The sequence below is a fragment of the Heterodontus francisci genome, chromosome 3 (genome assembly GCF_036365525.1).
Source record: "Heterodontus francisci isolate sHetFra1 chromosome 3, sHetFra1.hap1, whole genome shotgun sequence".
Taxonomy (NCBI): domain Eukaryota; kingdom Metazoa; phylum Chordata; class Chondrichthyes; order Heterodontiformes; family Heterodontidae; genus Heterodontus; species Heterodontus francisci.
The window spans coordinates 18,352,957-18,497,135 of record NC_090373.1 but is presented as its reverse complement, the minus strand read 5'-3'; positions in this window follow the sequence as shown (position 1 = coordinate 18,497,135).

Here is a 144,179-nt window from a genome sequence, read left to right as displayed (position 1 = left end):
CAGTGGAAGCTCAGACAGAGGCTATAAGATCCATGTTTGCTGCCATGCAGGCTCAGACTGCTGTCATCATGGCTGCTGATGTCAATGTTCAAAGGGCTCTCACACAGCAGTCCAGCAATCTGTCTGCCAGCAGATTATAGGATTGCTGAGGTGCCACCCTGGGGCAGTGGCAATGGTTCCGTGCAGCACCAACCTGCTGTCCTCTCTCAGGGTGGCAGCATTTGTGCTCCCACTACTGCCACCACCTCCCTACCGCCCCCCCCCCCCCCCCCCCCATCCCTAATGTTTAGTTTAGTTTAGTTTAGTTTAGAGATACAGCACTGAAACAGGCCCTTCGGCCCACCGAGTCTGTGCCGACCATCAACCACCCACTTATACTAATCCTACACTAATTCCATATTCCTACCACATCCCCACCTGTCCCTATATTTTCCCTACCACCTACCTATACTAGGGGCAATTTCTAATGGCCAATTTACCTATCAACCTGCAAGTCTTTTGGCATGTGGGAGGAAACCGGAGCACCCGGAGGAAACCCACGCAGACACAGGGAGAACTTGCAAACTCCACACAGGCAGTACCCGGAATTGAACCCGGGTCGCCGGAGCTGTGAGGCTGCGGTGCTAACCACTGCGCCACTGTGCCGCCCCAAATGCCTTTGCTGTTGCCTGTCAGCCAGACAGCCTCAACTGCTGCGGCACATGCTGAGGTGATACAGTCTGAAGCCGGGCTCTCAGGACCCAAAGCTGCTTGAGGTTGTCCTGGAAGGCCATCTGCAGTCTCCCCCAGTGAAAGTCAGCAGCCTTCTATCAGCCATGCTGCAGCCACTGGGGTAGCAATTGTGTAGGAGCACTTGGACAAACAAAGGCACGTGGAAGACAGGCGCTAAGGGGATGCACAAGGGTGATTAGTTCAGTTTTGTATATATTATTGGAAGTGTTTTTGGATAAAGCTGTAATGTATTTTTTTTGGGTCTTTTCTTTTAAGATTTTAAGCCAGAGGACAGTGTGATGGTCCAGAACAGAGTGATGGAAAGGTGGGAAATTGTGAAGCAGCAATGATGTGGGGATGTGATTTAGCCCTTCTGGAACGAAGGAGTCCCAGATGCCTCCCCACTTCCTTCTCCTTTTCCTGCTCCCAGGGTCCCTGTGAAGGCCTAGTGGCAGGGGCTGCACCCTCATGGGAGTGAGGTTCTGGAGGACGCAGTAGGCCACCATGAACTTGGAGACACACTCTGGAGGGTTCAGACTGAGCAGTCCTGGCAGGGAAACCATTGTTTCAGAATGCAGATGGTTTACTTCACAATATACCTAGTGGCAACATAGCTCTCATTGTAGACGTGCTGTCCTCTCATGGTTGGGTGGAGGACGTGAGTCATGTGCCAGGTAGAGAGAGGGTATCCCTTGTCACCCAGCAGCCAGCCTCTGGTTCATCTTGATGGGCCAAAGATGGCAGGTACAGCTGACTGGCACAAATTGAAAGTGTCATGGCTGTTGCCGAGATTGCAGGTATTCACTGACATGATGTTCTGTGCATGGTTGCACACCATCTGTACATTCAGGGAGTGGCTGAAGTACATCTCTCTATTAATATGTGGGGTCCGCAGAGCCACATGCATGCAGTTGTTGTTTCCCTGCAGCATTGGGAATCCAACTAGCCTGGCAAGCCACGTGCCCACTCATCCCAATTCTGTCTGGTTAGAGAGAAGACTATGGGGTCCCCTCACCTGGCTTGGATGCAGTGTTGCAGGGCAAACTATGAGACGTTGGCAATGCCATCTGCTCCCACCGGAAAGCACCCACTGAGGTAGAATTGGAGGTCACAGTAATCTTCACAGCCACTGGCAGCACCCTCTTCACCCTGCTCTGTGGCTGCAGGTCCTGGTGGAGCTGGTGTTTAGTTCCCACCTCCTTGGTGAAACATAGGCACCTCAGACACTGCTGCTGTCTGAGGTGGAGGTAGGAGAATTGCTCTTGGAATCCCTAGGTGGGTGTGGCCTTCTAATGAGAGTCCACCTCCTCCACACTCTGCAGAGAGCTTCCCATCTCTGCTGCCTGCGCTCCATCTCCAAGTTACGCTGCAGCCCAAGAGAGGCCTCAACTACAACCCACATTAGTGAAAGCAGGCTTTCTCCTGACAGACCTCCAAACTCCACTGACATCCCCTCTCTCTCTTCTGAATCCGAAACCTTTCCGAGCTCCTGCAGCAGCACTTCCACTCACTTTGCAGCGGCAAAAGAAAGTCGAAAGCACATCACCTGAAACTCCCATGCTGCTCCCTTTAAATAGCGCTAGCTGGCGGGGTGGGCAGGCGGTGGGGTAGGGGTGGGGGTGGGGTGGGGTTTAGCTGTGTGTGATTAAAAGATGGCGTTAACAGGACCTGCAAAGTCCAAAATGACAGATCAGGCACAAATCATCATTCGACGCTGAGTGACATCACGATCTGCCCACTCTGCGTGCTTCTGCCACATGCATGTCACTGGGGCTAATACCCTTACAATCATGGTGCGCAGTGGCAGAAATAGCCAGAAGTGGTGCAATCACCATTTTATGAGCTCTGGGCTTCTGTAGCTGCGCTGTGGAGCTGAATTTTACCGCCATAGTCTTTAACTCCCCAGAAGGCATGCAACAATATATAATGATTTCAACACAATATTAAGCCATCTGGCCCCTCAGGCTTCTGCTAGCATTTACCCTTCCTGCAAGCAATTAGTGCTAAATAGTCCCATATTGCTTTGTCCCCTTTCCCTGCATCCACCTATCCAATCTCTTGACTATGTTGTTATAGTTTTGCCTCAATCACTAACCTTGGTAGTAAATTCAAGGCTTCACAACACTCTGGTCTGGATTTTGTTCCCAGCCCGACATTGGGTGCCGTGGTGGGGGACAGGGGACGGGGGCAGTGGGGAGGGGAGCAGAGAATTGGAGCGGCAGTAGCCGCCACGGAACCCAACGCTGGTCCTGATGTTCCCAGTGGCAGGGAATCTCTCTGGTGGTCCCTCTGCCGCTCTGCGATGGGCCCCTGCTTTCGCTATGCTAATTAGATCTTTGTGTTAATTTAAATGTAACCCGCAGCGATCTTACCTTCAGTTCCCAATCTTCAGCGCGATGAGCGATACTCAGTTTCCCATCTAGGGAAAGCTGGTGCCACTGCGGTACGGAAGGGGTTAGCTCTGCACCATTTGTACAGGGAAATGGGGGAAGGGGTCAACTCTGCACTATTTGTACAGGGAAATGGGGGAAGGGGTCAACTCTGCAGTACTTGTACAGGGAAATGGGGGAAGGGGTCAACTCTGCACTATTTGTACAGGGAAAAGGGGGAAGGGGTCAACTCTGCACTATTTGTACAGGGAAAAGGGGGAAGGGGTCAACTCTGCACTATTTGTACAGGGAAAAGGGGGAAGGGGTCAACTCTGCAGTAATTATACAGGGAAGTGGGGGAAGGGATCAACTCTACACTATTTGTATAGGGAATGTGGGAAGGGATCAACTCTGCAGTACTTGTACAGGGAAAAGGGGGAAGGGATCAACTCTGCAGTACTTGTACAAGGAAATGGGGGAAGGGATCAACTCTGCAGTAATTATACAGGGAACTGGAGGAAGGGGTCAACTCTGCACTATTTGTACAGGGAAAATGTGGGAAGGGATCAACTCTGCAGTACTTGTACAGGGAAATGGGGGGAAGGGGTCAACTCTGCACTATTTGTACAGGGAAAATGTGGGAAGGGATCAACTCTGCAGTACTTGTACAGAGAAATGGGGGAAGGGGTCAACTCTGCACTATGTATACAAGGAAATGGGGGAAGGGATCAACTCTGCAGTAATTATACAGGGAACTGGAGAAAGGGATCAACTCTACACTATTTGTATCGGGAACGGAGGAAGGGATCAACTCTGCGGTATTTATACAGGGAAGGGGGGAAGGGGTCAACTCTGCAGTATTTGTACAGGAAAGTGGGCGAAGGGGCCAACTCTGCAGTATTTGTACAAGGAAGGGGTCAACTCTAAATTATTTGTATAGGGAAGTGGGGGGAATGGGTTCAACTCTGCAGTATTTGTATGGGGAAGTGGGGGGAAGGGGTTCAACTCTGCATTTTGTTGAACTGACTGCAGGACTGGCAACCTTTTAAAAATGGTGCCAGTACCTGCTTCCGCATCAGGTGACACCATGAATGACATTGCCAGTGCCACCCCCGCCACGTGATTGGGGGTGGGGCGGCCACCATGAATATACTCCATCGTTTAATGAGTTGCTCTCATCGATGGACGTAAAAAGATCCCATTGTAATTCGAAGAAGAGTAGAGAGTTCTTTCTGCCCTCAATCAAATCGTCCTGGTCAATATCAATCCCCCAGCCAACAGAACTAAAACTGACTGCAACATTGTCCAACACTACAACTGGGACTACCCTTCCAAAAGCACTTTAATGGCTGTAAAGTGCTTTGCCTTTGCGAATAATGTCAGCATTTAGAGTCATAGAGTAATTTATGACATAGATGGAGGCCATTCGGCCCATCGAGTCCATGCTGGCTCTCAGTTCCACTCCACGGCTCAATTCCTGTAACCCTGCAACTTTATTTCTTTAAAGTGCCCATCCAATTTCCTTTTGAAATCATTGACTGTCTCTGCTTCCACCACCCTTGTGGGCAGCAAGATCCAGCTCACTACCACTCGCTGAGTAAAAAAAGTGCTTCCTCACATTCCCCCCTGCATCTCTTGCCCAAAACCATCAATCTGTGTCCCCTAGTCCTTGTACCATCAGTTAATGGGAACAGTTTTTCCCTGTCTAACTTATCTAAGCCTGTCATAATCTTGTACACCTCTACTAAACCGCCTCTTAATCTCCTTTGCTCTAAGAAGAACAGCCCCAGCTTTTCCAATATAACCTTGTAACTAAAATCCCCCATCCCTGGAACCATTCTGGTAAATCTCCCCTGCACCCTCTCAGGGACCCTCACATCCTTCCTAAAGTGTGGTGACCAGAACTGGAAGCAATACTCTAGGGTGGCCTAACCAGAGCTTTATAAAAGTTCATCATAACGCAGTATAACTCAATACCTCTATTTATGAAGCCCAAGATCCCATATGCTTTGCTAACTACTCTCTCAATATGTTCTGCCACCTTCAAAGATCGATGCACATATACCCCCAGGTCCCTCTGTTCCTGTACACTCTTTAGAACTGCACCATTATGTCTATATTGCCTCACTTTAACCCTTCTTCCAAAATGAATCATCTCACACTTCTCTGTATTAAATTCCATCTGCCCCTTCTCTGCTCATTCTGCTAGCCTATCTGTGTCTTGTTGCGGGCGGTTCATGCCATCCTCACTGTTTGCCACTGCTCCAAGTTTGGTATTATAGGAAAAATTTGAAATTCTACTCTGTATTCCAAGATCCAAGTCATTTATATATGGCAAAAAAGCAGTGGTCCGAGCACTGACCCTTGGCGAACACCCCCACTGTCTACCATCCTCCAGTCTCAAAAACACCCATTTACCACAACTTGCTGTTTTATGTCCTTAAGCCAATTTTTTTTTTATCCAATTGGACACTGACCCTCATATTCCATGAGCCTTAATTTTGTTAACCAGGCTTTTATCTGGTACTTTATGAAATGCTTTCTTAACATCCATATAGATAACATCCACTGCATTCCCTTCATCAAGTTTCCATGTTACTTCATCAAAAAATTCAATTAGATTAGTCAAGCATAACCTGCCTTTTTCAAATTAATGCTGGTTATCCTTAATTAACTAGAACCTCTCCAAATGTCTGTTGATTTTTTCCCCTGATTATTGTTTCTAAAACCTTACCCATCACTTATGTTAAACTAACTGTCCTGTATTCACTAGGACTGTCCTTAGACCCTTTCTTGCCACCCTCCAATCCTTGGGCACCTCCCCCATATCTAGGGAAGTTTGGAAGATTCTGGCAAGTTCTTCTGCTACCTCCACCCCCACTTCCTTTAGCAAACCATCCAGGCCATGTGACTTATCTACCCTAAGCATAGCCAGCCTTTCCAGTACTTCATCCCTCTCAATATATACCCTATCCTCTTCTTTAGTACAAAACACTCATCAGGTATTCTAGCCTTGCCCAATGTCTCTCAGCACATATTACCCTCTTTGTCCCTAATAGGCCTCACTCCACCTCTTAGTACCTACTTACTATTTACGTGCTGGTACAACATTTTTGGGTTCCTTTTATGTTGACTGCCATTTGTCATGCTGAAGAAGGGGACCATGATGAAATAGAAAATGAACTGGAGGAATTGTGAAATAAAAGTCAACTGTTGAACTGAATTACAAAAAAGGACGTATTTGTGCCACAGATAAAATGGAGTAGGGGTCAGGTGACCCCTCCTGTACTGTCAATAAACAGGTTTGCCTGTTGAAGACAAAACCCGTTATCCATGTCTGAATTAGTTTTGGGGAAAACACATCGAAATGGAAAAGCAGCCCATTCCATGCTAACAACTCTTATCTGCAGGAACAGAACTAACGACGATTTTTGTAGACAGACAGACTCAAAAGCCAAGGCCAAAATAATCGGTGTGAAATGACACCTATTTATCAAAATGGGCCACATTCAGAAACCATCATGTAACAATGGTCGCCATAACCTGGGACCTTGTGACTCAGTTATATTGTATCTTTCCGGCTGAGTGTCAGGGGCCATGTGCTAGCTGAAATTTATCAATAACAAATCCAAAAGCTTCAATTTTATATCAGTCTGAGGGTCAAACAGTTAACAAATGTTAAGCATATAGAAAGAGGATAAGAGCAGAAGGCGCGTTGCAACACCATCACCTCCAAGATCCCCTCCAAGTCACACACCATCCTGATTTGGAACTATATCGCTGTTCCTTCATCATTGCTGGGTGAAAATTCTGGAACCCCCAACCTAACAGCATTATGGGTGTATCTACACCACACGGACTGCAGTTGTTCAAGAAGGTGGCTCACCAGCACATTCTCAGAGCCAATTAGGAGTGGGTAATAAATGCTTTGCCAGTGACACCCACATCCCATGAATTAATAAACTAGAAAAAGGAAAAAAAGTTGCTCTTCTGCTTTATTGCACCTTATTTTATTTACAGTGTTCCTGAGGAAGTGCCACTCCTTCCGAAATTTGCAAATTGTGCTCCTTTTAAGCCACAGAAGCTGGAGGGAGTGAATTGCCTTTCGCACCAGAACGGTGGGAGGCAAGATCTGCATGTTCATCTTCCTTTTCATGGACTTGCTAGCAAATTAGCTGGCAAGAATGCCAAACGGAAATTTGTCTGATCAACATTAGATTTGATGGATCTCAACATTATTCTCACTGTTAACTCTGTTTTTTTAATTGCCATAATAAATACAGTGCAAACTCTCATTGTGCACCAGAGGATTCATCAAATTATATGTTATTCTAATATTTTTTTGGACCCCATTTGTTGATCAATCTTCCCATGGAAGCATGCTGTTTAAATCACTGACTAATTTGCACACGAAAGGAACATACACGCAGAGCTGAAATTCTAGTTTCACAGCAGTGCCGCGCAAAGCAACCCTCATCAGTCTCAGGCAATTAAAATTGAAGATACACTTTATAATGAATATTTGAGATATGGTGATAAGAAAAGTACTCCTAATTCGTATGTTCGTATGGAATCTTGGCTTTCCAAATCATGAACCACTTAATCCCACTATGAACTCCAGCTCGTGAACTGGACCACATTACACAATGCCACGGCCATGACTAAACAAAATCAGCATTCTCTGCAGTGATATTCTTACTTACACCTCAGGAAAAATCTAGAAGATTAGCATAAGTGGCTGCATTTTTCAAGCTTGAACGAACGTTTATGAATGGATGGTACCAGAACTGAGAGAATATAGCTATCAGGAAAGACTGAACGGGCTGGCAGGCTCTTTTCTCTGGAAAAGAGAAGGTTGCGTGATGTCCTGATAGAGGTCTTTAAAATTGTGGAAGGGTTTGATTGGCTAGACTTACAGGCGATGTTACCATTTATGGGGGAGACCAGAACTAGGGGCCATAAATATAAGATAGCTACTAATAAATTCAATAGGGAATTCAGGAGAAACTGCTTTACCCAGAGAACAGTGAGAATGTGAAGCTGACTACCACAGGGAGTAGAGAAGGTAGATAAACACACAAGAGAAAAAGGAATAGAGGGATTATGCAGATAGGATGAGATGAAAATGGTTCGGAGGAGGCTCGGGTGGAGCATAAACACAGCATGAGCCAGTTGGGCTGAATGGCCTTCTTCTGTACTGCAAATATTATGTAATTTCTGATGTAAATTTGCACTCTAAATGGAAAGGAGCTTTTTTCTTCCTCAATCAGAACACAAAAAAGAAAGGATTTTTACTTATGTATTGCGGCTTCAAAAACAAAGAGTGAGCTTTTTCTACCTGCAGTAGTCAATGTTGTGTCTGTCAATAGCATTTGAAAGGATAAATGGGCCCAACCCATTGATTTCCATTACTTCCAGGCAGCCAGTAAAGTTGTTGAATGGCTCAGCAACCTGCAAAACAAGGATTAACATTCAAAATAAGTTGTCAATATTTGCTGCTGTTATGTAGAATTTTTTAACTTCTCCATGATCTAGTACCTGACCAGAGTACAGGCTATTGATTAGATGAGCAGTGTTTGATATAATAAGCATTTGCAAAGTCATTTATAGACACTTTGGGCCAAATGTATTGCTAATATCACCAGGCAGGAAAGCTTTTTACTTTCCGATGCTGTCTCTATGGGTCAATGGCAGACTTGCGATGGCCGTATTTCTGCTAGTTATATCCACGTAATCTGGGCAGAATCGGCCGAGCCAGTGTAAAAGATTAAGGAACGTTAAGCGTGAGTTAAGGCCAAAACCACTTATGGTTGTCCTATCTACGAACTTTTACACTGGTACAAGATTCAATTCACCTGAATCAGGTCCCACCCACGAAAAATGTCACTCCCCCAGTGAAAATTGCGAGATTCCTTGGATAGTGCTGAGCCAGGAAGGTTCTTCAAATTGCACTCAGTTTCTTAGGAGCACAAGCACTTATAAGCACATTTTAAAAGATTTTTCATGTCAAAAATATTTAATTTACTGAGAAACTGATCAGTGTACACCAATGAAGCTATTAAATGGTTCAGTATAATTTGTTTAAGTCATTTCCAGTGATTTTAAATCAAGTAACTCTGAGAGAACCTAATGAAAAGGCTTATAATTACTGAGAAACCCATTTTCAGCTGTGTTAATAAAACTGCAACAGGTTACCACTCTTAAATGCATCAGACAATAATTTTTAATGTAAAGAATAGAAAAGAAATTATGTTCTATCACACTGCTGATTGTGCTGGTTTTTGGAAGGTTTGTAATTATGCAAATGAATTTTGAGGAAAATGTAATGTGTACCCTATCCAGCCGAATTTCAAGCACATTTTGGTCACAACTTCCTGATTGTGCTCAAAGCAGAAATTCTATCCTGCAATTTCAACCTCAGGACTTAACAAGATTACGCTTCTCTCAAATTGCAGATGGTAGAGTCAGCACAGTAGTAATGAAAGATCACAATCTGTTTTCAGTCATTATTATTGGCCTTCAGTTTTAAACCTATTCCCCCTTACTCTCTCCCTGTCTCTTAGTCTACCTGAATCTTGATGATCTTTGGATGTGGCCATTAAGGGGTGTGGGAAAGCATCCCGTCCTCTGATTTCCCTGTCCTCTCTTTGTAGAAATACCCTATCCCTCTCAGAAACTCTCACAGAGAAGCAATTAAAGGCACAAATTCAGCTTCTATCACTCAATAATATAGCACATTGCATGCAAAGCTTCACTGCACCATCGGCAGAATGATTTCGACTTAGAAGATAACTAAATCTATTTAAAAAGAAATAGGTCTGTTCATCTAGGCGATGGATTTCAAGGCTGAATATTGAATACTTTTCCATTATGGATATTCTTAGTTTAAAACTCTAAATTATATTTTTTATTCCTGCCTATGAAAATAAAGTTTAGCAATTTGGAGGGGAGGGTTGCGGTGTATGGGGAAGGAAATGATGAATCATGACTTCCTGTTCATCACAAGAAATGGTCGTGATAGAAATTTTGTGTATTAAGTGACTATTAGTCACAGCAGCCACAGTGGTTACTGCTTAGATCTACAAACAGATCAGAAATGTTCGGCTAAGCAGAGAATATTGCCATGGAGGAAGATGTGGGTTTGTAGCAAAATGGTGCATCAGCAAGTGAGGAACTCCCTGGATTTCTTCATACCCCAAGCACAATTCATGCAAAATTTCTGCTGCAAAACCACTGTGATATTGTTACAATGTTAGAGTTGTGTGTAAAATTATACATATAAAATTAAATGATTTAAATTGAGGTGTTGATGGACCATGAGCCAAGGTAGATCAGGGTGATTGATGGATGAGACATCGTTAGGTTATGGGCAGCAGAGCTTTCGATGAGCTCAAGCTTATGAAGGTAACAAGGTCCTGCCTGGAGAGCTTTGGAACAGACTCACTTATTAAGCTGATCTTAAGTTCTCCCCATTAGTTTTAAACTTTAATTATCCAATGCAGATACATTATAGATTAGATTAGATTTTTTTTAGATTAGAGATACAGCACTGAAACAGGCCCTTCGGCCCACCGAGTCTGTGCCGAACATCAACCACCCATTTATACTAATCCTACACTAATCCCATATTCCTACCAAACATCCCCACCTGTCCCTATAATGCCCTACCACCTACCTATACTAGTGACAATTTATAATGGCCAATTTACCTATCAACCTGCAAGTCTTTTGGCTTGTGGGAGGAAACCGGAGCACCCGGAGAAAACCCACGCAGACACAGGGAGAACTTGCAAACTCCACACAGACAGTACCCGGAATCGAACCCGGGTCCCTGGAGCTGTGAGGCTGCGGTGCTAACCACTGCGCCACTGTGCCGCTAGTTGACTAGTTGACACTAGTTAGTAGAGACATGGATAATAAGGGCATTACTTTAATGGAGACATTTCTCTCAAGAGCTCATTGGTTTCCAATGTATCTAAATCAGCACTTATGTGTTTTGTTTATAGAAATGCCCTGATAAATGGGAATATTTTTATTTCCACTGCAGCATTCTAAACAGCAGGTTTCAACTTTATTAAAAACTCATCGGTTGCTGATGGAATTTAAAGTTAATGAATTAATAAATTCAATTAATTAATAAAAAAACTGGAATTGAAAGCTAGTCTCAGTAATGATGTCGTGAAACAACTATCGATAGTCTTTAAAAACCCACCTGGTTCACTAATGTCCTTTAGGGAAAGAAATCTGCTGTCTTTACCTGGTCTGGCCTACATGTGACTCCAGACCCACAGCAATGTGGTTGACTCTTTCTTAACTACTATCTGAAATGGCCAAGCAAGCCACTCAGTTCAAGGATAATTCGGGATGGGCAACAAATGCAGGCCTGCCAGCGACGCCCACATCCCAAGAAAGAATAAAAAAAGTTGACCTGTCAGTTTACTAGCTTTAGCAGAAGTGTCTAACACGTTTTCGACCAATTCAATCTCCACATTTCTTTAAACCCTTTCTGCTAATGTTACCGTCTCATAACGAAGTATGACTAATTCCACATTTGACTTTCTTTATTTCTTTGTAATAAATATGAGTGGAATACACATTGGCTGAATAATGTGTCTCAGCACAATTCCACTGAAGTGTCTGGCAGTTCGGGCGGGTTGGGGAGTGCAATTTCTTGCCAAGAAAAGCTTTTAGTTCAGAATTAGTCTGAATTGTGAAGTGAAATGATTCAATACTGTAGACTTTTAGATGAAATGAAAGATAAAGGGAACTCTTTAAGGAAGATCTTTTGTAGCTTTTAAAGTACACCTACACCATTTACTTCAAATGTCAAGAGCTATCACTGTCCGTCAGCGACTGATGAAACTTCTGGATCTCTTGTCTCAGAAATGAAGAACTAATTATGGGCAGTTAGCGTTGCTAACAATGGGTTCAGTTTTTCCAGTCGTTGTCTCGAATTTTGCATAGCATCAGTAGCAAGAACTAACCAATGATTCGTCCCACGTTCTGTATTGCTCTCGGGGTTCTTAACCCTTGAGAAATAGATGAACGAACATTAGTGAAAATGTAAAGATAAAACAAGCGATTGTAGCAAGTGTTGTGGGCACTAATAATGAGGTAATGAAGCATTCTGCAATTGAGACTTGTGCTGAAAGTGAGCATGATACAATTTTTGTGTGCGTGGCTTGGCATATGGAATATACAGAGGTGGAAGTTATATTATAGCGATACAGAGCTCTGGTTAGAACCCATTTACAGTATTGCATACAGTCTGGGCACCATACCTCAGGAAGGAGATATTGTCTTTGGAGGTCACCAGAAGGTAGATTCAGCAGAAGAAGACAGGGGCTAAAAGGTTAAATTATGAGGATAGGCTATATAAACTTGTATTCCCTTGAGAATAGAAGTCTAAAGGGTGATCTAATTGAGGTGTTTAAGTTGATTTAAGAAATTTATAGGGTAGATGGAGAGAAACTATTTCCTCTGGTATGGGCAGTCCAGAACAAGGGGGCATAATCCTAAAATTAGAGCTAGACTGTTCAGGGGTGATGTCAGGAAGCACTTCTTCACACAAAGGGTAGAGGAATTCTGGAACTCTATCTCCCAAAGTGCTGTTGAGGCTGAGGGTTTGGAAAATTTCAAGTTGCAGATAGGTTTTTGTTATGCAAGGATATTAAGTGTTACAGAAACAAGGTGGGTGGATGGAGTTAAGTCCAGATCAGCCATGATCTAAATGAATAGTTGTACTGGTTCAAGTTCCTACATTACTGGAAACAGCCAAAGCATCCAAGCAAAGGTTTTGCATGAGGTCAGCAGTCAGAATTTCAATGTTTCTTGCATTTATATAGTGCCTTTCATGTCTTCACATTCCAGGACGTGAGACTTAAATAGACAATAAAAGGTGATGCATCTTTATGTTGTTTCTGGTTCCCAAATGTTGGAAAGAATCACACTTTAAACCTGAAAAAGGCTGGAGTCAGTCTTGTTTATTTCAGGACCATGCTTTGCACTGTAGAGCCCTGATTCCACTGGTTCTTGTGTTACACATATCATGATTCCCCAGTGCAGCCGTGAATGTGGCCCACTACTGGAACACTTACACATAACGACTAGTTCCTAGCTAATTAGTTCCGAACACTTTACAGATAGTATAACAATATATACATATATAACAAAAGGTATTACAGAGGTTTACAGAGAACACACTGACACAAATGGGAATGAACGTGTGTCACAGCAATGTAAATACGTCTTTCACGAAATGTTCCTCACCAGCATGTGTGTCCTTTTCTCTGTGTGAATGATGTGTACCAGCATGTAGTGCCAATGTTACATCCCTTTGCACCATTGGCCCTTCAGGAGAGCCAACATATGCAATAACAGCATTACACATGAGGGTCTCCATGGATGCAGTGACATGGACATTGGCTCAGTCAGCTGCTGCCTCTAATGGTTTACACAGGGATGCTGCAGATGTAGACTGGTGCACAGCAGGTGAGTGAGGGTGATGTGTGGCTTGCAGAGCTCATGTCGGTTCCTATGGAGCAGACAGCCTTCGTCTGAAAAGCCACTTCCATACATCCCTACCTCACTGCTAGCCCTGCATGCAGAGCCTGGGTGCCATCTGCCCTCCCATGCGTCTTTCATATTGTAGGTCCTCAGAGTCCTCATAGTGTGAGGAGGAATCCTGTTGATGGCTCTCCTCATCATGCCAGGCCAGACCCCTGGGTGTGTAGTGGTACAAAGCAGCAAAGAAAGAAGCTGGCCTTTTCGGCCCGTAGTACAGGGCATCATCCTATCCATACAGGCATTGGAGGCGTTCTTTCAGCATGCCGATCTCCTGCTCAATGGTGGCTCATGTAGCTCAGTGGCTGGCGTTGTATCTCTCCTCTGCAACAGTGGTGGAGTCTCTCACTGGTGTCAGGAGCCATGTCTGCAGAGGATAGCCCTTATCTCCAAGAAGCCACCCTTCCATCTGAGCCAGTTCAGTGAACAGTGGTGGCAGCTGGGACTGGCACAAGATCCAGGTGTCATGGCAGCTGCCTGAGAAATGGTCACACATTCGCTGTAAGCATCTGTGTTCACATACCAGCTTCACCTAGATTGAGAGGGCTCCTTTAATGGTGATGTCTGCAGCTGGTAGCCTGGCAGTAGGCCTGATGGTCACATGAGTGCAGTCCATGAACATTACAACCTCTGGTTCTCTGGCAATGGTGCCAGAACCAATGGCCCACTGGGCCTGGCTGTGAGAGTCCGTCCTGAAATGGACATCCTCACTGACGCTCCAGTACAGGGCATTGGTGACCTCCCTGATACAGTGGTGCACTGCTGACTGTGTGACCCCACAAAGGTCTCTGGTGGGCCTCTGAAAAGCTGCATAGGCATCAAGCTTGAGAACTGCTGCCAGTATGAGGAACAAAGGCATGAGATTCCACCAGAGCCCATGGGCTGCAGGACATCCTTGATCAGGGCACAGAGAAGTGTCACCACCCTCTCTATATGCACAGTCTCCTCTGACACTGGTGCTCTGACATCTGATGGCATGTGGGGCCTGTAGATGCATGGCAACCGTAACAGCGGGCTCCCCTTGGGGGCTGCTGCCCATGACCGGGGGCCTCTACGTGGATCGCATCTGCCTGTTGGTATTGCCTCTGGCGCATACGGACCCTCACGAGCAGAGGACGTAGGATGAGCCATATCTTATTCTATGTGATAAATAAAGTTGAATCATGCATGTATTCGAAGGTTCCTAACAGGGCAGGGATTGGTGTTGACGGGTACATCAGCTGCTTTCCTGCATCAACTATGTGGCGTGCCATGGCATTGCCCATCTTGGCCAACACTCAGAGTGGCACAGCATGACCACATCAAGATCCTAACAGCTGAATCGATTGCCTCCTCCATCCATAAAACCTTAATGTTCCTGCCCTTTCTGACACCCTCCCCACACACAGGGTGCCTCGTTTGTCATTATCCCCTCACAAACACAGAGTGTACACAGTTAATGGAGGGATGGTACACGGTACCTCCCTTCATGCCAGCACAGCTTTCCCTCCAGGAATCCCAGACCCCTCACATTCAGAATGCAGAGTGCTACTCCTTTGTAACCCCCAATCCTCCCTTTAGGAATGCAGAGTGAGACCCCTGCATATCCCCCCTCCCTCCTCCCATTCAGAATGCAGAGCTAGATCCCTGTGTATCTCCCTCCTCCCTCCTCCATTTAAGAATGAAGAGTGAGACCCCTGCATATCCCCCCCTCCCTCCTCCCTTCCAGAATAAAGAGTTAGACCCCTGCATATCCCCCCCACTCCCTTCCAGAATAAAGAGTTAGACCCCTGTGTATCCCCCCTACCTCCTCCCATTCAGAATGCAGAGTTAGACCCCTGTGTATCCCCCCCCTCCCTCCTCCCATTCAGAATGCAGTTAGGCCCCTGTGCATCCCCCCTCCCTCTTCCCTTCCAGAATGCAGAGCTAGACCCTTGTGTATTCCCCTCCCTCCTCCCTTCCAGAATGCAGAGCTAGACCCCTGTGTATTCCCCTCCCTCCTCCCTTCCAGAATGCAGAGCTAGACCCCTGTGTATTCCCCTCCCTCCTCCCTTCCAGAATGCAGAGCTAGACCCCTGTGCATTCCCCTCCCTCCTCCCTTCCAGAATGCAGAGCTAGACCCCTGTGTATCCCCCCTCCCTTCCAGAATGAAGAGCTAGACCCCTGTGTATCCCCCTCCCTCTTCTCTTCCAGAATGAAGAGCTTGACCCCTGTGTATCCCCCCTCCCTCTTCCCTTCCAGAATGCAGAGCTAGACCCCTGTGTATTCCCCTCCCTCCTCCCTTCCAGAATGCAGAGCTAGACCCCTGTGTATCCCCCCTCCCTCTTCTCTTCCAGAATGAAGAGCTTGACCCCTGTGTATTCCCCTCCCTCCTCCCTTCCAGAATGCAGAGCTTGACCCCTGTGTATTCCCCTCCCTTCCAGAATGAAGAGCTAGACCCCTGTGTATTCCCCTCCCTCCTCCCTTCCAGAATGCAGAGCTTGACCCCTGTGTATTCCCCTCCCTTCCAGAATGAAGAGCTTGACCCCTGTGTATCCCCCCTCCCTCCTCCCTTCCAGAATGCAGAGCTAGACCCCTGTGTATCCCTCCTCCCTCTTCTCTTCCAGAATGCAGAGCTAGACCCCTGTGTATTCCCCTCCCTCTTCACTTCCAGAATGCAGAGCTAGACCCCTGTGTATCCCCCCTCCCTCTTCCCTTCCAGAATGCAGAGCTAGACCCCTGTGTATTCCCCTCCCTTCCAGAATGAAGAGCTTGACCCCTGTGTATTCCCCTCCCTTCCAGAATGAAGAGCTTGACCCCTGTGTATTCCCCTCCCTTCCAGAATGAAGAGCTTGACCCCTGTGTATTCCCCTCCCTTCCAGAATGCAGAGCTTGACCCCTGTGTATTCCCCTCCCTCCTCCCTTCCAGAATGCAGAGCTAGACCCCTGTGTATCCCCCCTCCCTCTTCTCTTCCAGAATGCAGAGCTAGACCCCTGTGTATTCCCCTCCCTCTTCTCTTCCAGAATGCAGAGCTAGACCCCTGTGTATTCCCCTCCCTCTTCTCTTCCAGAATGCAGAGCTAGACCCCTGTGTATCCTCCCTCCCTCTTCTCTTCCAGAATGCAGAGCTAGACCCCTGTGTATCCCCCCTCCCTCTTCTCTTCCAGAATGCAGAGCTAGACCCCTGTGTATCCCCCCTCCTCCCTTCTAGAATGCAGAGTGAGACCCCTGAATATCCCCCCTCCCTCCTCCCTTCTGTTATGCAGAGTGTGACCCCTGACTAACACAACTTACCTTCGCTGGAGACAACCTCTGCCTCTGAAGACCTGCTGGCTTTTCAGATCGTGAACGGGACAGCATCTAATGGCAGAGAGGCAGCGGGCTGCATAATCAGCAAAGGTAAGTAATCATTGCCATATGTTAATAGTGGTGCCACTGCCATGCGGCGGGGGGTGGGGGGGCGTGGAGGGGGCCGCTCCGAGGTCATGCCACTGCTGGTAACATGTGGCGGGCCCTTCTTGACATTGCGGTTCGAGGCGGGTCTCTCCCCACAGCATTGTATTGGCCCTCGCGCAGCGACCCGCTGGGAGCTACAGGGCTACCACCTGCAAGTGGCGGCTAGCCAATTGGCCTTGTGGAAACCTATTAAGACCTATTCTTGGAGGCCGACTGAAATTTTCCAATCAGCCTCCAGGCCCCCAGAGGTGGCGGGGAACAGCTCAGACACCTGGAGTAGGCCTCCCAGCAGCAAACTGGGGGTGGGGCCAATGCTCCAGGCAGGCTTTGAGGCCCTTCCTACATACCTGGCTTCAGCTGCAGCCACGGGCCACCATGTGGAGGGGTTCCCTCTGTTGAGGGGATTTTTTTATTTACCATTTTAAAATGTTGGAGAGGGGCACCTTAAAACAAAGATATCCTCTCTCTCACTTACCTGCAAAGGCAAGTTGTTGCTTCTTCCATGGCGAAGGACCTCCTATTAGCCCTCCAACTTCAAAAGCTCGCCTGCTGTCCTTAATTAGATGGCAAGCCGGTCTCTGGCCACTAATTGGCCAATTTGGGGAAAATCACTGCTGGGTGGCTGTTTCCCCCACAGTGTGGGTTTCTGGCACAGTGGCGCAGTGGTTAGCACTGCAGCCTCACAGCTCCAGCAACCCGGGTTCGGTTCTGGGTACTGCCTGTGTGGAGTTTGCAAGTTCTCCCTGTGACGGTGTGGGTTTCCTCCGGGTGCTCCAGTTTCCTCCCACATGCCAAAGACTTGCAGGTTGATAGGTAAAGTGGCCATTGCAAAAATTGTCCCTTGTGTAGGTAGGTGGTAGGAGAATTGTGGGGATGTGAGAGGGAAAAAATGGGATTAATGTAGGATTAGTATAAATGGGTGGTTGATAGTCGGCACGGACTCGTTGGGCTGAAGGTCCTGTTTCGGTGCTGTATCTCTCTCTATGACCCCCATTTGTTCATGATATCGGGGTCCTGAAACCCCTAGGGAAAATCATGCCCCCTATTTTCATAGTACAATTGGAACTCCCAACTACCTGCTAGAAGTGCAGAGAGCTAGGGAACCTTACAGACGACTCAAGTATTTCACAGCCTCAGATTCTGTTCAGTGATCGTCTCTATCAAATCACTGTTATTTATTAATCACTGGTTAGGCCTCAGCCTGAGTATTGTGTCCAATCTGAACACCACAGTTTCAGAAGGACGCCAAGGAGAGCAAGCAGGGTGATTTACTAGAATGGGAGAAGGGATGAGAGTCTTCAGTTATTTGAAGAGACGAGAGAAGCTGGGATTGTTCTCCTTGGAGCAGTGATTTGGAGATTTAATTGAGGGTTCAACGCTATGAAGGATTTTGATAGATAGGAAGAAACTGTTTCCACGAGCATGAAAGAACACAGATTTATGATAATCAGCAAAAGAACTGGATTGGAGCGGGGGGGCATGGGTGGATGGGAGTAGAGATGAGGAGAACGTTTTGCAGTAAATTGATGTAATCTGGAATGCATGGCATGAAAAAGTTCAGTAGTAACTTTCAAAAGGCTATTGGATAGATACGTGTAAAGGGGGAAAAAAATGCAGGACAATGGGGAAACAATAGGGAAACAATAGGGGGAGGGGAACTAATTGGATAGCTCTTTCCGAGAGAAAACGCAGGCACAATGGGCCGAATGTCCTCCTTCAGTGCGACAAGATTCTAAATTAGCAACACACCTCCAGGAAACAAATGCTATCAATGGCACCTCCATGGAAACTTGATGCTGTACCTGATTTGGCCTGTAGCTGGATGGTAAACCACCCAAAAAGAGGGGCCCCGTGCGTTGATTTACAAGACGAGACCAGGTGTTGCTGGGTGTGCTGGTCGTCGTGGTAACCCCAAACACCGTTACCACAGCATCGCAAGGTACCAGGTCTTGCCTGTGTGAAAAGTTGTAACATAAAGTGTGAAACATTTTAATATATAAAACACACCTGTCAAAATTACATTTGCACTCAACCTACAGCTTTACTGTACTCTAAAATGTGACAGGGAGCATGTTTACATACCAGAGATCAATGTGTTCAAAATTTATATGTTGACCTTATTCGAATATACAATGAACTTATTCATGTTAAAAGTAATGGCCACAGTCAATGTAGATAGTTCTTTCAGACAAGTCAATGCTCTTATAAAGAATTTGCATGTAATTTAAATAGTCCTTTATTCAGTTTAATCTATTGAGATCACACAAGCAATTGTAATATTGTGCAATACAGCATGGATTTACAAAGTCAACAAGTATACCAAATATATTGAGGCACTTCATATTTTTATACTTGGTACTTAGCAGATTAGCACAATTTATGTTCAATGTCTGTATGTTCTATTTTATTTTCCAAGTACAAATTGTAACTTGAAGTCTGATAGTAATTTCAAAAGGGAAGTTTTTAAAGAAAAAAACAAAGGAAAACTTGCATTTATATAGCGCCGTTCATAACCACCAGAAGTCTCAAGGTGCTTTACAGCCAATGAAGTACTTTTTGAAGTGTAGTCACTGTTATAATGCAGGAAATGCAGCAGCCTGAATGCACACAGCAAACTCCTGCAAACAGCAATGTGGTAATGACCAGAGAAACGTTTTTTGGGATGTTAATTGAGGGATAAATATTGGCCAGGACACTGGTGATAACTCCTCTGCTCTTCTTCAAAATAGTGCCATGGAATCTTTTTACATCCACCCAAGCAGGCAGATGGGGCCTCGGCTTGACATCTTATCCAAAAGACAGCACCTCCGACAGTGCAGTGCTCCCTCAGTATTGCACTGAGTCAGCCTTGAGTGGGACTTAAATCTGGAACCTTGTGACTCAGAGGTGAGAATGCTACCAACTGAGTCACGGCTAAAACTTTATATACTTTAAGGGGAAAAATTTTGCAGGGTTATGGGGAAAGAGCTGGGTGAGTGGGACTAATTGGTAGCTCTTTCAAAAATCCAGCATGTGCATGAGGGGCTGAATGGCCTCCTTCTGTGCTGTGCGATTTCATGATTGTATGGTACACCCACATGTTGTATATCTCTTGTAATATACTGTGTGGCCATCATAGGCTGGCATGCAGCCCAGACATGCTTTGTCATGCAGCAGTAGGGCTGGTGATCAACCACTGCAATTCCCACATGGAGATTGGCGATTTCAGCCATTTTTGGAAAGGCAATGAACCATGGCATGTAGCCTCCTCAAAAGGAGGGAGGCAAACAAAAGCAGTTCTTTCCAGACTGCTCTTGTGCACTGCATAGTGACCAGATCATCACACCAGTTGCACAGGGAGTTCACAGAGAGGGCCACAATCCTGAGCAATGGCTTGTTTGAACGCTACCCTCAGGAACGTAACAAGAGGTCACCCTGGGTGGAAATGAAACTGCAGAGCAGGACAGCTTTGAGATAGAGTGAGTCAGCGCTGCTGGAGAGAGAGGTCGAGCGTGTACATATGGCGGTGCACGGCACTGCATGTGGATCTCAGGATTTGGCGAGAACAGCAGTTCACCCCTTCGGGTGTTAAGGCAAGTCAGCAGCGACAATTCCTCACACAGTGACCACACTGGGAGATTTTCCAAGCAGACTTTTTGCTCGGGATATGGACAGGCCCCACCCCTAGGAGAGCGCAAGAGAAGGAAATCATCCAGAAAAGAACCAGTTCCCAAGCTCCAACAACAAGGGATCCCCAGGGCACCACTTAGCAGTTAACTTGAGTGAATTTCTATTCTGTCTGCTATGGTAAATAGAAAGGAGCATCCTCTCACCTGATTTGAATAATATATGTCCTCCCATCATCAACTCTCTCTGTCGAGTTAATGTTATTTACTTCTCCAGAAGACTCGCATAAGAACTGGAACTGTTGAAAGAATAATTTTCTACTTTAAGGAAGCAAACCCCCAGGAAAAGGGAAGTCAGGAAGTAATGACAGTTATTAATTATGAATAGAAAATTTTAATATGTATAACATATATTTGGGACCTGCTAGACACAGTATGAATCTCACAGCACGCACGTCTGTTTATCTAGCTACCCCTTAGATGCATCTATGCTATTCATCTCAGTGGTAGCAAATTCATATGAGCATTCAAGATATAATCACTCTTTTTGCGTGATGGTTTATAATATATTCATAATTTTGAATTATGAATTATGAATCCATGTCATAATTGAACATGGAACCAATGGAAACTGATTGAGCGAAGATAATTATAGTTATGATAGTTAGAAGTAACTATATATTTATAACTATCATAACTTGGGCCAGCTTTTGGGGAAACACAGCAGCTGTTAGTGCCAAAGTACGCTCATTTATACCAAGTGTAGATACAAACATTTAAAAGAAAGAATGAATTTTATGTATGGGAAAAGGTTAATAAAATTGGAGGTGCAGTCATCACAGACAAGATGCAGTGAGTGGCACTGTCATAGCATCATACAAATGTCAAGAATTTTAGGTGTTATAGCTATTATGGTGGAGAGCATTTTATTTCGCTGTAAATCCCTCATGGGTAAAGGAGATTATTTCATTTAAAAAGCCAGCACATATTAGGACGCCATTCAGAACAAAATATAGTCAATGGTATAAACTATGTGCACTGCCTATGTGCACTGCCTATGTGCACTGCCTATGTGCACTGCATTGGTTCTATATTAAATTGTGAAATATATTCAAAAAATATGAATCAATTACAAAGAAATGGTACAAATAAAGATGACACAGGTACTGATTATACCTTGCACACCCATGAATGTTCATGAATTGTCTTCACCCCGGCTTAGCCCAATTACTCCTGCAATCCTCATCCATGCTTTTTATCTCCAGACTCAATGCTCTCAATGCTCTCCTGGTCAGCCTCCCACCTTGCATCTTCCGTAAACTTTTGCTCATCCAAAATGCTACTGCCTGTATCCTAATTCACACCAAGTTCCATTCATCCATTACTCTTGTGCTTGCTGACCCACACTGGCTTTCAGTCCAACAATGCCTTGAATTTGAAGTGTTCATCCTTGGGCTGGATTTTACGGTGGATGGTGGGGGAGGGGTGCCGTCCACCGGCTGAAAAGTTGGTGGCGATCCCGCCTCCACCGTGTCTGGGGATCCAGACCTGATTTCATGGTCCCCAGGCCTGGTGGAGGCGGGACACCACATTGAAGCAGGAAGTCCCGCCGAATGGATCAGCTGGCCAATCAGCGGGCCGGCAGCTCTTATTCCCAGCAGCGCCACCGGGAGCAGTGGCCACTGCTGGGACTACAACACAGCTTCAGGATGAAGATGTCAGACAGCACCGGAAAAGAGGTAGGTTTTTGGGGCCTCACTGGGGGCAATCGGTTGGGCCCCAGTGAGGCAAGTGGGGTCGGTTAGGGGGGGCGAGGGGAGTGTTGGGCGTTGGGGGCAGTTGGGGCTTCAGGTGCGGCCGTTCGTGGGGCACAGGCTTCCCGATGAGGAGGGTCCCTGCCCAAGGCTGCCAGAAGGCCGCCTAGTTTTATCAGGCGGCTTTTCTGAGGCTTCAGCTGCCCACCAGCCAACTGTAAAATCCCCGTGGTGACAAGCGGAGACCATTAAGTGGCAGTTAATTGATTGGACTGGGGTGGGCGGGCTATTTCTTGCCATTGCCGCCCTGCGTAAATTGGCAGCTGAGGTAGGAGTGGGTTGGGAAGGGCTCCCCCAACCTCCCATGCCATTTTACGCCCCACACACCTTGCCACCAGCCCGCTCTTTTAGGGGGCGGAAAATTCCGGCCCTTGTTTTCAATCCCTATATCACCTCATCCCTCCCAATTTATTTATTTATTTAGAGATACAGCACTGAAACAGGCCATTCGGCCCACCAAGTCTGTGCCGACCAACAACCACCCATTTATACTAATCCTACATCAACCCCATATTCTCTACCACATCCCCACCATTCTCCTACCACCTACCTACACTGCGGGCAATTTACAATGATCAATTTACCTATCAACCTGCAAGTCTTTGGAGGTGGGCGGAAACCGGAGCACCCGACAGAAACCCACGCAGACACAGAGAGAACTTGCAAACTCCGCACAGGCAGTACCCAGAACTGAACTCGGGTCGCTGGAGCTGTGAGGCTGCGGTGCTAACCACTGCACCACTGTGCTGCCCATAAAATTTCTGTAAACTCCTCCAGCCCTACAACCTTCCGAGCTCTCTGCACTCTTCCAATTCTCACCCCATGCACATCCCCAATTTTCATCATCCCTCTGTTGGTGATTGTGCCTTCAGCTGCCTAGGCCCGAAGCTCTGGATTTCCCTCCCTGGAACTTTCTGCTTCCTTTAAAACTCTCCTTAATACTTATGTCTTTGACCGAGCTTTTGGTCACCTGTCTTCATATCTTTTTATGTGGCTCAGTGTTAAATTTTGTTTGATAATCACTCCTGTGAAACACCTTTGGATGTTTTCGTGGATTAAAGGTGCTCTATAAATACAAGTTGTTGTTTTGAGGATAAAATTTGAGCCTACGTACTCTGAAGAAAAAGGAATGGACTTGCATTTATACAGCACCTTTCACAACCTCAGCCGATGAAAATTTCTGAGGAATAGTGACTGTCATAATGTAGGAAATACAGCAGTTAATTTACACACAGCGAGATTCCCCAAACAGCAGTGAGACAATGACCAGATAATCTGTTTTAGTGTTGTTGGCTGAAGGATAAATGTTGGCCAGGATACTGGAAAGAACACCCGTGCTCTTCTTTGAACTATTACCATGGGATCTTTTACATCCACCTCAGAGGGTAGAAAGGCCTTACTGTCTCAGAAGTTAAAAAGTACAAAACACATATTTAAAAAAAAAACTTTTGTCAAATTGATCATGAACATTTATTGCAAAAATAACATGTAGCCTACTTTTGTAATGCCACTCATCTTAATTAACACCCACAGTTAAGTTTCTTTAAAGAGTGTAAACTAGATTCAGTTGTGTCAAATCTGGTGAGCTGTGATAGCAGAAAAGGTATGCATGTCTTGAGTTTCGTTTGTAAGAATTTTATGAAGGATTGATATCAGAAGTACAGGTAGTTTTATTTGTTGTGGTTCAAAATGGTAGCCTGCTGTGTGAACACAGTAACATGAGAGTAAAACACTCCAAACTACCTTCAGAAGGTGCAGGTCTTGAAGAAACAGCTTTGATTTTGTTTACAATGTTTATATCAGTTAGGCCGCTGGTTGCAATAGAGTTTGGTGTGAATTGAATTTGGTATTTATAATTACTGTGATCTAGGATGGGGAGGGTTGTTCTTAAACTGGAGTCACTGAGCCATTAAAGCAGCTATGTCATTCATTGTTAAAAATAAAAAATAAAATGTTTCTAACCCTACCCCTAATCCATACCACTAACCTGAACAACTAACCCGATTCCTAGCCACTAACACAACTACTAACCTTCGCCCCAAAACTAACCACTAATATTACCCCTAACCATGAATTCCTAGTTACTAAATCTAACCCAAACTGCTATCTTTTATCCACTAACTCGAAGCCTAACACTAATGCCTAACATATTACAATGACGAACCCAATCACCAACCCTAATCCGAACCACTAACATTAATCCTAATCAATAATCCCCAACCATTTGAGCTGAATACCTGTCTTTTTGCACAGTTCCCCACAAGCCTCTCCCAAACTTTCTGAAGGTGTTACAAGATATCAGCTGGTGATATGAGGCCAGATACAACTTGGGGACTTGTTCATTTGCTTTAGTTCACAGTGAGTGAACACACAATAGTCATAATCAGACTCACATCAGTGCCACTTGCCTTTGCATAATAAAATAAAAGTAACGAAGCTGCTACTTTTTCCCACATCACTGGGCTGCCTTGCTTGATTTAAACAAAATAACCAGTCTCCTGAATTCTCCTTCTGAGCCTGGTCAAAGCTTGGCCTCACAGATTTCTGTTTAAAAAGCCTGACTGAATTTGCAGCGTTTGATGGGCCAGAAGCTCTGCTTCTATTTTTAAGTCGCATTCGCTCACAGGCAGCATGAAAGGCCTGTGGAAAGGGCCTGCGATACAGCTGCTGACCTGCTCCCAGGAGCAGAGACTTACTAACAGAATGGGTAGGAGGTATATTTTTTCTCATTACGAAGACAAGCTAAAGAATGCTTACTGTTTATTTTTTGAGGGACAACGAGCAAGCTATCACCTTTTATCTAATTATTTATTTAAAAAAAAAACTTGTGTGAAACACTTTGCTTGAATAGCCCAGCGGCAACTTGCATTAATATACTGACCATAACATAGTAAAATGTCTGAAGGTACTTCACAGGAGCGCAATCAGACAAAATTTGACACTCAGTCACTTAAGTCACACCCCTGACTGTAAAGGAGGGGAAAGAGAGAGAGAGAGAGACGTAGAGGTTTAGCGAGGGAATTTCAGAGTTTAGGCCTAGGCAGCTGAAGGCTCGGCTATTACTGGTGGAGCGTAGGAATTTGGGGATGTGTGAGAAGCCAGAGATTTCAGATGGTTGTAGAGCTAGAGGAGCTTACAGAGAGAGATGAGGGATTTGAAAACGACGTGGAAGATGTTTCAATGAAGGTCACAGGAAAGTGGAGTTAAGGCCACAATCAGAGCAGCCATGATCTTATTGAATGATGAAGCAAGCTCGAGGGGCCGATTGGCCTATACTTGCTCCTATTTCTTATGATCTTATTAAGAAAAAGATCTTGAAATGTAACAGACAGTAACAGGAATAGAGACCATTACTCTCCACTGGCCTTCATTACCAGGCCACCTTCCATGAGCTTACTCCTCACAGATCAGGAATTGTACCTCATTTCTTCTGGATTGGCACTGTAGAATATTACATTGGGCAGTGGGTTGCGCTTATTAGGAGAGTTAGGTGATTGCTTGATGGTCCCTTGCAAAGTTGTTCACAGATTATGAAGTTTGTCAAACTCAAATCTGACACACAGAGAGTTGTGCTGAAGTGCAACTCCCAGAGAGGTTATTTTAAATACTGGAATGAAGTTGTAGATCAGGTTTGCAGTGGACATTTCAGAAACTGTACGGAACTTAGCACTGAATAAAAGTCTCTGGTGTAAAGCAAACTGATGTGATTCACTCAGCCTCTCTCATGATGGACTCATTAAAAGCCTGATACTTACGGGTCAATCCCTTCAAGAATACTAACTCACAACCATTAGACACTCTCCACGATAGAAGGATTAACTGAGTGATGTCATTGGGGAGTGCAGGCACTTTCTGTGCAAACAAAATGCTCGCACTTAAGATGCTCGCCTATATGCTAGCTTTATCACAGATATTTTTATGTGATTGTAAAGACAGAAAAGTATAATTATATCCCAATTGGATATTGTTTATTACATCCAGTGTTTGCTTGTTAAATGGGTCACGATCTGCCAGATGCAACTTTTGTTTAAAAAGACTAAAACTTTTTTTCAGGTCCACTTTTTATCAAGAAACTTGCAGCATTTATTCCATTGTCAATCCTGCCAAGGAAGGATGGAGGGATGCCTGTGATGTTGTCAAGGTGCATGGACATAGCGAGAGAGAAGGAGGGAGGGAGAGAGGGCAATAGGGGGTGAGGGAGGGAGAGAGTGTGAAGGAGAAAGGGGAAGGAAGAAGAGAGAGGGGGAGGGAGAGAGGAGAGGCAGAGAGATAGAGAGAGGAGGAAGGGGGATGGAGGGAGCAGGTAGAGAGACTAGGAGAGTGAAGGAGATAAAGCGGGAGGGTGGGAGATAAAGAGGGGAGAGAAGAAGGGAGAAGCAGAGAGAAAGAGGGGGGAGGAAGATTGACAATGTGAAGGAGGGAGACAGAGGAATGAGAGAGAGGAGCGTTGGGAGTGAAAGAGAAGGAGAGTGAGAGAAAGAGTGGGGAGTGAGGGAGAGAGTGGGGGAGTGACGGAAAGAGAGAATGGGAGTGAGGGAGGGGGAAAAAGAGGAGGGAGAGGGGAGAGGAAGGAAGAAGAGGGAGAGAAGAGAGGGAGGGAAATGAGGTGATGGAGAGAGAAACAAAGACAGACTGAAGTAGAGACACAGTGAGCAAAGGAGAACCTGGAGCAGAGAACCAGAATAGATTGGACGAGAGGGGGTGGAGATGGATGAAGAGGGAGACAGAATTTCAAAGTGAACACGTGATGGTGGGGGTTTGGGTGGACATCGGGGAGCAGAGTGCAAGAGTGGACTGGAGGAGAATAAATAAAAGCAGAATACTGCGGATGCTGGAAATCTGAAATAAAAACAGAAAGTACCAGAAACACTCAGCAGGTCTGGCAGCATCTGTGGAGAGAGAAGCAGAGCTAATGTTTCAGGTCTGTGACCTTTCATCAGAACTGCCAAAGGTTAAGGTTAGAAATGTAATAGGTTTGAAGCAACTGAAAGGTTGGTGTGGGGGGTGGCGGGGGGAGAGGGGTGGCGCTGGTGGTGTGGGGAATTGGAACATAAGGGAACTAACAGAGTGTTAGTTCCAATTGAGCAAAGGAATTGAGTTTTTGAAGCGATAAGTGGAGGAAGCAAAAGAGAAGGCTTTTTTCTTCTGTTCTGCTGCCCATAGTGTCACCTTGAAGTATCTCTTTTCAGCCTTGTGGACCATATGGGATTGATGGTGAATCAGTACCCCACAGCAGTTAACTAACACACCAGGGGGTTTCCTGTAGCACTGGTAAGCAACGTAGCATATTTAATGTAAAAAAAAATCTCAATTTTCGAAGAAGTAATGACTCCACACACCTGGAAAGTAGATCTCATGCACCACCTGCTGAATACATGCCTCTAAAAGCATCAGTGCACCCCTGCACACCACCACTGGTGTAGTGTAAGCCCACAGAACCAACTGCTGAGAAATAATTGGTGTGACATTTACAACTAATTAGCAGAATAGAGGTGGAGCAGTGTTTGGAAATTCTGTTTAACATACATATTGCAATTGCATATTGATATGGAGCATTGCACAGTTATTTGGAACTCGTCAAGGAGAATTGAATAGATATAATTTTATTGGCACAACGTTATGATGAACAGCCTCCCTTCTAATTTGCATTCACTTTTATTTGACAATGATTCCCATCATGTGACTCCATACACGCACGGGTGTCCTACGCACAAGTGCAAGATTGTCAGAAAAACACAATTATCTCCAGCCTTCCTATCTCTGTAACCTCCTTCAGCCCGACAGTCCTCCGTGATTTCCGTGCTCCTCCAAGTCTGGCCTCTCGTGCACCATCAATTTTAATCATTCTACCAGTGGCAGAAGTGCCTTCAGTTGTCTGGGCCCCAAACTCTGGAACTGCCTCCTTAAAACTCGCCACCTCTCTCCCTCTCTCTCCTCCTTTAAGAGTCTCCTTAAAAGCTGCCTCTTTACCCAAGCTTTTGGCCACCTGACCTAATATCTCCTTATATGGCTCAGTGCCAAATTTTGTTTAATAATTGCTCCTGTGAAGTAGGTTTACTGTATTAACAGCACTATAGAAATACAGGTTATTGTTGCATTTATGTCCCAACGTCTTATTTAGATCCATCTCCCTTATCATGTTTGGGACTCAGCAAAAGGGACTAGCTTGACCCTAACTGATTTACCCTATTACAAGCCAGAGTCACAAAGGCTAATTCCAATGCCCTTCCCCTTAACGCCTTCCTATACTAGAACCAACACCCCCACCCCTGCCAAGATTGAGTAACTCAGTGCAGACCATCAATCTAGACCCATAACCTTTGTTTACTAATGCCACTGAATCAAAAACCTGACCGGTTTTATTTTTCAAAATGTTAAGGGTTCATTAGGGACAGACACTGGACTTTGCAGAATTTATATTGGGTGGACTTCCATGTGGGCATACATCAAACAGAATTAATTACAGACAGGAAACTTGATGCGTACTTGAGGCAGACCAAAAGAATTGGCAGAAAAGATCATAGTCAATTATCACAGTGAGAGTCACTTTACACTGTACCTGCAAGAAGCCTCGCTCAATAAAGAGCTTAATGAAGAAAAGTTCAGCTGCTTTGTAGCTCTGTTGTGCGTAGATAAGTGTTCCATATGAGCTGTAAGTTTGGAATTGAACTAAAATGCTGTTCCTGGGAAGTAAACGGAAACCCAAAAATTCCAAGTGTGAATTCCCATAATATTGAGTATAACTGAAATTGTAATCTGTGGAGAGTGGGAGAGAGAGAGAGAATCAGTTTGACAAATATTCACTTTTTTCATGAGAAACTGGAGCAAATGCTGAAGCTTTCATTGTTAATGGGCTTCCGATATTTCAACTATCCATTTCACTGCAACTTGTTCTGGGCTCCAAAGATTATTATGCAGGAAAAACATGACTGGTGCATAGGAATTGCCAGAAGCCCAAGGTCCATCTAGTTCAACTTCTACCATCCTAGTAGTCACATGATACAATGATAATGGAGTTATTGATTCATCACTGGAATCAATCTTGATCAATCAGTCGACAACAGACCCAGACATGAGGTGAAGAAAAACCCCAGTGATAGAGAGCTTTGGTTACCAAAGTCCAAAGTCACCTGTTCCTCCCAAACTTGCTATACTCACCACATGTCAGGTTGAATTTTATGGGCCCTCCTGAGGTGGGGTTAGAGGCGGGCGACCCATAGAATTGTGACAGGTGGTCAGGGAGGCAGGGGGTAGTGGAACTGAGGAGCTGTCACCAAGCAATTTTCCTGGGGGCAGAATAGGCTGCCAGTGGCCTTCCCGCCCAGAGGACACTTGAGGCCTTTAAGTGGCCTATTGATGGCTACTTAAGGGTCTCTTCCCCCTGCTGCTGGGATTTAACCAGTAGTGGGGCAGTGGGGGGGTGGGGGGGTGCGGGCTTAGCCACATGGGGAAGACTGCTTGTAAAATGAGGCACCCTCCCTGTGGGCTTGTGGGGTTGATCCTCCAACCGTGGGCAATTGTTGGCCCTCGGAATGCACCTCCCAGGATCCCTGTCTCCCTGGACTTCATGGCCATCCCCCCTTGCCAGGGCCTTCCAGCCTGGGCCTGGTGATCCCGCCTCACTTACCTGACGTCCAGGGTTCTAGTGCTGGTCCTGGGTCTGCTCCTGGTGGCACTGCCGTTCCTGTGATTGGCCTGCAGCTCTTGGAGATGGGATCCCTGTCTTTAAAGGGAAAGGGACCCTGGCACTGGAAACTTTGCCTCGGGAACAACAAAGGGTCGTGCCGGGTTGGAGGGGTGGGGGGGGTGGGTGCTGGGAGCCCTGCCTCCTGCACAAAATCCAGGCCATCATGTCTCAAATTGCTCATGTATTGTACCAACTGTTAATTTATGAAAGAAATGTAATTTGCATTTGAATCAATACTGACTGCTTTCACCTTCTCCCTCGCAAGCCTGTTCCATAGGTTGACCACTTGCTCACTGAAATAATGTTTCCATAGATTAGCTTTACAGTTGACCCCTTCAGAAGCAGGCCATATCCTCTGGCTCTAGTGTTTTGGACAAGCTGAAGGTGCTTGTCATGGTCTTCATCATCTAGTCCCTTTGTAATAAAAAAAAAGCAATCATATGACCTCAATGCAAGCTCAAGGAACAGCACACCATCTTTCAATTAGGCACATTACAACCTTTGAGTTCAACAATTTCACATCATTACCCCATTTTTTCAGACAGCAGCTGTTGGTAATGATTCTGCTATTCCTATTTACACCTCCTCTTGACACATCTTTTGTTTCTTTCCTTTTTACATTACCATCTCCTTTTTTCCTTGCACCATCATCCCTTTTGCCATTTAATCTCTCCCGCCTTCCATCCGATCACAGATCTTCAATTTTGTTCTTTCCACCTTCCTTTCTCCCTTTCCCTGCCTCGGTGCTTGCTCTGATGAAAGGTCATTGAACTGAAATGCTAACTCTGCTTCTCCTTCCACAGATACTGCTCGACCCGTTAAGTATTTCCAGCAATTTCTCCTTTTTTAAATTATAACCCCTTCCAACCCCTCTCAACCTTCTCTTTTCCAGTGAGAACATGCTTAACATAAACATTCCTATATATCCAATCTCTCCATCCCCTTAATCATTCTGGTTGCCGTCTACTGTATCCTTTCAATAACTAATATCCTTTTCGTACCGAGGTGACCAGTGCTGTACAAAGTATTCTAAGTGGGGTCACGCCAATGATTTATCAAGTGGCAGCATTATCTCACTATTGTGGCGTAATATTGATTTTTTATTATATCCCAATATCTGATTTACTTCACTCACTGCCACTGAGCAATAACCTCAATTGCGATAACCTCAATTTATTGTCAGTCAGGACCTGCAGATTTCTGTCATTTCCCATATACATTACTTTCTTTCCGTTCAAGTAATCATACTTTTCTGCATTATTTGTCCCCATGCAAAGAATGTTGCAATTTGCTGCATTGAATTTCATCTGCCACCTGCCTGCCCAATTCCCAAATATATTCAAATGCTCTTGTAATTGTTTTACTTTTCAGTGAACCACCTTTGCATCATCTGCAAACTTAGCTACTGTGCTTGTTGCTCCTAGCTCCAGATCATGTTGGGGAACACAGGGTTTAGTGAGAGGGAGGAACTGAAGGAAATCAGTATTCGGAGAGAAATGGTGTTGGGGAAATTGATGGGGTTGAAGGCCGAAAAATCCCTGGGGCCTGATAATCTACATCCCATAGTACTTAAGGAAGTGGCCCTAGAAATAGTGGATGCATTGGTGGTTATCTTTCAAGATTCTATAGATTCTGGAACAGTTCCTACAGATTGGAGGGTAGCTAATGTAACCCTACTATTTAAAAAGGGAGGTTGAGAGAAAACAGGGAATTATAGACCAGTCAGCCTGACGTCGGTAGTGGGGAAAATTCTCGAGTCCATTATCACTTGGAGAACAGTGGTAGAATCAGACAGAGTCAGCATGGATTTACGAAAGGGAAATCATGCTTGACAAATCTACTAGAATTCTTCGAGGATGTAACTAGTAGAGTTGATGAGGGGGAGCCAGTGGATGTGGTTTATTTGGACTTTCAGAAGGCTTTCAACAAAGTCCCACATAAGAGGTTAGCATGTAACATTAAAGCACAGGGGATTGGGGGTAGTGTCTTGCGATGGATAGAAAATTGGTTGGCGGACAGGAAACAAAGAGTAGGAATAAACGGGTCATTTTCCGACTGGCAGGCAGTGACTAAGGGGGTACTGCAGGGATCAGTGCTAGGACCCCAGCTATTCACAATATATATTAATGATTTAGATGAGGGAACTAAATGTAATATCTCCAAATTTGCACATGACACAAAACTGGGTGGGAGGGTGAGTTATGAGGAGGATGCAGAGATGCTTCAGGGTGATTTGGACAAGTTGAGTGAGTGGGCCAATGCATGTCAGATGCAGTATAATGTGGATAAATGTGAGGTTATCCACTTTGGTGGCAAAAAGAGGAAGGCAGATTATTATCTGAACGGCTATAAACTGAGAGAGGGGAATATGCAACAAGACCTGGGTGTTCTCGTACACCAGTCGCTGAAGGTAAGCATGCAGGTCCAAAAGACGGTAACAAAGGCAAATGGTATGTTGGCCTTCATAGCGAGAGGATTCGAGTACAGGAGCAGGGATGTCTTGCTGCAATTATACAGGGCCTTAGTGAGGCCACACAAGGAATATTGTGTGCAGTTTTGGTGTCCTTATCTGAGGAAGGATGTTCTTGCTATAGAGGGAGTACAGCAAAGGTTTACCAGACTGATTCCTGGGATGGTGGGACTGAAGTATGAGGGGAGATTGAGTCGGTTAGGATTATATTCATTGGAGCTCAGAAGAGTGAGTGGGGGGGGGATCTCATAGAAACCTATAAAATTCCAACAGGACTTGACAGGGTAGATGCAGGAAGGATGTTCCCAATGGTGGGGGAGTCCAGAACCAGGGGTCATAGTCTAAGGATACGGGGTAAACCTTTCAGGATGAGGAGAAATTTCTTCACCTAGAGAGTGGTGAGCCCATGGAATTCACTACCACAGAAAGCAGTTGAGGCCAAAACATTGTATGCTTTCAAGAAGGAGTTAGATATAGCTCTTGGGTCTAAAGGGATCAAAGGATATGGGGCGAAAGCGGGAACAAGTTACTGAGTTGGATGATCAGCCATGATCATAATGAATAGCGGAGCAGGAAAGATGAGCTGGGGTTTCTTTTCAGCAGGCTACACAACCAACTGCTTTTCAACATTGTCCACACCCCAACTGAACCAAAACAATATCTCAGAAGACAAATCAACTCCTGACCCTCAGAGGCGACACAGTGGTGCAGTGGTTAGCACTGCAGCTTCACAACTCCAGGGACCCCGGTTTGATTCTGGGCACTGCCTGTGCGGAGTTTGCAAGTTCTCCCTGTGACCGCGTGAGTTTTCACCGGGTGCTCCGGTTTCCTCCCACAGCCAAAGACTTGCAGGTTGATAGGTAAATTGGCCATTGTAAATTGCCCCTAGTATAGGTAGGTGATAGGGAATATGGGATTACTGCAGGGTTAGTATAAATGGGTGGTTGTTGGTCGGCACAGACTCAGTGGGCCGAAGGGCCTGTTTCAGTGCTGTATCTCTAAATAATAAATAAATAAATCTTGACACATCACTTCTTTGTAAACATCTCCCCCAAGTCACTAAGGTTTCTGTTGTTTATTCATCTTAAGGCATGTGATATTCAGTAAAGGTTGTTTGCAAACACAACATCTCAAATGTCCTTTCAGTGAACTTTCAACAAAAAACAAAGTCCAGCATCTATAAAATCTTCAGCCTTCCAAAATGAATCAAATTCCACAATTTAAATACGAGTCCTCAAAAAATATATAACAAAAAAAAGAAGCACTTTCATTACAGTACTGACAACGACTTGCTTTTCTTTAGGCCCTTAATGTAGTAAAACATCCCGAGGCTCTTCGAAGGTGTGTAATCAGAGAAAAATTGATGTTGAGCCAAATGAGATATCAGAACATTAGAATTAGATCAAATGCTTAGTCAAAGAGGTAGGTTTTAAGGCTTTCTTTCAATGAGGAATGAGATGTAGAGAGGGGGAGTAGTTTCGCAAGGGAATTCCAAAGCTTAGGGGATAGATGGCTGCAGCTGCCAATGGTGGTGTAAAGAAAGTGGAGGATGCACAAGAAGCAGATTTGGATTAATGCAGAGAGTTTGAAGATTTGTAGGGGTGGAGGAAGTTACAGAGATAGGGATGGGCGAGGACATGGAGTGATTTGAACATGAAGATGAAAATTTTAAAATTGAGGTGGTGCTGGACCAGGAGCCAATGTCGGTCAGCGAGCACAGGGGTAAACAGAACGTGGCACAAGTTAAGATACAGGCAGCAGAGCTTTGGATGATCTTAAGGTTATGGAGGGTAGCAGATGGGATGCTGGCCAGGAGAGCAGATTTCAATTAGTAAACAGAAATTCTATTTTCAATTGCTGGTTCATGCAATGGGGAACCTGTTTATATTATCTTTGTTGGTGAGATATATTTTCAAAAACTTTATAGTTTAGTAATTTTAATAAATTTATCCAGGAGCAACGTTTCCCAGAGGTGCCTTTAGAAAAGCAGCTTCCAGATATGTATTTTTATGAAGAAACTTTATTGATGGGTTAGAACAACAAAATTGGAGAAAATATAGAGTATAGGAGGAAGAAAGACTGACGGAGACTCAAGGCTGAATTTTGTGCTGCAGGCGGAGGGGGGGAGCCCTGCCTCTGCATTTTCATGCGCCCCCCCCCTCCCCACACCTGTATCCCCCGGAGCGATCCAACAGACTTTTTGAATCAAAGTTTTAGGATGTCGGATCCCTGTCCCTTTAAAGAATTCAAGAGCTGCCAACCAATCAGAAGGCTGGCAGCACAGCAGTATCGGCAGCGCCACTGGGAGCAGTGGCCATTTCCGTTACTGCAGAGGCCTTGGATCCAGGTCCAGTGGTGGAACAGAGGTAGGTGAGGTGGGGTTGCTGGGGCCAGTCCAGAAGGCCCTAACAAAGGTGGGTGGGGTGGGGGGATGGTTGTTCAGTCCAGTGGAAGGGGAGTCTGGAGGGGGGTAAATTTGTTTCTGGTGGGGGTCCTACGTGGACCACAAATTGCCCGTGGAGGAGGGATCCCCACACCAAGTCCGTATTGAGTGCACCTCATTTAACAAGGCATCCTCCCTGTACAGTGGAGACTCCCCACCAACTCCCCTCCCCCCCCGCCGCTGGTAAGATCCCAGCGGCGGCAGGAAGAGACTTTTAATTGGCAATTAATAGACCACTTAAGGGCTTTAATTGGTCTATAGACGGCAAGGCTGTCATCGGCCTATCCCGCCCCCAGGAAGATTACTGAGTGACGGCCCTCCGCCTTGTTGACCACCCTCCGCCACCTGTCACGATACTCCGTGCCCTCTGCCTCTGATCCCTTCTCTGGGGTGGGAGGGCCTAGGACGTCCCCACTTCTCAGGAAAGGAAATCAGATCTAAATGGGCTGAAGTAAATCAGATGAGCACAGTAACATACAAAAACGATTGACAGAAATGTTGGGACAGAGTCCGATGCAAAGGTCCACATGGGACTGACTCCCTTACATCTGTTCAGAGAATTTGAGACCTGAGTGAACAAGGCAAGAAATAGGGTATTGTCCTATTTTGCATAACATACTCGTGGGGCTGAACTGGTATAATTCATTTCAAAGGACTTTTGAGAGGTTTTGATGGAATAGATAAGGAGATACTGTTTCCACTGTCAGTAACTAGACAACACAGACTGAAGATAATTTTTGAAAATCTTTAAATTTCATTGTTTAAGGAAATATCCTGTTGGTTCCCCTGTTCACTCAGGTCCCTGATGCCCTGCTTCCCTCACTATGCTATTATCAGCTCGCACTTTCAGCAACTTAGTGGGCAAGATGCTTGCAGCTGAAGGGTGCAGGGGCGAGTCTAACTACTGGCAGATGGCCTGCTACAGCAAATTCTGACCCAGTAATTTAACTGCCCGATGAAGGAGCTGAGTTTTTACTGGCAGTTACAATGTGCAGGGGCTGCATCAGCCATTTTAGCCAGCCAGCCTTGTGCAACACTGCTGATTGGCAGAGCCTACATGAAACCAGCAGTGCATTTACTGGGTCAGAATCATGGAGTCAATGCAGTGATCCTGCCCTGCCTGCAGGCTGAGCACCATTTCGAGTGTGGCTCCCTGCTGGGTGGACAGCACAGGTGATCTCATTTCCTCAGCTGTTTTCACAAAACTGTGTGTGTCTTATTCCAGTCTCAGCAATGTAAATTTTCAAATGGAGATTCATACATTTTTGTTAGACAATGGTATGGCGGATTATGGAACCAAGGCAGGTAAATTGCTTTAAGATACTTATTAGCCATAATCTAACTGAATAGCGGAACAGGCTTGAGGGGCAGAATGTCCCACGTTCCTATGTTTTTGCATTGATAAGATCCCACTATCACCTAATAGTTAATTTAATGAAGAATTTCAATTTATGTTCCGAAGATCCAAACCGGTTAGAGCAAGAAGCAAAACAAATCTTGTTCATTTTCATTTAATATATGCAATAATTATTGCTCAATTGATATTCCATACACTAAGAGTGTCCCGTTGGTCAATTGGCTGTTTGGAATGATACTGAATTATTGGATTATTTGATTGCAGCAGATTGACATGTTAAAACAATGTTATTGAACTATTAAACACTCAGATAAGAAATAAGGTGCTGACAGTATGATGCTGATAGGTTGAGGTAATCTTTATACAACACAGAGTCAATGGCCTCCATCTCGAATTTGTCAGCTTAATGTTACAAGCTCAATTTGAATGGTACAGCCTGGCTGTCTACTGTTGAAACATAACTTCCATCCCTTTGTATTCCAGCCATCTAGAGATAAATGCTAATATTCCATTAACCGTTTGAATTATTTTTTGTTTCTGTTCACTCACTAATTTCTGTATGCGGTCTCCTAAGTCTATCTGCTCCTCCACAGTTTCTAGCTTCTCACTATCTTTCTCACTATCTGTGACCTCACACTTCCCCAATTTGAAACCCATCTGCCACAGTTTTGCACACTCACTTAATCTATCAATAGCTCTTTGCAACTTGCTGCTCACAGCTACGCTATTTACTGTGCCACCTAGCCTATTGTTATCAGCTAACTTGAATATATGGTTACCAGAGCAAAATACTGCAGATGCTGGAAATCTGAAATAAAAACATAAAATGCTGGAAATACTCAGCAGGTCGGGCAGCTTCTTTGGAGAGATCCATAGTTAACATTTCAGGTTGGTGACCCTTCGCCAGAACAAGGTTAACTCTGTTTCCCTCTCCTCAGATGTTGTCAGACCTGTTGAGTGTTTCCAACAATTTCTGTTTTATTTTGGATATACGGCTCTCTATTCCTTCATGTAAGTCAGTGATAAAAGTAGTGAGGTGACCAGTACAGATCCCAGGGGGACATCACTAGTCATATTCTGCCAAAATGGAGTACATACCCATTATTCCTACTCTCTGTTATCCACCTCCTAACCAATTCTCTATGGAAGCCAATGGGTTGCCTCCAATTCCACGAACTGTTATTTTTGTTAAGAGTCTCTTATGTGGAACCTTGTCGAATGCCTTGTGGAAGTCAATATAATAGCATCCATAGACATAGCCCTTAGCTAGCATATTTGTGACCTCCTCAAAATCATGGGGAGCACTGCCATAATTCTGACCAAATACCTCACTATTCCAGACCACCTTTCTCTCTCCACCATATCTCAGCTTTTGCTTTTGCTTTTGCTGTCCCACTTTGAAGTTTTGTGTTGTACACTAGACTAAACATTGGCATTTCTTCGTGCTCCTTAGCTTTGCTGGAACCACTCTGTACAGCTAAAAGTGGTTTTACCCTACCATTAGTTTGAGGAACCACCACTGTCATGTTGGCTGGTATATCCCAAGAGATCCAATGATCGGATCTCCTTAATAAAAGCAAAATACTGCAGATGTTGGAAATTTGAAATAAAAACAACTGGAAATACTCAGCAGGTCAGGCAGCATCTGTGGAGAAAGAAGCAGATTTAATGTTTCAGGTCTGTGACCTTTCATCAGAACTGGCAAAGGTTAGAAATGTAATAGGTTTTAATCAAGTGAAGGTGGGCGAGGGGGTGGGACTGGTGCAGAAGAGAACAGAAAGGGAAGGTGTCTGATAGGGCAGAGGGTGGGAGAGATTAAATAACAAAGCTGTCCTGGGACATAGGCAAAGAGCGTGTTAATGCTTGTGGTGAAAGACGATGCATTAGTCCAGAGAGAATGTTAATGACAGAATAATGAACAACTCTGTCTACATGAAAAACAGGCACATGGTTAAAAAATAAACTGGAATAAAATAATAAAAAAAGATTGAAAAGTATAAAAACAGGCCAGTCATGCTCTGAAATCGTTCAACTCAAGGCTGAGTCCGCAAGGCTGTAGAATGCCTAATCGAAAGATCAGGTGCTGCTCCACGAGCTTGCGTTGATGTTCACTGGAACACCGGAGCAGGCCAAAGACAGAGATATGGGCATGAAAGCAGGGAGTGCCTGTGTGAAATAGCAAACAACCAGAAGATCGGGGTCATGCTTTCGGACTGAGCGGAGGTGTTCCACAAAGCAGTCACCCAATCTGCGTTTGGTCTCCCCAATGTAGAGGTGATCGCATTGTGAGCAGCGAATACAGTATACAAAATTGAAGGAAGTACAATTAAATCACTGCTCCACCTGGAAGAAGTGTTTGGGGCCCTGGATGGTGAGGAGAGAGGAGGTAAAAGCAAGGGGCAGCCCTGCCCCGAGTTCCAACCTCGGCCTTTCCTGCTCCATCAGTAACACTACCACAGCAATTGATTCAGTAATGGCTGCTGTGGTGGTTTTAAATCGGACCTACTCTCTTTTTGTCCCGCCTCTGTTTCCACCCCGTGGCCGCAGATGACATTCAATGCAGAGAAATGTGAAGTGATTCATTTTAGTAGGAAGAATATGGAGAGACAATGTAAAATAAAGGGTACAATTCTAAAGGGGGGGCAGGAGCAGAAGGACCTGGGGGATACGTGTATAAGTCATTGAAGGTGGCAGGACAGGTTGAGAGCACGGTTAATAAAGCATACAGTATCCTGAACTTTATTAATAGGGGCATAGAGTACAAGAGCAAGGAATTTATGTTGAACTTGTATAAGACACTAGATCGGCCTCAGCTGGAGTATTGTGTCCAGTTCTGGGCGCCGCACTTTAGGAAAGACATGAGGGCATTGGAGAGAGTACAGAAAAAACTCACGAGAATGGTTCCATGGATGAGGAATTTCAGTTATGAAGATAGACTGGAGAAGTTAGGACTGTTTTCCTTGGAGAAGAGAAGGCTGAGAGGTGATTTGATAGAGGTATTCAAAATCATGAGGGGTCTGGACAGATAGAGAGAAACTGTTCCTGCTCATGAAAGAATCGAGAACGAGAGGCCACAGATTAAAGTATTTGGAAAGAGAAGCAAAATTAACATGAGGAAAAACTTTTTCACGCAGTGAGTGGTTAAGTTCTGGATGTGCTGCCTGAGAGTGTGGTGGAGGCAGGTTCAATTGAAGCATTCAAAAGGGAACTAGACAGTTATATGAAAAGGAAGAATGTGAAAGGTTATGGGGAGAAGGCAGGGGAATGGACCAGAGGGAATTGCTCTTTCAGAGAGCCAGTGCAGACACGATGGGCCAAATGGCCTCTTTCTGCACTGTAACAAATCTGTGATTCTGTGGCAGTTACTCTCACCTCATCTGCAACCTCTGACTCAGATGGTCACGACTGACACCTACAGGAACGTGTCTTCTCTGGATCATATGCATGGAATGAACTTTCCTCTTCCAACCAGCTGTAAGGATCCTATTTATATTCATAATACTCTTATAAACTGGTCACATTGCAAACACTGTATACTGTCCAATGCAAGCTCCTTGAAGCATGAAGCATCAAGGAGCCTATGGGTGGCATTACATGCGCTGTTAGTGTCTGATGGCCCTCAGCTGTCATGACGCACTTTTTATATGTAAGTGGATATCATCAAGGGAAGAAGAGACTGTCAAGTGTCCTTCTGAAAGTTCTGGCTCAGTGAGGTTGATAGTGTTGTATAGTTCCATAACTGGGATGCTCCTTGGTGTCTTTAGCTTCATCTTCTATGACGTACCTAGTCATACCTAGTGCGAAAGAGGATGGTTGTTGTTGTTGGAGGTCAATCATCTGAGCTCCAGGACATCACTGCAGGAGTTCCTCAGGGTAGTGTCCTAGGCCCAACCATCTTCAGCTGCTTCATCAATGACCTTCCTTTAATCATAAGGTCAGAAGTGGGGATGTTCACTGATGATTGCACAATGTTCAGCACCATTCCTGACTTCTCAGATACTGAAGCAGTCTGTGTGGAAATGCAGCAAGACCTGGACTATATCCAGGCTTGGGCTGAGAAGTGGCAAGTAACATTCACGCCACACAAGTGCCAGGCAATGATCATTTCCAACAAGAGAGAATCTAACCATCTCCCCATGACATTCAATGGCATTACCATCGCTGAATCCCCCACTATCAACATCCTAGGGGCTATTGACCAGAAACTGAACTGGAGTAGCCAAATAAATAGCGTGGCTACAAGAGCAGGTCAGAGGCTAGGAATCCTGCGGTGAGTAACTCACCACCTGACTCCCCAAAGCCTGTCCACCATCTACAAGGCACAAGTCAGGAGTGTGATGGAATACTCTCCACTTGCCTGGATGGGTGCAGCTCCAATAACACTCAAGAAGCTCGACACCATCCAGGACAAAGCAGCCTGCTTGATTAGCACCCCATTCACAAACATTCACTCCCTCCACCACCGACGCACAGTGGCAGCAGTGTGTACCATCTACAAGATGCACTGCAGCAATGCACCAAGGCTCCTTCAACATCACCTTCCAAACCAGTGACCTCTACCAACTTGAAGGACAAGGGCAGCAAATGCATGGGAACACCACCACCTGCAAGTTCCCCTCCAAGTCACACACCATCCTGACTTGGAACTATCTCACCATTCCTTCACTGTCACTGGGTCAAAATCCTGGAACTCCCCTCCTTACAGCACTGTGGGTGTACCTACCTCACATGGACTGCAGCGGTTCAAAAAGACAGCTCACCACCACCTTCTCAAGGGCAATTAGGGATGGGCAATAAATGCTGGCCTGGCCAGCGACGCCCAAATAAAAAAAAATCCCATGAATGAAGAAAAAAAATCTAAGCGTGAGGCATGGCTGGCCAACAATATAATGCTCCGCTTTAACTGAGGGACACAGAGAGGTGAAGCATATTTATGTCTCGCTAGCGCAATCTTCAGTTCTGATCCAGAGAAGACACATTCCCTTAGGTGTCAATCATGTCCCTCTGAGTCACAACGTGTGGGTTCAAGTCCCATTCCAGAGACTTAAGCACAGCTTCCAGGCTGACACTCCAGTGCAGTACTGAGGGAATGCTGCATTGTCAGAGATGTGATCTTTTGGATGTGACATCAAAGCCACTCTCAGGTGGACGTAAAAGATCCCATGGCACTACTTCAAAGAAGGGCAGAAGAGTCTGCAATACTTATCCTTCAACCAACACCTAATAATAGATGATCTGGTCATTCCCATATTGCAGTTTGTGGGACCATGATGCATACGAATTGGCTGCCACGTTTCCTATATTAAAACAGTGACTACACTTCAAAAGTATTTCATTGGATGTGAAGCACTTTGGGATGTCCTGAGGTTGTCAAAGATGATATATAATTACACGTCTTTTTTTCTCTTTGACAAATCTATCTCTCAAAGTCTGACCATGATTTTAAGCAGCAACAACCTTGGTGATTTGGAGCTGTCACTGCACACTACTTTTGATCATTTTCCCATCTTCTTTGGCCTCCTTGTCTCGGGAGACAATGGGTAAGCGCCTGGAGTGGCTATAAAGGCCAATTCTAGAGTGACAGACTCTTCCACAGGTGCTGCAGAAAAATTTGTTTGTCGGGGCTGTTACACAGTTGGCTCTCCCCTTGCGCTTTTGTCTTTTTTCCTGCCAACTGCCAAGTCTCTTCGACTCGCCACACTTTAGCCCCGCCTTAATGGCTGCCCGCCAGCTCTGGCGAACGCTGGCAACTGACTCCCACGACTTGTGATCAATGTCACAGGACTTCATGTCGCGTTTGGAAACGTCTTTGAAGCGGAGACATGGACGGCCGGTGGGTCCGATACCAATGGCGATCTCACTGTACAATGTGTCTTTGGGGATCCTGCCATCTTCCATGTGGCTCACCTGGCCAAGCCATCTGAAGTGCCGCTGACTCAGTAGTGTGTATAAGCTGGGGATGTTGGCCGCCTCGAGGACTTCTGTGTTGGAGATACGGTCCTGCCACCTGATGCCAAGTATTCTCCGGAGGCAGCGAAGATGGAATGAATTGACACGTCGCTCTTGGCTGACATACGTTGTCCAGGCCTCGCTGCCATAGAGCAAGGTACTGAGGACACAGGCCTGATACACTTGGACTTTTGTGTCCCGTGTCAGTGCGCCATTTTCCCACACTCTCTTGGCCAGTCTGGACATAGCAATGGAAGCCTTTCCCATGCGCTTGTTGATTTCTGTATCTAGAGACAGGTTACTGGTGATAGTTGAGCCTAGGTAAGTGAACTCTTGAACCACTTCCAGAGCGTGGTCGCCAATATTGATGGATGGAGCATTTCTGACGTCCTGCCCCATGATGTTCGTTTTCTTGAGGCTGATGGTTAGGCCAAATTCATTGCAGGCAGCCGCAAACCTGTCGATGAGACTCTGCAGGCACTCTTCAGTGTGAGATGTTAAAGCAGCATCGTCAGCAAAGAGGAGTTCCCTGATGAGGACTTTCCGTACTTTGGACTTCGCTCTTATACGTGCAAGGTTGAGCAACCTACCCCCTGATCTTGTGTGGAGGAAAACTCCTTCTTCAGAAGACTTGAACGCATGTGAAAGCAGCAGGGAGAAGAAAATCCCAAAAAGTGTGGGTGCGAGTAAACAGCCCTGTTTCACGCCACTCAGGATAGGAAAGGGGTCTGATGAGGAGCCGCCATGTTGAATTGTGCCTTTCATATTGTCATGGAATGAGGTGATGATACTTAGTTGCTTTGTTGGGCATCCAATCTTTTCTAGTAGACTGAAGAGACCACGTCTGCTGACGAGAACAACGAACAGTACAGCACAGGAACAGGCCATTCGGCCCTCCAAGCCTGCGCCGATCTTGATGCCTGCCGAAACTAACACCTTCTGCACTTCCGGGGCCCATATCCCTCTATTCCCTTCCTATTCATGTATTTGTCAAGATGTCTCTTAAACGTCGCTATTGTATCTGCTTCCACCACCTCCCCTGGCAGCAAGTTCCAGGCACTCACCACCCTCTGTGTAAAAAACTTGCCTCGCACATCCCCTCTAAACTTTGCCCCTCGCACCTTAAAGCTATGTCCCCTAGTAACTGACTCTTCCACCCTGGGAAAAAGCTTCTGAATATCCACTCTGTCCATGCCGCTCATAACTTTGTAAACCTCTATCATGTCGCCCCTCCACCTCCGTCGTTCCAGTGAAAACAATCCGAGTTTTTCCAACCTCTCCTCATAGCTAATGCCCTCCAGACCAGGCAACATCCTGGTAAACCTCCTCTGTACCCTCTCCAAAGCCTCCACGTCCTTCTGGTAGTGGGGCGACCAGAATTGCACGCAATATTCTAAGTGTGGCCTAACTAAGGTTCTGTTCAGCTGCAACATGACTTGCCAATTTTTATACTCTATGCCCCGACCGATGAAGGCAAGCATGCCGTATGCCTTCTTGACTACCTTATCCACCTGCATTGCCACTTTCAGTGACCGGTGGACCTGTACGCCCAGATCTCTCTGCCTGTCAATACTCCTAAGGGTTCTGCCATTTACTATATACCTCCCACCTGCATTAGACCTTCCAAAATGCATTACCTCACATTTGTCCGGATTAAACTCCATCTGCCATTTCTCCGCCCAAGTCTCCAACCGATCTATATCCTGCTGCATCCTCTGACAATCCTCATCATTATCCGCAACTCCACCAACCTTTGTGTCGTCCGCAAACTTACTAATCAGACCAGCTACATTTTCCTCCAAATCATTTATATATACTACAAACAGCAAAGGTCCCAGCACTGATCCCTGCGGAACACCACCAGTCACATCCCTCCATTCAGAAAAACACCCATCCACTGTTACCCTCTGTCTTCTGTGACTGAGCCAGTTCTGTATCCATCTTGCCAGCTCACCTCTGATCCCGTGTGACTTCACCTTTTGCACCAGTCTGCCATGCGGGACCTTGTCAAAGGCTTTACTAAAGTCCATATAGACAACATCCACCGCCCTTCCCTCATCAATCATCTTCGTCACTTCCTCAAAAAACTCAATCAAATTAGTAAGACACGACCTCCCCTTCACAAAACCATCCTGTCTCTCGCTAATAAGTTCGTTTGATTCCAAATGGGAGTAAATCCTGTCCCGAAGAATCCTCTCTAATAGTTTCCCTACCACTGACGTAAGGCTCACTGGCCTATAATTTCCTGGATTATCCTTGCCACCCTTCTTAAACAAAGGAACAACATTGGCTATTCTCCAGTCCTCTGGGACCTCACCTGTAGCCAATGAGGATGCAAAGATTTCTACCAAGGCCCCAGCAATTTCTTCCCTTGCCTCCCTCAGTATTCTATGGTAGATCCCATCAGGCCCTGGGGACTTATCTACCTTAATGCTTTGCAAGACACCCAACACCTCCTCCTTTTTGGTAATGAGATGACTGAGACTATCTGCACTCCCTTCCCTCGGCTCATCATCCACCAAGTCCTTCTCCTTGGTGAATACTGATGCAAAGTACTCATTTAGCACCTTGCCCATTTCCTCTGGTTCCACGCATAGATTCCCATCTCTTTCCTTGAGTGGGCCAACCCTTTCCCTGGTTTCCCTCTTGCTCTTTATATATGTATAAAAAGCCTTGGGATTTTCCTTAATCCTGTTTGCCAATGACTTTTCATGACCCATTTTAGCCCTCCTACCTCCGTGCTTAAGTTCCTTCCTACTGTCTTTATATTCCTCAAGTGCTTCATCTGTTCCTAGCCTTCCAGCCCTTACAAATGCTTCCTTTTTCTTTTTGACTCGGCTCACAATATCCTGTGTTATCCAAGCTTCCCAAAACTTGCCAAACTTGTCTTTCATCCTCACAGGAACATGCTGGTCCCGGATTCTAATCAGCTGACGTTTGAAAGACTCCCACATGTCAGATGTTGATTTACCCTCAAACAGCCGCCCCCAATCTAAATTCTTCAGTTCCTGCCTAATATTGTTATAATTAGCCTTCCCCCAATTTAGCACCTTCACCCGAGGACTACTCTTATCCTTATCCACAAGTACCTTAAAACTTATGGAATTATGGTCACTGCTCCCGAAATGCTCCCCCACTGAAACTTCGACCACCTGGCCAGATTCATTCCCCAATACCAGGTCCAGAAAGGCCCCATCCCTAGTTGGACTATCTGCATACTGTTTCAAGAAGCTGTCCTGGATGCTCCTCACAAATTCTGCCCCATCCAAGCCCCTAGCACTCAGTGAGTCCCAGTCAATATTGGGGAAGTTAAAATAACCCACCACTACAACCCTGTTACCTTTACATCTTTCCAAAATCTGTCTACATATCTGCTCCTCTGCCTCCCGCTGGCTGTTGGGAGGCCTGTAGTAAACCCCCAACATCGTGACTGCACCCTTCCTATTCCTGAGCTCCACCCATATTGCCTCGCTGCATGACCCCTCTGAGCTGTCCTCCCGCAGTACAGCTGTGATATTCTCCTTAACCAGTAATGCAACTCCCCCACCCCTTTTACATCCCCCTTTATCCCGCCTGAAGCTTCTAAAGCCTGGAACATTTAGCTGCCAAAGGTCAAAGGCTTTGGTGAGGTCAATGAAAGCTGTTGTTCACGGCATTTCTCCTGTATCTGACGAAGGGAGAACAGCATGTCAACGGTCGATCTCTCTGCACGAAAGCCACACTGTGCCTCAGGGTAGACGCGCTCGGCCAGCTTCTGGAGCCTGTTTAGAGCGACTCGAGCAAAGAATTTCCCCACTATGCTGAGCAGGGAGATTCCACGGTAGTTGTTACAGTCACCGCGGTCACCTTTGTTTTTATAGAGGGTGATGATATTGGCATCGCGCATGTCCTGAGGTACTGCTCCCTCGTCCCAGCACAGGAATAGCAGTTCATGTAGTGCTGACAGGAGAGCAGGCTTGGCACTCTTGATTATTTCAGGGGTAATGCTGTCCTTCCCAGGGGCTTTTCCGCTGGCTGGAGAATCAATAGCATCACTGAGTTCCGATTTTGTTGGCTGTATGTCCAGCTCATCCATGACTGGTAGAGGCTGGGCTGCATTGAGGGCAGTCTCAGTGACAACATTCTCCCTGGAGTACAGTTCTAGGTAGTGCTCAACCCAGCGGTCCATTTGCTTGCGTTGATCAGTGATTGTGTCCCCTGATTTAGATTTGAGGTGGGCGATCTTCTTGATGGTTGGCCCAAAAGCTCTCTTCATGCCATCATACATTCCTCTGATGTTTCCGGTGTCATAATGTAGTTTTCCCATAATGTAGTTCTAATGTTAGTAAAAAACATATGTCGAAAACAACTTCCAGGGAAAGGACAAGAGCAGAGTCACAGGTGAAGAAAGCAAACATGTAAGACCAGGACTAATATGAATTGCAGCCAATGGTCACAATGGTTTGGAACATGAAGTAGATTTAAAACCATTCACAACAAAAGAAAATACTTGATAGGGAAAGCATTGCAGGGCTGTGGGGAAAGAACAGGTGACTGAGACTAATTGGATAGTTCTTTCAAAGATCCAGCACAGGCACAAAGGGCCCGGTAGCCTCCCTTGTGCTGTATCATTCTATGACTCTAAGAAAAGTATGGTGACCAAGCCAATGTAAAATAGAGCCATAGAGTCATAGAGTTATACAACACAGAAACAGACCCTTCAGCCCATCGTGTCTGTGCTGGCCATCAAGCACCTAACTATTCTCATCCCATTTTCCGTAGCCTTGTATGCTATGGCATTTCAAGTGCTCATCTAAATACTTCTTAAATGTTGTGAGGGTTCCTGCCTCTACCACCTTTTTAGGCAGTGTGTTCCAGATTCCAACCACCCTCTGGGTGACATTTTTTTTCCTCAAATCCCCTCTAAACCTCCTGCCCCTTCCCTTAAATCTATGCCCCCTGGTTATTGGCCCCTCCGCTAAGGGAAAAAGTTTTTTCCTGTCTAACCTATCAATGCCCCTCATAATTTTGTCTACCTTAATCATGTCCCCCCTCAACCTTCTCTGCTCTAAGGAAAACAACCCTCGTCTTTTCAGTCTCTCTTCATAGCTGAAATGCTCCAGTCCAGGCACCATCCCTGGTGAATCTCCTCTGCACCGTCTCCAGTGCAATCCTTCCTATAGTGTGTGCCCAGAACTGTAAACAGTACTCCAACTGCGGCCTAACTAGCATTTTATACAGCTCCATCATAACCTCCCTGCTCTTATATTCTATGCCTCGGCTGATAAAGGCAATTATCCCATATGCCTTCCTAACCACCTTATCTACCTGTGCTGCTGTTTCAGTGATCTATGGACAGGTATACCAAGGTCCCGCTGACCTTCCGTACTTCCTCAGGTCCTACCATCCATTGTATAGTCCCCTCCCTTGTTAGTCCTCCCAAAATGCATCACCTCACACTTCTGTGGGAACAAGAGGGGATAGAGTGAGAACAGAATAAATGATAACACCTCACAAAGCTTTTTAAAGTGCTCGAGTACAGTGTGAGTGCCTATGGAAATGAGTGCTCTCCAGCTGTCCAACTTAAGTATCTCTGTGTATACTGAGAGTGTCTTGGATGTTGCAAAATGCTCGTCTTCTTTATGCACGGCATTTTACTCATTTCCAAGAGCCTTTATAATGCATGTAGCAAAACATCAGTTAAAATAAATATATTTACACAGAAAGTAGTTATACTTGCTCAGTGTCCTTTGTGGGAATGAGATTATTTATTTATTTAGAGATACAGCACTGAAACAGGCCCTTCGGCCCACCGAGTCTGTGCCGACCTTCATTTATACTAATCCTACATTAATCCCATATTCCTACCTCATCCCCACCTTCCCTCAATTCCCCTACCACCTACCTATACTAGGGGCAATTTATAATGGCCAATTTACCTATCAACCTGCAAGTCTTTGGCTGTGGGAGGAAACCGGAGCACCCGGCAGAAACCCACACGGTCACAGGGAGAACTTGCAAACTCCGCACAGGCAGTACCCAAAATCGAACCCGGGTCGCTGGAGCTGTGAGGCTGTGGTGTTAACCACTGCGCCACTGTGCCGCCCATATATTATGTCATCACTGTCCAATATTGCTCAATAAAGAAAGGAAGACTTGCATTTAAGTAATGTCCTTCATGACCCCAGGATGTCCCAAAGCATTTGATGTCGCCACTGAGCGGCAGGGGAGGAATGACATGAGGCCTTACCACCACTGGCAATATGGGGCCGGACCTTCCCAGTGTTGAGGTCTGTGGTGGCCAATTTCAGTGGGTTTAGAACAGACCTGGCCCAGGTAAATTGGAATCAAAGATAGGCAGGAAGAAGTGTAATGGAACAATGAGTGCCTTGAAAGAGGGGATGGCTCAGGTACAATCAAGGGAGAAAGGTAGGACAACCAAAGCCAGAGCTCCCTGGATGATGAAAGAGAATAAGCTGAAGCAGTAAAAGGGTGCATATGACAGATATCAGATTGATAATACAAGTGAGAACCCGATTAAATATAGAATGTTCAGAGGGGAAGTGATAAAGGAAATGAGAGAAGCAAAGAGAGAGCATGAGAAGAGACTGCCAGCTAACATAAAAGAGAATCCAAATGTCTTCTATAGGCATGTAAATAGTAAAAGGGTAGTAAGAAGAGGTTTGAGACTGAATGGAGACTCGAAGGAGGATCTATGCATGGAGGCAGTGAGCATGGCTAAAGTATTAAATGAGTACTTTGCATTTGTCTTTACCAAGGAAGAAGATACTGCCTCAGTCATAGTGAAAGAGGAGGTAGTTGAGAAACTGGATAGGCTAAGAATTCAAGGAGGTAATAGGAAGTCTGGGTGTACTTAAAGTTGTTAAGTCACCAGGACTAGATAGAATGCATCTGAGAACGCTGAGGGAAGTAAGGGTGGAAATTGCAGAGGCACTGACCATAATCTTCCAATCCTCCTTAGATACAGGTGTGGTGCAAGAGGAATGGAGAATTGTAAATGTTGAGAGATACAGCACTGAAACAGGCCCTTCGGCCTACCGAGTCTGTGCCGACCATCAACCACCCATTTGTACTAATGCTACACTAATCCCATATTCCTACCACATCCCCACCTGTCCCTATATTTCCCTACCACCTACCTATACTAGGGGCAATTACTAATGGCCAATTTACCTATCAACCTGCAAGTCTTTGGCATGTGGGAGGAAACCAGAGCACCCGGAGGGAACCCACGCAGACACAGGGAGAACTTGCAAACTCCACACAGGCAGTACCCAGAATTGAACCCGGGTCGCTGGAGCTATGAGGCTGCGGTGCTAACCACTGTGCCACTGCGCCGCCCTTTGTTACAACTTTGTTCAAAAAAGGGGTAAGGATAAGCCCAGCAATTACAGGCCAGCCAGTTTAACCTCGGTAGTGAGAAAACTTCTAGAAATGATAATCTGGGACAAAATTAACAGTCATTTGGACAAGTGTGGATTAATTAAGGAAAACCAGCATGGATTTGTTAAAGGCAAACCATGGTTAACTAACCTGATTGAGATTTTTTGATGAGGTAACAGACATGGTTGATGAAGGTAATGCAGTTAATGTGGCGTACATGGTCTTCCAAAAGGCTTTTGATAAATTGCCATATAACGGGCTTGCCAGCAAAGATGAATATCATGGAATAAAAGGGATATTGGCAGCATGGACATGAGGTTGACTGAGTGACAGGAAACAGAGTAGTGGTGAACGGTTGTTTCTCGGACTTGCGGAAGGTCTACAGTGAGGTTCCCCAAGGGTTGGTACGAGGACCACTGCTTTTCTTGATATATATTCATGACCTAGACTTGGGTGTGCAGGGCACAAATTCAACATTTGCAGATGACAAAACTTGGAAGTATTCTGAACTGTGAGGAGGAGAGTGATAGACTCCAAGAGGTCACAGACAGACTGGAAGAATGGACAGACACATGGCAGATGCAATTTAATGCAGAGAAGTGCGAAGTGAAGTGATTTTGATGGGAAGAATGAGGAGGGGCAATATAAAATAAATGATACAATTCTAAAGGGGGTGCAGGAGCAGAGGGACCTGGGGGTACATGTTCAGAAATTATTGAAGGTTGCAGGTCAGGTTGAGAACTTGGTTCAAAAGGCATACGGTATCTGGGCTTTATAAATAGGGGCATAGGGTACAAAACTAAGGAAGTTACGATAAATGTGTATCAAACATTGGTTCATCCTCAACTAGAGAATAGGGCTGCTTTTCAAAAGCCCAACGCCGGAATAGGAGGTGTGCAGAAAAATTTGCGGCCCGCACGCACGGTGCCCACATCGTGGAACCGCCACGATCCCAAAGGCGGCGGCTCATTAGCATGGCCAGGGCAGCTGCATGCTCCTCCCCGATGACATGGGCCAATGCACAGGCGCCAGTGCCATTTTTAAAGGGCTTACAGCCCGAAATGATTATTTAAATTTTTAATGACACCCTTAATGTAACGTTTATAAAAATGAATAAAAAAATATTTCCATTCCCTCTCCCAAACCCCCAATGGCATTGCACATCATTCCTGCCCTCCCCCCTCCCCCACTCCGGAATAATTTAAGGTGACTGGCTGAAAAAATGCCAATATGAGGAAAAAGAAATTTTGTCCAGCAAGTGACTAGAATCTGGAATGCACTGCCTAAGAGTGTAGTGGAGCCACATTCAATCATGACATTCTAAAGGGAATTGGATAATCACCTGAAAAGAAACAATTTGCAGGGCTACAAGGAAAGGACAGGGGAGTGGGACTAGCAGAATTACTCCTGCACAGAACCGGCATGGACACGATAGACCAAAAGGCCTCCTGTTGTGCTGTAACTATTCTCTGTTTCTATGCACTGTCTGAGCCTTTGCTCACTCTTTTAACGTTTTTAAATCGTGGTTTATGGAGGGCTGGTACACAGGGAAGTGGGAGTCAATTCTGAAAGAATTGGTATCAAAAGATATAATTATAGAATCATGCCTGTGCTGGCATTTGAAACAGCTATCCATTAACCCCACTCCCCTGCTCTTTCCCCAATGCCCTGCACTTTTTATTCCCTTCAAATATTTATCCAGTTTCCTTTTGAAATTTATAATTGAATCTGCTTCTATCACCCTTTCAGGTAGTGCATTCCAGATCATCACAACTTATTGCAATCAATTGTCAATTATCTTAATAAAAGCAAAATACTGCGGATGCTGGAAATCTGAAACAAAAACAAGAAATGCTGGAATCACTCAGCAGGTCTGGCAGCATCTGTGGAAAGAGAAGCAGAGTTAATGTTTCGGGTCAGTGACCCTTCTTCGGAACTGACAAATATTAGAAAAGTCACAGATTATAAACAAGTGAGGTGGGGGTTGGGCAAGAGATAACAAAGGAGAAGGTGCAGATTGGACCAGGCCACATAGCTGACCAAAAGGTCACGGAGCAAAGGCAAACAATATGTTAATGGTGTGTTGAAAGACAAAGCATTAGTACAGATTAGGTGTGAATATACTGAATATTGAACAGCAGCAAGTGCAAACCTGAAGAAAAACAACCTGAAAAAACAGTGGGTAAGCAAACTGAACAAACTAAGATGAAATGAAATAAATGCAAAAAAAGATTGTAAAAAATGTAAAAAGGAATGTAAAAAAAAAGGAAGAAAAAATAACTAAAAATGACTAAAAATGAAAGTAAAGTGGGGGGCTGTCATGCTCTGAAATTATTGAACTCAATGTTCAGTCCGGCAGGCTGTAGTGTGCCTAATCGGTAGATGAGATGCTGTTCCTCGAGCTTGCGTTGATGTTCACTGGAACACTGCAGCAATCCCAGGACAGAGATGTGAGCATGAGAGCAGGGGGGAGTGTTGAAATGGCAAGCAACCGGAAGCTCAGGGTCCTGCTTGCGGACTGAGCGGAGATGTTCTGCAAAGCGGTCACCCAGTCTGCGCTTGGTCTCCCCAATGTAGAGGAGACCACACTGTGAGCAGCGAATACAGTATACTACATTGAAAGAAGTACAAGTAAATCGCTGCTTCACCTGAAAGGAGTGTTTGGGGTCTGGGATAGTGAGGAGAGGGGAGGTAAATGGGCAGGTATTACACCTCCTGCGATTGCAAGGGAAGGTGCCCTGGGACGGGGACGAGGTGGTGGGGGTAATGGAGGAGTGGACCAGGGTGTCGCGGAGGGAACGATCCCTTCGGAATGCTGACAGGGGAAGGGAGGGGAAGATGCGACTGGTAGTGGCATCACGCTGGAGGTGGCGAAAATGGCGGAGGATGATCCTTTGGATATGGAGGCTGGTGGGATGAAAAGTGAGGACAAGGGGAACCCTGTCACGGTTCTGGGAGGGAGGGGAAGGGGTGAGGGTAGAGGTGCGGGGAATGGGTTGGACACGGTTGAGGGCCCTGTCAACCACAGTGGGGGGAAATCCTCGGTTGAGGAAAAAGGAGGTCATATCAGAAGCACCGTCATGGAATGTAGCATCATCAGAGCAGATGCGTCGGAGACGGAGAAACTGGGAGAATGGAATGGAGTCCTTACAGGAGGTAGGGTGTGAAGAAGTGTAGTCGAGGTAGCTGTGGGAGTCAGTGGGCTTATAATGGATATTGGTGGACAACCTATCCCCAGAGATGGAGACAGAGAAGTCGAGGAAGGGAAGGGAAGTGTCAGAGATGGACCATGTAAAGGTGAGAGAAGGGTGGAAATTGGAAGCAAAGTTGATAACGTTTTCTAGTTCGGGGCGGGAGCAGGAAACGGCACCGATACAGTCATCAATGTACCGGAAAAAGAGTTGGGGGAGGGGGCCTGAGTAGGACTGGAACAAAGAATGCTCGACATAATCCCACAAAAAGACAGGCATAACTCGGACCCATGCGGGTACCCATAGCGACACCTTTTACTTGAAGGAAATGCATGGAGTTGAAGGAGAAGTTGTTCAATGTGAGAACAAGTTCAGCCAGGCGGAGGAGGGTGTTGGTGGATGGGGACTGGTTGGGCCTCTGTTCCAGGAAGAAGCGGAGAACCCTCAAACCATCCTGGTGGGGGATGGAGGTGTAGAGCGATTGGACGTCCATAGTGAAGAGGAGGCGGTTGGGACCAGGAAACTTGAAATTGTTAAAATGACGTAGGGCGTCAGAAGAGTCACGGATGTAGGTGGGAAGAGACTGGGCCAGCGGAGAAAAGATAGAGTCTAGATAGGAAGAAATAAGTTCAGTGGGGCAGGAGCAGGCTGACACAATGGGTCTGCCGGGACAGTCCCGTTTGTGGATTTTGGGAAGGAGATAGAAGCGGGCTGTCCAGGGTTGCGGGACTATGAGGTTGGAAGCTGTAGAGGGAAGATCTCCAGAGGAGATGAGGTCAGTGACAGTCCTTTGGATGGTGGCTTGATGTTCGGTGGTGGGGTCATGGTCCAGAGGGAGGTAGGAATAGGTGTCTGTGAGTTGGCGTTGAGCTTCTGCAAGGTAGAGGTCGGTACGCCATACAACAACAGCACCACCCTTGTCTGCAGGTTTGATGACCATGTCGGGGTTAGACCTGAGAGAACGGAGTGCCTCAAGTTCAGAGGGGGACAGGTTAGAGTGAGTGAGGGGGGCAGAGAAATTGAGACGACCAATGTCTCGCCAACAGTTTTCAAGGAAGAGATCAAGAGCGGGTAAGAGGCCAGGCGGAGGGGTCCAGGTAGAGGGAGAATGCTGGAGGCGGGTGAATGGGTCTGCTGGTCGGGGGGAGGACTCCTGGTCGAAGAAGTGAGCCTGGAGACGGAGGCGACGGAAGAAGAGCTCAACGTCATGCCGAGCGCGAAATTCATTGAGGTGGGGACGTAATGGGATAAAACTGAGACCTTTGCTGAGTACAGAATGTTCAGCATCAGAGAGGGGGAGGTCAGAGGGTATAGTGAATACACGGCAGGGGGTGAGATCAGAAGGGGTGGGGTCAGAGGGAAGTGAAGCGGAAGGAGGATCTGGAGGGGCATTAGTCCCCATCAGCTGCTGGAGCTTGCGTTCCTTAACACCTGAAAGGAAGAAAAAAAGTTTTTTGTTAATGCGTCGGATCAGACGTAAGATGAGATGAAACTGCGGAGTAGAACAGATTTGAGATAAGGTGAGACGGTGCTGCTGGAGAGAAAGGTCCAGTGTGTGCATATGGCGGCGCATAGCACTGAGTGTGGATCTCAGGATGCGGCGAGAGTAGCAGTCCGAGGAACGTTGTATTTCTCGGAGATACCTGTGATCCTGCCTCACCTTCATTGCTTTCTATTTCCCTCCTGGTGTTTGATAAGGTATCTACCAAAACTCGTTTTCACAGCCACATCTCCTTCCTCAGTGACTGTCTCCGGCTCCGACTGATTCCACGTGGATTCCAACTGCAGTTTCACCCATCATGCTTTGAAACCACCCAGGATCACAGTTATCTCCGAGAAATACAACGTTCCTCGGACTGCTACTCTCGCCGCATCCTGAGATCCACACTCAGTGCTATGCGCCGCCATATGCACACACTGGACCTCTCTCTCCAGCAGCACCGTCTCACCTTATCTCAAATCTGTTCTACTCCACAGTTTCATCTCATCTTACGTCTCATCCGACGCATTAACAAAAAACTTTTTTTCTTCCTTTCAGGTGTTAAGGAACGCAAGCTCCAGCAGCTGATGGGGACTAATGCCCCTCCAGATCCTTCTTCCGCTTCACTTCCCTCTGACCCCACCCCTTCTGATCTGACCCCTTGCCGTGTATTCACTATACCCTCTGACCTCCCCCTCTCTGATGCTGAGCATTCTGTACTCAGCGACACCCTGGTCCACTCCTCCATTACCCCCACCACCTCGTCCCCGTCCCAGGGCACCTTCCCTTGCAATCGCAGGAGGTGTAATACCTGCCCATTTACCTCCCCTCTCCTCACTATCCCAGGCCCCAAACACTCCTTTCAGGTGAAGCAGCGATTTACTTGTACTTCTTTCAATGTAGTATACTGTATTCGCTGCTCACAGTGTGGTCTCCTCTACATTGGGGAGACCAAGCGCAGACTGGGTGACCGCTTTGCGGAACATCTCCGCTCAGTCCGCAAGCAGGACCCTGAGCTTCCGGTTGCTTGCCATTTCAACACTCCCCCCTGCTCTCATGCTCACATCTCTGTCCTGGGATTGCTGCAGTGTTCCAGTGAACATCAACGCAAGCTCGAGGAACAGCATCTCATCTACCGATTAGGCACACTACAGCCTGCCGGACTGAACATTGAGTTCAATAATTTCAGAGCATGACAGCCCCCCACTTTACTTTCATTTTTAGTCATTTTTAGTTATTTTTTCTTCCTTTTTTTTTACATTCCTTTTTACATTTTTTACAATCTTTTTTTGCATTTATTTCATTTCATCTTAGTTTGTTCAGTTTGCTTACCCACTGTTTTTTTCAGGTTGTTTTTCTTCAGGTTTGCACTTGCTGCTGTTCAATATTCAGTATATTCACACCTAATCTGTACTAATGCTTTGTCTTTCAACACACCATTAACATATTGTTTGCCTTTGCTCCGTGACCTTTTGGTCAGCTATGTGGCCTGGTCCAATCTGCACCTTCTCCTTTGTTATCTCTTGCCCAACCCCCACCTCACTTGTTTATAATCTGTGACTTTTCTAATATTTGTCAGTTCCGAAGAAGGGTCACTGACCCGAAACGTTAACTCTGCTTCTCTTTCCACAGATGCTGCCAGACCTGCTGAGTGATTCCAGCATTTCTTGTTTTTGTGTCAATTATCTTAAACCTCTCCCCTCTGTTTATGGATCCTCTTGCCAGTGGAAATAGTTTCTCCCTATCTACTCTATCAAAACTTAATAACCTCATTCACCACGGATGAAATTCAGACATTACTGTATAAGTTCGACACTCCTCTGTGGTGATTGTGTCTCCTCATAGCCTTCATCCCAGGTTCTGCCAAAAGCTTACTAAAAGTTTTGAACAGTTTCAAGAAGGCAGCAGTATTCATTCATGCACCTTTCGAACCACAGCAGTTATCTTTGTTTGAAATTCTTAACTGCAGCTGTGCTACTTATGACTTTCCCAGCAGGCTAACATACTCATGCAGCTAAAGAAAACAGGGCTGAAAGCGTTCAGGTACATTAACAGAATGCTCATTTAGAATTCTTCGCACATTATCAGCAGCTAGAGTGTGAAGGTCAATCCTGAGGGAATTCAGAAAGTTCATTCTATTTCAGCGAGGGATAGATAGAAGACTGCTTTCAAGTACGAGAAGTACAGTAACTTTTATTCCAAGATGTATAATTATATTAATCTTCTAAAACTATTAAGAAGAAGTTTATCAAATTATTGCAGAATAGACTGCACAGAAAAAAGCCATTTGGCCCACCAAGTATGTGCTGGTGTTTCTCCTCTACACGAGTCTTTCCCATTCCTTGACCTTATTTCAGCCTTTCAGCATATCTTTCTATATTCTTTTCTCTCATGTACTCATCTAGTTTGCTGCTGAAAGCATCTAAGCTATTCACCTCAACCACTTCCTGTGGTAGTAGGTTCCACATTCTGAAGAAGGGTCACTGACCTGAAATGTTAACTCTGTTTCTCTCTCCGCAGATGCTGCCAGACCTGCTGAGTATTTTCAGCATTTCTTGTTTTCATTCCACATTCCAACCAGTCTGAATCAAGAAATTTCTCTGTATTTCCCTACTGGATTTGTTAGGAACTATCAGGTATTGATGGCCCCTAGTTTTGGATTCTCCCACAAGCAGAAACATTCTCTCCGTATCTACCCTGTCTGACCCACTCATAATTTTAACGACCTCCATCAGGTCACCTTTAGGTCTTCTCTTTACAAAAGAGAAAAGCCCAAACCTGTTCAACAATTTTAATGGGATGCTTGACAAGAAAATCACTTGAGGGATTATATTTCGTGAACTGCACGTTCTGTTTCTGATTCTAAGGTACGGCCTGATGGTGCACAATGCTCTTTCTCTACCCTATACGTTCCTATGTTTCTTGGATAAATATCATTATATGAATAGCTGTTGACTAGAACAAAGAACAAAGAAAATTACAGCACAGGAACAGGCCCTTCAGCCCTCCAACCCTGCGCCGATCCAGATCCTCTATCTAAACCTGACTAGAATTACATCCAATTATTTCAATCTAACAGGATGATTTTTTTTGACCCAAGTTACTTTTGATGGAATTCTATGGAAGTGGCCTAAATAGTAAATCTTTAAATGAAGGATAATGGGGTTCCTGATACATAAATAATGTATTAGGAATAATACAGATTTAAGTATTGCTATTCATATGCTTTCATGTACCGCAAAGGACCTCCAGCTGGGTTTTTTGGAGGCATGTATTGGGGGGAAATTCTCATGCACGATTGGGGCTGACTTCAACAGTGTCACAACGAATTAGTCAGACATGATCTTGGATTGGTAAGAGTTTCGTTGAGAGGAGTTCTCTTTTGACTATTTGTGATTCGGCACTTTCTTTTTCAGCTGTTTCTGCATCACGTGACAGTAAACTCCAATTGAAACACATTTCACAAAGAGCTCAGCTCACTGCTTGTGGAAAGCCAAACAATAACGCCGCAATAATGACAGTATGAGCCAGCTAGACATCCAAATGAATCCATTTGCCAACTGCCTCACACACACCTTTGAGCAATCAGTACCAGCAATGAACATTTTTTCATGCGATGTGGGCATCACTAGCAAGGCCAGCACTTGTTGCCCATCCCTAATTGTCCCTGAACTGAGTAGCTTGCTAGGCTATTTCAGAAGGAAGTTAAGAGTCAACCACATTGCCGTCAGTCTGGAGTCACATGTAGGCTAGCAGATTTCCTTCCCTAAAGGATATTAGTGAACCAGATGGGATTTTATGACAACCAATGATAGTTTTATGGCACCAATACTGAGACTAGCTTCCAATTTTTTATTAGTTAACTGAATTTATTAATTGAATTTAAATTGCACCACCTGCCATGGTGGGATTTGAGCCCATATCTCCAGGGCATTAGCACAGGGCTGCTGAATTATTAGTTTAATGACATTACCACTACGCCACCATCTTTCAATGGTACCTCTGTCACAGGAACAGGTCATTCATCCCAATAGATTTGAGTCAGTGCTTATGCTCTGCACAAGCCTCTTCCCACTATTATTTACTTCATCTCACCTTTCAAAATATTCATCTCACCTTTTTTCTCTCATGTGTTTATCTACCTTTCTCATAAACACATCTATGCTATTTGTCTTAACTACTCCCTTTGGTAATGAGCTACACATTCTCACCAATGCCTGAGTAAAGGAGATTCTCCTGAATTCCTTATTGGATTTATTAGAGTCTGTCTTATATTTATGGCCCTTAGTTTTGGACCCTCCCACACGTGGAAACGCTTTCTCCATGTCTAACCCTATTAAGAACCTTCATTATCTTAAAAAATGTCTATCAGATAACCCTCAGCCTTCTCTTTTCTCGAGGAAAGCGCCCCAGCCTGTTCAATCTTTCCTGATAGTTGTATGCTCTCAGTTGTGGTATCATACTTGTAAATCTACTTTACACTTTGTCCTGTTGTGCTATATTGTTTTTATATTATGGACCTTTGGGACAAGCTGCCAGCTTATGCAGTGATTTATTACAAGCATTCAAAGGAGAGCTGGGCAAGTTCCTGGCAGTAGATGAATGACTGTGTACTGAAGGTAGATGAATTATCAGGCATGTGTACCATGGGGCTGAATTTTGTGGTGCTGGTAGGGCTCCTAATGCCAGGCTGACAAGGTGAAGGGAATCCTGCCTTGGCCTTTCGGAAATCCCGAAACACAATCTAATGGCGATTAGTCACCTCCGTGCCTGATGCCAGGATCCGCATCCCTTTAAAGAATGGATTCCGCCTCCAAGAGCTGTTGGCCAACCACAGGGCCGGTAGCACAGTAGTATCGGCAGTGCCACAGGGAGCAGTGGCCACTGCCAGTACTGCAAGAGGCCTTAGACCCAGGTCCAGCGCTGGAGCCCAAGGTGAATGAGACGGGGTTGCCGGGGTCAGACTGGCAGGCCCCACATGAGGAGGAGGGGGGTGGACATTTAGTGCAGGGGAAGTGGAGTCCAAGGAGATGCAGGTTTTCCTGGTGGGGGCCCTCTATGGGCCACAGATTGTCCACGGAGGAGGGCTCCCCCCAGGTCTGCAGGGAGGTCACCGCTTTTTATTGGCCGACCTCCCCGGGTGGTGGAGGCTCCCCCCCAGCCACTGGTTAAATCCCAGCGGCAGCAGGAAGAGGTCCTTTAGTAGCCTATCCCACCCCAACAAAACTAAGTTGTGAGGGGAGGCAATGGGCCCTCTGCCCCCCACCTCCCATCGCAAATCTATGGGTCCTGCCACCTCCAAACCTGTCTTGGGAGTGACCCGTAAAATTCAGCCCATGGTCACATTGATTGTCTTCAGGGATCAGAGAGAAATTTCCCAGGTTTTTTTCCCCTGAATTGGCCTTGTGATTATTCCGCCTCGATCAGGAGATTCTGTAGCTGCAAGTGTATGGGAAGCAATAGAGTCATGATGCTTCATTACTGCATGTGAACAGGCTCAATGGACCAGCTGATCTTTGTCTGCCCCCGTCTTCCTATGTTCATAATTCCAGAACTTCTAAACTTTCTATTTGCCTTAAAAAATGTTTGCTATAATTCCCACAACTCTGCCAAAGATTGTCCAGGCATTGCCAATGTTTGCTAGTCACTGTAAGCAAGGCCCTGTTATGCCCCCGACACCATTTTGAGACTGGTACCTGTTCAGAGTGGTCCAAGGTCAGCAAAGTAAAGTTATACTGCTGGCCTCATTTTACTCCCTAGTCAGGGAATATAGAGTTTCCCCATAATGTCAGAGCTCTGCTCACTTACAACTGGAGACTGGCTAAGTTTTTAATGGTGACAAAAATGTGACAGGACAGCCAACACTGGAATGATTAAAACCAACTTATAAACGAGTCTTGAGTTGGAACTTTAAAATTTAGTTTCACATTTACTGCAGCCACTGAAACCAAAAAAAGAAGAAAGGAGGATTAAAAAGCTTGCACTTCTATAGATCCTTCCATGATCTCAGGACATGCACGCTACACAGCAGCTACTTTGTGCACAGCAAGCTCCCACAAATAATGTAATGACCAGATAATCTATTTTCTTAATGTTGGCTGAGGGATAAATATTGGCTAGGACACCAGGGGAACTCTTCTGCTGTTTTTCTAAATAGTGCCAGGGAATTCTTTACACCCATCTGAGAGGGTTGACGGGGCCTCAAGTTAATGTCTCATCTGAACATTGGCACATCTGAAAGTGCAGCACTCCCTCAGTCCTGCACAGCGTAGGTTGCCTAAAGTCAATTGGGCAACTTCACAGACAAATTAGAGAGCGACTTGTGTCAATGCAATGCCAAAATCCCTTTCCATCAATGCCAATAACTGAGATAAGTGGTCAGTATGTTCAGTTTACTACTGGAGTAGTCTCAATAGTCATTGTCACAGAGGAGGCTATTTGGCCCATCAAGTCCATATATCTCTGTATATCCAAATTTGCTGACGATACAAAAATAGGTGGGAGGGCATGTTGTGATGAGGACATAAGGAATCTGCAAGGGGATATAGATAGGTTGAGTGAGTGGGCAAAAACCTGGCAGATGGAGTTTAATATAAGAAAGTGTGAGGTCATGCACTTTGGTAGGAAGAATCAAAATGCAGACTGTTATTCAAATGGAGAGAGACTTCAAAAAAGTGCAGCACGGAGGGATCTGGGTGTTCTTGGGCAAGAAACACAAAATGTTAGCATGCAGGTGCAGCAAGTAATTAAGAAGGCAAATGGAATTTTGGCCTTTATTTCTAGGGGGTTGGAGTTTAAAAATAGGAAAGTCTTGTTACAACTGGACAGGGTGTTGGTGAGGCCGCACCTGGAGTACTGTGTACAGTTTTGGTCCCTGTATTTAAGAAAGGATATACTGGCATTGGAGGCAGTTCAAAAGAGATTCACTACGCTGATTCCTGGGATGAAGGGGTTGACTTATCAAGAATGGCTGAACAGGTTAGGCCTTTATTCATTCGAGTTTAGAAGAATGAGGGGTGATCTTATTGAAACATACAAGATTCTGAGGGGGCTTGACATGGTAGATGCTGAGAAGATGTTTCCACTAGTGAGGGAATCTCGAACTAGGGGACATAGTTACAGAATAAGGGGTCACACATTTAAAACTGAGATGCGAAGGAATTTCTTCTCTCAGAGGGTAGTGAATGTCTGGAATTCTCTACCCCGGAGAGTTGTGGAGGCTAGATCACTGAAAGCATTTTAAGAGGAGGTAGATTGATTACTGAAATATTGGGAGTTGAGGGCTATGAGGAGCTGGCACGAAAGAGGAGTTGAGGTCTGGGGCAGTTCTGCCATGATTTTATTGAATGGCGGGGCAGGCTTGAGGGGCCGAATGGCCTACTCCTGCTCCTATTTCTTAAGTTCTTATGTTCTCTGTAGAGGAAAACAGTCAGTCCCATTCCACTGCTCCACCTTGCAAATTTATTTCCCTCAAGTGCCCATCCAATTTCCTTTTGAAATTATTCATCGCCTCTGCTTTCACCACCCTTTTAGATAGTGAGTTCCAGGTCAATACCACTTGCTGTGTAAAAAAGTTCTTCCTCACATCCCCCCTGCATCTCTTGCCCAAAACCTTAAATCTGTACCATTACCCAATGTAAACAGCTTTTCTTTGTCTGCCTTATCTAAAACTGTCATAATCTTGTACACCTCTATCAAATCTCCCCTCAATCTCCTTTGCTCCAAGGAGAACAGCCCCAGCTTTTCCAACCTAACCTTGCAACTAAATTCCCCCATCCTGAAACCATTCTGGTAAATCTCCTCTGCAACCTTTCAAGGGCCCTCACATCCTTCCTAAAGTGTGGTGATCAGAATTGGATGCAGTTCTCTAGTTGGGGCCTAACCAGAGCTTTATAAAGGTTCAGCATAACTTCTCTGCTTTTGCACTCAATACCTCTATTTAGGAAGCCCAAGATCCCATATGGTTTGTTAACTACTCTCTCAATATGTCCTGCCACCTTCAAGGATTGATGTCCATGCACCCTCAGGTCCCTCTGTTCCTGCACACTCTTTAGAACTGCAACATTAAATCTATCTTGCCTCATCCTATCCCTTCTGCCAAATGCATCACCTCACACTTGTCTATAATAAAATTCCATCTGCTACTTGTCTGCCAATTCAGCTAGCCGATCTACATCCTATTGCAGTCGATTGGTGTCATCCTTACTGTCTGCCACACCTTCAAGTTTGGTATCATTGGCAAATTCTGAAATTTTACACTGTAGTCCAATATCCAAGTCATTTATATTCAAAAAAAGCAGAGGTTCCAGCACTGAACCTTGGGGAACACAGCTGTCTACCATCCTCCAGTCTGAAAACAACCGTTTACCATGACTCGCTGTTTTCTGTCCTTAAGCCAAGTTTTAATCTAAGTTGGCACTGACCCTCCTATTCCAAGAGCCTTACTTTTGTTAACTAGCCTTTTATGTAGTACTTTGTCAAATGCTTTCTATAAATCAATATAGATAATATCCATTGCATTCCCTTCATCAACCGATGTTACTTCATCAAAAAATTCAATTAAATTAGTCAAATACCATCTGTCTTTTACAAATCTGTGCTGGCTTTCCCTAATTAACACAAATCTCGCCAAGTGCCTGTTGATTTTTTTCCCCTGATTATTATTTCACCTTCTTTATCTCTAATAAGCCCTACCCCGCCTCTTACTACCCGCTTAATATTTACATGCAGATAGAAGATTTTTGGGTTTCCTTTTATGTTGACTGCCATTCTGTTCTCATATTCTCACTTTGCCAGTCTTATTTTCCTCTTCGCCTCCCCTCTCAACTTACTGTATTTGGCCTGGTTCTTGCTTGAAGAATTCACCCGACATGCATCATCCACCCTCTTTTTTTTTGTTTCATCATATTCTCTATCTCCTTCGTCATCCAAGGAGCCCTGGCTTTGGTTCTCTTACTTCTCACCCTTGTTATGCGTATCTAGCCTGTACCTGAAGCACCTCCTCCTTAAAGATCACCCACTTTTCCTTTACAGTATTTTTTCTCAATCTTTAGTTCCATTTTACCCTGGCTAGATCCCCTCTCATCCCACTGAAGTTATTCCTCTTCCAATTTAGAAGTCTACTTTAGAATGTTCCTTGCTCTTCTCCATTGCTAACCTAAACCTTATGATACAATGATCACTCTTACCCAAGTATTCCCCCACAAGGCAATTGCTCCACTTGGCCCACCTCATTCCCTAGCACCAGATCCAGCAATGCCTCCTTCCTAGTTGGACCAAGAATATACTGGTCAAGGAAGTTCTCCTGAACACATTTCATAAATTCCTCCCCCTCCTTATTCTAACATTATCCCAATCGATATTAATTAAAGGTAATTGAAGTTCTCCAATATCACAATATCACCACTCTATAGTTCTTGCACATCTCTGTGATTTCCTTGCAGGGAGATCATAGGGCCAGTGCTGGCAAAGGCATTCTTTCCTGGGCAGCATCACAATTCTCCCATGCCTCCCTTGAGGCGTTGACAGATGTAGTGTCAGAGAGGAGAGAGGTGTTCTTCCTGACATCCAGAAGGAGAAATCCGTACAGAGAGACCAAGACGGCTTGGATGGAGGTGGCAATGGAGGTCAGAAGCCGGGATCCCACCAGCAGGATGTGGGTCCAACATAGGAAGAGGTTCAGTGATCTCTTGCCAATATGGTAAGGTGAGTGGCCAGCGGCACCCGGATGATTGGTCACCAACTCAGTAAGCATCAGTATGCATACAACCTGACCTCACCAAATGTCCATAGTTGTCCCTAACATTGTCAGTTAAAGTGTCCAGTCACAACACTGAGACAGCAGCAACTCTGACATTTGGGGCTCCATTTAGATGGGGACATCACTGAGCGGAGCATCAGCCCACATGCATGTCATGCTGGAAGAGATGAGGGAGGGCAGCCGTCTCATGAATCATTCTCTCATCCTGCAGGAGAAGAGAGCCCACAATGCTCATGAGATGGCTAGAACTGGTGGAGTTGTGGCCCAACTTCACACTTTGAACCTGATGGCAGAGGTGATACGACAGATCACCAGGGTGCCCTCGAGGCAGTCAGTAGGGGATTACAGGACGGGAGGCCGTGAGCGGCAGGGTCATTGGATAGCTCTATCTTGAGGTGAAGGGCATGGAGGAGACTCCTGCCCAATGTGAGATGTGGATGTTTGACCGCTGTCATCTGAGGAGATGGTTGTGCTGGGACACTTGTTGACTAGGATGAGTCCTCATTTCCACTGTCTTGTGTTTCCCACAAGACCAGTTGCAGAAGGGGATCTGAGTGCACCAGCCCAATTGGTACCACCATCCTTGGCGTGGTGAGTCCACAGAACTAGAACCATCACATCGTACCTTGGAACCTTCCACCAGGGCAGACACACTCACCTCAGTTGGGCCAAATGTTAACATAGCAATGGGAGCACTGGGTGATTATCACAGCACGCTTGAGGAGGAAGAGGAGGGTGAGGCAGAGTCACCTGTGGGCAGTCTCCCTCGGAGGTTGGAGGACAGACACTGTGATGGTTCACTGGGAGAAGATGTTGAGCCTCAGGTATCACAGAAAAGGATGGGAATCCTCAAGAACCAGAGGCAGATAAGTTCCCATTTGTCGGTGTTCCCTGAGGCCTTGAGGGGCCATGGGCTGGCATTGGAGCAGCACACGCAGCACATGTGCTCTGTCATGACCCAGGGATTTGATCACATGAGCTCATCCATTGAGAGACTGGGTAACCTCTTGGACAGCCATATGCAGCACCACTCTGAGTGGGTGCAGGAGCAGCACACTGATATGCACAGAAAGAGTGAGACATTCTGTAGCATAGACCGCTCAGTGTCACTGATGGTGCAGAGATGCTCAGAGTGGATGCCAGTTACCCTTCAGCCCTTTGCCCTCTCCGATTCAGGAACCACGTGTGCCAGGGCCCTATGACAGAGGTAGCCCCTGCAATGATGTGGGCACAGTAGCCTGCGGAGGAGCCCCCACGGGCACCTCCAAGATGAGGATGGAAGCCATGGGCATCTCAGCCGGAGGCAGAGACTAGGGAGCAGGCTGCCTCCTCCTTATCCTCAGCCACAGGGGAGCACCCCATAGAGGTGGTAAAGAAAGAAGGATGATACGCCATTGGGTCACCCGGGTGCTGTTCTACACATTTGTTTGTTGTTTTGTTATCATCACAATATCACTTGGTTATGTTATCAATCTGTTATGTGTATTATTGATGTTTCATGTCAGAAGAGGAATGTAGCATTGTGGGATGGGTAGGGGAACATGGGGCCCTGGAAATGTTATAGTCCCTTGCCTTGTGATGTTGGGGAATGTTGGCAGAGGAACCTTCATTCTCCCTGCTCATGGCTGACAATGGGACCTCGCAGATATGGGTCATAGTGGTGAAATAACTCTCTATTCTGGAATGTGAGTTTTGGGGTCATCAGCTACAAGGGCTCAGGGGTGAGCAAGTTAAATGCTGCTGAATCAGTGTGGCCCTTGCTGCCATGCCAGTCTGTAGTTCACCCCTGAGGCCTGGGATGGCATCACCAGGTGTCCTGCACTGCTTGGTCGCAGGCCACCTCTTCAGTGAGCCCTTCCTCCTCCTCTTCCTCCTCTTCTTCCTCCTCCCAGTGGTCCTCCGAGATGGAGTGGCGTTTCAGGTCATCCTCCTCATCCATCTCCAGGACTCTTTCCAGTGTCATGTTGTGCAGGGTGCAGCAGACGACCACAATACAGGAGACTCTGGCTGGCTCATACTGGATGGCACCACCCAACCGGTCGAGGCAACGGAAACGCATCTTCAAGAGGCCAATAGTCTATTCAATGCAGGTCCATGTTAGGAGACGGCTCTGGTTGTAGCGCTTCTCTCCATCTGTGTCTGGATTTTGAACGGGTGTCAGGAGTCATCCATATTGGGGATACCGGACGCAGACCTGCAAAATTCACCTCCTGTAGTCACAGACCAGCTGGACATTCAATGAGTGGTAAACCTTTCTGTTGAGGAAACTGACTGGCTGGTCTATCGGTGCCTTGATGGCTACATGGGTGCAATTGATGATGCCCTGGACCTGAGGGAATCTATCGTTGGCGGCAAAGCCCAAAGCCCTCTGTGCCTGCACAGTCCCATCTGTGTCAAAGTGGATGTAGTCCCTCTGGAATATGGCATCCGTGGCCTGCCTGATGGTATATTGAACTGCCTTCTAGCTCCTCAGGTAATCCCTGGAATGAGCCGGTTGCATAGAAATTTAGGGCGATGGTGACCTTGATGGCTGCAAGGGACTATCATAGGGGCTGCAAGGCCTCATGTCATTGTGGATCAGAGCGCACAGGTCCGAAACCATCTGCCTGGATAGGCGTAGCTCCTAAGGCACTGATGTTCTGTCATTTGGCGGTAGACCCGATGCCTTCTTTTCCTTGCAGTCCCCACCCCCGCCGCTGTGCTCCTCTGGCCTCCTGCTGTCCAGGAGCTTGCATCTGCTGCAACTCATCCTGGCTGTTCGGTCCAATTACCATCCTCAGCTGGGTTTTGTGCATTCACCGGGTCTTCCCTTGCCAACTCCAGGTGCCCAGGTGATGCCTACGGCCTCACATCCCTCTCTGGATTCTTACCACTGACGACTGAGAATAGCAAGTCTTTCAACTCCAGCAATAGCTACTCTGTGGCACCTTTGGAGCAGCTGAGCTTTATATTGGACTTCTACAATATGCAAATCAGGCGTTCCAATAGCCCTCATGGCCCTCCGCAGTGTTCATGACTTCTACACCCTTCTGTGTTCCAGACATGGCTTATTCCCCATGCCCTTCTATTGAAACTTACAAACTGCTCCTCACAAGCCTTACAGTGAGTTCCTCAATGAGCTCAACAGGCAATTAATTGGAAGAATTCGCACTTCCTGTTCCCTTCCTCCCAGCGTTCCTTTAAAAACTGCCTCACGTTCCGGAGGCGGTGGGACTCAGGGTTGACCTCTGATAGCTTGATTTTCAAATCAAGTGCACACTTACTCCCACTCTCACCGGGCTTTCAAAATCCAGCCCCAGGTCTCAGCTGCTCATCCATGATCGAAGAAATCAAATCTCTATTCCTTTTTTAAAAATCTAGTTAGTAACTTATATTAACTATTAATTTTAATTAATGACTCTATACCAGCTCTGTGCTAATACTCTTATTAATTCACTTATTGAGATGCATATCCCAATTGAAATGTTATTAGTTAAGCTAAGCTGTAAATTTAATACAGTATTTTATAGTTTCCCAGCCCGAGTTTAAAACCACTTACTCTCGTTTCGAGATGAAATAAACCTTAAAACTCAGCAACCAATCACCTACTTGCTGTCTTCCAAGTAATTCCTTGCTTTTTTTCAGAAAACACCGTGAAAGGTCCATACTCTTGGCCCGCTCTGAGTTATCAGCCACTGCTGCCTCCAATCAGGTCCACACTCTTTGCCCGCTCTGAGTTATCAGTCACTGCTGCCTCCAATCAGGTCCACTCTTCGCCCGCTCTGAGTTATCAGTCACTGCTGCCTCCAATCAGGCCCACACTCATTGCCTGCTCTGAGTTATCAGTCACTGCTGCCTCCAATCAGGTCCACACTCTTCGCCCGCTCTGAGTTATCAGCCACTGCTGCCTCCAATCAGGTCCACACTCTTTGCCCGCTCTGAGTTATCAGCCACTGCTGCCTCCAATCAGGTCCACACTCTTTGCCCGCTCTGAGTTATCAGTCACTGCTGCCTCCAATCAGGTCCACTCTTCGCCCGCTCTGAGTTATCAGTCACTGCTGCCTCCAATCAGGCCCACACTCATTGCCTGCTCTGAGTTATCAGTCACTGCTGCCTCCAATCAGGTCCACACTCTTCGCCCGCTCTGAGTTATCAGCCACTGCTGCCTCCAATCAGGTCCACACTCTTTGCCCGCTCTGAGTTATCAGCCACTGCTGCCTCCAATCAGGTCCACACTCTTTGCCCGCTCTGAGTTATCAGTCACTGCTGCCTCCAATCAGGTCCACTCTTCGCCCGCTCTGAGTTATCAGTCACTGCTGCCTCCAATCAGGTCCACACTCATTGCCTGCTCTGAGTTATCAGTCACTGCTGCCTCCAATCAGGTCCACACTCTTCTCCCGCTCTGAGTTATCAGCCACTGCTGCCTCGAATCAGGTCCACACTCTTCGCCCGCTCCGAGTTATCAGTCACTGCTGCCACCAATCAGGTCCACACTCTTCTCCCGCTCTGAGTTATCAGCCACTGCTGCCTCGAATCAGGTCCACACTCTTCGCCCGCTCCGAGTTATCAGTCACTGCTGCCTCCAATCAGGTCCACACTCTTTGCCCGCTCTGAGTTATCAGTCACTGCTGCCTCCAATCAGGTCCACACTCTTTGCCCGCTCCGAGTTATCAGTCACTGCTGCCTCCAATCAGGCCCACACTCTTCGCCCGCTCTGAGTTATCAGCCACTGCTGCCTCCAATCAGGTCCACACTCTTCGCCCGCTCTGAGTTATCAGTCACTGGTGAGCCAATCAGGTCCACACTCTTCGCCCACTCTGAGTTATCAGCCACTGCTGCCTCCAATCAGGTCCACACTCTTTGCCCGCTCTGAGTTATCAGTCACTGCTGCCTCCAATCAGGCCCACACTCTTCGCCCGCTCTGAGTTATCAGCCACTGCTGCCTCCAATCAGGTTCACACTCTTCGCCCGCTCTGAGTTATCAGTCACTGCTGCCTCCAATCAGGGTCACTCTTCGCCCGCTCTGAGTTATCAGTCACTGGTGAGCCAATCAGGTTCACACTCTTTGCCCGCTCTGAGTTATCAGCCACTGCTGCCTCCAATCAGGTCCACACTCTTTGCCCGCTCTGAGTTATCAGTCACTGGTGAGCCAATCAGGTCCACACTCTTCGCCCGCTCTGAGTTATCAGCCACTGCTGCCTCCAATCAGGTCCACACTCTTCGCCCGCTCTGAGTTATCAGCCACTGCTGCCTCCAATCAGGTCCACACTCTTCGCCCGCTCTGAGTTATCAGTCACTGCTGCCTCCAATCAGGTCCACACTCTTTGCCCGCTCTGAGTTATCAGTCACTGCTCCCTCCAATCAGGTTCACACTCTTTGCCCGCTCCGAGTTATCAGTCACTGCTGCCTCCAATCAGGTCCACACTCTTTGCCCGCTCTGAGTTATCAGTCACTGCTGCCTCCAATCAGGTTCACACTCTTTGCCCGCTCTGAGTTATCAGTCACTGCTGCCTCCAATCAGGTCCACACTCTTTGCCCGCTCTGAGTTATCAGTCACTGCTGCCTCCAATCAGGTCCACACTCTTTGCCCGCTCTGAGTTATCAGCCACTGCTGCCTCCAATCAGGTCCACACTCTTCGCCCGCTCTGAGTTATCAGCCACTGCTGCCTCCAATCAGGTCCACACTCTTCGCCCGCTCTGAGTTATCAGTCACTGCTGCCTCCAATCAGGTCCACACTCTTTGCCCGCTCTGAGTTATCAGTCACTGCTCCCTCCAATCAGGTTCACACTCTTTGCCCGCTCCGAGTTATCAGTCACTGCTGCCTCCAATCAGGTCCACACTCTTTGCCCGCTCTGTGTTATCAGTCACTGCTGCCTCCAATCAGGTTCACACTCTTTGCCCGCTCTGAGTTATCAGTCACTGCTGCCTCCAATCAGGTCCACACTCTTTGCCCGCTCTGAGTTATCAGTCACTGCTGCCTCCAATCAGGTCCACACTCTTTGCCCGCTCTGAGTTATCAGTCACTGCTGCCTCCAATCAGGTCCACACTCTTTGCCCGCTCTGAGTTATCAGTCACTGCTGCCTCCAATCAGGTCCACACTCTTTGCCCGCTCTGAGTTATCAGTCACTGCTGCCTCCAATCAGGTCCACACTCTTCGCCCGCTCTGAGTTATCAGTCACTGCTGCCTCCAATCAGGTCCACACTCTTCGCCCGCTCTGAGTTATCAGCCACTGCTGCCTCCAATCAGGTCCACACTCTTTGCCCGCTCCGAGTTATCAGTCACTGCTGCCTCCAATCAGGTCCACACTCTTTGCCCGCTCTGAGTTATCAGTCACTGCTGCCTCCAATCAGGTCCACACTCTTTGCCACTCTGAGTTATCAGCCACTGCTGCCTCCAATCAGGGCCACTCTTCGCCCGCTCTGAGTTATCAGTCACTGCTGCCTCCAATCAGGTTCACACTCTTTGCCCGCTCTGAGTTATCAGTCACTGCTGCCTCCAATCAGGTCCACACTCTTTGCCCGCTCTGAGTTATCAGTCACTGCTGCCTCCAATCAGGTTCACACTCTTTGCCCGCTCTGAGTTATCAGTCACTGCTGCCTCCAATCAGGGCCACTCTTCGCCCGCTCTGAGTTATCAGTCACTGGTGAGCCAATCAGGTCCACACTCTTCGCCCGCTCTGAGTTATCAGTCACTGCTGCCTCCAATCAGGGTCACTCTTCGCCCGTTCTGAGTTATCAGTCACTGCTGCCTCCAATCAGGTTCACACTCTTTGCCCGCTCTGAGTTATCAGCCACTGCTGCCTCCAATCAGGTCCACACTCTTCGCCCGCTCTGAGTTATCAGTCACTGGTGAGCCAATCAGGTCCACACTCTTCGCCCGCTCTGAGTTATCAGCCACTGCTGCCTCCAATCAGGTCCACACTCTTCGCCCGCTCTGAGTTATCAGCCACTGCTGCCTCCAATCAGGTCCACACTCTTTGCCCGCTCTGAGTTATCAGTCACTGGTGAGCCAATCAGGTTCACACTCTTTGCCCGCTCTGAGTTATCAGCCACTGCTGCCTCCAATCAGGTCCACTCTTCGCCCGCTCTGAGTTATCAGTCACTGCTGCCTCCAATCAGGTCCACACTCTTTGCCCGCTCTGAGTTATCAGTCACTGCTGCCTCCAATCAGGTTCACACTCTTTGCCCGCTCTGAGTTATCAGTCACTGCTGCCACCAATCAGGTCCACACTCTTTGCCCGCTCTGAGTTATCAGTCACTGCTGCCTCCAATCAGGTTCACACTCTTTGCCCGCTCTGAGTTATCAGTCACTGCTGCCTCCAATCAGGTCCACACTCTTTGCCCGCTCCGAGTTATCAGTCACTGCTGCCTCCAATCAGGTCCACACTCTTTGCCCGCTCTGAGTTATCAGTCACTGCTGCCTCCAATCAGGTTCACACTCTTTGCCCGCTCTGAGTTATCAGTCACTGCTGCCTCCAATCAGGTTCACACTCTTTGCCCGCTCTGAGTTATCAGTCACTGCTGCCTCCAATCAGGTCCACACTCTTTGCCCGCTCTGAGTTATCAGTCACTGCTGCCTCCAATCAGGTCCACACTCTTTGCCCGCTCTGAGTTATCAGTCACTGCTGCCTCCAATCAGGTCCACACTCTTTGCCCGCTCTGAGTTATCAGTCACTGCTGCCTCCAATCAGGTCCACACTCTTTGCCCGCTCTGAGTTATCAGTCACTGCTGCCTCCAATCAGGTCCACACTCTTTGCCCGCTCTGAGTTATCAGTCACTGCTGCCTCCAATCAGGTCCACACTCTTTGCCCGCTCTCAGTTATCAGTCACTGCTGCCTCCAATCAGGTCCACACTCTTTGCCCGCTCTGAGTTATCAGTCACTGCTGCCTCCAATCAGGTCCACACTCTTTGCCCGCTCTGAGTTATCAGTCACTGCTGCCTCCAATCAGGTCCACACTCTTTGCCCGCTCTGAGTTATCAGTCACTGCTGCCTCCAATCAGGTCCACACTCTTCGCCCACTCTGAGTTATCAGCCACTGCTGCCTCCAATCAGGTCCACACTCTTTGCCCGCTCTGAGTTATCAGTCACTGCTGCCTCCAATCAGGTCCACACTCTTTGCCCGCTCTGAGTTATCAGTCACTGCTGCCTCCAATCAGGTGCACACTCTTTGCCCACTCTGAGTTATCAGTCACTGCTGCCTCCAATCAGGGCCACTCTTCGCCCGCTCTGAGTTATCAGTCACTGCTGCCTCCAATCAGGTTCACACTCTTTGCCCGCTCTGAGTTATCAGTCACTGCTGCCTCCAATCAGGTCCACAATCTTTGCCCGCTCTGAGTTATCAGCCACTGCTGCCTCCAATCAGGTCCACACCCTTTGCCCGCTCTGAGTTATCAGTCACTGCTGCCTCCAATCAGGTCCACACTCTTTGCCCGCTCTGAGTTATCAGCCACTGCTGCCTCCAATCAGGTCCACACTCTTTGCCCGCTCTGAGTTATCAGTCACTGCTGCCTCCAATCAGGTCCACACTCTTTGCCCGCTCCGAGTTATCAGTCACTGCTGCCTCCAATCAGGTCCACACTCTTTGCCCGCTCTGAGTTATCAGTCACTGCTGCCTCCAATCAGGTTCACACTCTTTGCCCGCTCTGAGTTATCAGTCACTGCTGCCTCCAATCAGGTCCACACTCTTTGCCCGCTCTGAGTTATCAGTCACTGCTGCCTCCAATCAGGTTCACACTCTTTGCCCGCTCTGAGTTATCAGTCACTGCTGCCTCCAATCAGGGCCACTCTTCGCCCGCTCTGAGTTATCAGTCACTGGTGAGCCAATCAGGTCCACACTCTTCGCCCGCTCTGAGTTATCAGTCACTGCTGCCTCCAATCAGGGTCACTCTTCGCCCGTTCTGAGTTATCAGTCACTGCTGCCTCCAATCAGGTTCACACTCTTTGCCCGCTCTGAGTTATCAGCCACTGCTGCCTCCAATCAGGTCCACACTCTTCGCCCGCTCTGAGTTATCAGTCACTGGTGAGCCAATCAGGTCCACACTCTTCGCCCGCTCTGAGTTATCAGCCACTGCTGCCTCCAATCAGGTCCACACTCTTCGCCCGCTCTGAGTTATCAGCCACTGCTGCCTCCAATCAGGTCCACACTCTTTGCCCGCTCTGAGTTATCAGTCACTGGTGAGCCAATCAGGTTCACACTCTTTGCCCGCTCTGAGTTATCAGCCACTGCTGCCTCCAATCAGGTCCACTCTTCGCCCGCTCTGAGTTATCAGTCACTGCTGCCTCCAATCAGGTCCACACTCTTTGCCCGCTCTGAGTTATCAGTCACTGCTGCCTCCAATCAGGTTCACACTCTTTGCCCGCTCTGAGTTATCAGTCACTGCTGCCACCAATCAGGTCCACACTCTTTGCCCGCTCTGAGTTATCAGTCACTGCTGCCTCCAATCAGGTTCACACTCTTTGCCCGCTCTGAGTTATCAGTCACTGCTGCCTCCAATCAGGTCCACACTCTTTGCCCGCTCCGAGTTATCAGTCACTGCTGCCTCCAATCAGGTCCACACTCTTTGCCCGCTCTGAGTTATCAGTCACTGCTGCCTCCAATCAGGTTCACACTCTTTGCCCGCTCTGAGTTATCAGTCACTGCTGCCTCCAATCAGGTTCACACTCTTTGCCCGCTCTGAGTTATCAGTCACTGCTGCCTCCAATCAGGTCCACACTCTTTGCCCGCTCTGAGTTATCAGTCACTGCTGCCTCCAATCAGGTCCACACTCTTTGCCCGCTCTGAGTTATCAGTCACTGCTGCCTCCAATCAGGTCCACACTCTTTGCCCGCTCTGAGTTATCAGTCACTGCTGCCTCCAATCAGGTCCACACTCTTTGCCCGCTCTGAGTTATCAGTCACTGCTGCCTCCAATCAGGTCCACACTCTTTGCCCGCTCTGAGTTATCAGTCACTGCTGCCTCCAATCAGGTCCACACTCTTTGCCCGCTCTCAGTTATCAGTCACTGCTGCCTCCAATCAGGTCCACACTCTTTGCCCGCTCTGAGTTATCAGTCACTGCTGCCTCCAATCAGGTCCACACTCTTTGCCCGCTCTGAGTTATCAGTCACTGCTGCCTCCAATCAGGTCCACACTCTTTGCCCGCTCTGAGTTATCAGTCACTGCTGCCTCCAATCAGGTCCACACTCTTCGCCCACTCTGAGTTATCAGCCACTGCTGCCTCCAATCAGGTCCACACTCTTTGCCCGCTCTGAGTTATCAGTCACTGCTGCCTCCAATCAGGTCCACACTCTTTGCCCGCTCTGAGTTATCAGTCACTGCTGCCTCCAATCAGGTGCACACTCTTTGCCCACTCTGAGTTATCAGTCACTGCTGCCTCCAATCAGGGCCACTCTTCGCCCGCTCTGAGTTATCAGTCACTGCTGCCTCCAATCAGGTTCACACTCTTTGCCCGCTCTGAGTTATCAGTCACTGCTGCCTCCAATCAGGTCCACAATCTTTGCCCGCTCTGAGTTATCAGCCACTGCTGCCTCCAATCAGGTCCACACCCTTTGCCCGCTCTGAGTTATCAGTCACTGCTGCCTCCAATCAGGTCCACACTCTTTGCCCGCTCTGAGTTATCAGCCACTGCTGCCTCCAATCAGGTCCACACTCTTTGCCCGCTCTGAGTTATCAGTCACTGCTGCCTCCAATCAGGTCCACACTCTTTGCCCGCTCCGAGTTATCAGTCACTGCTGCCTCCAATCAGGTCCACACTCTTTGCCCGCTCTGAGTTATCAGTCACTGCTGCCTCCAATCAGGTCCACACTCTTTGCCACTCTGAGTTATCAGCCACTGCTGCCTCCAATCAGGGCCACTCTTCGCCCGCTCTGAGTTATCAGTCACTGGTGAGCCAATCAGGTTCACACTCTTTGCCCGCTCTGAGTTATCAGCCACTGCTGCCTCCAATCAGGTCCATACTCTTTGCCCGCTCTGAGTTATCAGTCACTGCTGCCTCCAATCAGGTCCACACTCTTTGCCCGCTCTGAGTTATCAGTCACTGCTGCCTCCAATCAGGTTCACACTCTTTGCCCGCTCTGAGTTATCAGTCACTGCTGCCTCCAATCAGGTCCATACTCTTTGCCCGCTCTGAGTTATCAGCCACTGCTGCCTCCAATCAGGTCCATACTCTTTGCCCGCTCTGAGTTATCAGTCACTGCTGCCTCCAATCAGGTCCACAGTCTTCTCCCGCTCTGAGTTATCAGTCACTGCTGCCTCCAATCAGGTCCACACTCTTTGCCCGCTCTGAGTTGTCAGTCACTGGTGAGCCAATCAGGTTCACACTCTTTGCCCGCTCTGAGTTATCAGTCACTGCTGCCTCCAATCAGGTCCACGCTCTTTGCCCGCTCTGAGTTATCAGCCACTGCTGCCTCCAATCAGGTTCACACTCTTTGCCCGCTCTGAGTTATCAGTCACTGCTGCCTCCAATCAGGTCCACACTCTTTGCCCGCTCCGAGTTATCAGCCACTGCTGCCTCCAATCAGGTCCACACTCTTTGCCCTCTCTGAGTTATCAGTCACTGCTGCCTCCAATCAGGTCCATACTCTTTGCCCGCTCTGAGTTATCAGCCACTGCTGCCTCCAATCAGGTTCACACTCTTTGCCCGCTCTGAGTTATCAGTCACTGCTGCCTCCAATCAGGTTCACACTCTTTGCCCGCTCTGAGTTATCAGTCACTGCTGCCTCCAATCAGGTCCACACTCTTTGCCCGCTCTGAGTTATCAGTCACTGCTGCCTCCAATCAGGTCCACACTCTTTGCCCGCTCTGAGTTATCAGTCACTGCTGCCTCCAATCAGGTCCACACTCTTTGCCCGCTCTGAGTTATCAGTCACTGCTGCCTCCAATCAGGTCCACACTCTTTGCCCGCTCTGAGTTATCAGCCACTGCTGCCTACAATCAGGTCCACACTCTTCGCCCGCTCTGAGTTATCAGCCACTGCTGCCTCCAATCAGGTCCACACTCTTTGCCCGCTCTGAGTTATCAGTCACTGCTGCCTCCAATCAGGTCCACACTCTTTGCCCGCTCTGAGTTATCAGTCACTGCTGCCTCCAATCAGGTCCACACTCTTTGCCCGCTCTGAGTTATCAGCCACTGCTGCCTACAATCAGGTCCACACTCTTCGCCCGCTCTGAGTTATCAGTCACTGCTGCCTCCAATCAGGTCCACACTCTTTGCCCGCTCCGAGTTATCAGTCACTGCTGCCTCCAATCAGGACCACACTCTTTGCCCGCTCTGAGTTATCAGTCACTGCTGCCTCCAATCAGGTCCACACTCTTTGCCCGCTCTGAGTTATCAGCCACTGCTGCCTCCAATCAGGTCCATACTCTTTGCCCGCTCTGAGTTATCAGCCACTGCTGCCTCCAATCAGGTCCACACTCTTTGCCCGCTCTGAGTTATCAGTCACTGCTCCCTCCAATCAGGTTCACACTCTTTGCCCGCTCCGAGTTATCAGTCACTGCTGCCTCCAATCAGGTCCACACTCTTTGCCCGCTCTGTGTTATCAGTCACTGCTGCCTCCAATCAGGTTCACACTCTTTGCCCGCTCTGAGTTATCAGTCACTGCTGCCTCCAATCAGGTCCACACTCTTTGCCCGCTCTGAGTTATCAGTCACTGCTGCCTCCAATCAGGTCCACACTCTTTGCCCGCTCTGAGTTATCAGTCACTGCTGCCTCCAATCAGGTCCACACTCTTTGCCCGCTCTGAGTTATCAGTCACTGCTGCCTCCAATCAGGTCCACACTCTTTGCCCGCTCTGAGTTATCAGTCACTGCTGCCTCCAATCAGGTCCACACTCTTTGCCCGCTCTGAGTTATCAGTCACTGCTGCCTCCAATCAGGTCCACACTCTTCGCCCGCTCTGAGTTATCAGCCACTGCTGCCTCCAATCAGGTCCACACTCTTTGCCCGCTCCGAGTTATCAGTCACTGCTGCCTCCAATCAGGTCCACACTCTTTGCCCGCTCTGAGTTATCAGTCACTGCTGCCTCCAATCAGGTCCACACTCTTTGCCACTCTGAGTTATCAGTCACTGCTGCCTCCAATCAGGGCCACTCTTCGCCCGCTCTGAGTTATCAGTCACTGCTGCCTCCAATCAGGTTCACACTCTTTGCCCGCTCTGAGTTATCAGTCACTGCTGCCTCCAATCAGGTCCACACTCTTTGCCCGCTCTGAGTTATCAGTCACTGCTGCCTCCAATCAGGTTCACACTCTTTGCCCGCTCTGAGTTATCAGTCACTGCTGCCTCCAATCAGGGCCACTCTTCGCCCGCTCTGAGTTATCAGTCACTGGTGAGCCAATCAGGTCCACACTCTTCGCCCGCTCTGAGTTATCAGTCACTGCTGCCTCCAATCAGGGTCACTCTTCGCCCGTTCTGAGTTATCAGTCACTGCTGCCTCCAATCAGGTTCACACTCTTTGCCCGCTCTGAGTTATCAGCCACTGCTGCCTCCAATCAGGTCCACACTCTTCGCCCGCTCTGAGTTATCAGTCACTGGTGAGCCAATCAGGTCCACACTCTTCGCCCGCTCTGAGTTATCAGCCACTGCTGCCTCCAATCAGGTCCACACTCTTCGCCCGCTCTGAGTTATCAGCCACTGCTGCCTCCAATCAGGTCCACACTCTTTGCCCGCTCTGAGTTATCAGTCACTGGTGAGCCAATCAGGTTCACACTCTTTGCCCGCTCTGAGTTATCAGCCACTGCTGCCTCCAATCAGGTCCACTCTTCGCCCGCTCTGAGTTATCAGTCACTGCTGCCTCCAATCAGGTCCACACTCTTTGCCCGCTCTGAGTTATCAGTCACTGCTGCCTCCAATCAGGTTCACACTCTTTGCCCGCTCTGAGTTATCAGTCACTGCTGCCACCAATCAGGTCCACACTCTTTGCCCGCTCTGAGTTATCAGTCACTGCTGCCTCCAATCAGGTTCACACTCTTTGCCCGCTCTGAGTTATCAGTCACTGCTGCCTCCAATCAGGTCCACACTCTTTGCCCGCTCCGAGTTATCAGTCACTGCTGCCTCCAATCAGGTCCACACTCTTTGCCCGCTCTGAGTTATCAGTCACTGCTGCCTCCAATCAGGTTCACACTCTTTGCCCGCTCTGAGTTATCAGTCACTGCTGCCTCCAATCAGGTTCACACTCTTTGCCCGCTCTGAGTTATCAGTCACTGCTGCCTCCAATCAGGTCCACACTCTTTGCCCGCTCTGAGTTATCAGTCACTGCTGCCTCCAATCAGGTCCACACTCTTTGCCCGCTCTGAGTTATCAGTCACTGCTGCCTCCAATCAGGTCCACACTCTGTGCCCGCTCTGAGTTATCAGTCACTGCTGCCTCCAATCAGGTCCACACTCTTTGCCCGCTCTGAGTTATCAGTCACTGCTGCCTCCAATCAGGTCCACACTCTTTGCCCGCTCTGAGTTATCAGTCACTGCTGCCTCCAATCAGGTCCACACTCTTTGCCCGCTCTCAGTTATCAGTCACTGCTGCCTCCAATCAGGTCCACACTCTTTGCCCGCTCTGAGTTATCAGTCACTGCTGCCTCCAATCAGGTCCACACTCTTTGCCCGCTCTGAGTTATCAGTCACTGCTGCCTCCAATCAGGTCCACACTCTTTGCCCGCTCTGAGTTATCAGTCACTGCTGCCTCCAATCAGGTCCACACTCTTCGCCCACTCTGAGTTATCAGCCACTGCTGCCTCCAATCAGGCCCACACTCTTTGCCCGCTCTGAGTTATCAGTCACTGCTGCCTCCAATCAGGTCCACACTCTTTGCCCGCTCTGAGTTATCAGTCACTGCTGCGTCCAATCAGGTCCACACTCTTTGCCCACTCTGAGTTATCAGTCACTGCTGCCTCCAATCAGGGCCACTCTTCGCCCGCTCTGAGTTATCAGTCACTGCTGCCTCCAATCAGGTTCACACTCTTTGCCCGCTCTGAGTTATCAGTCACTGCTGCCTCCAATCAGGTCCACAATCTTTGCCCGCTCTGAGTTATCAGCCACTGCTGCCTCCAATCAGGTCCACACCCTTTGCCCGCTCTGAGTTATCAGTCACTGCTGCCTCCAATCAGGTCCACACTCTTTGCCCGCTCTGAGTTATCAGCCACTGCTGCCTCCAATCAGGTCCACACTCTTTGCCCGCTCTGAGTTATCAGTCACTGCTGCCTCCAATCAGGTCCACACTCTTTGCCCGCTCCGAGTTATCAGTCACTGCTGCCTCCAATCAGGTCCACACTCTTTGCCCGCTCTGAGTTATCAGTCACTGCTGCCTCCAATCAGGTCCACACTCTTTGCCACTCTGAGTTATCAGCCACTGCTGCCTCCAATCAGGGCCACTCTTCGCCCGCTCTGAGTTATCAGTCACTGGTGAGCCAATCAGGTTCACACTCTTTGCCCGCTCTGAGTTATCAGCCACTGCTGCCTCCAATCAGGTCCATACTCTTTGCCCGCTCTGAGTTATCAGTCACTGCTGCCTCCAATCAGGTCCACACTCTTTGCCCGCTCTGAGTTATCAGTCACTGCTGCCTCCAATCAGGTTCACACTCTTTGCCCGCTCTGAGTTATCAGTCACTGCTGCCTCCAATCAGGTCCACACTCTTTGCCCGCTCTGAGTTATCAGCCACTGCTGCCTCCAATCAGGTCCATACTCTTTGCCCGCTCTGAGTTATCACCCACTGCTGCCTCCAATCATTCCATACTCTTTGCCCGCTCTGAGTTATCAGTCACTGCTGCCTCCAATCAGGTCCACAGTCTTCTCCCGCTCTGAGTTATCAGTCACTGCTGCCTCCAATCAGGTCCACACTCTTTGCCCGCTCTGAGTTGTCAGTCACTGGTGAGCCAATCAGGTTCACACTCTTTGCCCGCTCTGAGTTATCAGTCACTGCTGCCTCCAATCAGGACCACGCTCTTTGCCCGCTCTGAGTTATCAGCCACTGCTGCCTCCAATCAGGTTCACACTCTTTGCCCGCTCTGAGTTATCAGTCACTGCTGCCTCCAATCAGGTCCACACTCTTTGCCCGCTCTGAGTTATCAGTCACTGCTGCCTCCAATCAGGTCCACACTCTTTGCCACTCTGAGTTATCAGCCACTGCTGCCTCCAATCAGGGCCACTCTTCGCCCGCTCTGAGTTATCAGTCACTGCTGCCTCCAATCAGGTTCACACTCTTTGCCCGCTCTGAGTTATCAGTCACTGCTGCCTCCAATCAGGTCCACACTCTTTGCCCGCTCTGAGTTATCAGTCACTGCTGCCTCCAATCAGGTTCACACTCTTTGCCCGCTCTGAGTTATCAGTCACTGCTGCCTCCAATCAGGGCCACTCTTCGCCCGCTCTGAGTTATCAGTCACTGGTGAGCCAATCAGGTCCACACTCTTCGCCCGCTCTGAGTTATCAGTCACTGCTGCCTCCAATCAGGGTCACTCTTCGCCCGTTCTGAGTTATCAGTCACTGCTGCCTCCAATCAGGTTCACACTCTTTGCCCGCTCTGAGTTATCAGCCACTGCTGCCTCCAATCAGGTCCACACTCTTCGCCCGCTCTGAGTTATCAGTCACTGGTGAGCCAATCAGGTCCACACTCTTCGCCCGCTCTGAGTTATCAGCCACTGCTGCCTCCAATCAGGTCCACACTCTTCGCCCGCTCTGAGTTATCAGCCACTGCTGCCTCCAATCAGGTCCACACTCTTTGCCCGCTCTGAGTTATCAGTCACTGGTGAGCCAATCAGGTTCACACTCTTTGCCCGCTCTGAGTTATCAGCCACTGCTGCCTCCAATCAGGTCCACTCTTCGCCCGCTCTGAGTTATCAGTCACTGCTGCCTCCAATCAGGTCCACACTCTTTGCCCGCTCTGAGTTATCAGTCACTGCTGCCTCCAATCAGGTTCACACTCTTTGCCCGCTCAGAGTTATCAGTCACTGCTGCCACCAATCAGGTCCACACTCTTTGCCCGCTCTGAGTTATCAGTCACTGCTGCCTCCAATCAGGTTCACACTCTTTGCCCGCTCTGAGTTATCAGTCACTGCTGCCTCCAATCAGGTCCACACTCTTTGCCCGCTCCGAGTTATCAGTCACTGCTGCCTCCAATCAGGTCCACACTCTTTGCCCGCTCTGAGTTATCAGTCACTGCTGCCTCCAATCAGGTTCACACTCTTTGCCCGCTCTGAGTTATCAGTCACTGCTGCCTCCAATCAGGTTCACACTCTTTGCCCGCTCTGAGTTATCAGTCACTGCTGCCTCCAATCAGGTCCACACTCTTTGCCCGCTCTGAGTTATCAGTCACTGCTGCCTCCAATCAGGTCCACACTCTTTGCCCGCTCTGAGTTATCAGTCACTGCTGCCTCCAATCAGGTCCACACTCTTTGCCCGCTCTGAGTTATCAGTCACTGCTGCCTCCAATCAGGTCCACACTCTTTGCCCGCTCTGAGTTATCAGTCACTGCTGCCTCCAATCAGGTCCACACTCTTTGCCCGCTCTGAGTTATCAGTCACTGCTGCCTCCAATCAGGTCCACACTCTTTGCCCGCTCTCAGTTATCAGTCACTGCTGCCTCCAATCAGGTCCACACTCTTTGCCCGCTCTGAGTTATCAGTCACTGCTGCCTCCAATCAGGTCCACACTCTTTGCCCGCTCTGAGTTATCAGTCACTGCTGCCTCCAATCAGGTCCACACTCTTTGCCCGCTCTGAGTTATCAGTCACTGCTGCCTCCAATCAGGTCCACACTCTTCGCCCACTCTGAGTTATCAGCCACTGCTGCCTCCAATCAGGTCCACACTCTTTGCCCGCTCTGAGTTATCAGTCACTGCTGCCTCCAATCAGGTCCACACTCTTTGCCCGCTCTGAGTTATCAGTCACTGCTGCCTCCAATCAGGTCCACACTCTTTGCCCACTCTGAGTTATCAGTCACTGCTGCCTCCAATCAGGGCCACTCTTCGCCCGCTCTGAGTTATCAGTCACTGCTGCCTCCAATCAGGTTCACACTCTTTGCCCGCTCTGAGTTATCAGTCACTGCTGCCTCCAATCAGGTCCACACTCTTTGCCCGCTCTGAGTTATCAGCCACTGCTGCCTCCAATCAGGTCCACACCCTTTGCCCGCTCTGAGTTATCAGTCACTGCTGCCTCCAATCAGGTCCACACTCTTTGCCCGCTCTGAGTTATCAGCCACTGCTGCCTCCAATCAGGTCTACACTCTTTGCCCGCTCTGAGTTATCAGTCACTGCTGCCTCCAATCAGGTCCACACTCTTTGCCCGCTCCGAGTTATCAGTCACTGCTGCCTCCAATCAGGTCCACACTCTTTGCCCGCTCTGAGTTATCAGTCACTGCTGCCTCCAATCAGGTCCACACTCTTTGCCACTCTGAGTTATCAGCCACTGCTGCCTCCAATCAGGGCCACTCTTCGCCCGCTCTGAGTTATCAGTCACTGGTGAGCCAATCAGGTTCACACTCTTTGCCCGCTCTGAGTTATCAGCCACTGCTGCCTCCAATCAGGTCCATACTCTTTGCCCGCTCTGAGTTATCAGTCACTGCTGCCTCCAATCAGGTCCACACTCTTTGCCCGCTCTGAGTTATCAGTCACTGCTGCCTCCAATCAGGTTCACACTCTTTGCCCGCTCTGAGTTATCAGTCACTGCTGCCTCCAATCAGGTCCATACTCTTTGCCCGCTCTGAGTTATCAGCCACTGCTGCCTCCAATCAGGTCCATACTCTTTGCCCGCTCTGAGTTATCAGTCACTGCTGCCTCCAATCAGGTCCACAGTCTTCTCCCGCTCTGAGTTATCAGTCACTGCTGCCTCCAATCAGGTCCACACTCTTTGCCCGCTCTGAGTTGTCAGTCACTGGTGAGCCAATCAGGTTCACACTCTTTGCCCGCTCTGAGTTATCAGTCACTGCTGCCTCCAATCAGGTCCACGCTCTTTGCCCGCTCTGAGTTATCAGCCACTGCTGCCTCCAATCAGGTTCACACTCTTTGCCCGCTCTGAGTTATCAGTCACTGCTGCCTCCAATCAGGTCCACACTCTTTGCCCGCTCCGAGTTATCAGCCACTGCTGCCTCCATTCAGGTCCACACTCTTTGCCCGCTCTGAGTTATCAGTCACTGCTGCCTCCAATCAGGTCCACACTCTTTGCCCGCTCTGAGTTATCAGCCACTGCTGCCTCCAATCAGGTTCACACTCTTTGCCCGCTCTGAGTTATCAGTCACTGCTGCCTCCAATCAGGTTCACACTCTTTGCCCGCTCTGAGTTATCAGTCACTGCTGCCTCCAATCAGGTCCACACTCTTTGCCCGCTCTGAGTTATCAGTCACTGCTGCCTCCAATCAGGTCCACACTCTTTGCCCGCTCTGAGTTATCAGTCACTGCTGCCTCCAATCAGGTCCACACTCTTTGCCCGCTCTGAGTTATCAGTCACTGCTGCCTCCAATCAGGTCCACACTCTTTGCCCGCTCTGAGTTATCAGCCACTGCTGCCTACAATCAGGTCCACACTCTTCGCCCGCTCTGAGTTATCAGCCACTGCTGCCTCCAATCAGGTCCACACTCTTTGCCCGCTCTGAGTTATCAGTCACTGCTGCCTCCAATCAGGTCCACACTCTTTGCCCGCTCTGAGTTATCAGTCACTGCTGCCTCCAATCAGGTCCACACTCTTTGCCCGCTCTGAGTTATCAGCCACTGCTGCCTACAATCAGGTCCACACTCTTCGCCCGCTCTGAGTTATCAGTCACTGCTGCCTCCAATCAGGTCCACACTCTTTGCCCGCTCCGAGTTATCAGTCACTGCTGCCTCCAATCAGGTCCACACTCTTTGCCCGCTCTGAGTTATCAGTCACTGCTGCCTCCAATCAGGTCCACACTCTTTGCCCGCTCTGAGTTATCAGCCACTGCTGCCTCCAATCAGGTCCATACTCTTTGCCCGCTCTGAGTTATCAGCCACTGCTGCCTCCAATCAGGTCCACACTCTTTGCCCGCTCTGAGTTATCAGTCACTGCTCCCTCCAATCAGGTTCACACTCTTTGCCCGCTCCGAGTTATCAGTCACTGCTGCCTCCAATCAGGTCCACACTCTTTGCCCGCTCTGTGTTATCAGTCACTGCTGCCTCCAATCAGGTTCACACTCTTTGCCCGCTCTGAGTTATCAGTCACTGCTGCCTCCAATCAGGTCCACACTCTTTGCCCGCTCTGAGTTATCAGTCACTGCTGCCTCCAATCAGGTCCACACTCTTTGCCCGCTCTGAGTTATCAGTCACTGCTGCCTCCAATCAGGTCCACACTCTTTGCCCGCTCTGAGTTATCAGTCACTGCTGCCTCCAATCAGGTCCACACTCTTTGCCCGCTCTGAGTTATCAGTCACTGCTGCCTCCAATCAGGTCCACACTCTTTGCCCGCTCTGAGTTATCAGTCACTGCTGCCTCCAATCAGGTCCACACTCTTCGCCCGCTCTGAGTTATCAGCCACTGCTGCCTCCAATCAGGTCCACACTCTTTGCCCGCTCCGAGTTATCAGTCACTGCTGCCTCCAATCAGGTCCACACTCTTTGCCCGCTCTGAGTTATCAGTCACTGCTGCCTCCAATCAGGTCCACACTCTTTGCCACTCTGAGTTATCAGTCACTGCTGCCTCCAATCAGGGCCACTCTTCGCCCGCTCTGAGTTATCAGTCACTGCTGCCTCCAATCAGGTTCACACTCTTTGCCCGCTCTGAGTTATCAGTCACTGCTGCCTCCAATCAGGTCCACACTCTTTGCCCGCTCTGAGTTATCAGTCACTGCTGCCTCCAATCAGGTTCACACTCTTTGCCCGCTCTGAGTTATCAGTCACTGCTGCCTCCAATCAGGGCCACTCTTCGCCCGCTCTGAGTTATCAGTCACTGGTGAGCCAATCAGGTCCACACTCTTCGCCCGCTCTGAGTTATCAGTCACTGCTGCCTCCAATCAGGGTCACTCTTCGCCCGTTCTGAGTTATCAGTCACTGCTGCCTCCAATCAGGTTCACACTCTTTGCCCGCTCTGAGTTATCAGCCACTGCTGCCTCCAATCAGGTCCACACTCTTCGCCCGCTCTGAGTTATCAGTCACTGGTGAGCCAATCAGGTCCACACTCTTCGCCCGCTCTGAGTTATCAGCCACTGCTGCCTCCAATCAGGTCCACACTCTTCGCCCGCTCTGAGTTATCAGCCACTGCTGCCTCCAATCAGGTCCACACTCTTTGCCCGCTCTGAGTTATCAGTCACTGGTGAGCCAATCAGGTTCACACTCTTTGCCCGCTCTGAGTTATCAGCCACTGCTGCCTCCAATCAGGTCCACTCTTCGCCCGCTCTGAGTTATCAGTCACTGCTGCCTCCAATCAGGTCCACACTCTTTGCCCGCTCTGAGTTATCAGTCACTGCTGCCTCCAATCAGGTTCACACTCTTTGCCCGCTCTGAGTTATCAGTCACTGCTGCCACCAATCAGGTCCACACTCTTTGCCCGCTCTGAGTTATCAGTCACTGCTGCCTCCAATCAGGTTCACACTCTTTGCCCGCTCTGAGTTATCAGTCACTGCTGCCTCCAATCAGGTCCACACTCTTTGCCCGCTCCGAGTTATCAGTCACTGCTGCCTCCAATCAGGTCCACACTCTTTGCCCGCTCTGAGTTATCAGTCACTGCTGCCTCCAATCAGGTTCACACTCTTTGCCCGCTCTGAGTTATCAGTCACTGCTGCCTCCAATCAGGTTCACACTCTTTGCCCGCTCTGAGTTATCAGTCACTGCTGCCTCCAATCAGGTCCACACTCTTTGCCCGCTCTGAGTTATCAGTCACTGCTGCCTCCAATCAGGTCCACACTCTTTGCCCGCTCTGAGTTATCAGTCACTGCTGCCTCCAATCAGGTCCACACTCTGTGCCCGCTCTGAGTTATCAGTCACTGCTGCCTCCAATCAGGTCCACACTCTTTGCCCGCTCTGAGTTATCAGTCACTGCTGCCTCCAATCAGGTCCACACTCTTTGCCCGCTCTGAGTTATCAGTCACTGCTGCCTCCAATCAGGTCCACACTCTTTGCCCGCTCTCAGTTATCAGTCACTGCTGCCTCCAATCAGGTCCACACTCTTTGCCCGCTCTGAGTTATCAGTCACTGCTGCCTCCAATCAGGTCCACACTCTTTGCCCGCTCTGAGTTATCAGTCACTGCTGCCTCCAATCAGGTCCACACTCTTTGCCCGCTCTGAGTTATCAGTCACTGCTGCCTCCAATCAGGTCCACACTCTTCGCCCACTCTGAGTTATCAGCCACTGCTGCCTCCAATCAGGTCCACACTCTTTGCCCGCTCTGAGTTATCAGTCACTGCTGCCTCCAATCAGGTCCACACTCTTTGCCCGCTCTGAGTTATCAGTCACTGCTGCGTCCAATCAGGTCCACACTCTTTGCCCACTCTGAGTTATCAGTCACTGCTGCCTCCAATCAGGGCCACTCTTCGCCCGCTCTGAGTTATCAGTCACTGCTGCCTCCAATCAGGTTCACACTCTTTGCCCGCTCTGAGTTATCAGTCACTGCTGCCTCCAATCAGGTCCACAATCTTTGCCCGCTCTGAGTTATCAGCCACTGCTGCCTCCAATCAGGTCCACACCCTTTGCCCGCTCTGAGTTATCAGTCACTGCTGCCTCCAATCAGGTCCACACTCTTTGCCCGCTCTGAGTTATCAGCCACTGCTGCCTCCAATCAGGTCCACACTCTTTGCCCGCTCTGAGTTATCAGTCACTGCTGCCTCCAATCAGGTCCACACTCTTTGCCCGCTCCGAGTTATCAGTCACTGCTGCCTCCAATCAGGTCCACACTCTTTGCCCGCTCTGAGTTATCAGTCACTGCTGCCTCCAATCAGGTCCACACTCTTTGCCACTCTGAGTTATCAGCCACTGCTGCCTCCAATCAGGGCCACTCTTCGCCCGCTCTGAGTTATCAGTCACTGGTGAGCCAATCAGGTTCACACTCTTTGCCCGCTCTGAGTTATCAGCCACTGCTGCCTCCAATCAGGTCCATACTCTTTGCCCGCTCTGAGTTATCAGTCACTGCTGCCTCCAATCAGGTCCACACTCTTTGCCCGCTCTGAGTTATCAGTCACTGCTGCCTCCAATCAGGTTCACACTCTTTGCCCGCTCTGAGTTATCAGTCACTGCTGCCTCCAATCAGGTCCACACTCTTTGCCCGCTCTGAGTTATCAGCCACTGCTGCCTCCAATCAGGTCCATACTCTTTGCCCGCTCTGAGTTATCAGCCACTGCTGCCTCCAATCAGGTCCATACTCTTTGCCCGCTCTGAGTTATCAGTCACTGCTGCCTCCAATCAGGTCCACAGTCTTCTCCCGCTCTGAGTTATCAGTCACTGCTGCCTCCAATCAGGTCCACACTCTTTGCCCGCTCTGAGTTGTCAGTCACTGGTGAGCCAATCAGGTTCACACTCTTTGCCCGCTCTGAGTTATCAGTCACTGCTGCCTCCAATCAGGACCACGCTCTTTGCCCGCTCTGAGTTATCAGCCACTGCTGCCTCCAATCAGGTTCACACTCTTTGCCCGCTCTGAGTTATCAGTCACTGCTGCCTCCAATCAGGTCCACACTCTTTGCCCGCTCCGAGTTATCAGCCACTGCTGCCTCCAATCAGGTCCACACTCTTTGCCCGCTCTGAGTTATCAGTCACTGCTGCCTCCAATCAGGTCCACACTCTTTGCCCGCTCTGAGTTATCAGCCACTGCTGCCTCCAATCAGGTTCACACTCTTTGCCCGCTCTGAGTTATCAGTCACTGCTGCCTCCAATCAGGTTCACACTCTTTGCCCGCTCTGAGTTATCAGTCACTGCTGCCTCCAATCAGGTCCACACTCTTTGCCCGCTCTGAGTTATCAGTCACTGCTGCCTCCAATCAGGTCCACACTCTTTGCCCGCTCTGAGTTATCAGTCACTGCTGCCTCCAATCAGGTCCACACTCTTTGCCCGCTCTGAGTTATCAGTCACTGCTGCCTCCAATCAGGTCCACACTCTTTGCCCGCTCTGAGTTATCAGCCACTGCTGCCTACAATCAGGTCCACACTCTTCGCCCGCTCTGAGTTATCAGCCACTGCTGCCTCCAATCAGGTCCACACTCTTTGCCCGCTCTGAGTTATCAGTCACTGCTGCCTCCAATCAGGTCCACACTCTTTGCCCGCTCTGAGTTATCAGTCACTGCTGCCTCCAATCAGGTCCACACTCTTTGCCCGCTCTGAGTTATCAGCCACTGCTGCCTACAATCAGGTCCACACTCTTCGCCCGCTCTGAGTTATCAGTCACTGCTGCCTCCAATCAGGTCCACACTCTTTGCCCGCTCCGAGTTATCAGTCACTGCTGCCTCCAATCAGGTCCACACTCTTTGCCCGCTCTGAGTTATCAGTCACTGCTGCCTCCAATCAGGTCCACACTCTTTGCCCGCTCTGAGTTATCAGTCACTGCTGCCTCCAATCAGGTCCATACTCTTTGCCCGCTCTGAGTTATCAGCCACTGCTGCCTCCAATCAGGTCCATACTCTTTGCCCGCTCTGAGTTATCAGCCACTGCTGCCTCCAATCAGGTCCATACTCTTTGCCCGCTCTGAGTTATCAGTCACTGCTGCCTCCAATCAGGTCCACAGTCTTCTCCCGCTCTGAGTTATCAGTCACTGCTGCCTCCAATCAGGTCCACACTCTTTGCCCGCTCTGAGTTGTCAGTCACTGGTGAGCCAATCAGGTTCACACTCTTTGCCCGCTCTGAGTTATCAGTCACTGCTGCCTCCAATCAGGTCCACGCTCTTTGCCCGCTCTGAGTTATCAGCCACTGCTGCCTCCAATCAGGTTCACACTCTTTGCCCGCTCTGAGTTATCAGTCACTGCTGCCTCCAATCAGGTCCACACTCTTTGCCCGCTCCGAGTTATCAGCCACTGCTGCCTCCAATCAGGACCACACTCTTTGCCCGCTCTGAGTTATCAGTCACTGCTGCCTCCAATCAGGTCCACACTCTTTGCCCGCTCTGAGTTATCAGCCACTGCTGCCTCCAATCAGGTTCACACTCTTTGCCCGCTCTGAGTTATCAGTCACTGCTGCCTCCAATCAGGTTCACACTCTTTGCCCGCTCTGAGTTATCAGTCACTGCTGCCTCCAATCAGGTCCACACTCTTTGCCCGCTCTGAGTTATCAGTCACTGCTGCCTCCAATCAGGTCCACACTCTTTGCCCGCTCTGAGTTATCAGTCACTGCTGCCTCCAATCAGGTCCACACTCTTTGCCCGCTCTGAGTTATCAGTCACTGCTGCCTCCAATCAGGTCCACACTCTTTGCCCGCTCTGAGTTATCAGCCACTGCTGCCTACAATCAGGTCCACACTCTTCGCCCGCTCTGAGTTATCAGCCACTGCTGCCTCCAATCAGGTCCACACTCTTTGCCCGCTCTGAGTTATCAGTCACTGCTGCCTCCAATCAGGTCCACACTCTTTGCCCGCTCTGAGTTATCAGTCACTGCTGCCTCCAATCAGGTCCACACTCTTTGCCCGCTCTGAGTTATCAGCCACTGCTGCCTACAATCAGGTCCACACTCTTCGCCCTCTCTGAGTTATCAGTCACTGCTGCCTCCAATCAGGTCCACACTCTTTGCCCGCTCCGAGTTATCAGTCACTGCTGCCTCCAATCAGGTCCACACTCTTTGCCCGCTCTGAGTTATCAGTCACTGCTGCCTCCAATCAGGTCCACACTCTTTGCCCGCTCTGAGTTATCAGTCACTGCTGCCTCCAATCAGGTCCACACTCTTTGCCCGCTCTGAGTTATCAGTCACTGCTGCCTCCAATCAGGTCCACACTCTTTGCCCGCTCTGAGTTATCAGTCACTGCTGCCTCCAATCAGGTCCACACTCTTTGCCACTCTGAGTTATCAGCCACTGCTGCCTCCAATCAGGGCCACACTCTTTGCCCGCTCTGAGTTATCAGTCACTGCTGCCTCCAATCAGGTCCACACTCTTTGCCCGCTCTGAGTTATCAGCCACTGCTGCCTCCAATCAGGTCCACACTCTTTGCCCGCTCTGAGTTATCAGTCACTGCTGCCTCCAATCAGGTCCACACTCTTCGCCCGCTCTGAGTTATCAGCCACTGCTGCCTCCAATCAGGGCCACTCTTCGCCCGCTCTGAGTTATCAGTCACTGCTGCCTCCAATCAGGTCCACACGCTTTGCCCGCTCTGAGTTATCAGTCACTGCTGCCTCCAATCAGGTCCACACTCTTCGCCCGCTCTGAGTTATCAGCCACTGCTGCCTCCAATCAGGTCCACACTCTTCGCCCGCTCTGAGTTATCAGCCACTGCTGCCTCCAATCAGGTCCACACTCTTTGCCCGCTCTGAGTTATCAGCCACTGCTGCCTCCAATCAGGTCCACACTCTTCGCCCGCTCCGAGTTATCAGTCACTGCTCCCTCCAATCAGGTTCACACTCTTTGCCCGCTCTGAGTTATCAGTCACTGCTGCCTCCAATCAGGTCCACACTCTTTGCCCGCTCTGAGTTATCAGCCACTGCTGCCTCCAATCAGGTCCATACTCTTTGCCCGCTCTGAGTTATCAGTCACTGCTGCCTCCAATCAGGTCCACACTCTTTGCCCGCTCTGAGTTGTCAGTCACTGGTGAGTCAATCAGGTTCACACTCTTTGCCCGCTCTGAGTTATCAGTCACTGCTGCCTCCAATCAGGTCCACACTCTTTGCCCGCTCTGAGTTATCAGCCACTGCTGCCTCCAATCAGGTCCACACTCTTCGCCCGCTCTGAGTTATCAGCCACTGCTGCCTGCAATCAGGTCCACACTCTTTGCCCGCTCTGAGTTATCAGTCACTGCTGCCTCCAATCAGGTCCACACTCTTTGCCCGCTCCGAGTTATCAGTCACTGCTGCCTCCAATCAGGTCCACACTCTTTGCCCGCTCCGAGTTATCAGCCACTGCTGCCTCCAATCAGGTCCACACTCTTTGCCCGCTCTGAGTTATCAGTCACTGCTGCCTCCAATCAGGTCCACACTCTTTGCCCGCTCTGAGTTATCAGCCACTGCTGCCTCCAATCAGGTTCTCACTCTTTGCCCGCTCTGAGTTATCGGTCACTGCTGCCTCCAATCAGGTCCACACCCTTTGCCCGCTCTGAGTTATCAGTCACTGCTGCCTCCAATCAGGTCCACACTCTTCGCCCGCTCTCAGTTATCAGCCACTGCTGCCTCCAATCAGGTCCACACTCTTTGCCCGCTCTCAGTTATCAGTCACTGCTGCCTCCAATCAGGTCCACACTCTTTGCCCGCTCCGAGTTATCAGTCACTGCTGCCTCCAATCAGGTCCACACTCTTTGCCCGCTCTGAGTTATCAGTCACTGCTGCCTCCAATCAGGTCCACACTCTTTGCCACTCTGAGTTATCAGCCACTGCTGCCTCCAATCAGGGCCACTCTTCGCCCGCTCTGAGTTATCAGTCACTGGTGAGCCAATCAGGTTCACACTCTTTGCCCGCTCTGAGTTATCAGTCACTGCTGCCTCCAATCAGGTTCACACTCTTTGCCCGCTCTGAGTTATCAGTCACTGCTGCCTCCAATCAGGTTCACACTCTTTGCCCGCTCTGAGTTGTCAGTCACTGGTGAGCCAATCAGGTTCACACTCTTTGCCCGCTCTGAGTTATCAGTCACTGCTGCCTCCAATCAGGTCCACACTCTTTGCCCGCTCTGAGTTATCAGTCACTGCTGCCTCCAATCAGGTCCACACTCTTTGCCACTCTGAGTTATCAGCCACTGCTGCCTCCAATCAGGGCCACTCTTTGCCCGCTCTGAGTTATCAGTCACTGCTGCCTCCAATCAGGTTCACACTCTTTGCCCGCTCTGAGTTATCAGTCACTGCTGCCTCCAATCAGGTCCACACTCTTTGCCCGCTCTCAGTTATCAGTCACTGCTGCCTCCAATCAGGTCCACACTCTTTGCCCGCTCCGAGTTATCAGTCACTGCTGCCTCCAATCAGGTCCACACTCTTTGCCCGCTCTGAGTTATCAGTCACTGCTGCCTCCAATCAGGTCCACACTCTTTGCCACTCTGAGTTATCAGTCACTGCTGCCTCCAATCAGGTCCACACTCTTTGCCCGCTCTGAGTTATCAGTCACTGCTGCCTCCAATCAGGTCCACACTCTTTGCCACTCTGAGTTATCAGCCACTGCTGCCTCCAATCAGGGCCACTCTTTGCCCGCTCTGAGTTATCAGTCACTGCTGCCTCCAATCAGGTCCACAGTCTTCTCCCGCTCTGAGTTATCAGTCACTGCTGCCTCCAATCAGGTCCACACTCTTTGCCCGCTCTGAGTTGTCAGTCACTGGTGAGCCAATCAGGTTCACACTCTTTGCCCGCTCTGAGTTATCAGTCACTGCTGCCTCCAATCAGGTTCACGCTCTTTGCCCGCTCTGAGTTATCAGCCACTGCTGCCTCCAATCAGGTTCACACTCTTTGCCCGCTCTGAGTTATCAGTCACTGCTGCCTCCAATCAGGTCCACACTCTTTGCCCGCTCCGAGTTATCAGCCACTGCTGCCTCCAATCAGGTCCACACTCTTTGCCCGCTCTGAGTTATCAGTCACTGCTGCCTCCAATCAGGTCCACACTCTTTGCCCGCTCTGAGTTATCAGCCACTGCTGCCTCCAATCAGGTTCACACTCTTTGCCCGCTCTGAGTTATCGGTCACTGCTGCCTCCAATCAGGTTCACACTCTTTGCCCGCTCTGAGTTATCAGTCACTGCTGCCTCCAATCAGGTCCACACTCTTTGCCCGCTCTGAGTTATCAGTCACTGCTGCCTCCAATCTGGTCCACACTCTTTGCCCGCTCTGAGTTATCAGTCACTGCTGCCTCCAATCAGGTCCACACTCTTTGCCCGCTCTGAGTTATCAGTCACTGCTGCCTCCAATCAGGTTCACACTCTTTGCCCGCTCTGAGTTATCAGTCACTGCTGCCTCCAATCAGGTCCACACTCTTTGCCCGCTCTGAGTTATCAGTCACTGCTGCCTCCAATCAGGTCCACACTCTTTGCCCGCTCTGAGTTATCAGTCACTGCTGCCTCCAATCAGGTCCATACTCTTTGCCCGCTCTGAGTTATCAGTCACTGCTGCCTCCAATCAGGTCCACAGTCTTCTCCCGCTCTGAGTTATCAGTCACTGCTGCCTCCAATCAGGTTCACACTCTTTGCCCGCTCTCAGTTATCAGTCACTGCTGCCTCCAATCAGGTCCACACTCTTTGCCCGCTCTGAGTTATCAGTCACTGCTGCCTCCAATCAGGTCCACACTCTTTGCCCGCTCTGAGTTATCAGTCACTGCTGCCTCCAATCAGGTCCACACTCTTTGCCCGCTCCGAGTTATCAGCCACTGCTGCCTCCAATCAGGTCCACACTCTTTGCCCGCTCTGAGTTATCAGCCACTGCTGCCTCCAATCAGGTCCACACTCTTCGCCCGCTCCGAGTTATCAGTCACTGCTCCCTCCAATCAGGTTCACACTCTTTGCCCGCTCTGAGTTATCAGTCACTGCTGCCTCCAATCAGGTCCACACTCTTTGCCCGCTCTGAGTTATCAGCCACTGCTGCCTCCAATCAGGTCCATACTCTTTGCCCGCTCTGAGTTATCAGTCACTGCTGCCTCCAATCAGGTCCACACTCTTTGCCCGCTCTGAGTTGTCAGTCACTGGTGAGCCAATCAGGTTCACACTCTTTGCCCGCTCTGAGTTATCAGTCACTGCTGCCTCCAATCAGGTCCACGCTCTTTGCCCGCTCTGAGTTATCAGCCACTGCTGCCTCCAATCAGGTCCACACTCTTCGCCCGCTCTGAGTTATCAGCCACTGCTGCCTGCAATCAGGTCCACACTCTTTGCCCGCTCTGAGTTATCAGTCACTGCTGCCTCCAATCAGGTCCACACTCTTTGCCCGCTCCGAGTTATCAGTCACTGCTGCCTCCAATCAGGTCCACACTCTTTGCCCGCTCCGAGTTATCAGCCACTGCTGCCTCCAATCAGGTCCACACTCTTTGCCCGCTCTGAGTTATCAGTCACTGCTGCCTCCAATCAGGTCCACACTCTTTGCCCGCTCTGAGTTATCAGCCACTGCTGCCTCCAATCAGGTTCTCACTCTTTGCCCGCTCTGAGTTATCGGTCACTGCTGCCTCCAATCAGGTCCACACCCTTGGCCCGCTCTGAGTTATCAGTCACTGCTGCCTCCAATCAGGTCCACACTCTTCGCCCGCTCTCAGTTATCAGCCACTGCTGCCTCCAATCAGGTCCACACTCTTTGCCCGCTCTCAGTTATCAGTCACTGCTGCCTCCAATCAGGTCCACACTCTTTGCCTGCTCCGAGTTATCAGTCACTGCTGCCTCCAATCAGGTCCACACTCTTTGCCCGCTCTGAGTTATCAGTCACTGCTGCCTCCAATCAGGTCCACACTCTTTGCCACTCTGAGTTATCAGCCACTGCTGCCTCCAATCAGGGCCACTCTTCGCCCGCTCTGAGTTATCAGTCACTGGTGAGCCAATCAGGTTCACACTCTTTGCCCGCTCTGAGTTATCAGTCACTGCTGCCTCCAATCAGGTTCACACTCTTTGCCCGCTCTGAGTTATCAGTCACTGCTGCCTCCAATCAGGTTCACACTCTTTGCCCGCTCTGAGTTGTCAGTCACTGGTGAGCCAATCAGGTTCACACTCTTTGCCCGCTCTGAGTTATCAGTCACTGCTGCCTCCAATCAGGTCCACACTCTTTGCCCGCTCTGAGTTATCAGTCACTGCTGCCTCCAATCAGGTCCACACTCTTTGCCACTCTGAGTTATCAGCCACTGCTGCCTCCAATCAGGGCCACTCTTTGCCCGCTCTGAGTTATCAGTCACTGCTGCCTCCAATCAGGTTCACACTCTTTGCCCGCTCTGAGTTATCAGTCACTGCTGCCTCCAATCAGGTCCACACTCTTTGCCCGCTCTCAGTTATCAGTCACTGCTGCCTCCAATCAGGTCCACACTCTTTGCCCGCTCCGAGTTATCAGTCACTGCTGCCTCCAATCAGGTCCACACTCTTTGCCCGCTCTGAGTTATCAGTCACTGCTGCCTCCAATCAGGTCCACACTCTTTGCCACTCTGAGTTATCAGCCACTGCTGCCTCCAATCAGGGCCACTCTTCGCCCGCTCTGAGTTATCAGTCACTGCTGCCTCCAATCAGGTCCATACTCTTTGCCCGCTCTGAGTTATCAGTCACTGCTGCCTCCAATCAGGTCCACAGTCTTCTCCCGCTCTGAGTTATCAGTCACTGCTGCCTCCAATCAGGTCCACACTCTTTGCCCGCTCTGAGTTGTCAGTCACTGGTGAGCCAATCAGGTTCACACTCTTTGCCCGCTCTGAGTTATCAGTCACTGCTGCCTCCAATCAGGTTCACGCTCTTTGCCCGCTCTGAGTTATCAGCCACTGCTGCCTCCAATCAGGTTCACACTCTTTGCCCGCTCTGAGTTATCAGTCACTGCTGCCTCCAATCAGGTCCACACTCTTTGCCCGCTCCGAGTTATCAGCCACTGCTGCCTCCAATCAGGTCCACACTCTTTGCCCGCTCTGAGTTATCAGTCACTGCTGCCTCCAATCAGGTCCACACTCTTTGCCCGCTCTGAGTTATCAGCCACTGCTGCCTCCAATCAGGTTCACACTCTTTGCCCGCTCTGAGTTATCGGTCACTGCTGCCTCCAATCAGGTTCACACTCTTTGCCCGCTCTGAGTTATCAGTCACTGCTGCCTCCAATCAGGTCCACACTCTTTGCCCGCTCTGAGTTATCAGTCACTGCTGCCTCCAATCCGGTCCACACTCTTTGCCCGCTCTGAGTTATCAGTCACTGCTGCCTCCAATCAGGTCCACACTCTTTGCCCGCTCTGAGTTATCAGTCACTGCTGCCTCCAATCAGGTTCACACTCTTTGCCCGCTCTGAGTTATCAGTCACTGCTGCCTCCAATCAGGTCCACACTCTTTGCCCGCTCTGAGTTATCAGTCACTGCTGCCTCCAATCAGGTCCACACTCTTTGCCCGCTCTGAGTTATCAGTCACTGCTGCCTCCAATCAGGTCCATACTCTTTGCCCGCTCTGAGTTATCAGTCACTGCTGCCTCCAATCAGGTCCACAGTCTTCTCCCGCTCTGAGTTATCAGTCACTGCTGCCTCCAATCAGGTTCACACTCTTTGCCCGCTCTCAGTTATCAGTCACTGCTGCCTCCAATCAGGTCCACACTCTTTGCCCGCTCTGAGTTATCAGTCACTGCTGCCTCCAATCAGGTCCACACTCTTTGCCCGCTCTGAGTTATCAGTCACTGCTGCCTCCAATCAGGTCCACACTCTTTGCCCGCTCCGAGTTATCAGTCACTGCTGCCTCCAATCAGGTCCACACTCTTTGCCCGCTCTGGGTTATCAGTCACTGCTGCCTCCAATCAGGTCCATACTCTTTGCCCGCTCTGAGTTATCAGTCACTGCTGCCTCCAATCAGGTCCACACTCTTTGCCCGCTCTGAGTTATCAGTCACTGCTGCCTCCAATCAGGTCCACACTCTTTGCCCGCTCTGAGTTATCAGTCACTGCTGCCTCCAATCAGGTCCACACTCTTTGCCCGCTCTGAGTTATCAGCCACTGCTGCCTACAATCAGGTCCACACTCTTCGCCCGCCAAGAGTTATCAGCCACTGCTGCCTCCAATCAGGTCCACACTCTTTGCCCGCTCTGAGTTATCAGTCACTGCTGCCTCCAATCAGGTCCACACTCTTTGCCCGCTCTGAGTTATCAGTCACTGCTGCCTCCAATCAGGTCCACACTCTTTGCCCGCTCTGAGTTATCAGCCACTGCTGCCTACAATCAGGTCCACACTCTTCGCCCGCTCTGAGTTATCAGTCACTGCTGCCTCCAATCAGGTCCACACTCTTTGCCCGCTCCGAGTTATCAGTCACTGCTGCCTCCAATCAGGTCCACACTCTTTGCCCGCTCTGAGTTATCAGTCACTGCTGCCTCCAATCAGGTCCACACTCTTTGCCCGCTCTGAGTTATCAGTCACTGCTGCCTCCAATCAGGTCCACACTCTTTGCCCGCTCCGAGTTATCAGTCACTGCTGCCTCCAATCAGGTCCACACTCTTTGCCCGCTCTGGGTTATCAGTCACTGCTGCCTCCAATCAGGTCCACACTCTTTGCCCGCTCTGAGTTATCAGTCACTGCTGCCTCCAATCAGGTCCACACTCTTTGCCCGCTCTGAGTTATCAGCCACTGCTGCCTACAATCAGGTCCACACTCTTCGCCCGCTCTGAGTTATCAGTCACTGCTGCCTCCAATCAGGTCCACACTCTTTGCCCGCTCCGAGTTATCAGTCACTGCTGCCTCCAATCAGGTCCACACTCTTTGCCCGCTCTGAGTTATCAGTCACTGCTGCCTCCAATCAGGTCCACACTCTTTGCCCGCTCTGAGTTATCAGTCACTGCTGCCTCCAATCAGGTCCACACTCTTTGCCCGCTCTGAGTTATCAGTCACTGCTGCCTCCAATCAGGTCCACACTCTTTGCCCGCTCTGAGTTATCAGTCACTGCTGCCTCCAATCAGGTCCACACTCTTTGCCACTCTGAGTTATCAGCCACTGCTGCCTCCAATCAGGGCCACTCTTCGCCCGCTCTGAGTTATCAGTCACTGCTGCCTCCAATCAGGTCCACACTCTTTGCCCGCTCTGAGTTATCAGTCACTGCTGCCTCCAATCAGGTCCACACTCTTTGCCCGCTCTGAGTTATCAGCCACTGCTGCCTCCAATCAGGTCCACACTCTTTGCCCGCTCTGAGTTATCAGTCACTGCTGCCTCCAATCAGGTCCACACTCTTCGCCCGCTCTGAGTTATCAGCCACTGCTGCCTCCAATCAGGGCCACTCTTCGCCCGCTCTGAGTTATCAGTCACTGCTGCCTCCAATCAGGTCCACACTCTTTGCCCGCTCTGAGTTATCAGTCACTGCTGCCTCCAATCAGGTCCACACTCTTCGCCCGCTCTGAGTTATCAGCCACTGCTGCCTCCAATCAGGTCCACACTCTTCGCCCGCTCTGAGTTATCAGCCACTGCTGCCTCCAATCAGGTCCACACTCTTTGCCCGCTCTGAGTTATCAGCCACTGCTGCCTCCAATCAGGTCCACACTCTTCGCCCGCTCCGAGTTATCAGTCACTGCTCCCTCCAATCAGGTTCACACTCTTTGCCCGCTCTGAGTTATCAGTCACTGCTGCCTCCAATCAGGTCCACACTCTTTGCCCGCTCTGAGTTATCAGCCACTGCTGCCTCCAATCAGGTCCATACTCTTTGCCCGCTCTGAGTTATCAGTCACTGCTGCCTCCAATCAGGTCCACAGTCTTCTCCCGCTCTGAGTTATCAGTCACTGCTGCCTCCAATCAGGTCCACACTCTTTGCCCGCTCTGAGTTGTCAGTCACTGGTGAGCCAATCAGGTTCACACTCTTTGCCCGCTCTGAGTTATCAGTCACTGCTGCCTCCAATCAGGTCCACGCTCTTTGCCCGCTCTGAGTTATCAGCCACTGCTGCCTCCAATCAGGTCCACACTCTTCGCCCGCTCTGAGTTATCAGCCACTGCTGCCTGCAATCAGGTCCACACTCTTTGCCCGCTCTGAGTTATCAGTCACTGCTGCCTCCAATCAGGTCCACACTCTTTGCCCGCTCCGAGTTATCAGTCACTGCTGCCTCCAATCAGGTCCACACTCTTTGCCCGCTCCGAGTTATCAGCCACTGCTGCCTCCAATCAGGTCCACACTCTTTGCCCGCTCTGAGTTATCAGTCACTGCTGCCTCCAATCAGGTCCACACTCTTTGCCCGCTCTGAGTTATCAGCCACTGCTGCCTCCAATCAGGTTCTCACTCTTTGCCCGCTCTGAGTTATCGGTCACTGCTGCCTCCAATCAGGTTCACACTCTTTGCCCGCTCTGAGTTATCAGTCACTGCTGCCTCCAATCAGGTCCACACTCTTTGCCCGCTCTGAGTTATCAGTCACAGCTGCCTCCAATCCGGTCCACACTCTTTGCCCGCTCTGAGTTATCAGTCACTGCTGCCTCCAATCAGGTCCACACTCTTTGCCCGCTCTGAGTTATCAGTCACTGCTGCCTCCAATCAGGTCCACACCCTTTGCCCGCTCTGAGTTATCAGTCACTGCTGCCTCCAATCAGGTCCACACTCTTTGCCCGCTCTGAGTTATCAGTCACTGCTGCCTCCAATCAGGTCCACACTCTTTGCCCGCTCTGAGTTATCAGTCACTGCTGCCTCCAATCAGGTCCACACTCTTTGCCCGCTCTGAGTTATCAGTCACTGCTGCCTCCAATCAGGTCCACACTCTTCGCCCGCTCTCAGTTATCAGCCACTGCTGCCTCCAATCAGGTCCACACTCTTTGCCCGCTCTCAGTTATCAGTCACTGCTGCCTCCAATCAGGTCCACACTCTTTGCCCGCTCCGAGTTATCAGTCACTGCTGCCTCCAATCAGGTCCACACTCTTTGCCCGCTCTGAGTTATCAGTCACTGCTGCCTCCAATCAGGTCCACACTCTTTGCCACTCTGAGTTATCAGCCACTGCTGCCTCCAATCAGGGCCACTCTTCGCCCGCTCTGAGTTATCAGTCACTGGTGAGCCAATCAGGTTCACACTCTTTGCCCGCTCTGAGTTATCAGTCACTGCTGCCTCCAATCAGGTTCACACTCTTTGCCCGCTCTGAGTTATCAGTCACTGCTGCCTCCAATCAGGTTCACACTCTTTGCCCGCTCTGAGTTGTCAGTCACTGGTGAGCCAATCAGGTTCACACTCTTTGCCCGCTCTGAGTTATCAGTCACTGCTGCCTCCAATCAGGTCCACACTCTTTGCCCGCTCTGAGTTATCAGTCACTGCTGCCTCCAATCAGGTCCACACTCTTTGCCACTCTGAGTTATCAGCCACTGCTGCCTCCAATCAGGGCCACTCTTTGCCCGCTCTGAGTTATCAGTCACTGCTGCCTCCAATCAGGTTCACACTCTTTGCCCGCTCTGAGTTATCAGTCACTGCTGCCTCCAATCAGGTCCACACTCTTTGCCCGCTCTCAGTTATCAGTCACTGCTGCCTCCAATCAGGTCCACACTCTTTGCCCGCTCCGAGTTATCAGTCACTGCTGCCTCCAATCAGGTCCACACTCTTTGCCCGCTCTGAGTTATCAGTCACTGCTGCCTCCAATCAGGTCCACACTCTTTGCCACTCTGAGTTATCAGCCACTGCTGCCTCCAATCAGGGCCACTCTTCGCCCGCTCTGAGTTATCAGTCACTGCTGCCTCCAATCAGGTCCATACTCTTTGCCCGCTCTGAGTTATCAGTCACTGCTGCCTCCAATCAGGTCCACAGTCTTCTCCCGCTCTGAGTTATCAGTCACTGCTGCCTCCAATCAGGTCCACACTCTTTGCCCGCTCTGAGTTGTCAGTCACTGGTGAGCCAATCAGGTTCACACTCTTTGCCCGCTCTGAGTTATCAGTCACTGCTGCCTCCAATCAGGTTCACGCTCTTTGCCCGCTCTGAGTTATCAGCCACTGCTGCCTCCAATCAGGTTCACACTCTTTGCCCGCTCTGAGTTATCAGTCACTGCTGCCTCCAATCAGGTCCACACTCTTTGCCCGCTCCGAGTTATCAGCCACTGCTGCCTCCAATCAGGTCCACACTCTTTGCCCGCTCTGAGTTATCAGTCACTGCTGCCTCCAATCAGGTCCACACTCTTTGCCCGCTCTGAGTTATCAGCCACTGCTGCCTCCAATCAGGTTCACACTCTTTGCCCGCTCTGAGTTATCGGTCACTGCTGCCTCCAATCAGGTTCACACTCTTTGCCCGCTCTGAGTTATCAGTCACTGCTGCCTCCAATCAGGTCCACACTCTTTGCCCGCTCTGAGTTATCAGTCACTGCTGCCTCCAATCCGGTCCACACTCTTTGCCCGCTCTGAGTTATCAGTCACTGCTGCCTCCAATCAGGTCCACACTCTTTGCCCGCTCTGAGTTATCAGTCACTGCTGCCTCCAATCAGGTTCACACTCTTTGCCCGCTCTGAGTTATCAGTCACTGCTGCCTCCAATCAGGTCCACACTCTTTGCCCGCTCTGAGTTATCAGTCACTGCTGCCTCCAATCAGGTCCACACTCTTTGCCCGCTCTGAGTTATCAGTCACTGCTGCCTCCAATCAGGTCCATACTCTTTGCCCGCTCTGAGTTATCAGTCACTGCTGCCTCCAATCAGGTCCACAGTCTTCTCCCGCTCTGAGTTATCAGTCACTGCTGCCTCCAATCAGGTCCACACTCTTTGCCCGCTCTGAGTTGTCAGTCACTGGTGAGCCAATCAGGTTCACACTCTTTGCCCGCTCTGAGTTATCAGTCACTGCTGCCTCCAATCAGGTCCACGCTCTTTGCCCGCTCTGAGTTATCAGCCACTGCTGCCTCCAATCAGGTTCACACTCTTTGCCCGCTCTGAGTTATCAGTCACTGCTGCCTCCAATCAGGTCCACACTCTTTGCCCGCTCCGAGTTATCAGCCAATGCTGCCTCAAATCAGGTCCACACTCTTTGCCCGCTCTGAGTTATCAGTCACTGCTGCCTCCAATCAGGTCCACACTCTTTGCCCGCTCTGAGTTATCAGCCACTGCTGCCTCCAATCAGGTTCACACTCATTGCCCGCTCTGAGTTATCAGTCACTGCTGCCTCCAATCAGGTTCACACTCTTTGCCCGCTCTGAGTTATCAGTCACTGCTGCCTCCAATCAGGTCCACACTCTTTGCCCGCTCTGAGTTATCAGTCACTGCTGCCTCCAATCAGGTTCACACTCTTTGCCCGCTCTGAGTTATCAGTCACTGCTGCCTCCAATCAGGTCCACACTCTTTGCCCGCTCTGAGTTATCAGTCACTGCTGCCTCCAATCAGGTCCACACTCTTTGCCCGCTCTGAGTTATCAGTCACTGCTGCCTCCAATCAGGTCCACACTCTTTGCCCACTCTGAGTTATCAGTCACTGCTGCCTCCAATCAGGGCCACTCTTCGCCCGCTCTGAGTTATCAGTCACTGCTGCCTCCAATCAGGTTCACACTCTTTGCCCGCTCTGAGTTATCAGTCACTGCTGCCTCCAATCAGGTCCACACTCTTTGCCCGCTCTGAGTTATCAGCCACTGCTGCCTCCAATCAGGTCCACACCCTTTGCCCGCTCTGAGTTATCAGTCACTGCTGCCTCCAATCAGGTCCACACTCTTTGCCCGCTCTGAGTTATCAGCCACTGCTGCCTCCAATCAGGTCCACACTCTTTGCCCGCTCTGAGTTATCAGTCACTGCTGCCTCCAATCAGGTCCACACTCTTTGCCCGCTCCGAGTTATCAGTCACTGCTGCCTCCAATCAGGTCCACACTCTTTGCCCGCTCTGAGTTATCAGTCACTGCTGCCTCCAATCAGGTCCACACTCTTTGCCACTCTGAGTTATCAGCCACTGCTGCCTCCAATCAGGGCCACTCTTCGCCCGCTCTGAGTTATCAGTCACTGGTGAGCCAATCAGGTTCACACTCTTTGCCCGCTCTGAGTTATCAGTCACTGCTGCCTCCAATCAGGTTCACACTCTTTGCCCGCTCTGAGTTATCAGCCACTGCTGCCTCCAATCAGGTCCATACTCTTTGCCCGCTCTGAGTTATCAGTCACTGCTGCCTCCAATCAGGTCCACACTCTTTGCCCGCTCTGAGTTATCAGTCACTGCTGCCTCCAATCAGGTTCACACTCTTTGCCCGCTCTGAGTTATCAGTCACTGCTGCCTCCAATCAGGTCCACACTCTTTGCCCGCTCTGAGTTATCAGCCACTGCTGCCTCCAATCAGGTCCATACTCTTTGCCCGCTCTGAGTTATCAGCCACTGCTGCCTCCAATCAGGTCCATACTCTTTGCCCGCTCTGAGTTATCAGTCACTGCTGCCTCCAATCAGGTCCACAGTCTTCTCCCGCTCTGAGTTATCAGTCACTGCTGCCTCCAATCAGGTCCACACTCTTTGCCCGCTCTGAGTTGTCAGTCACTGGTGAGCCAATCAGGTTCACATTCTTTGCCCGCTCTGAGTTATCAGTCACTGCTGCCTCCAATCAGGTCCACGCTCTTTGCCCGCTCTGAGCTATCAGCCACTGCTGCCTCCAATCAGGTTCACACTCTTTGCCCGCTCTGAGTTATCAGTCACTGCTGCCTCCAATCAGGTCCACACTCTTTGCCCGCTCCGAGTTATCAGCCACTGCTGCCTCCAATCCGGTCCACACTCTTTGCCCGCTCTGAGTTATCAGTCACTGCTGCCTCCAATCAGGTCCACACTCTTTGCCCGCTCTGAGTTATCAGTCACTGCTGCCTCCAATCAGGTTCACACTCTTTGCCCGCTCTGAGTTATCAGTCACTGCTGCCTCCAATCAGGTCCACACTCTTTGCCCGCTCTGAGTTATCAGTCACTGCTGCCTCCAATCAGGTCCACACTCTTTGCCCGCTCTGAGTTATCAGTCACTGCTGCCTCCAATCAGGTCCATACTCTTTGCCCGCTCTGAGTTATCAGTCACTGCTGCCTCCAATCAGGTCCACAGTCTTCTCCCGCTCTGAGTTATCAGTCACTGCTGCCTCCAATCAGGTCCACACTCTTTGCCCGCTCTGAGTTGTCAGTCACTGGTGAGCCAATCAGGTTCACACTCTTTGCCCGCTCTGAGTTATCAGTCACTGCTGCCTCCAATCAGGTCCACGCTCTTTGCCCGCTCTGAGTTATCAGCCACTGCTGCCTCCAATCAGGTTCACACTCTTTGCCCGCTCTGAGTTATCAGTCACTGCTGCCTCCAATCAGGTCCACACTCTTTGCCCGCTCTGAGTTATCAGCCACTGCTGCCTCCAATCAGGTCCACACCCTTTGCCCGCTCTGAGTTATCAGTCACTGCTGCCTCCAATCAGGTCCACACTCTTTGCCCGCTCTGAGTTATCAGTCACTGCTGCCTCCAATCAGGTCCACACTCTTTGCCCGCTCTGAGTTATCAGTCACTGCTGCCTCCAATCAGGTCCACACTCTTTGCCCACTCTGAGTTATCAGTCACTGCTGCCTCCAATCAGGGCCACTCTTCGCCCGCTCTGAGTTATCAGTCACTGCTGCCTCCAATCAGGTTCACACTCTTTGCCCGCTCTGAGTTATCAGTCACTGCTGCCTCCAATCAGGTCCACACTCTTTGCCCGCTCTGAGTTATCAGCCACTGCTGCCTCCAATCAGGTCCACACCCTTTGCCCGCTCTGAGTTATCAGTCACTGCTGCCTCCAATCAGGTCCACACTCTTTGCCCGCTCTGAGTTATCAGCCACTGCTGCCTCCAATCAGGTCCACACTCTTTGCCCGCTCTGAGTTATCAGTCACTGCTGCCTCCAATCAGGTCCACACTCTTTGCCCGCTCCGAGTTATCAGTCACTGCTGCCTCCAATCAGGTCCACACTCTTTGCCCGCTCTGAGTTATCAGTCACTGCTGCCTCCAATCAGGTCCACACTCTTTGCCACTCTGAGTTATCAGCCACTGCTGCCTCCAATCAGGGCCACTCTTCGCCCGCTCTGAGTTATCAGTCACTGGTGAGCCAATCAGGTTCACACTCTTTGCCCGCTCTGAGTTATCAGTCACTGCTGCCTCCAATCAGGTTCACACTCTTTGCCCGCTCTGAGTTATCAGCCACTGCTGCCTCCAATCAGGTCCATACTCTTTGCCCGCTCTGAGTTATCAGTCACTGCTGCCTCCAATCAGGTCCACACTCTTTGCCCGCTCTGAGTTATCAGTCACTGCTGCCTCCAATCAGGTCCACACTCTTTGCCCGCTCTGAGTTATCAGTCACTGCTGCCTCCAATCAGGTCCACACTCTTTGCCCGCTCTGAGTTATCAGCCACTGCTGCCTCCAATCAGGTCCATACTCTTTGCCCGCTCTGAGTTATCAGCCACTGCTGCCTCCAATCAGGTCCATACTCTTTGCCCGCTCTGAGTTATCAGTCACTGCTGCCTCCAATCAGGTCCACAGTCTTCTCCCGCTCTGAGTTATCAGTCACTGCTGCCTCCAATCAGGTCCACACTCTTTGCCCGCTCTGAGTTGTCAGTCACTGGTGAGCCAATCAGGTTCACATTCTTTGCCCGCTCTGAGTTATCAGTCACTGCTGCCTCCAATCAGGTCCACGCTCTTTGCCCGCTCTGAGTTATCAGCCACTGCTGCCTCCAATCAGGTTCACACTCTTTGCCCGCTCTGAGTTATCAGTCACTGCTGCCTCCAATCAGGTCCACACTCTTTGCCCGCTCCGAGTTATCAGCCACTGCTGCCTCCAATCAGGTCCACACTCTTTGCCCGCTCTGAGTTATCAGTCACTGCTGCCTCCAATCAGGTCCACACTCTTTGCCCGCTCTGAGTTATCAGCCACTGCTGCCTCCAATCAGGTTCACACTCTTTGCCCGCTCTGAGTTATCAGTCACTGCTGCCTCCAATCAGGTTCACACTCTTTGCCCGCTCTGAGTTATCAGTCACTGCTGCCTCCAATCAGGTCCACACTCTTTGCCCGCTCTGAGTTATCACTCACTGCTGCCTCCAATCAGGTCCACACTCTTTGCCCGCTCTGAGTTATCAGTCACTGCTGCCTCCAATCAGGTCCACACTCTTTGCCCGCTCTGAGTTATCAGTCACTGCTGCCTCCAATCAGGTCCACACTCTTTGCCCGCTCTGAGTTATCAGCCACTGCTGCCTACAATCAGGTCCACACTCTTCGCCCGCTCTGAGTTATCAGCCACTGCTGCCTCCAATCAGGTCCACACTCTTTGCCCGCTCTGAGTTATCAGTCACTGCTGCCTCCAATCAGGTCCACACTCTTTGCCCGCTCTGAGTTATCAGTCACTGCTGCCTCCAATCAGGTTCACACTCTTTGCCCGCTCTGAGTTATCAGTCACTGCTGCCTCCAATCAGGTCCACACTCTTTGCCCGCTCTGAGTTATCAGCCACTGCTGCCTCCAATCAGGTCCATACTCTTTGCCCGCTCTGAGTTATCAGCCACTGCTGCCTCCAATCAGGTCCATACTCTTTGCCCGCTCTGAGTTATCAGTCACTGCTGCCTCCAATCAGGTCCACAGTCTTCTCCCGCTCTGAGTTATCAGTCACTGCTGCCTCCAATCAGGTCCACACTCTTTGCCCGCTCTGAGTTGTCAGTCACTGGTGAGCCAATCAGGTTCACATTCTTTGCCCGCTCTGAGTTATCAGTCACTGCTGCCTCCAATCAGGTCCACGCTCTTTGCCCGCTCTGAGCTATCAGCCACTGCTGCCTCCAATCAGGTTCACACTCTTTGCCCGCTCTGAGTTATCAGTCACTGCTGCCTCCAATCAGGTCCACACTCTTTGCCCGCTCCGAGTTATCAGCCACTGCTGCCTCCAATCCGGTCCACACTCTTTGCCCGCTCTGAGTTATCAGTCACTGCTGCCTCCAATCAGGTCCACACTCTTTGCCCGCTCTGAGTTATCAGTCACTGCTGCCTCCAATCAGGTTCACACTCTTTGCCCGCTCTGAGTTATCAGTCACTGCTGCCTCCAATCAGGTCCACACTCTTTGCCCGCTCTGAGTTATCAGTCACTGCTGCCTCCAATCAGGTCCACACTCTTTGCCCGCTCTGAGTTATCAGTCACTGCTGCCTCCAATCAGGTCCATACTCTTTGCCCGCTCTGAGTTATCAGTCACTGCTGCCTCCAATCAGGTCCACAGTCTTCTCCCGCTCTGAGTTATCAGTCACTGCTGCCTTCAATCAGGTCCACACTCTTTGCCCGCTCTGAGTTGTCAGTCACTGGTGAGCCAATCAGGTTCACACTCTTTGCCCGCTCTGAGTTATCAGTCACTGCTGCCTCCAATCAGGTCCACGCTCTTTGCCCGCTCTGAGTTATCAGCCACTGCTGCCTCCAATCAGGTTCACACTCTTTGCCCGCTCTGAGTTATCAGTCACTGCTGCCTCCAATCAGGTCCACACTCTTTGCCCGCTCTGAGTTATCAGCCACTGCTGCCTCCAATCAGGTCCACACCCTTTGCCCGCTCTGAGTTATCAGTCACTGCTGCCTCCAATCAGGTCCACACTCTTTGCCCGCTCTGAGTTATCAGTCACTGCTGCCTCCAATCAGGTCCACACTCTTTGCCCGCTCTGAGTTATCAGTCACTGCTGCCTCCAATCAGGTCCACACTCTTTGCCCACTCTGAGTTATCAGTCACTGCTGCCTCCAATCAGGGCCACTCTTCGCCCGCTCTGAGTTATCAGTCACTGCTGCCTCCAATCAGGTTCACACTCTTTGCCCGCTCTGAGTTATCAGTCACTGCTGCCTCCAATCAGGTCCACACTCTTTGCCCGCTCTGAGTTATCAGCCACTGCTGCCTCCAATCAGGTCCACACCCTTTGCCCGCTCTGAGTTATCAGTCACTGCTGCCTCCAATCAGGTCCACACTCTTTGCCCGCTCTGAGTTATCAGCCACTGCTGCCTCCAATCAGGTCCACACTCTTTGCCCGCTCTGAGTTATCAGTCACTGCTGCCTCCAATCAGGTCCACACTCTTTGCCCGCTCCGAGTTATCAGTCACTGCTGCCTCCAATCAGGTCCACACTCTTTGCCCGCTCTGAGTTATCAGTCACTGCTGCCTCCAATCAGGTCCACACTCTTTGCCACTCTGAGTTATCAGCCACTGCTGCCTCCAATCAGGGCCACTCTTCGCCCGCTCTGAGTTATCAGTCACTGGTGAGCCAATCAGGTTCACACTCTTTGCCCGCTCTGAGTTATCAGTCACTGCTGCCTCCAATCAGGTTCACACTCTTTGCCCGCTCTGAGTTATCAGCCACTGCTGCCTCCAATCAGGTCCATACTCTTTGCCCGCTCTGAGTTATCAGTCACTGCTGCCTCCAATCAGGTCCACACTCTTTGCCCGCTCTGAGTTATCAGTCACTGCTGCCTCCAATCAGGTCCACACTCTTTGCCCGCTCTGAGTTATCAGTCACTGCTGCCTCCAATCAGGTCCACACTCTTTGCCCGCTCTGAGTTATCAGCCACTGCTGCCTCCAATCAGGTCCATACTCTTTGCCCGCTCTGAGTTATCAGCCACTGCTGCCTCCAATCAGGTCCATACTCTTTGCCCGCTCTGAGTTATCAGTCACTGCTGCCTCCAATCAGGTCCACAGTCTTCTCCCGCTCTGAGTTATCAGTCACTGCTGCCTCCAATCAGGTCCACACTCTTTGCCCGCTCTGAGTTGTCAGTCACTGGTGAGCCAATCAGGTTCACATTCTTTGCCCGCTCTGAGTTATCAGTCACTGCTGCCTCCAATCAGGTCCACGCTCTTTGCCCGCTCTGAGTTATCAGCCACTGCTGCCTCCAATCAGGTTCACACTCTTTGCCCGCTCTGAGTTATCAGTCACTGCTGCCTCCAATCAGGTCCACACTCTTTGCCCGCTCCGAGTTATCAGCCACTGCTGCCTCCAATCAGGTCCACACTCTTTGCCCGCTCTGAGTTATCAGTCACTGCTGCCTCCAATCAGGTCCACACTCTTTGCCCGCTCTGAGTTATCAGCCACTGCTGCCTCCAATCAGGTTCACACTCTTTGCCCGCTCTGAGTTATCAGTCACTGCTGCCTCCAATCAGGTTCACACTCTTTGCCCGCTCTGAGTTATCAGTCACTGCTGCCTCCAATCAGGTCCACACTCTTTGCCCGCTCTGAGTTATCACTCACTGCTGCCTCCAATCAGGTCCACACTCTTTGCCCGCTCTGAGTTATCAGTCACTGCTGCCTCCAATCAGGTCCACACTCTTTGCCCGCTCTGAGTTATCAGTCACTGCTGCCTCCAATCAGGTCCACACTCTTTGCCCGCTCTGAGTTATCAGCCACTGCTGCCTACAATCAGGTCCACACTCTTCGCCCGCTCTGAGTTATCAGCCACTGCTGCCTCCAATCAGGTCCACACTCTTTGCCCGCTCTGAGTTATCAGTCACTGCTGCCTCCAATCAGGTCCACACTCTTTGCCCGCTCTGAGTTATCAGTCACTGCTGCCTCCAATCAGGTCCACACTCTTTGCCCGCTCTGAGTTATCAGCCACTGCTGCCTACAATCAGGTCCACACTCTTCGCCCGCTCTGAGTTATCAGTCACTGCTGCCTCCAATCAGGTCCACACTCTTTGCCCGCTCCGAGTTATCAGTCACTGCTGCCTCCAATCAGGTCCACACTCTTTGCCCGCTCTGAGTTATCAGTCACTGCTGCCTCCAATCAGGTCCACACTCTTTGCCCGCTCTGAGTTATCAGTCACTGCTGCCTCCAATCAGGTCCACACTCTTTGCCCGCTCCGAGTTATCAGTCACTGCTGCCTCCAATCAGGTCCGCACTCTTTGCCCGCTCTGGGTTATCAGTCACTGCTGCCTCCAATCAGGTCCACACTCTTTGCCCGCTCTGAGTTATCAGTCACTGCTGCCTCCAATCAGGTCCACACTCTTTGCCCGCTCTGAGTTATCAGCCACTGCTGCCTACAATCAGGTCCACACTCTTCGCCCGCTCTGAGTTATCAGTCACTGCTGCCTCCAATCAGGTCCACACTCTTTGCCCGCTCCGAGTTATCAGTCACTGCTGCCTCCAATCAGGTCCACACTCTTTGCCCGCTCTGAGTTATCAGTCACTGCTGCCTCCAATCAGGTCCACACTCTTTGCCCGCTCTGAGTTATCAGTCACTGCTGCCTCCAATCAGGTCCACACTCTTTGCCCGCTCTGAGTTATCAGTCACTGCTGCCTCCAATCAGGTCCACACTCTTTGCCCGCTCTGAGTTATCAGTCACTGCTGCCTCCAATCAGGTCCACACTCTTTGCCACTCTGAGTTATCAGCCACTGCTGCCTCCAATCAGGGCCACTCTTCGCCCGCTCTGAGTTATCAGTCACTGCTGCCTCCAATCAGGTCCACACTCTTTGCCCGCTCTGAGTTATCAGTCACTGCTGCCTCCAATCAGGTCCACACTCTTTGCCCGCTCTGAGTTATCAGCCACTGCTGCCTCCAATCAGGTCCACACTCTTTGCCCGCTCTGAGTTATCAGTCACTGCTGCCTCCAATCAGGTCCACACTCTTCGCCCGCTCTGAGTTATCAGCCACTGCTGCCTCCAATCAGGGCCACTCTTCGCCCGCTCTGAGTTATCAGTCACTGCTGCCTCCAATCAGGTCCACACTCTTTGCCCGCTCTGAGTTATCAGTCACTGCTGCCTCCAATCAGGTCCACACTCTTCGCCCGCTCTGAGTTATCAGCCACTGCTGCCTCCAATCAGGTCCACACTCTTCGCCCGCTCTGAGTTATCAGCCACTGCTGCCTCCAATCAGGTCCACACTCTTTGCCCGCTCTGAGTTATCAGCCACTGCTGCCTCCAATCAGGTCCACACTCTTCGCCCGCTCCGAGTTATCAGTCACTGCTCCCTCCAATCAGGTTCACACTCTTTGCCCGCTCTGAGTTATCAGTCACTGCTGCCTCCAATCAGGTCCACACTCTTTGCCCGCTCTGAGTTATCAGCCACTGCTGCCTCCAATCAGGTCCATACTCTTTGCCCGCTCTGAGTTATCAGTCACTGCTGCCTCCAATCAGGTCCACAGTCTTCGCCCGCTCTGAGTTATCAGCCACTGCTGCCTCCAATCAGGTCCACACTCTTTGCCCGCTCTGAGTTATCAGCCACTGCTGCCTCCAATCAGGTCCACACTCTTCGCCCGCTCCGAGTTATCAGTCACTGCTCCCTCCAATCAGGTTCACACTCTTTGCCCGCTCCGAGTTATCAGCCACTGCTGCCTCCAATCAGGTCCACACTCTTTGCCCGCTCTGAGTTATCAGTCACTGCTGCCTCCAATCAGGTCCACACTCTTTGCCCGCTCTGAGTTATCAGCCACTGCTGCCTCCAATCAGGTTCTCACTCTTTGCCCGCTCTGAGTTATCGGTCACTGCTGCCTCCAATCAGGTTCACACTCTTTGCCCGCTCTGAGTTATCAGTCACTGCTGCCTCCAATCAGGTCCACACTCTTTGCCCGCTCTGAGTTATCAGTCACAGCTGCCTCCAATCCGGTCCACAGTCTTTGCCCGCTCTGAGTTATCAGTCACTGCTGCCTCCAATCAGGTCCACACTCTTTGCCCGCTCTGAGTTATCAGTCACTGCTGCCTCCAATCAGGTCCACACCCTTTGCCCGCTCTGAGTTATCAGTCACTGCTGCCTCCAATCAGGTCCACACTCTTTGCCCGCTCTGAGTTATCAGTCACTGCTGCCTCCAATCAGGTCCACACTCTTTGCCCGCTCTGAGTTATCAGTCACTGCTGCCTCCAATCAGGTCCACACTCTTTGCCCGCTCTGTGTTATCAGTCACTGCTGCCTCCAATCAGGTCCACACTCTTCGCCCGCTCTCAGTTATCAGCCACTGCTGCCTCCAATCAGGTCCACACTCTTTGCCCGCTCTCAGTTATCAGTCACTGCTGCCTCCAATCAGGTCCACACTCTTTGCCCGCTCCGAGTTATCAGTCACTGCTGCCTCCAATCAGGTCCACACTCTTTGCCCGCTCTGAGTTATCAGTCACTGCTGCCTCCAATCAGGTCCACACTCTTTGCCACTCTGAGTTATCAGCCACTGCTGCCTCCAATCAGGGCCACTCTTCGCCCGCTCTGAGTTATCAGTCACTGGTGAGCCAATCAGGTTCACACTCTTTGCCCGCTCTGAGTTATCAGTCACTGCTGCCTCCAATCAGGTTCACACTCTTTGCCCGCTCTGAGTTATCAGTCACTGCTGCCTCCAATCAGGTTCACACTCTTTGCCCGCTCTGAGTTGTCAGTCACTGGTGAGCCAATCAGGTTCACACTCTTTGCCCGCTCTGAGTTATCAGTCACTGCTGCCTCCAATCAGGTCCACACTCTTTGCCCGCTCTGAGTTATCAGTCACTGCTGCCTCCAATCAGGTCCACACTCTTTGCCACTCTGAGTTATCAGCCACTGCTGCCTCCAATCAGGGCCACTCTTTGCCCGCTCTGAGTTATCAGTCACTGCTGCCTCCAATCAGGTTCACACTCTTTGCCCGCTCTGAGTTATCAGTCACTGCTGCCTCCAATCAGGTCCACACTCTTTGCCCGCTCTCAGTTATCAGTCACTGCTGCCTCCAATCAGGTCCACACTCTTTGCCCGCTCCGAGTTATCAGTCACTGCTGCCTCCAATCAGGTCCACACTCTTTGCCCGCTCTGAGTTATCAGTCACTGCTGCCTCCAATCAGGTCCACACTCTTTGCCACTCTGAGTTATCAGCCACTGCTGCCTCCAATCAGGGCCACTCTTCGCCCGCTCTGAGTTATCAGTCACTGCTGCCTCCAATCAGGTCCATACTCTTTGCCCGCTCTGAGTTATCAGTCACTGCTGCCTCCAATCAGGTCCACAGTCTTCTCCCGCTCTGAGTTATCAGTCACTGCTGCCTCCAATCAGGTCCACACTCTTTGCCCGCTCTGAGTTGTCAGTCACTGGTGAGCCAATCAGGTTCACACTCTTTGCCCGCTCTGAGTTATCAGTCACTGCTGCCTCCAATCAGGTTCACGCTCTTTGCCCGCTCTGAGTTATCAGCCACTGCTGCCTCCAATCAGGTTCACACTCTTTGCCCGCTCTGAGTTATCAGTCACTGCTGCCTCCAATCAGGTCCACACTCTTTGCCTGCTCCGAGTTATCAGCCACTGCTGCCTCCAATCAGGTCCACACTCTTTGCCCGCTCTGAGTTATCAGTCACTGCTGCCTCCAATCAGGTCCACACTCTTTGCCCGCTCTGAGTTATCAGCCACTGCTGCCTCCAATCAGGTTCACACTCTTTGCCCGCTCTGAGTTATCGGTCACTGCTGCCTCCAATCAGGTTCACACTCTTTGCCCGCTCTGAGTTATCAGTCACTGCTGCCTCCAATCAGGTTCACACTCTTTGCCCGCTCTGAGTTATCAGTCACTGCTGCCTCCAATCAGGTTCACACTCTTTGCCCGCTCTGAGTTGTCAGTCACTGGTGAGCCAATCAGGTTCACACTCTTTGCCCGCTCTGAGTTATCAGTCACTGCTGCCTCCAATCAGGTCCACACTCTTTGCCCGCTCTGAGTTATCAGTCACTGCTGCCTCCAATCAGGTCCACACTCTTTGCCACTCTGAGTTATCAGCCACTGCTGCCTCCAATCAGGTCCACTCTTTGCCCGCTCTGAGTTATCAGTCACTGCTGCCTCCAATCAGGTTCACACTCTTTGCCCGCTCTGAGTTATCAGTCACTGCTGCCTCCAATCAGGTCCACACTCTTTGCCCGCTCTCAGTTATCAGTCACTGCTGCCTCCAATCAGGTCCACACTCTTTGCCCGCTCCGAGTTATCAGTCACTGCTGCCTCCAATCAGGTCCACACTCTTTGCCCGCTCTGAGTTATCAGTCACTGCTGCCTCCAATCAGGTCCACACTCTTTGCCACTCTGAGTTATCAGCCACTGCTGCCTCCAATCAGGGCCACTCTTCGCCCGCTCTGAGTTATCAGTCACTGCTGCCTCCAATCAGGTCCATACTCTTTGCCCGCTCTGAGTTATCAGTCACTGCTGCCTCCAATCCGGTCCACACTCTTTGCCCGCTCTGTGTTATCAGTCACTGCTGCCTCCAATCAGGTCCACACTCTTTGCCCGCTCTGAGTTATCAGTCACTGCTGCCTCCAATCAGGTTCACACTCTTTGCCCGCTCTGAGTTATCAGTCACTGCTGCCTCCAATCAGGTCCACACTCTTTGCCCGCTCTGAGTTATCAGTCACTGCTGCCTCCAATCAGGTCCACACTCTTTGCCCGCTCTGAGTTATCAGTCACTGCTGCCTCCAATCAGGTCCATACTCTTTGCCCGCTCTGAGTTATCAGTCACTGCTGCCTCCAATCAGGTCCACAGTCTTCTCCCGCTCTGAGTTATCAGTCACTGCTGCCTCCAATCAGGTCCACACTCTTTGCCCGCTCTGAGTTGTCAGTCACTGGTGAGCCAATCAGGTTCACACTCTTTGCCCGCTCTGAGTTATCAGTCACTGCTGCCTCCAATCAGGTCCACGCTCTTTGCCCGCTCTGAGTTATCAGCCACTGCTGCCTCCAATCAGGTTCACACTCTTTGCCCGCTCTGAGTTATCAGTCACTGCTGCCTCCAATCAGGTCCACACTCTTTGCCCGCTCCGAGTTATCAGCCACTGCTGCCTCCAATCAGGTCCACACTCTTTGCCCGCTCTGAGTTATCAGTCACTGCTGCCTCCAATCAGGTCCACACTCTTTGCCCGCTCTGAGTTATCAGCCACTGCTGCCTCCAATCAGGTTCACACTCATTGCCCGCTCTGAGTTATCAGTCACTGCTGCCTCCAATCAGGTTCACACTCTTTGCCCGCTCTGAGTTATCAGTCACTGCTGCCTCCAATCAGGTCCACACTCTTTGCCCGCTCTGAGTTATCAGTCACTGCTGCCTCCAATCAGGTTCACACTCTTTGCCCGCTCTGAGTTATCAGTCACTGCTGCCTCCAATCAGGCCCACACTCTTTGCCCGCTCTGAGTTATCAGTCACTGCTGCCTCCAATCAGGTCCACACTCTTTGCCCGCTCTGAGTTATCAGTCACTGCTGCCTCCAATCAGGTCCACACTCTTTGCCCGCTCTGAGTTATCAGTCACTGCTGCCTCCAATCAGGTCCACACTCTTTGCCCGCTCTGAGTTATCAGTCACTGCTGCCTCCAATCAGGTCCACACTCTTTGCCCGCTCTGAGTTATCAGCCACTGCTGCCTACAATCAGGTCCACACTCTTTGCCCGCTCTGAGTTATCAGCCACTGCTGCCTCCAATCAGGTCCACAGTCTTCTCCCGCTCTGAGTTATCAGTCACTGCTGCCTCCAATCAGGTCCACACTCTTTGCCCGCTCCGAGTTATCAGTCACTGCTGCCTCCAATCAGGTCCACACTCTTTGCCCGCTCTCAGTTATCAGTCACTGCTGCCTCCAATCAGGTCCACACTCTTTGCCCGCTCTGAGTTATCAGTCACTGCTGCCTCCAATCAGGTCCACACTCTTTGCCCGCTCTGAGTTATCAGTCACTGCTGCCTCCAATCAGGTCCACACTCTTTGCCCGCTCTGAGTTATCAGTCACTGCTGCCTCCAATCAGGTCCACACTCTTTGCCCGCTCTGAGTTATCAGTCACTGCTGCCTCCAATCAGGTCCACACTCTTTGCCCGCTCTGAGTTATCAGTCACTGCTGCCTCCAATCAGGTCCACACTCTTTGCCACTCTGAGTTATCAGCCACTGCTGCCTCCAATCAGGGCCACTCTTCGCCCGCTCTGAGTTATCAGTCACTGCTGCCTCCAATCAGGTCCACACTCTTTGCCCGCTCTGAGTTATCAGTCACTGCTGCCTCCAATCAGGTCCACACTCTTCGCCCGCTCTGAGTTATCAGCCACTGCTGCCTCCAATCAGGTCCACACTCTTTGCCCGCTCTGAGTTATCAGTCACTGCTGCCTCCAATCAGGTCCACACTCTTCGCCCGCTCTGAGTTATCAGCCACTGCTGCCTCCAATCAGGGCCACTCTTCGCCCGCTCTGAGTTATCAGTCACTGCTGCCTCCAATCAGGTCCACACTCTTTGCCCGCTCTGAGTTATCAGTCACTGCTGCCTCCAATCAGGTCCACACTCTTCGCCCGCTCTGAGTTATCAGCCACTGCTGCCTCCAATCAGGTCCACACTCTTCGCCCGCTCTGAGTTATCAGCCACTGCTGCCTCCAATCAGGTCCACACTCTTTGCCCGCTCTGAGTTATCAGCCACTGCTGCCTCCAATCAGGTCCACACTCTTTGCCCGCTCTGAGTTATCAGTCACTGCTGCCTCCAATCAGGTCCACACTCTTTGCCCGCTCTGAGTTATCAGTCACTGCTGCCTCCAATCAGGTCCACACTCTTTGCCCGCTCTGAGTTATCAGTCACTGCTGCCTCCAATCAGGTCCACACTCTTCGCCCGCTCCGAGTTATCAGTCACTTCTCCCTCCAATCAGGTTCACACTCTTTGCCCGCTCTGAGTTATCAGTCACTGCTGCCTCCAATCAGGTCCACACTCTTTGCCCGCTCTGAGTTATCAGCCACTGCTGCCTCCAATCAGGTCCATACTCTTTGCCCGCTCTGAGTTATCAGTCACTGCTGCCTCCAATCAGGTCCACAGTCTTCTCCCGCTCTGAGTTATCAGTCACTGCTGCCTCCAATCAGGTCCACACTCTTTGCCCGCTCTGAGTTGTCAGTCACTGGTGAGCCAATCAGGTTCACACTCTTTGCCCGCTCTGAGTTATCAGTCACTGCTGCCTCCAATCAGGTCCACGCTCTTTGCCCGCTCTGAGTTATCAGCCACTGCTGCCTCCAATCAGGTCCACACTCTTCGCCCGCTCTGAGTTATCAGCCACTGCTGCCTGCAATCAGGTCCACACTCTTTGCCCGCTCTGAGTTATCAGTCACTGCTGCCTCCAATCAGGTCCACACTCTTTGCCCGCTCCGAGTTATCAGTCACTGCTGCCTCCAATCAGGTCCACACTCTTTGCCCGCTCCGAGTTATCAGCCACTGCTGCCTCCAATCAGGTCCACACTCTTTGCCCGCTCTGAGTTATCAGTCACTGCTGCCTCCAATCAGGTTCTCACTCTTTGCCCGCTCTGAGTTATCGGTCACTGCTGCCTCCAATCAGGTTCACACTGTTTGCCCGCTCTGAGTTATCAGTCACTGCTGCCTCCAATCAGGTCCACACTCTTTGCCCGCTCTGAGTTATCAGTCACTGCTGCCTCCAATCCGGTCCACACTCTTTGCCCGCTCTGAGTTATCAGTCACTGCTGCCTCCAATCAGGTCCACACTCTTTGCCCGCTCTGAGTTATCAGTCACTGCTGCCTCCAATCAGGTCCACACCCTTTGCCCGCTCTGAGTTATCAGTCACTGCTGCCTCCAATCAGGTCCACACTCTTTGCCCGCTCTGAGTTATCAGTCACTGCTGCCTCCAATCAGGTCCACACTCTTTGCCCGCTCTGAGTTATCAGTCACTGCTGCCTCCAATCAGGTCCACACTCTTTGCCCGCTCTGAGTTATCAGTCACTGCTGCCTCCAATCAGGTCCACACTCTTCGCCCGCTCTCAGTTATCAGCCACTGCTGCCTCCAATCAGGTCCACACTCTTTGCCCGCTCTCAGTTATCAGTCACTGCTGCCTCCAATCAGGTCCACACTCTTTGCCCGCTCCGAGTTATCAGTCACTGCTGCCTCCAATCAGGTCCACACTCTTTGCCCGCTCTGAGTTATCAGTCACTGCTGCCTCCAATCAGGTCCACACTCTTTGCCACTCTGAGTTATCAGCCACTGCTGCCTCCAATCAGGGCCACTCTTCGCCCGCTCTGAGTTATCAGTCACTGGTGAGCCAATCAGGTTCACACTCTTTGCCCGCTCTGAGTTATCAGTCACTGCTGCCTCCAATCAGGTTCACACTCTTTGCCCGCTCTGAGTTATCAGTCACTGCTGCCTCCAATCAGGTTCACACTCTTTGCCCGCTCTGAGTTGTCAGTCACTGGTGAGCCAATCAGGTTCACACTCTTTGCCCGCTCTGAGTTATCAGTCACTGCTGCCTCCAATCAGGTCCACACTCTTTGCCCGCTCTGAGTTATCAGTCACTGCTGCCTCCAATCAGGTCCACACTCTTTGCCACTCTGAGTTATCAGCCACTGCTGCCTCCAATCAGGGCCACTCTTTGCCCGCTCTGAGTTATCAGTCACTGCTGCCTCCAATCAGGTTCACACTCTTTGCCCGCTCTGAGTTATCAGTCACTGCTGCCTCCAATCAGGTCCACACTCTTTACCCGCTCTGAGTTATCAGCCACTGCTGCCTCCAATCAGGTCCATACTCTTTGCCCGCTCTGAGTTATCAGTCACTGCTGCCTCCAATCAGGTCCACAGTCTTCTCCCGCTCTGAGTTATCAGTCACTGCTGCCTCCAATCAGGTCCACACTCTTTGCCCGCTCTGAGTTGTCAGTCACTGGTGAGCCAATCAGGTTCACACTCTTTGCCCGCTCTGAGTTATCAGTCACTGCTGCCTCCAATCAGGTTCACGCTCTTTGCCCGCTCTGAGTTATCAGCCACTGCTGCCTCCAATCAGGTTCACACTCTTTGCCCGCTCTGAGTTATCAGTCACTGCTGCCTCCAATCAGGTCCACACTCTTTGCCCGCTCCGAGTTATCAGCCACTGCTGCCTCCAATCAGGTCCACACTCTTTGCCCGCTCTGAGTTATCAGTCACTGCTGCCTCCAATCAGGTCCACACTCTTTGCCTGCTCTGAGTTATCAGCCACTGCTGCCTCCAATCAGGTTCACACTCTTTGCCCGCTCTGAGTTATCGGTCACTGCTGCCTCCAATCAGGTTCACACTCTTTGCCCGCTCTGAGTTATCAGTCACTGCTGCCTCCAATCAGGTCCACACTCTTTGCCCGCTCTGAGTTATCAGTCACTGCTGCCTCCAATCCGGTCCACACTCTTTGCCCGCTCTGAGTTATCAGTCACTGGTGAGCCAATCAGGTTGACACTCTTTGCCCGCTCTGAGTTATCATTCACTGCTGCCTCCAATCAGGTTCACACTCTTTGCCCGCTCTGAGTTATCAGTCACTGCTGCCTCCAATCAGGTTCACACTCTTTGCCCGCTCTGAGTTATCAGTCACTGCTGCCTCCAATCAGGTCCACACTCTTTGCCCGCTCTGAGTTATCAGCCACTGCTGCCTCCAATCAGGTCCTTACTCTTTGCCCGCTCTGAGTTATCAGTCACTGCTGCCTCCAATCAGGTCCACACTCTTTGCCCGCTCTGAGTTATCAGTCACTGCTGCCTCCAATCAGGTTCACACTGTTTGCCCGCTCTGAGTTATCAGTCACTGCTGCCTCCAATCAGGTCCACACTCTTTGCCCGCTCTGAGTTATCAGTCACTGCTGCCTCCAATCAGGTCCACACTCTTTGCCCGCTCTGAGTTATCAGTCACTGCTGCCTCCAATCAGGTCCACACTCTTTGCCCGCTCTGAGTTATCAGTCACTGCTGCCTCCAATCAGGTCCACACTCTTTGCCCGCTCTGAGTTATCAGTCACTGCTGCCTCCAATCAGGTCCACACTCTTCGCCCGCTCTGAGTTATCAGCCACTGCTGCCTACAATCAGGTCCACACTCTTCGCCCGCTCTGAGTTATCAGCCACTGCTGCCTCCAATCAGGTCCACACTCTTTGCCCGCTCTGAGTTATCAGTCACTGCTGCCTCCAATCAGGTCCACACTCTTTGCCCGCTCCGAGTTATCAGTCACTGCTGCCTCCAATCAGGTCCACACTCTTTGCCCGCTCTGAGTTATCAGTCACTGCTGCCTCCAATCAGGTCCACACTCTTTGCCACTCTGTGTTATCAGTCACTGCTGCCTCCAATCAGGGCCACTCTTCGCCCGCTCTGAGTTATCAGTCACTGGTGAGCCAATCAGGTTCACACTCATTGCCCGCTCTGAGTTATCAGTCACTGCTGCCTCCAATCAGGTTCACACTCTTTGCCCGCTCTGAGTTATCAGTCACTGCTGCCTCCAATCAGGTCCACACTCTTTGCCCGCTCTGAGTTATCAGTCACTGCTGCCTCCAATCAGGTCCACACCCTTTGCCCGCTCTGAGTTATCAGTCACTGCTGCCTCCAATCAGGTCCACACTCTTTGCCCGCTCTGAGTTATCAGTCACTGCTGCCTCCAATCAGGTCCACACTCTTTGCCCGCTCTGAGTTATCAGTCACTGCTGCCTCCAATCAGGTCCACACTCTTTGCCCGCTCTGAGTTATCAGTCACTGCTGCCTCCAATCAGGTCCACACTCTTCGCCCGCTCTCAGTTATCAGCCACTGCTGCCTCCAATCAGGTCCACACTCTTTGCCCGCTCTGAGTTATCAGTCACTGCTGCCTCCAATCAGGTCCACACTCTTTGCCCGCTCCGAGTTATCAGTCACTGCTGCCTCCAATCAGGTCCACACTCTTTGCCCGCTCTGAGTTGTCAGTCACTGCTGCCTCCAATCAGGTCCACACTCTTTGCCACTCTGAGTTATCAGCCACTGCTGCCTCCAATCAGGGCCACTCTTCGCCCGCTCTGAGTTATCAGTCACTGGTGAGCCAATCAGGTTGACACTCTTTGCCCGCTCTGAGTTATCAGTCACTGCTGCCTCCAATCAGGTTCACACTCTTTGCCCGCTCTGAGTTATCAGTCACTGCTGCCTCCAATCAGGTTCACACTCTTTGCCCGCTCTGAGTTATCAGTCACTGCTGCCTTCAATCAGGTCCACACTCTTTGCCCGCTCTGAGTTATCAGCCACTGCTGCCTCCAATCAGGTCCATACTCTTTGCCCGCTCTGAGTTAACAGTCACTGCTGCCTCCAATCAGGTCCACAGTCTTCTCCCGCTCTGAGTTATCAGTCACTGCTGCCTCCAAACAGGTCCACACTCTTTGCCCGCTCTGAGTTGTCAGTCACTGGTGAGCCAATCAGGTTCACACTCTTTGCCCGCTCTGAGTTATCAGTCACTGCTGCCTCCAATCAGGTCCACACTCTTTGCCCGCTCTGAGTTATCAGCCACTGCTGCCTCCAATCAGGTTCACACTCTTTGCCCGCTCTGAGTTATCAGTCACTGCTGCCTCCAATCAGGTCCACACTCTTTGCCCGCTCCGAGTTATCAGCCACTGCTGCCTCCAATCAGGTCCACACTCTTTGCCCGCTCTGAGTTATCAGTCACTGCTGCCTCCAATCAGGTCCACACTCTTTGCCCGCTCTGAGTTATCAGCCACTGCTGCCTCCAATCAGGTTCACACTCTTTGCCCGCTCTGAGTTATCAGTCACTGCTGCCTCCAATCAGGTCCACACTCTTTGCCCGCTCTGAGTTATCAGTCACTGCTGCCTCCAATCAGGTCCACACTCTTTGCCCGCTCCGAGTTATCAGCCACTGCTGCCTCCAATCAGGTCCACACTCTTTGCCCGCTCTGAGTTATCAGTCACTGCTGCCTCCAATCAGGTCCACACTCTTTGCCCGCTCTGAGTTATCAGCCACTGCTGCCTCCAATCAGGTTCACACTCTTTGCCCGCTCTGAGTTATCAGTCACTGCTGCCTCCAATCAGGTCCACACTCTTTGCCCGCTCTGAGTTATCAGTCACTGCTGCCTCCAATCAGGTCCACACTCTTTGCCCGCTCTGAGTTATCAGTCACTGCTGCCTCCAATCCGGTCCACACTCTTTGCCCGCTCTGAGTTATCAATCACTGCTGCCTCCAATCAGGTCCACACTCTTTGCCCGCTCTGAGTTATCAGTCACTGCTACCTCCAATCAGGTCCACACTCTTTGCCCGCTCTGAGTTATCAGTCACTGCTGCCTCCAATCAGGTCCACACTCTTTGCCCGCTCTGAGTTATCAGTCACTGCTGCCTCCAATCAGGTCCACACTCTTTGCCCGCTCTGAGTTATCAGTCACTGCTGCCTCCAATCAGGTCCACACTCTTTGCCCGCTCTGAGTTATCAGTCACTGCTGCCTCCAATCAGGTCCACACTCTTTGCCCGCTCTGAGTTATCAGCCACTGCTGCCTCCAATCAGGTCCACACTCTTCGCCCGCTCTGAGTTATCAGCCACTGCTGCCTCCAATCAGGTTCACACTCTTTGCCCGCTCTGAGTTATCAGTCACTGCTGCCTGCAATCAGGTCCACACTCTTTCCCCGCTCTGAGTTATCAGCCACTGCTGCCTCCAATCAGGTCCATACTCTTTGCCCGCTCTGAGTTATCAGTCACTGCTGCCTCCAATCAGGTCCACACTCTTCGCCCGCTCTGAGTTATCAGCCACTGCTGCCTCCAATCAGGTCCACACTCTTCTCCCGCTCTGAGTTATCAGCCACTGCTGCCTCCAATCAGGTTCACACTCTTTGCCCGCTCTGAGTTATCAGTCACTGCTGCCTCCAATCAGGTCCACAGTCTTCTCCCGCTCTGAGTTATCAGTCACTGCTGCCTCCAATCAGGTCCACACTCTTCGCCCGCTCTGAGTTATCAGCCACTGCTGCCTCCAATCAGGTTCACACTCTTTGCCCGCTCTGAGTTATCAGTCACTGCTGCCTCCAATCAGGTCCACACTCTTTGCCCGCTCTGAGTTGTCAGTCACTGGTGAGCCAATCAGGTTCACACTCTTTGCCCGCTCTGAGTTATCAGTCACTGCTGCCTCCAATCAGGTCCACGCTCTTTGCCCGCTCTGAGTTATCAGCCACTGCTGCCTCCAATCAGGTTCACACTCTTTGCCCGCTCTGAGTTATCAGTCACTGCTGCCTCCAATCAGGTTCACACTCTTTGCCCGCTCTGAGTTATCAGTCACTGCTGCCTCCAATCAGGTCCACGCTCTTTGCCCGCTCTGAGTTATCAGCCACTGCTGCCTCCAATCAGGTTCACACTCTTTGCCCGCTCTGAGTTATCAGTCACTGCTGCCTCCAATCAGGTCCACACTCTTTGCCCGCTCCGAGTTATCAGCCACTGCTGCCTCCAATCAGGTCCACACTCTTTGCCCGCTCTGAGTTATCAGTCACTGCTGCCTCCAATCAGGTCCACACTCTTTGCCCGCTCTGAGTTATCAGCCACTGCTGCCTCCAATCAGGTTCACACTCTTTGCCCGCTCTGAGTTATCAGTCACTGCTGCCTCCAATCAGGTCCACACTGTTTGCCCGCTCCGAGTTATCAGCCACTGCTGCCTCCAATCAGGTCCACACTCTTTGCCCGCTCTGAGTTATCAGTCACTGCTGCCTCCAATCAGGTCCACACTCTTTGCCCGCTCCGAGTTATCAGTCACTGCTGCCTCCAATCAGGTCCACACTCTTTGCCCGCTCTGAGTTATCAGTCACTGCTGCCTCCAATCAGGTTCACACTCTTTGCCCGCTCTGAGTTATCAGTCACTGCTGCCTCCAATCAGGTCCACACTCTTTGCCCGCTCTGAGTTATCAGTCACTGCTGCCTCCAATCAGGTCCACACACTTTGCCCGCTCTGAGTTATCAGTCACTGCTGCCTCCAATCAGGTCCACACTCTTTGCCCGCTCTGAGTTATCTGTCACTGCTGCCTCCAATCAGGTCCACACTCTTTGCCCGCTCTGAGTTATCAGTCACTGCTGCCTCCAATCAGGTCCACACTCTTTGCCCGCTCTGAGTTATCAGTCACTGCTGCCTCCAATCAGGTCCACACTCTTTGCCCGCTCTGAGTTATCAGTCACTGCTGCCTCCAATCAGGTCCACACTCTTCTCCCGATCTGAGTTATCAGCCACTGCTGCCTCCAATCAGGTCCACACTCTTCGCCCGCTCTGAGTTATCAGTCACTGCTGCCTCCAATCAGGTCCACACTCTTTGCCCGCTCTGAGTTATCAGTCACTGCTGCCTCCAATGAGGGCCACTCTTCGCCCGCTCTGAGTTATCAGTCACTGGTGAGCCAATCAGGTTCACACTCTTTGCCCGCTCTGAGTTATCAGTCACTGCTGCCTCCAATCAGGTCCACACTCTTCGCCCGCTCTGAGTTATCAGTCACTGCTGCCTCCAATCAGGTTCACATTCTTTGCCCGCTCTGAGTTATCAGTCACTGCTGCCTCCAATCAGGTTCACACTCTTTGCCCGCTCCGAGTTATCAGCCACTGCTGCCTCCAATCAGGTCCACACTCTTTGCCCGCTCTGAGTTATCATTCACTGCTGCCTCCAATCAGGTCCACACTCTTTGCCCGCTCTGAGTTGTCAGTCACTGGTGAGCCAATCAGGTTCACACTCTTTGCCCGCTCTGAGTTATCAGTCACTGCTGCCTCCAATCAGGTCCACGCTCTTTGCCCGCTCTGAGTTATCAGCCACTGCTGCCTCCAATCAGGTTCACACTCTTTGCCCGCTCTGAGTTATCAGTCACTGCTGCCTCCAATCAGGTTCACACTCTTTGCCCGCTCTGAGTTATCAGTCACTGCTGCCTCCAATCAGGTCCACGCTCTTTGCCCGCTCTGAGTTATCAGCCACTGCTGCCTCCAATCAGGTTCACACTCTTTGCCCGCTCTGAGTTATCAGTCACTGCTGCCTCCAATCAGGTCCACACTCTTTGCCCGCTCTGAGTTATCAGTCACTGCTGCCTCCAATCAGGTTCACACTCTTTGCCCGCTCTGAGTTATCAGTCACTGCTGCCTCCAATCAGGTCCACACTCTTTGCCCGCTCTGAGTTATCAGCCACTGCTGCCTCCAATCAGGTTCACACTCTTTGCCCGCTCTGAGATATCAGTCACTGCTGCCTCCAATCAGGTCCACACTCTTTGCCCGCTCCGAGTTATCAGCCACTGCTGCCTCCAATCAGGTCCACACTCTTTGCCCGCTCTGAGTTATCAGCCACTGCTGCCTCCAATCAGGTTCACACTCTTTGCCCGCTCTGAGTTATCAGTCACTGCTGCCTCCAATCAGGTTCACACTCTTTGCCCGCTCTGAGTTATCAGTCACTGGTGAGCCAATCAGGTTCACACTCTTTGCCCGCTCTGAGTTATCAGTCACTGCTGCCTCCAATCAGGTCCACACTCTTCGCCCGCTCTGAGTTATCAGCCACTGCTGCCTCCAATCAGGTTCACACTCTTTGCCCGCTCTGAGTTATCAGTCACTGCTGCCTCCAATCAGGTCCACACTCTTTGCCCGCTCTGAGTTATCAGCCACTGCTGCCTCCAATCAGGTCCATACTCTTTGCACGCTCTGAGTTATCAGTCACTGCTGCCTCCAATCAGGTCCACACTCTTCGCCCGCTCTGAGTTATCAGCCACTGCTGCCTCCAATCAGGTCCACACTCTTCTCCCGCTCTGAGTTATCAGCCACTGCTGCCTCCAATCAGTTTCACACTCTTTGCCCGCTCTGAGTTATCAGTCACTGCTGCCTCCAATCAGGTCCACAGTCTTCTCCCGCTCTGAGTTATCAGTCACTGCTGCCTCCAATCAGGTCCACACTCTTCGCCCGCTCTGAGTTATCAGCCACTGCTGCCTCCAATCAGGTTCACACTCTTTGCCCGCTCTGAGTTATCAGTCACTGCTGCCTCCAATCAGGTCCACACTCTTTGCCCGCTCTGAGTTGTCAGTCACTGGTGAGCCAATCAGGTTCACACTCTTTGCCCGCTCTGAGTTATCAGTCACTGCTGCCTCCAATCAGGTCCACGCTCTTTGCCCGCTCTGAGTTATCAGCCACTGCTGCCTCCAATCAGGTTCACACTCTTTGCCCGCTCTGAGTTATCAGTCACTGCTGCCTCCAATCAGGTTCACACTCTTTGCCCGCTCTGAGTTATCAGTCACTGCTGCCTCCAATCAGGTCCACGCTCTTTGCCCGCTCTGAGTTATCAGCCACTGCTGCCTCCAATCAGGTTCACACTCTTTGCCCGCTCTGAATTATCAGTCACTGCTGCCTCCAATCAGGTCCACACTCTTTGCCCGCTCCGAGTTATCAGCCACTGCTGCCTCCAATCAGGTCCACACTCTTTGCCCGCTCTGAGTTATCAGTCACTGCTGCCTCCAATCAGGTCCACACTCTTTGCCCGCTCTGAGTTATCAGCCACTGCTGCCTCCAATCAGGTTCACACTCTTTGCCCGCTCCGAGTTATCAGCCACTGCTGCCTCCAATCAGGTCCACACTCTTTGCCCGCTCTGAGTTATCAGCCACTGCTGCCTCCAATCAGGTTCACACTCTTTGCCCGCTCTGAGTTATCAGTCACTGCTGCCTCCAATCAGGTTCACACTCTTTGCCCGCTCTGAGTTATCAGTCACTGCTGCCTCCAATCAGGTCCACACTCTTTGCCCGCTCTGAGTTATCAGTCACTGCTGCCTCCAATCAGGTCCACACTCTTTGCCCGCTCCGAGTTATCAGCCACTGCTGCCTCCAATCAGGTCCACACTCTTTGCCCGCTCTGAGTTATCAGTCACTGCTACCTCCAATCAGGTCCACACTCTTTGCCCGCTCTGAGTTATCAGTCACTGCTGCCTCCAATCAGGTCCACACTCTTTGCCCGCTCTTAGTTATCAGTCACTGCTGCCTCCAATCAGGTCCACACTCTTTGCCCGCTCTGAGTTATCAGTCACTGCTGCCTCCAATCAGGTCCACACTCTTTGCCCGCTCTGAGTTATCAGTCACTGCTGCCTCCAATCAGGTCCACACTCTTCGCCCGCTCTGAGTTATCAGCCACTGCTGCCTCCAATCAGGTCCACACTCTTTGCCCGCTCTGAGTTATCAGTCACTGCTGCCTCCAATCAGGTCCACACTCTTTGCCCGCTCCGAGTTCTCAGTCACTGCTGCCTCCAATCAGGTCCACACTCTTTGCCCGCTCTGAGTTATCAGTCACTGCTGCCTCCAATCAGGTCCACACTCTTTGCCACTCTGAGTTATCAGCCACTGCTGCCTCCAATCAGGGCCACTCTTCGCCCGCTCTGAGTTATCAGTCACTGGTGAGCCAATCAGGTTCACACTCTTTGCCCGCTCTGAGTTATCAGTCACTGCTGCCTCCAATCAGGTCCACACTCTTCGCCCGCTCTGAGTTATCAGCCACTGCTGCCTCCAATCAGGTTCACATTCTTTGCCCGCTCTGAGTTATCAGTCACTGCTGCCTCCAATCAGGTCCACACTCTTTGCCCGCTCTGAGTTATCAGCCACTGCTGCCTCCAATCAGGTCCATACTCTTTGCCCGCTCTGAGTTATCAGTCACTGCTGCCTCCAATCAGGTCCACACTCTTCGCCCGCTCTGAGTTATCAGCCACTGCTGCCTCCAATCAGGTCCACACTCTTCTCCCGCTCTGAGTTATCAGCCACTGCTGCCTCCAATCAGGTTCACACTCTTTGCCCGCTCTGAGTTATCAGTCACTGCTGCCTCCAATCAGGTCCACAGTCTTCTCCCGCTCTGAGTTATCAGTCACTGCTGCCTCCAATCAGGTCCACACTCTTCGCCCGCTCTGAGTTATCAGCCACTGCTGCCTCCAATCAGGTTCACACTCTTTGCCCGCTCTGAGTTATCAGTCACTGCTGCCTCCAATCAGGTCCACACTCTTTGCCCGCTCTGAGTTGTCAGTCACTGGTGAGCCAATCAGGTTCACACTCTTTGCCCGCTCTGAGTTATCAGTCACTGCTGCCTCCAATCAGGTCCACGCTCTTTGCCCGCTCTGAGTTATCAGCCACTGCTGCCTCCAATCAGGTTCACACTCTTTGCCCGCTCTGAGTTATCAGTCACTGCTGCCTCCAATCAGGTTCACACTCTTTGCCCGCTCTGAGTTATCAGTCACTGCTGCCTCCAATCAGGTCCACGCTCTTTGCCCGCTCTGAGTTATCAGCCACTGCTGCCTCCAATCAGGTTCACGCTCTTTGCCCGCTCTGAGTTATCAGTCACTGCTGCCTCCAATCAGGTCCACACTCTTTGCCCGCTCCGAGTTATCAGCCACTGCTGCCTCCAATCAGGTCCACACTCTTTGCCCGCTCTGAGTTATCAGTCACTGCTGCCTCCAATCAGGTCCACACTCTTTGCCCGCTCTGAGTTATCAGCCACTGCTGCCTCCAATCAGGTTCACACTCTTTGCCCGCTCTGAGTTATCAGTCACTGCTGCCTCCAATCAGGTCCACACTGTTTGCCCGCTCCGAGTTATCAGCCACTGCTGCCTCCAATCAGGTCCACACTCTTTGCCCGCTCTGAGTTATCAGTCACTGCTGCCTCCAATCAGGTCCACACTCTTTGCCCGCTCCGAGTTATCAGTCACTGCTGCCTCCAATCAGGTCCACACTCTTTGCCCGCTCTGAGTTATCAGTCACTGCTGCCTCCAATCAGGTTCACACTCTTTGCCCGCTCTGAGTTATCAGTCACTGCTGCCTCCAATCAGGTCCACACTCTTTGCCCGCTCTGAGTTATCAGTCACTGCTGCCTCCAATCAGGTCCACACTCTTTGCCCGCTCCGAGTTATCAGTCACTGCTGCCTCCAATCAGGTCCACACTCTTTGCCTGCTCTGAGTTATCAGTCACTGCTGCCTCCAATCAGGTCCACACTCTTCTCCCGCTCTGAGTTATCAGCCACTGCTGCCTCCAATCAGGTCCACACTCTTCGCCCGCTCTGAGTTATCAGTCACTGCTGCCTCCAATCAGGTCCACGCTCTTTGCCCGCTCTGAGTTATCAGTCACTGCTGCCTCCAATGAGGGCCACTCTTCGCCCGCTCTGAGTTATCAGTCACTGGTGAGCCAATCAGGTTCACACTCTTTGCCCGCTCTGAGTTATCAGTCGCTGCTGCCTCCAATCAGGTCCACACTCTTCGCCCGCTCTGAGTTATCAGTCACTGCTGCCTCCAATCAGGTCCACACTCTTTGCCCGCTCTGAGTTATCAGTCACTGCTGCGTCCAATCAGGTTCACACTCTTTGCCCGCTCCGAGTTATCAGCCACTGCTGCCTCCAATCAGGTCCACACTCTTTGCCCGCTCTGAGTTATCAGTCACTGCTGCCTCCAATCAGGTTCACACTCTTTGCCCGCTCCGAGTTATCAGCCACTGCTGCCTCCAATCAGGTTCACACTCTTTGCCCGCTCCGAGTTATCAGCCACTGCTGCCTCCAATCAGGTTCACACTCTTTGCCCGCTCTGAGTTATCAGTCACTGCTGCCTCCAATCAGGTTCACACTCTTTGCCCGCTCCGAGTTATCAGCCACTGCTGCCTCCAATCAGGTTCACACTCTTTGCCCGCTCTGAGTTATCATTCACTGCTGCCTCCAATCAGGTCCACACTCTTTGCCCGCTCTGAGTTGTCAGTCACTGGTGAGCCAATCAGGTTCACACTCTTTGCCCGCTCTGAGTTATCAGTCACTGCTGCCTCCAATCAGGTCCACGCTCTTTGCCCGCTCTGAGTTATCAGCCACTGCTGCCTCCAATCAGGTTCACACTCTTTGCCCGCTCTGAGTTATCAGTCACTGCTGCCTCCAATCAGGTCCACACTCTTTGCCCGCTCCGAGTTATCAGCCACTGCTGCCTCCAATCAGGTCCACACTCTTTGCCCGCTCTGAGTTATCAGTCACTGCTGCCTCCAATCAGGTCCACACTCTTTGCCCGCTCCGAGTTCTCAGTCACTGCTGCCTCCAATCAGGTCCACACTCTTTGCCCGCTCTGAGTTATCAGTCACTGCTGCCTCCAATCAGGTCCACACTCTTTGCCACTCTGAGTTATCAGCCACTGCTGCCTCCAATCAGGGCCACTCTTCGCCCGCTCTGAGTTATCAGTCACTGGTGAGCCAATCAGGTTCACACTCTTTGCCCGCTCTGAGTTATCAGTCACTGCTGCCTCCAATCAGGTCCACACTCTTCGCCCGCTCTGAGTTATCAGTCACTGCTGCCTCCAATCAGGTCCACACTCTTCGCCCGCTCTCAGTTATCAGCCACTGCTGCCTCCAATCAGGTTCACACTCTTTGCCCGCTCTGAGTTATCAGTCACTGCTGCCTCCAATCAGGTCCACACTCTTTGCCCGCTCTGAGTTATCAGCCACTGCTGCCTCCAATCAGGTCCATACTCTTTGCCCGCTCTGAGTTATCAGTCACTGCTGCCTCCCATCAGGTCCACACTCTTCGCCCGCTCTGAGTTATCAGCCACTGCTGCCTCCAATCAGGTCCATACTCTTTGCCCGCTCTGAGTTATCAGTCACTGCTGCCTCCAATCAGGTCCACACTCTTCGCCCGCTCTGAGTTATCAGCCACTGCTGCCTCCAATCAGGTCCACACTCTTCTCCCGCTCTGAGTTATCAGCCACTGCTGCCTCCAATCAGGTTCACACTCTTTGCCCGCTCTGAGTTATCAGTCACTGCTGCCTCCAATCAGGTCCACAGTCTTCTCCCGCTCTGAGTTATCAGTCACTGCTGCCTCCAATCAGGTCCACACTCTTCGCCCGCTCTGAGTTATCAGCCACTGCTGCCTCCAATCAGGTTCACACTCTTTGCCCGCTCTGAGTTATCAGTCACTGCTGCCTCCAATCAGGTCCACACTCTTTGCCCGCTCTGAGTTGTCAGTCACTGGTGAGCCAATCAGGTTCACACTCTTTGCCCGCTCTGAGTTATCAGTCACTGCTGCCTCCAATCAGGTCCACGCTCTTTGCCCGCTCTGAGTTATCAGCCACTGCTGCCTCCAATCAGGTTCACACTCTTTGCCCGCTCTGAGTTATCAGTCACTGCTGCCTCCAATCAGGTTCACACTCTTTGCCCGCTCTGAGTTATCAGTCACTGCTGCCTCCAATCAGGTCCACGCTCTTTGCCCGCTCTGAGTTATCAGCCACTGCTGCCTCCAATCAGGTTCACACTCTTTGCCCGCTCTGAGTTATCAGTCACTGCTGCCTCCAATCAGGTCCACACTCTTTGCCCGCTCCGAGTTATCAGCCACTGCTGCCTCCAATCAGGTCCACACTCTTTGCCCGCTCTGAGTTATCAGTCACTGCTGCCTCCAATCAGGTCCACACTCTTTGCCCGCTCTGAGTTATCAGCCACTGCTGCCTCCAATCAGGTTCACACTCTTTGCCCGCTCTGAGTTAGCAGTCACTGCTGCCTCCAATCAGGTCCACACTGTTTGCCCGCTCCGAGTTATCAGCCACTGCTGCCTCCAATCAGGTCCACACTCTTTGCCCGCTCTGAGTTATCAGTCACTGCTGCCTCCAATCAGGTCCACACTCTTTGCCCGCTCCGAGTTATCAGTCACTGCTGCCTCCAATCAGGTCCACACTCTTTGCCCGCTCTGAGTTATCAGTCACTGCTGCCTCCAATCAGGTTCACACTCTTTGCCCGCTCTGAGTTATCAGTCACTGCTGCCTCCAATCAGGTCCACACTCTTTGCCCGCTCTGAGTTATCAGTCACTGCTGCCTCCAATCAGGTTCACACTCTTTGCCCGCTCCGAGTTATCAGCCACTGCTGCCTCCAATCAGGTTCACACTCTTTGCCCGCTCTGAGTTATCATTCACTGCTGCCTCCAATCAGGTCCACACTCTTTGCCCGCTCTGAGTTGTCAGTCACTGGTGAGCCAATCAGGTTCACACTCTTTGCCCGCTCTGAGTTATCAGTCACTGCTGCCTCCAATCAGGTCCACGCTCTTTGCCCGCTCCGAGTTATCAGTCACTGCTGCCTCCAATCAGGTCCACACTCTTTGCCCGCTCCGAGTTATCAGCCACTGCTGCCTCCAATCAGGTCCACACTCTTTGCCCGCTCTGAGTTATCAGTCACTGCTGCCTCCAATCAGGTCCACACTCTTTGCCCGCTCTGAGTTATCAGCCACTGCTGCCTCCAAGCAGGTTCACACTCTTTGCCCGCTCTGAGATATCAGTCACTGCTGCCTCCAATCAGGTCCACACTCTTTGCCCGCTCCGAGTTATCAGCCACTGCTGCCTCCAATCAGGTTCACACTCTTTGCCCGCTCTGAGTTATCAGTCACTGCTGCCTCCAATCAGGTCCACACTCTTTGCCCGCTCTGAGTTATCAGCCACTGCTGCCTCCAATCAGGTTCACACTCTTTGCCCGCTCTGAGTTATCAGTCACTGCTGCCTCCAATCAGGTTCACACTCTTTGCCCGCTCTGAGTTATCAGTCACTGCTGCCTCCAATCAGGTCCACACTCTTTGCCCGCTCTGAGTTATCAGTCACTGCTGCCTCCAATCAGGTCCACACTCTTTGCCCGCTCTGAGTTATCAGTCACTGCTGCCTCCAATCAGGTCCACACTCTTTGCCCGCTCTGAGTTATCAGTCACTGCTGCCTCCAATCAGGTCCACACTCTTCGCCCGCTCTGAGTTATCAGTCACTGCTGCCTCCAATCAGGTCCACACTCTTCTCCCGCTCTGAGTTATCAGCCACTGCTGCCTCCAATCAGGTCCACACTCTTCGCCCGCTCTGAGTTATCAGTCACTGCTGCCTCCAATCAGGTCCACACTCTTTGCCCGCTCTGAGTTATCAGTCACTGCTGCCTCCAATGAGGGCCACTCTTCGCCCGCTCTGAGTTATCAGTCACTGGTGAGCCAATCAGGTTCACACTCTTTGCCCGCTCTGAGTTATCAGTCACTGCTGCCTCCAATCAGGTCCACACTCTTCGCCCGCTCTGAGTTATCAGTCACTGCTGCCTCCAATCAGGTTCACACTCTTTGCCCGCTCTGAGTTATCAGTCACTGCTGCCTCCAATCAGGTTCACACTCTTTGCCCGCTCCGAGTTATCAGTCACTGCTGCCTCCAATCAGGTCCACACTCTTTGCCTGCTCTGAGTTATCAGTCACTGCTGCCTCCAATCAGGTCCACACTCTTCTCCCGCTCTGAGTTATCAGCCACTGCTGCCTCCAATCAGGTCCACACTCTTCGCCCGCTCTGAGTTATCAGTCACTGCTGCCTCCAATCAGGTCCACGCTCTTTGCCCGCTCTGAGTTATCAGTCACTGCTGCCTCCAATGAGGGCCACTCTTCGCCCGCTCTGAGTTATCAGTCACTGGTGAGCCAATCAGGTTCACACTCTTTGCCCGCTCTGAGTTATCAGTCGCTGCTGCCTCCAATCAGGTCCACACTCTTCGCCCGCTCTGAGTTATCAGTCACTGCTGCCTCCAATCAGGTCCACACTCTTTGCCCGCTCTGAGTTATCAGTCACTGCTGCGTCCAATCAGGTTCACACTCTTTGCCCGCTCCGAGTTATCAGCCACTGCTGCCTCCAATCAGGTCCACACTCTTTGCCCGCTCTGAGTTATCAGTCACTGCTGCCTCCAATCAGGTTCACACTCTTTGCCCGCTCCGAGTTATCAGCCACTGCTGCCTCCAATCAGGTTCACACTCTTTGCCCGCTCCGAGTTATCAGCCACTGCTGCCTCCAATCAGGTTCACACTCTTTGCCCGCTCTGAGTTATCAGTCACTGCTGCCTCCAATCAGGTTCACACTCTTTGCCCGCTCCGAGTTATCAGCCACTGCTGCCTCCAATCAGGTTCACACTCTTTGCCCGCTCTGAGTTATCATTCACTGCTGCCTCCAATCAGGTCCACACTCTTTGCCCGCTCTGAGTTGTCAGTCACTGGTGAGCCAATCAGGTTCACACTCTTTGCCCGCTCTGAGTTATCAGTCACTGCTGCCTCCAATCAGGTCCACGCTCTTTGCCCGCTCTGAGTTATCAGCCACTGCTGCCTCCAATCAGGTTCACACTCTTTGCCCGCTCTGAGTTATCAGTCACTGCTGCCTCCAATCAGGTCCACACTCTTTGCCCGCTCCGAGTTATCAGCCACTGCTGCCTCCAATCAGGTCCACACTCTTTGCCCGCTCTGAGTTATCAGTCACTGCTGCCTCCAATCAGGTCCACACTCTTTGCCCGCTCCGAGTTCTCAGTCACTGCTGCCTCCAATCAGGTCCACACTCTTTGCCCGCTCTGAGTTATCAGTCACTGCTGCCTCCAATCAGGTCCACACTCTTTGCCACTCTGAGTTATCAGCCACTGCTGCCTCCAATCAGGGCCACTCTTCGCCCGCTCTGAGTTATCAGTCACTGGTGAGCCAATCAGGTTCACACTCTTTGCCCGCTCTGAGTTATCAGTCACTGCTGCCTCCAATCAGGTCCACACTCTTCGCCCGCTCTGAGTTATCAGTCACTGCTGCCTCCAATCAGGTCCACACTCTTCGCCCGCTCTCAGTTATCAGCCACTGCTGCCTCCAATCAGGTTCACACTCTTTGCCCGCTCTGAGTTATCAGTCACTGCTGCCTCCAATCAGGTCCACACTCTTTGCCCGCTCTGAGTTATCAGCCACTGCTGCCTCCAATCAGGTCCATACTCTTTGCCCGCTCTGAGTTATCAGTCACTGCTGCCTCCCATCAGGTCCACACTCTTCGCCCGCTCTGAGTTATCAGCCACTGCTGCCTCCAATCAGGTCCATACTCTTTGCCCGCTCTGAGTTATCAGTCACTGCTGCCTCCAATCAGGTCCACACTCTTCGCCCGCTCTGAGTTATCAGCCACTGCTGCCTCCAATCAGGTCCACACTCTTCTCCCGCTCTGAGTTATCAGCCACTGCTGCCTCCAATCAGGTTCACACTCTTTGCCCGCTCTGAGTTATCAGTCACTGCTGCCTCCAATCAGGTCCACAGTCTTCTCCCGCTCTGAGTTATCAGTCACTGCTGCCTCCAATCAGGTCCACACTCTTCGCCCGCTCTGAGTTATCAGCCACTGCTGCCTCCAATCAGGTTCACACTCTTTGCCCGCTCTGAGTTATCAGTCACTGCTGCCTCCAATCAGGTCCACACTCTTTGCCCGCTCTGAGTTGTCAGTCACTGGTGAGCCAATCAGGTTCACACTCTTTGCCCGCTCTGAGTTATCAGTCACTGCTGCCTCCAATCAGGTCCACGCTCTTTGCCCGCTCTGAGTTATCAGCCACTGCTGCCTCCAATCAGGTTCACACTCTTTGCCCGCTCTGAGTTATCAGTCACTGCTGCCTCCAATCAGGTTCACACTCTTTGCCCGCTCTGAGTTATCAGTCACTGCTGCCTCCAATCAGGTCCACGCTCTTTGCCCGCTCTGAGTTATCAGCCACTGCTGCCTCCAATCAGGTTCACACTCTTTGCCCGCTCTGAGTTATCAGTCACTGCTGCCTCCAATCAGGTCCACACTCTTTGCCCGCTCCGAGTTATCAGCCACTGCTGCCTCCAATCAGGTCCACACTCTTTGCCCGCTCTGAGTTATCAGTCACTGCTGCCTCCAATCAGGTCCACACTCTTTGCCCGCTCTGAGTTATCAGCCACTGCTGCCTCCAATCAGGTTCACACTCTTTGCCCGCTCTGAGTTATCAGTCACTGCTGCCTCCAATCAGGTCCACACTGTTTGCCCGCTCCGAGTTATCAGCCACTGCTGCCTCCAATCAGGTCCACACTCTTTGCCCGCTCTGAGTTATCAGTCACTGCTGCCTCCAATCAGGTCCACACTCTTTGCCCGCTCCGAGTTATCAGTCACTGCTGCCTCCAATCAGGTCCACACTCTTTGCCCGCTCTGAGTTATCAGTCACTGCTGCCTCCAATCAGGTTCACACTCTTTGCCCGCTCTGAGTTATCAGTCACTGCTGCCTCCAATCAGGTCCACACTCTTTGCCCGCTCTGAGTTATCAGTCACTGCTGCCTCCAATCAGGTTCACACTCTTTGCCCGCTCCGAGTTATCAGCCACTGCTGCCTCCAATCAGGTTCACACTCTTTGCCCGCTCTGAGTTATCATTCACTGCTGCCTCCAATCAGGTCCACACTCTTTGCCCGCTCTGAGTTGTCAGTCACTGGTGAGCCAATCAGGTTCACACTCTTTGCCCGCTCTGAGTTATCAGTCACTGCTGCCTCCAATCAGGTCCACGCTCTTTGCCCGCTCCGAGTTATCAGTCACTGCTGCCTCCAATCAGGTCCACACTCTTTGCCCGCTCCGAGTTATCAGCCACTGCTGCCTCCAATCAGGTCCACACTCTTTGCCCGCTCTGAGTTATCAGTCACTGCTGCCTCCAATCAGGTCCACACTCTTTGCCCGCTCTGAGTTATCAGCCACTGCTGCCTCCAAGCAGGTTCACACTCTTTGCCCGCTCTGAGATATCAGTCACTGCTGCCTCCAATCAGGTCCACACTCTTTGCCCGCTCCGAGTTATCAGCCACTGCTGCCTCCAATCAGGTTCACACTCTTTGCCCGCTCTGAGTTATCAGTCACTGCTGCCTCCAATCAGGTCCACACTCTTTGCCCGCTCTGAGTTATCAGCCACTGCTGCCTCCAATCAGGTTCACACTCTTTGCCCGCTCTGAGTTATCAGTCACTGCTGCCTCCAATCAGGTTCACACTCTTTGCCCGCTCTGAGTTATCAGTCACTGCTGCCTCCAATCAGGTCCACACTCTTTGCCCGCTCTGAGTTATCAGTCACTGCTGCCTCCAATCAGGTCCACACTCTTTGCCCGCTCTGAGTTATCAGTCACTGCTGCCTCCAATCAGGTCCACACTCTTTGCCCGCTCTGAGTTATCAGTCACTGCTGCCTCCAATCAGGTCCACACTCTTCGCCCGCTCTGAGTTATCAGTCACTGCTGCCTCCAATCAGGTCCACACTCTTCTCCCGCTCTGAGTTATCAGCCACTGCTGCCTCCAATCAGGTCCACACTCTTCGCCCGCTCTGAGTTATCAGTCACTGCTGCCTCCAATCAGGTCCACACTCTTTGCCCGCTCTGAGTTATCAGTCACTGCTGCCTCCAATGAGGGCCACTCTTCGCCCGCTCTGAGTTATCAGTCACTGGTGAGCCAATCAGGTTCACACTCTTTGCCCGCTCTGAGTTATCAGTCACTGCTGCCTCCAATCAGGTCCACACTCTTCGCCCGCTCTGAGTTATCAGTCACTGCTGCCTCCAATCAGGTTCACACTCTTTGCCCGCTCTGAGTTATCAGTCACTGCTGCCTCCAATCAGGTTCACACTCTTTGCCCGCTCCGAGTTATCAGCCACTGCTGCCTCCAATCAGGTTCACACTCTTTGCCCGCTCTGAGTTATCATTCACTGCTGCCTCCAATCAGGTCCACACTCTTTGCCCGCTCTGAGTTGTCAGTCACTGGTGAGCCAATCAGGTTCACACTCTTTGCCCGCTCTGAGTTATCAGTCACTGCTGCCTCCAATCAGGTCCACGCTCTTTGCCCGCTCTGAGTTATCAGCCACTGCTGCCTCCAATCAGGTTCACACTCTTTGCCCGCTCTGAGTTATCAGTCACTGCTGCCTCCAATCAGGTCCACACTCTTTGCCCGCTCCGAGTTATCAGCCACTGCTGCCTCCAATCAGGTCCACACTCTTTGCCCGCTCTGAGTTATCAGTCACTGCTGCCTCCAATCAGGTCCACACTCTTTGCCCGCTCTGAGTTATCAGCCACTGCTGCCTCCAATCAGGTTCACACTCTTTGCCCGCTCTGAGATATCAGTCACTGCTGCCTCCAATCAGGTCCACACTCTTTGCCCGCTCCGAGTTATCAGCCACTGCTGCCTCCAATCAGGTCCACACTCTTTGCCCGCTCTGAGTTATCAGCCACTGCTGCCTCCAATCAGGTTCACACTCATTGCCCGCTCTGAGTTATCAGTCACTGCTGCCTCCAATCAGGTTCACACTCTTTGCCCGCTCTGAGTTATCAGTCACTGCTGCCTCCAATCAGGTCCACACTCTTTGCCCGCTCTGATTTATCAGTCACTGCTGCCTCCAATCAGGTCCACACTCTTTGCCCGCTCTGAGTTATCAGTCACTGCTGCCTCCAATCAGGTCCACACTCTTTGCCCGCTCTGAGTTATCAGTCACTGCTGCCTCCAATCAGGTCCACACTCTTTGCCCGCTCTGAGTTATCAGTCACTGCTGCCTCCAATCAGGTCCACACTCTTTGCCCGCTCTGAGTTATCAGTCACTGCTGCCTCCAATCAGGTCCACACTCTTCTCCCGCTCTGAGTTATCAGCCACTGCTGCCTCCAATCAGGTCCACACTCTTTGCCCGCTCTGAGTTATCAGTCACTGCTGCCTCCAATCAGGTCCACACTGTTTGCCCGCTCCGAGTTATCAGCCACTGCTGCCTCCAATCAGGTCCACACTCTTTGCCCGCTCTGAGTTATCAGTCACTGCTGCCTCCAATCAGGTCCACACTCTTTGCCCGCTCCGAGTTATCAGTCACTGCTGCCTCCAATCAGGTCCACACTCTTTGCCCGCTCTGAGTTATCAGTCACTGCTGCCTCCAATCAGGTTCACACTCTTTGCCCGCTCTGAGTTATCAGTCACTGCTGCCTCCAATCAGGTCCACACTCTTTGCCCGCTCTGAGTTATCAGTCACTGCTGCCTCCAATCAGGTTCACACTCTTTGCCCGCTCCGAGTTATCAGCCACTGCTGCCTCCAATCAGGTTCACACTCTTTGCCCGCTCTGAGTTATCATTCACTGCTGCCTCCAATCAGGTCCACACTCTTTGCCCGCTCTGAGTTGTCAGTCACTGGTGAGCCAATCAGGTTCACACTCTTTGCCCGCTCTGAGTTATCAGTCACTGCTGCCTCCAATCAGGTCCACGCTCTTTGCCCGCTCCGAGTTATCAGTCACTGCTGCCTCCAATCAGGTCCACACTCTTTGCCCGCTCCGAGTTATCAGCCACTGCTGCCTCCAATCAGGTCCACACTCTTTGCCCGCTCTGAGTTATCAGTCACTGCTGCCTCCAATCAGGTCCACACTCTTTGCCCGCTCTGAGTTATCAGCCACTGCTGCCTCCAAGCAGGTTCACACTCTTTGCCCGCTCTGAGATATCAGTCACTGCTGCCTCCAATCAGGTCCACACTCTTTGCCCGCTCCGAGTTATCAGCCACTGCTGCCTCCAATCAGGTTCACACTCTTTGCCCGCTCTGAGTTATCAGTCACTGCTGCCTCCAATCAGGTCCACACTCTTTGCCCGCTCTGAGTTATCAGCCACTGCTGCCTCCAATCAGGTTCACACTCTTTGCCCGCTCTGAGTTATCAGTCACTGCTGCCTCCAATCAGGTTCACACTCTTTGCCCGCTCTGAGTTATCAGTCACTGCTGCCTCCAATCAGGTCCACACTCTTTGCCCGCTCTGAGTTATCAGTCACTGCTGCCTCCAATCAGGTCCACACTCTTTGCCCGCTCTGAGTTATCAGTCACTGCTGCCTCCAATCAGGTCCACACTCTTTGCCCGCTCTGAGTTATCAGTCACTGCTGCCTCCAATCAGGTCCACACTCTTCGCCCGCTCTGAGTTATCAGTCACTGCTGCCTCCAATCAGGTCCACACTCTTCTCCCGCTCTGAGTTATCAGCCACTGCTGCCTCCAATCAGGTCCACACTCTTCGCCCGCTCTGAGTTATCAGTCACTGCTGCCTCCAATCAGGTCCACACTCTTTGCCCGCTCTGAGTTATCAGTCACTGCTGCCTCCAATGAGGGCCACTCTTCGCCCGCTCTGAGTTATCAGTCACTGGTGAGCCAATCAGGTTCACACTCTTTGCCCGCTCTGAGTTATCAGTCACTGCTGCCTCCAATCAGGTCCACACTCTTCGCCCGCTCTGAGTTATCAGTCACTGCTGCCTCCAATCAGGTTCACACTCTTTGCCCGCTCTGAGTTATCAGTCACTGCTGCCTCCAATCAGGTTCACACTCTTTGCCCGCTCCGAGTTATCAGCCACTGCTGCCTCCAATCAGGTTCACACTCTTTGCCCGCTCTGAGTTATCATTCACTGCTGCCTCCAATCAGGTCCACACTCTTTGCCCGCTCTGAGTTGTCAGTCACTGGTGAGCCAATCAGGTTCACACTCTTTGCCCGCTCTGAGTTATCAGTCACTGCTGCCTCCAATCAGGTCCACGCTCTTTGCCCGCTCTGAGTTATCAGCCACTGCTGCCTCCAATCAGGTTCACACTCTTTGCCCGCTCTGAGTTATCAGTCACTGCTGCCTCCAATCAGGTCCACACTCTTTGCCCGCTCCGAGTTATCAGCCACTGCTGCCTCCAATCAGGTCCACACTCTTTGCCCGCTCTGAGTTATCAGTCACTGCTGCCTCCAATCAGGTCCACACTCTTTGCCCGCTCTGAGTTATCAGCCACTGCTGCCTCCAATCAGGTTCACACTCTTTGCCCGCTCTGAGATATCAGTCACTGCTGCCTCCAATCAGGTCCACACTCTTTGCCCGCTCCGAGTTATCAGCCACTGCTGCCTCCAATCAGGTCCACACTCTTTGCCCGCTCTGAGTTATCAGCCACTGCTGCCTCCAATCAGGTTCACACTCATTGCCCGCTCTGAGTTATCAGTCACTGCTGCCTCCAATCAGGTTCACACTCTTTGCCCGCTCTGAGTTATCAGTCACTGCTGCCTCCAATCAGGTCCACACTCTTTGCCCGCTCTGATTTATCAGTCACTGCTGCCTCCAATCAGGTCCACACTCTTTGCCCGCTCTGAGTTATCAGTCACTGCTGCCTCCAATCAGGTCCACACTCTTTGCCCGCTCTGAGTTATCAGTCACTGCTGCCTCCAATCAGGTCCACACTCTTTGCCCGCTCTGAGTTATCAGTCACTGCTGCCTCCAATCAGGTCCACACTCTTTGCCCGCTCTGAGTTATCAGTCACTGCTGCCTCCAATCAGGTCCACACTCTTCTCCCGCTCTGAGTTATCAGCCACTGCTGCCTCCAATCAGGTCCACACTCTTTGCCCGCTCTGAGTTATCAGTCACTGCTGCCTCCAATCAGGTCCACACTCTTCGCCCGCTCTGAGTTATCAGTCACTGCTGCCTCCAATCAGGTCCACACTCTTTGCCCGCTCTGAATTATCAGTCACTGCTGCCTCCAATCAGGTCCACACTCTTTGCCCGCTCCGAGTTATCAGTCATTGCTGCCTCCAATCAGGTCCACACTGTTTGCCCGCTCCGAGTTATCAGTCACTGCTGCCTCCAATCAGGTCCACACTCTTTGCCCGCTCTGAGTTATCAGTCACTGCTGCCTCCAATCAGGTCCACACTCTTCTCCCGCTCTGAGTTATCAGTCACTGCTGCCTCCAATCAGGGCCACTCTTTGCCCGCTCTGAATTATCAGTCACTGCTGCCTCCAATCAGGTCCACACTCTTTGCCCGCTCTGAATTATCAGTCACTGCTGCCTCCAATCAGGTCCACACTCTTTGCCCGCTCCGAGTTATCAGTCATTGCTGCCTCCAATCAGGTCCACACTGTTTGCCCGCTCCGAGTTATCAGTCACTGCTGCCTCCAATCAGGTCCACACTCTTTGCCCGCTCTGAGTTATCAGTCACTGCTGCCTCCAATCAGGTCCACACTCTTTGCCCGCTCTGAGTTATCAGTCACTGCTGCCTCCAATCAGGTCCACACTCTTTGCCCGCTCTGATTTATCAGTCACTGCTGCCTCCAATCAGGTCCACACTCTTTGCCCGCTCTGAGTTATCAGTCACTGCTGCCTCCAATCAGGTCCACACTCTTTGCCCGCTCTGAGTTATCAGTCACTGCTGCCTCCAATCAGGTCCACACTCTTTGCCCGCTCTGAGTTATCAGTCACTGCTGCCTCCAATCAGGTCCACACTCTTTGCCCGCTCTGATTTATCAGTCACTGCTGCCTCCAATCAGGTTCACACTCTTTGCCCGCTCTGAGTTATCAGTCACTGCTGCCTCCAATCAGGTTCACACTCTTTGCCCGCTCTGAGTTATCAGCCACTGCTGCCTCCAATCAGGTCCACACTCTTTGCCCGCTCTGAGTTATCAGTCACTGCTGCCTCCAATCAGGTTCACACTCTTTGCCCGCTCTGAGTTATCAGCCACTGCTGCCTCCAATCAGGTCCATACTCTTTGCCCGCTCTGAGTTATCAGCCACTGCTGCCTCCAATCAGGTCCATACTCTTCGCCCGCTCTGATTTATCAGTCACTGCTGCCTCCAATCAGGTCCACACTCTTTGCCCGCTCTGAATTATCTAGCGGAAGAGCACACCTGATTAGAGGCAGCCGCGGCTGATAAATCAGAGTAGGGATGGGCAATGAATGCCGGCTTTGCCAGTGATGCCCACATCCCGAGAATGAATAAAAACAAATCGAGTTGGGGAACAGAAACGCAGCCATTCAGCCCATCGTGTCCGTGCCAGATATGTGTCTCTCCGTTCGGTATTAAGAGTGGTTGTATTTTTGCTCTTTGAGTACGTGGACTGGCAGTGGATGTCATCTTCATTTGTATTAGAAGTTCAGCATTGGTTCAGAGGCATTTCACTTATACAGGACTATTATCTTGTGGAGCATAAGTTGGGTGTCCAAGTCTGAATTGGGTTTAGTGAAAGTTAGAATTTCCTGTGCCAAAGTCAGACCCTGGTTGTAGAGTCAGGCTTCACTTCCACATCATGCAGAACATTAGTGCACAGGGGAACCACTTCACATTGAGATTGCAACTTATCGTGTGAGTCTGCCCTTAAATATATTCATTGAATACTAGAAATGGTTTTAATAAAGAGAACTTTCTGGCATCTGTCAAACAAATGTCGGTGTGCAACCGCTACTCCAAATGAACTACTGGCGCTATTTTCATCTTCTTCTCCAAACGAAATAACTTGTTTTGGTTTTGCTAATGATCACTGATACAGATCTTGGAATCTTTGAATTTTACTTGGTCCAATTTTATCCAGCAAGAAATCAGAAAATAGAAACAGAAAACCAACTCATTGTGTAGTGATATGTAATGATGCTCATCTCACACTTCTCAAGCAGAGAAGTCGGTATGTAATTGCTACAAGTTAGTTATCCAACTGCAGTAAATGCAAAGCTTTGAAACCCCCCTCACCTCACAGATACCCCTCGCACATTCCACGTTGAAGATTTGGTGAAGCCATTTTTACAGACCAAGATAAAGAGGTGCTGTTAGATAGCTTGACTGAAATGTGTGGTGCTCAGGCCCACACCCACACACAGCCCCAAACCAATCCAACTCTGGTTTCCCAATCTGACCCAATCCGAATCCTGGTCTATCCTGACTTCCGCTGGCAGCTGTAATCCAACTCAATATCCACTGGCATTCCCAACTGCACTCTCACTGGCAATTCTGATACTCAAGTGAAATAAGGTCTCCCGCAAGTCACACATTTTTACTACGGGAAGGGCAGGTACATATATCAGGCACAGACGTGGAAAGGTGAATGGCCTCCCTTTTGTGCTGTATTTTAATTTCTATGATGCTGTATGGGGTGAGGGAGAAGGGAATGTATTTGTAAATGCTCGTTAATGAAATAACTGATACGAGTAAATGATCCTGAGGCTGACTTGTCCATGAGGAATCCTGTTTGATTTTTCTCTGTTCTCAGTTGAGGGATACTGATGCAATGTTATTGAAACTTAGCTGAGATTAGCTAACTGGCAACAGATTGGTACTTCCTGGTCAGTATGGGTTAATGATAAACTGAGTAGCTTTCCCTACTATGGCATCGGGTTAAATTTCTTCTTACTTTCTTAATATTAGTGCCCCCATTTATTACTGATAAATCCCTCAAATAATACATTTGCACTGCTACAGGGAGTCAACTTGGTAACTGCTATTCACCTCCGTGTCTTTTCTTTTGGCTCTCACTGGCACCTCTAGATAGTGCATTTTAATTAAATTATTTATGAACAAAACAATTAATATGACCCCATAACAAGCATGAGATCTTTGATTTGTTTGTATTGGTTGTGGCATCAGTGTTAACTTGTTCACCTCACTTTAGTTGTGTCCTTACACTTCTGCTTGACTAATGACTCCTGAAATGGTACATGACAGTAGGTTTTACAAATGCCTGTTACTGATGTGGGGCTTCACACACTGGGAGTGCTTTTGGGAATTTGCACTCAAGGATCAGTGGGATTTTCCATTCATTTTCTTATCCCTTGCAGTTGACAGGACATAAGGACATAAAGAAATGAGCAGGAGTAGCCCCTAGAGCCTGCTCTGTCATTCAATAAAACCATCATTAATTCCACTTTCCTGCCCTATCTCCATATCCCTTTATTTCCTTAGTGTCCAAAAATGTATCAATCTCTCTCTTGAATTAACTCAGTAACGAAGCATCCACAGTGTTCTGGGGTGGTGAATTCCAATGATTCACAATCCTCTGAGTGAAGAAATTTCTCCTCATCTCAGTCCTAAATGGCCGACCTCTTATCCTCAGACCGTGACCCCTAGTTCTTTGTAGATACATAGACTTTGTATTTCCCTGGCAATCCTTTCATTCTCAGCACTATATGCTGGAAGACTGCCTGTTAGGCAATAACATCCCCCTTCACATACTAACACCATCTTAGCTTTGAGTTTTTACACTAATACAGTCTGGATCACCCTGGTGGTTTGGACGTACAGCCTCCAGTTTTAAGCACGACTGTAGACAGTAACGGCTTTGATAAAAATTAACCTCATGCTGAAGCTTGACCATATTAACCATCCT